Source organism: Oncorhynchus mykiss, chromosome 7 (assembly GCF_057628025.1).
Source record: "Oncorhynchus mykiss isolate SJ-2025 chromosome 7, ASM5762802v1, whole genome shotgun sequence".
Lineage (NCBI taxonomy): Eukaryota > Metazoa > Chordata > Actinopteri > Salmoniformes > Salmonidae > Oncorhynchus > Oncorhynchus mykiss.
Window position 1 is genome coordinate 62,458,320 of NC_143028.1, and position 126,681 is coordinate 62,585,000.

General features: G+C 44.0%; 4 protein-coding genes across 11 annotated transcripts in view; 2 read left to right on the top strand and 2 right to left on the bottom strand.

Moving 5' to 3' along the window:
• The window catches only part of LOC110528337 (potassium voltage-gated channel subfamily B member 1-like), a 73,107-nt gene extending 37,590 nt beyond the window's left edge, over positions 1-35,517 (top strand). The window contains exons 2-3 of the mRNA XM_021610333.3: positions 31,871-32,081; positions 32,233-35,517. Coding sequence (XP_021466008.1) covers positions 31,871-32,081; positions 32,233-34,049 — 2,028 coding nt within the window. The 3' untranslated portion in view covers positions 34,050-35,517. The remainder of the gene's footprint in view (positions 1-31,870; positions 32,082-32,232) is intronic.
• A 24,752-nt stretch (positions 35,518-60,269) lies between these two features.
• LOC110528338 (double-stranded RNA-binding protein Staufen homolog 1) lies at positions 60,270-68,102 on the bottom strand. 4 transcript variants are annotated; one of them, XM_021610335.3, is made up of 16 exons: positions 67,712-68,102; positions 66,480-66,798; positions 66,283-66,404; positions 65,863-66,013; positions 65,531-65,684; positions 65,211-65,385; positions 64,777-64,872; positions 64,429-64,647; positions 64,040-64,183; positions 63,681-63,827; positions 63,436-63,514; positions 62,982-63,139; positions 62,624-62,791; positions 61,909-62,031; positions 61,527-61,615; positions 60,270-61,308 (listed from the first exon to the last, which is right to left on the bottom strand). In XM_021610335.3, exons 2-16 carry the CDS (start codon positions 66,667-66,669, stop codon positions 61,212-61,214), a joined length of 2,112 nt encoding a protein of 703 aa, XP_021466010.2. In that variant the 5' UTR covers positions 66,670-66,798; positions 67,712-68,102; the 3' UTR covers positions 60,270-61,211. The 4 variants fall into 4 exon arrangements, with proteins under 4 accessions (XP_021466010.2, XP_021466009.2, XP_021466011.2 ...); XM_021610334.3 differs by having other exon boundaries at positions 65,531-65,687; positions 67,712-68,058; XM_021610336.3 differs by lacking the exon at positions 66,480-66,798 and having other exon boundaries at positions 65,531-65,687; positions 67,712-67,920.
• Positions 68,103-68,173: 71 nt separating this feature from the next.
• LOC110528340 (protein polybromo-1) lies at positions 68,174-82,858 on the bottom strand. Of its 5 annotated transcripts, none has more exons than XM_036983915.2 (31): positions 82,719-82,858; positions 81,989-82,167; positions 81,663-81,760; positions 81,291-81,438; positions 80,966-81,115; positions 80,494-80,679; positions 80,197-80,295; positions 79,812-79,989; positions 79,457-79,673; positions 79,059-79,200; positions 78,727-78,824; positions 78,156-78,297; positions 77,706-77,843; positions 77,392-77,503; positions 77,002-77,209; positions 76,389-76,689; positions 75,967-76,103; positions 75,528-75,739; positions 75,236-75,418; positions 74,988-75,145; positions 73,958-74,200; positions 73,417-73,562; positions 72,963-73,120; positions 72,604-72,787; positions 71,774-71,981; positions 71,190-71,388; positions 70,790-70,903; positions 70,105-70,266; positions 69,341-69,405; positions 68,974-69,172; positions 68,174-68,731 (listed from the first exon to the last, which is right to left on the bottom strand). In XM_036983915.2, the coding sequence occupies exons 2-31, from the start codon at positions 82,124-82,126 to the stop codon at positions 68,568-68,570; spliced, it is 4,887 nt and encodes a 1,628-aa protein (XP_036839810.1). In that variant the 5' UTR covers positions 82,127-82,167; positions 82,719-82,858; the 3' UTR covers positions 68,174-68,567. The 5 variants fall into 5 exon arrangements, with proteins under 5 accessions (XP_036839810.1, XP_090097793.1, XP_090097795.1 ...); XM_090241667.1 differs by having other exon boundaries at positions 81,989-82,138; positions 82,719-82,835; XM_090241669.1 differs by lacking the exon at positions 70,105-70,266 and having other exon boundaries at positions 70,832-70,903.
• Positions 82,859-83,382: 524 nt separating this feature from the next.
• On the top strand, positions 83,383-121,619 carry LOC110528342 (calcium/calmodulin-dependent protein kinase type 1-like). The gene is made up of 12 exons (XM_036983921.2): positions 83,383-83,503; positions 92,211-92,340; positions 111,281-111,412; positions 113,842-113,916; positions 114,237-114,375; positions 115,123-115,249; positions 115,842-115,917; positions 116,417-116,529; positions 116,774-116,852; positions 117,431-117,518; positions 121,008-121,167; positions 121,391-121,619. The coding sequence occupies exons 2-12, from the start codon at positions 92,249-92,251 to the stop codon at positions 121,495-121,497; spliced, it is 1,188 nt and encodes a 395-aa protein (XP_036839816.1). The 5' UTR covers positions 83,383-83,503; positions 92,211-92,248; the 3' UTR covers positions 121,498-121,619.
• The last annotated feature ends 5,062 nt before the right edge of the window (positions 121,620-126,681 follow it).

Below are 126,681 nucleotides of genomic sequence, written 5' to 3' on the forward strand. Positions count from 1 at the left end.
GGAAGAAACCTAGAGAGGAACCAGGCTAAGTGGGGTGGCCAGTCCTCTTCTGGCTGTGCCGGGTGGAGATTATAACAGAACATGGCCAAGATGTTCAAATGTTCATAAATGACCAGCATGGCCGAATAATAATAAGGCAGAACAGTTGAAACTGGAGCAGCAGCACGGTCAGGTGGACTGGGGACAGCAAGGAGTCATCATGTCAGGTAGTCCTGGGGCATGGTCCTAGGGCTCAGGTCAGTTGAAACTGGAGCAGCAGCATTGCCAGGTGGACTGGGGACAGCAAGGAGTCATCATGTCAGGTAGTCCTGGGGCATGGTCCTAGGGCTCAGGTCCTCCGAGAGAGAGAAATAAAGAGAGAAGGAGAGAATTAGAGAACCCACACTTAGATTCACACAGGACACCGAATAGGACAGGAGAAGTACTCCAGATATAACAAACTGACCCTAGCCCCCCCGACACATAAACTACTGCAGCATAAATACTGGAGGCTGAGACAGGAGGGGTCAGGAGACACTGTGGCCCCATCCGAGGACACCCCCGGACAGGGCCAAACAGGAAGGATATAACCCCACCCACTTTGCCAAAGTACAGTCCCCACACCACTAGAGGGATATCTTCAACCACCAACTTACCATCCTGAGACAAGGCTGAGTATAGCCCACAAAGACCTCCGCCACGGCACAACCCAAGGGGGGGGGGGGGGGGGGGGCGCCAACCCAGACAGGATGACCACATCAGTGAATCAACCCACTCAGGTGACGCACCCCCTCCAGGGACGGCATGAGAGAGCCCCAGTAAGCCAGTGACTCAGCCCCTGTAATAGGGTTAGAGGCAGAGAATCCCAGTTGAAAGAGGGGAACCGGCCAGGCAGAGACAGCAAGGGCGGTTCGTTGCTCCAGAGCCTTTCCGTTCACCTTCCCACTCCTGGGCCAGACTACACTCAATCATATGACCCACTGAAGAGATGAGTCTTCAGTAAAGACTTAAAGGTTGAGACCAAGTTGCGTCTCTCACCTTGGTAGGCAGACCATTCCATAAAAATGGAGCTCTATAGGAGAAAGCCCTGCCTCCAGCTGTTTGCTTAGAAATTATAGGGACAATTAGGAGGCCTGCGTCTTGTGACCGTAGCGTACGTGTAGGTAGGTATGCTATGCAATCTGGTTTCAGAGCTGGTCATGGGTGCACCTCAGCCACGCTCAAGGTCCTAAATGATATCTTAACCGCCATCGATAAGAAACATTACTGTGCAGCCGTATTCATGGATCTGGCCAAGGCTTTCGACTCTGTCAATCACCACATCCTCATCGGCAGACTCGACAGCCTTGGTTTCTCAAATGATTGCCTCGCCTGGTTCACCAACTACTTCTCTGATAGAGTTCAGTGTGTCAAATCGGAGGGTCTGTTGTCCGGACCTCTGGCAGTCTCTATGGGGGTGCCACAGGGTTCAATTCTTGGACCGACTCTCTTCTCTGTATACATCAATGATGTCGCTCTTGCTGCTGGTGAGTCTCTGATCCACCTCTAAGCAGACGACACCATTCTGTATACTTCTGGCCCTTCTTTGGACACTACACTGTTAACAACCCTCCAGGCAAGCTTCAATGCTATACAACTCTCCTTCCGTGGCCTCCAATTGCTCTTAAATACAAGTAAAACTAAATGCATGCTCTTCAACTGATCACTACCTGCACCTACCCGCCTGTCCAACATCACTACTCTGGACGGCTCTGACTTAGAATATGTGGACAACTACAAATACTTAGGTGTCTGGTTAGACTGTAAACTCTCCTTCCAGACCCATATCAAACATCCCCAATCCAAAGTTAAATCTAGAATTGGCTTCCTATTTCGCAACAAAGCATCCTTCACTCATGCTGCCAAACATACCCTTGTAAAACTGACCATCCTACCAATCCTCGACTTTGGCGATGTCATTTACAAAATAGCCTCCAATACCCTACTCAACAAATTGGATGCAGTCTATCACAGTGCAATCCGTTTTGTCACCAAAGCCCCATATACTACCCACCATTGCGACCTGTACGCTCTCGTTGGCTGGCCATCGCTTCATACTCGTCGCCAAACCCACTGGCTCCATGCCATCTACAAGACCCTGCTAGGTAAAGTCCCCCCTTATCTCAGCTCGCTGGTCACCATAGCATCTCCCACCTGTAGCACACGCTCCAGCAGGTAGAGTATATCTCTCTAGTCACCCCCAAAACCAATACTTTCTTTGGCCTCCTCTCCTTCCAGTTCTCTGCTGCCAATGACTGGAACGAACTACAATAATCTCTGAAACTGGAAACACTTATCTCTCTCACTAGCTTTAAGAACCAACTGTCAGAGCAGCTCACAGATTACTGCACCTGTACATAGCCCACCTATAATTTAGCCCAAACAACTACCTCTTTCCCTACTGTATTTAATTAATTAATTTATTTTGCTCCTTTGCACCCCATTATTTTTATTTCTACTTTGCACTTTGCACATTCTTCCATTGCAAATCTACCATTCCAGTGTTTTACTTGCTATATTGTATTTACTTTGCCTCCATGGCCTTTTTTTGTCTTTACCTCCCTTATCTCACCTCATTTGCTCACATCGTATTTAGACTTGTTTATACTGTATTATTGACTGTATGTTTGTTTTACTCCATGTGTAACTCTGTCATTGTATGTGTCGAACTGCTTTGCTTTATCTTGGCCAGGTCGCAATTGTAAATGAGAACGTGTTCTCAACTTGCCTACCTGGTTAAATAAAGGTGAAATAAAATAAAAATAAATAAAAATAAATGTACGGCAGGACCAAATCAGAGAGATAGGTAGGAGCAAGCCCATGCAATGCGTTGTAGGTTAGCAGTAAAACCTTGAAATCAGCCCTTGCTTTGACAGGAAGCCAGTGTAGAGAGTATAGCACTGGAGTAATATGATACATTTTTTTGGTTCTAGTCAGGATTCTAGCAGCCGTATTTAGCACCAACTGAAGTTTATTTAGTGCTTTATCCGGGTAGCCGGAAAGTAGAGCATTGCAGTAGTCTAACCTAGAATTGACAAAAGCATGGATTAATTTTTCTGCATCATTTTTGGACAGAAAGTTTCTGATTTTTGAAATGTTACGTAGATGGAAAAAAGCTGTCCTTGAAATGGTCTTGATATGTTCTTCAAACGAGAGATCAGGGTCCAGAGTAACGCCGAGGTCCTTCACAGTTTAATTTGAGACGACTGTACAACCATTAAGATTAATTGTCAGATTCAACAGAATATCTCTTTGTTTCTTGGGACCTAGAACAAGCATCTCTGTTTTGTCCGAGTTTAAAAGTAGAAAGTTTGCAGCCTTCCACTTCCTTATGTCTGAAACACATGCTTCTAGCAAGGGCAATTTTGGGGCTTCACCATGTTTCATTGAAATGTACAGCTGTGTGTCATCCGCATAGCAGTGAAAGTTAACATTATGTTTTCGAATAACATCCCCAAGAGGTAAAATATATAGTGAAAACAATAGTGGTCCTAAAACGGAACCTTGAGGAACACCGAAATTTACAGTTGATTTGTCAGAGGACAAACCATTCACAGAGACAAACTGATATCCGACAGATAAGATCTAAACCAGGCCAGAACTTGTCCGTGTAGACCAATTTGGGTTTCCAATCTCTCCAAAAGAATGTGGTGATCGATGGTATCAAAAGCAGCACTAAGGTCTAGGAGCACGAGGACAGATGCAGAGCCTCGGTCCGATGCCATTAAAATGTAATTTACCACCTTCACAAGTGCCGTCTCAGTGCTATGATGGGGTCTAAAACCAGACTGAAGCATTTCGTATACATTGTTTGTCTTCAGGAAGGCAGTGAGTTGCTGCGCAACAGCCTTTTCTAACATTTTTGAGAGGAATGGAAGATTCGATATAGGCCGATAGTTTTTTATATTTTCTGGGTCAAGGTTTGGCTTTTTCAAGAGAGGTTTTATTACTGCCACTTTTAGTGAGTTTGGTACACATCCGGTGGATAGAGAGCCATTTATTATGTTCAACATAGGAGGGCCAAGCACAGGAAGCAGCTCTTTCAGTAGTTTAGTTGGAATAGGGTCCAGTATGCAGCTTGAAGGTTTAGAGGCCATGATTATTTTCATTATTGTGTCAAGAGATATAGTACTAAAACACTTGAGCGTCTCTGTTGATCCTAGGTCCTGGCAGAGTTGTGCAGACTCAGGACAACTGAGCATTGAAGGAATACGCAGATTTAAAGAGGAGTCCGTAATTTGCTTTCTAATAATCATAATCTTTTCCTCAAAGAAGTTCATGAATTTGTCACTGCTAAAGTGAAAGTCATCCTCTCTTGGGTAATGCTGCTTTTTAGTTAGCTTTGCGACAGTATCAAAAAGGAATTTCGGATTGTTCTTATTTTCCTCAATTAAGTTAGAAAAATAGGATGATCGAGCAGCAGGAAGGGCTCTTCGGTACTGCACAGTACTGTCTTTCCAAGCCTGTCGGAAGACTTCCAGTTTGGTGTGGCGCCATTTCCGTTCCAATTTTCTGGAAGCTTGCTTCAGAGCTCGGGTATTTTCTGTGTACCAGGGAGCTAGTTTCTTATGAGAAATGTTTTAAATTTTTAGGGGTGGAACTGCATCTAGGGTATTGTGCAAGGTTAAATTGAGTTCCTCAGTTAGGTGGTTAACTGATTTTTGTCCTCTGGCGTCCTTGGGTAGACAGAGGGAATCTGGAAGGACATCAAGGAATCTTTGTGTTGTCTGTGAATTTATAGCACGACTTTTGATGTTCCTTGGTTGGGGTCTGAGCAGATTATTTGTTGCAATTGCAAACGTAATAAAATGGTGGTCCGATAGTCCAGGATTATGAGGAAAAACATTAAGATCCACAACATTTATTCCATGGGACAAAACTAGGTCCAGCGTATGACTGTGACAGTGAGTGGGTCCAGAGACATGTTGGACAAAACCCACTGAGTCGATGATGGCTCCGAAAGTCTTTTGGAGTGGGTCTGTGGACTTTTCCATTTGAATATTAAAGTCACCAAAGATTAGAATATTATCTGCTATGACTACAAGGTCCGATAGGAATTCAGGGAACTCAGTGAGGAACGCTGTATATGGCCCAGGAGGCCTGTAAACAGTAACTATAAAAAGTGATTGAGTAGGCTGCATAGATTTCATGACTAGAAGCTCAAAAGACGAAAACGTCATTTGATTTGTTATCGTAAATGTTAGCAACACCTCCGCCTTTGCGGGATGCACGGGGGATATGGTCACTAGTGTAGCCAGGAGGTGAGGCCTCATTTAACACAGTAAATTCATCAGGATTAAGCCATGTTTCAGTCAGGCCAATCACATCAAGATTATGATCAGTGATTAGTTCATTGACTATAATTGCCTTTGAAGTAAGGGATCTAACATTAAGTAGCCCTATTTTGAGATGTGAGGTATCATGATCTCTTTCAATAATGACAGGAATGGAGGTGGTCTTTATCCTAGTGAGATTGCTAAGGCGAACACCGCCATATTTAGTTTTGCCCAACCTAGGTCGAGGCCCCGACACGGTCTCAATGGTGATAGCTGAGCTGACTACACTGACTGTGCTAGTGGCAGACTCCACTATGCTGGCAGGCTGGCTAACAGCCTGCTGCCTGGCCTGCACCCTATTTCATTGTGGAGCTAGAGGAGTTAGAGCCCTGTCTATGTTGGTAGATAAAATGAGAGCACCCCTCCAGCTAGGATGGGGTCCGTCACTCCTCAGCAGGTCAGGCTTGGTCCTGTTTGTGGGTGAGTCCCAGAAAGAGGGCCAATTATCTACAAATTCTATCTTTTGGGAGGGGCAGAAAACAGTTTTCAACCAGCGATACTCAATCGTATCGTGAGACTCTGCTGTAGAGCTCATCACTCCCCCTAACTGGGAGGGGGCCAGAGACAATTACTCGATGCCGACACATCTTTCTAGCTGATTTACACGCAGAAGCTATGTTGCGCTTGGTGATCTCTGACTGTTTCATCCTAACATCGTTGGTGCCGACGTGGATAACAATATCTCTATACTCTCTACACTCGCCAGTTTTAGCTTTAGCCAGCACCATCTTCAGATTAGCCTTAACGTCGGTAGCCCTGCCCCCCGGTAAACAGTGTATGATCGCTGGATGATTCGTTTTAAGTCTAATACTGCGGTTAATGGAGTCGCCAATGACTAGAGTTTTCAATTTGTCAGAGCTAATGGTGGGAAGCTTCGGGTCTGGCCAGTGTGGGTTTGGCTGTGATGGACAGAGTTAGACAGAGCAGAAGAGCTCAGTAGGTGGCCTGGCAGTTAAAACCATCACTGTTGGTCACCCATTTTTGGTCTAAAAGCAAATGTTGGCACATCTGCCCAGCATCAACACTCATCCATTTCCCAGTGTTTCAGCACTGGACAGCTCCACTGTATATGTCATGCATGGTGAGTGAATTCACAGGCATTTTTGGCCCATGCCAAGAAGGAGATGATATCACTCCTGATATCAGTTGTGCATCACATAAAAACTAGTTTTAGCTCATACTTCAGATCAGCCGGGGAGCAGAAGCATCGCTGCCTGTCACTCTTCCTGTTCCCTCAGGGCTTTCATCCATCCTGTCTCTGGCTGCTGGAGGAGGAGCTGGATGTACACACACACACAAGGTTCTAACTATGTCCTCCTCACGCCAGTCTCCTCCAGATCCTCTGTGGAGGGAGTGACGACCAGAGGACCAGACCCTCAATAGAGGGAGTGACCACCAGAGGACCAGACCCTCAGTGGAGGGAGCAACCACCAAAGGACCAGACCCTCAGCAGAGGGAGCAACCACCAGAGGACCAGACCCTCAGCGAAGGGAGTGACGACCAGAGGACCAGACCGTCAGCGGAGGGAGTGACGACCAGAGGACCAGACCCACAGTGGAGGGAGTGACGACCAGAGGACCAGACCCACAGTCGAGGGAGCAACCACTAGATGACCAGACCCTCAGTGAAGGGAGTGACGACCAGAGGACCAGACCGTCAGCGGAGGGAGTGACGGCCAGAGGACCAGACCCTCAATGGAGGGAGTGACGACCAGAGGACCAGACCCACATTGGAGGGAGTGACGACCAGAGGACCAGACCCTCAGCGGAGGGAGTGACGACCAGAGGACCAGACCCTCAATGGAGGGAGTGACCACCAGAGGACCAGACCTTCAGTTGAGGGAGTGACCACCAGAGGACAGGACCAGACAGGCCGGCAGTTCGTGAATTATATAAATATAGACCTCTGGAATCTCCTCATCTCGCCAGGCATGAATAATTGAATAGAAAGGAGATGAGGTGGGATTGGATTGGTTCAGGAGATGGAGGTGAATGGTTCATGCAGTGTCTTTCTGTCCAATTGAACGCTGATTAGTGACATACTGACTGACTGATACTGTGGTGGGGTTTATCAGAGAGGGAGAAGGAGAGGGTGGGGGAGAGAGATTGAGGGAAGGAGAGAAGAGAGAGATTTTTTTATTTGATTTATTAGGATTCCCATTAGCCGACGCCAGTGGTGACAGCTAGTCTTACTGGGATCTGACACATAATGAAAAAGACATTACAGACAAAACACTTCACAATTGACATACATTTAAAAACATTAACATGTAGTGTGTGTGTGCATCTATCAGTTACACATACATGTCAGTACATACACACAAGTAGGTCACATGGTGGATAGCCGTTGTGCTGTGAGGTGTTGCTTTATTTGTTTTTTGAAACCAGGTTTGCTGTTCACTTGAGCTATATAAGATGGAAGAGAGTTCCATGCACTCATGGCTCTGTATAATACTGTACGTTTCCTTGAATTTGTCCTGGACCTGGGTACTGTGAAAAGACCCCTGGAGAGAGAAGAGAACGAGAGGGAGTGGGAGAGTGAGAAAGAGAGACTGGAGGGTGTATGTGTGTGAGAGAGTCCTACACAGATTATTTGATGATCACAGCTGTGTTCTATCTCTGTATGCTTCGGGGCGATTTGGCCACAGCTGTATCAACAATGTTCCAGTCTTGGCTCGTATTTGGTCTTCGTGGCTGGTTTGTGTGTTTGTGCGTTCGTGCCTGTGTTTCTGAACTTGTGTGTGTTTGTGTGTGCATGCATGTGTGTGTGTGTGCGTGCCTGTGTTTATGCATTTGTGTGTGTTTGTGTGTGCATGTGTGTGCGTGTGTGTATATGCATGTGTGTGTTTAGAGGTGTATTTGTATTTATTATGGATCCCCATTAATTCCTGCCAAGGCAGCAGCTACTCTTACTGGGGTCCAGCAAAATTAAGGAAGTTTATAAAATTTTACAACCATTACAATACATTCACAGACTGTGTGCCCTCAGGCACACTCCACAACTACAACATATATACAGTACAAAATCCATGTGTACGTGTGTGTGTGTGTGTGTGTGTGTGTGTGTGTGTGTGTGTGTGTGTGTGTGTGTCTGTGCCTATGTTTGTGTGTGTGTGTGTGTCTGTGCCTATGTTTGTGTCGCTTTGTGTGTTGTTTCAGCCATCACACTGTGGGAAATGTGGAAGACAAGTTCTCCTCCCATCTCCATGGTAACCCCATCTCTTTCAGAAAGGCAGGGAGGGAGGGAGGGGGAGAGAGAGAGGGAGAGAGGGAGGAGAGAGATATGTCTGAAATGCTACATTCACAATCAGCAGGCTGTATTACATCACATTATCTTCCACTCAACAGTGTTACACAGTATCACTCTGATGTCACCAATCGCATGCCTTCTAGCAAACCTGGATGACAAATCAAAATGTATGCCATTTGCAATGAATCATCATATCCCCATGCATATGCTAGGATTTTACAATGAGACGTTCAAACACAGAGGAGTTTGCAAAAATGTTGAGTCGTGCTGCTGGCAGTTTTCTGTACAGTGAGCTCTCAGAAGGGTTGTTGTCTGGTGAAGAACATAGATGTATAGTTCCTCTAGCTAAAGCCAGTGCTACATATGACTATCACGGTCAATTCAGCTGTTTGGGTTGGACATGCAGCCATAGACCAGCACAGCTTGACTGCCTTCAGAACCTTCTAAGGTTTCTAAACAATACAACTAACAATAAAATATCTCTAGTTTATGTCAGCTGATAAAATAAAAGAAAGGGAAGAGAAGAGAAGAGAGAGCACATAATGAGAGGTGGAAAGAGACAGTTCAAAGAAGCATAGCGAGAGAAAGAGAGAGAGAGAATGCTTGCACGTGCACGTTTGTGTGTGTGTGTGAGAGAGAGAGACTGTCAAACTTGCTTTTCACATATAGCTCCACATAGCTACCTCCTGTCGAGCATCAAGGTGGTTGTCATGGTATCCCAGCGTTTGAGAGTGTGGCATGAGGTACCCGTGGCAGACATGGCTGTCCGTGCCTCAGGGAAGGAGTAAAAGTGGAGGTCAGGGGAAAAATACCTTTAGATGTCAAACTTTGTATCTTGTATTTTATTCTACCCTTTAGTCGGCCTCATTTACTCTTTTTTTATAGGCTACATTTAGAGAGAGAGAGAGAGAGAGAGAGAGAGAGAGAGAGAGAGAGAGAGAAAGAGAGACCCTCTGCCTGATGCTTCTATTTATAGGACTGCCCTGGGCATGGGCCTGCCGTGTGTGTGCGTGTGTGTGTGACAGCATGCAGTCCGTGAATGATATGAATATAGACCTCTGCTGAGTCTGGAATCTCCTCATTATTGAATTATTGAGGAGAAAGGAGATGAGGTGGGATGGGATTGGTTCAGGCAGTGTCTTTCTGTCCAGTTGAGCACACTTATTAGTGACATACTGACTGACTGACTGACTAATACTGTGCTGGGTCTGTCAGAGAGGGAGAAGGAGAGGGTGGCAGAGATAGATGGAGGAAAAGAGAAGGAGGGAGAAAGACTGAGGGAAAGAGAGAAGAGAGAGATGTTTGTGTTTGATTTATTAGGTTCCCCATTAGCCATCCCCAGTGGTGACCGCTAGTCTTACTGGGATCCGACACATAACGAAAAATACATTACAGACAAAATACTTTATAAAAACATTAACATGTAGTGTGTGTGCATTTAACAGTTACACATGCATGTCATATAGTGAGTAAATTAAATAGTGAAAGTGAGGGAGAGAGAGTCAGTAAATGACATAGTGAAAGTGAGGGCGAGGCGGTGAGTAAGTGAGATAGTGAAAGTGAGGGAGAGAGAGTGAGTAAGTGAGATAGTGAAAGTGAGGGAGAGAGAGTCAGTAAATGACATAGTGAAAGTGAGGGAGAGAGAGTGAGTAAGTGAGATAGTGAAAGTGAGGGAGAGAGAGTCAGTAAATGCGATAGTGAAAGTGAGGGAGAGAGAGTCAGTAAATGAGATAGTGAAAGTGAGGGAGAGAGAGTGAGTAAGTGAGATAGTAAAAGTGAGGGAGAGAGAGTCAGTAAATGAGATAGTGAAAGTGAGGGAGAGAGAGTCAGTAAATGAGATAGTGAAAGTGAGGGAGAGAGAGTGAGTAAGTGAGATAGAGAGAGTCAGTAAATGAGATTGTGAAAGTGAGGGAGAGAGAGTGAGTAAATTAGATAGGGAAAGTGAGGGCAAGGCAGTGAGTAAGTGAGATAGTGAAAGTGAGGGCGAGGCGGTGAGTAAGTGAGATAGTGAAAGTGAGGGAGAGAGAGTGAGGGAGAGAGATGGACACAATATGAGCTATATCCCTGTGGAGTGTCATGGCTTCCTGAGGGCCTACCAGGTACTGAGTTCAATGACAATGGTGGAGGAGGAATTCTCAGTAACAGTCTGGTTAAGGCACAGCACACACACACACACACACACACACAGCACTCAGTTGGGCCTGATGATGAGATGGATGCCAGCTTCGAGGTCTCCAAGTTCCTTCTTGTTGCCCTGCCCTCTGGGATGACAAAGCACTTTCCAGGATGTGCACTCCGCTGCGTAAGACCCCTGCCCTGATCAGAGCTGTAGCTTACTAACACACAGTGGAGCGAAGGATTCATAGTTACTGGGACTCAGCTCTAAGTAGGGTATCTCCTTAGAGGATAGTATACAGTCTGTAGGAGATAACCAGAGAGGATGCTAGGTGATAAACAGAGAGGATAGTACACAGTCTGTAGGAGATAAACAGAGAGGAAAGTATACAGTCTGTAGGATATAAACAGAGAGGAGAGTAGACAGTCTGTAGGAGAGAAACAGAGAGGATAGTATACAGTCTCTAGGAGATAAACAGAGAAGATAGTATACAGTCTGTAGGTGATAAACAGAGAGGATAGTATACCGTCTGTAGGAGATAAACAGATAGGATAGTATACAGTCTGTAGGAGATAAACAGAGAGGATAGTATACAGTCTCTAGGAGATAAACAGAGAAGATAGTATACAGTCTGTAGGTGATAAACAGATAGGATAGTATACCGTCTGTAGGAGATAAACAGATAGGATAGTATACAGTCTGTAGGAGATAAACAGAGAGGATAGTATACAGTCTGTAGGTGATAAACAGAGAGGATAGTATACCGTCTGTAGGAGATAAACAGAGAAGATAGTATACCGTCTGTAGGAGATAAACAGAGAGGATAGTATACAGTCTGTAGGAGATAACCAGAGAGGATGCTATACAGTCTGTAGGAGATAAACAGAGAGGATTGTGTACAGTCTGTAGGAGATAAACAGAAAGGATAGTATACCGTCTGTAGGAGATAAACAGATAGGATAGTATACAGTCTGTAGGAGATTAACAGAGAGGATAGTATACAGTCTGTAGGTGATAAACAGATAGGATAGTATACCGTCTGTAGGAGATAAACAGATAGGATAGTATACAGTCTGTAGGAGATAAACAGAGAGGATAGTATACAGTCTGTAGGTGATAAACAGAGAGGATAGTATACCGTCTGTAGGAGATAAACAGAGAAGATAGTATACCGTCTGTAGGAGATAAACAGAGAGGATAGTATACAGTCTGTAGGAGATAACCAGAGAGGATGCTATACAGTCTGTAGGAGATAAACAGAGAGGATTGTGTACAGTCTGTAGGAGATAAACAGAGAGGATAGTATACCGTCTGTAGGAGATAAACAGAGAGGATAGTATACAGTCTGTAGGAGATAACCAGAGAGGATGCTATACAGTCTGTAGGAGATAAACAGAGAGGATTGTGTACAGTCTGTAGGAGATAAACAGAGAGGATAGTATACCGTCTGTAGGAGATAAACAGAGAGGATAGTATACAGTCTGTAGGAGAGAAACAGAGAGGATAGTGTACAGTCTGTAGGAGATAAACAGAGAAGATAGTATACCGTCTGTAGGTGATAAACAGAGAAGATAGTATACAGTCTGTAGGAGATAAACAGAGAGGATAGTATACCGTCTGTAGGAGATAAACAGAGAGGATAGTATACCGTCTGTAGGAGATAAACAGAGAGGATAGTATACAGTCTGTAGGAGATAAACAGAGAGGATAGTATACCGTCTGTAGGAGATAAACAGAGAGGATAGTATACCGTCTGTAGGAGATAAACAGAGAGGATAGTATACCGTCTGTAGGAGATAAACAGAGAGGATAGTATACAGTCTGTAGGAGATAAACAGAGAGGATAGTATACCGTCTGTAGGAGATAAACAGAGAGGATAGTATACAGTCTGTAGGAGATAAACAGAGGAGCTGTTATTGCCACCTCAAGCAGTGAACTAACAGGAATAAATTAGCTCATTTTGAAAAGGTTTGGGTGCTAATTAGGCTATACGTTTCCTTGTAATGCAGAAGCTTATTGAAGTAGTTGTATTAAATTGATGCTCCAAAGGTTTTGTATAATTTGAGCCAGGGATTTTGAAAGTAGTGCTCATGAGCCAAAACGGGTACCTGGAAATTGTGCACAATTGTGTACTACGTCAGCCATTTTGTATGATACAGTATGTTACGAATTGAAAAAGTAATAAACGAATAATAATATATATTTTATGTCCAATTCGTACAATATGTTACACATTTTTAAGTGCTTAAGATTCAAGACTGCAACATTAAGTGGCACACCTCCTGTAATAATACACTGTACAACCATTATACTGTGAATCCTTTCATAGAGGATCCTTTACATAAAAACTCTGCCTTCCTAATGGCACCCTGTTTCCTATGTAGTGCACTACTTTTGACTAGGCCTCATAGAGCTCTGGTCAAAAGCAGTGTACTATGTCGGGAATAGGGTGCCATTATGGACGTGGCCCTGTGAATTGTATCATCATATAAGATCGTCATGATTTCATGAATAATGCCTTTGTCTGGAATTAACATGATCTTCAATGTTATGACATTTCCTTTGATTTAGGTCATCGTTGTTTCAAGGAAACATCACTCCAGTGCACATCTTGTCAATGACACAATAAAACATAGTATATTACATTACTTCAGAACACCAGTACCTTATTACAGTGGCTATCAGTGGCTATGTTGGCAGACTGCCTATTCCTTTAGAGCTGTTTAGTGTTGTGTTGTCTGCTTATCTGGACTGGTACGCCCACCAACAATGTCTGGGGAATCTTCGGAAATAGCTTGGTGGAGGTTGGGACGACCTTGTCTAACACAATGTCTAACACAAAGTCTAGGCGCTGTCTGCAGTACTGTGAGAGAGCTGTGGCGTGCCCGGTGCGGTGGAAACATGCCAGTAGACGAAAGAAGGCTCTGGGTGTGTGTAGTTTCTGAGTGGCAGGTGCTGTTAATCTGGTGTGTCCCAACCAGCCATATCACCCCCTCTGGCACTTTCTCTCTCTTTCTTTCTCTCTCTCTCTCTCTCTTTCTCTTTCTCTCTCTCTCTCTCTCTCTCTCTCTCTCTCTCTCTGTCTCGCCGTCTCTGTCTGTGTCTCCGTCTCTCTCTCTATCTCTGTTTGTCTCTCTCTCTCTCGCTCTCTCTCTGTCTGTGTCTCTCTGTCTGTCTCTGTCTCTCTCGCTCTCTGTCGCTCTCTCTCTCTCTCTCTGTCTGTCTCTCTCTCTCTGTCTGTGCAGACAGAGAAGCTACAAGCTTGGCACACCTGTTTTGGGGAGTTTCTCCCATTCTTCTCCACAGATCCTCTCAAGCGCTGTCAGGTTGGATGGGGAGTGTTGCTGCACAACTATTTTAAGGTATCCCCAGAGATGTTCAATCAGGTTCAAGTCTGGGCTCTGGCTGTGCCACTCAAGGACATTCAGAGACATGTCCCGAAGCCACTTCTGTGTTGTCTTGGCTGTGGCTGTGTGCATATTTAGTGCTCTGGAGCAGGTTTTCATCAAGGATCTCTCTGTACATTGCTCAGTTCATCTTTGCCTCGGTCCTGACTGTCTCCCAGTCCCTGCCGCTGAAAAACATGCCCACAGCATGATGTTGCCTCCACCATGCTTCACCGAAGGGATGGTGCCAGTTTTCCTCCAGACGTGACGTTTGGCATTCAGGCCAAATAGTTAAATCTTGGTTTCATCAGACCAGAGAATCTTGTTTCTCATGGACTCTGGGAGTCTTTAGGTGCCTTTTGGCAAACTCAAAGCGGGCTGTCATGTGCCTTTAACTGAGGAGTGGCTTCTGTCTGGCCACTGTACCATAAAGGCCTGATTGGTGGAGTGCTACAGAGATGGTTGTCCTTCTGGAAGATTCTCCCATCTCCACAGAGGAACACTAAAGCTCTGTCAGAGTGACCATTGGGTTCTTGGTCACCTCCCTGACTAAGAAGGCCCTTCCCCTTTTTTATTTATTTAACCTTTATTTAACTAGGCAAGTCAGTTAAGAACAAATTATTATTTAGCTCTAGAAAGAATCTTGGTGCTTCCAAACTTCTTCCATTTAAGAATGATGGAGGCCACTGTGTTCTTGGGGACCTTCAATACTGTAGACATTTTTTGGTACCCTTCCCCAGATCTGTGCCTCGACACAATCCTGTGTCTGAGCTCTATGGACAATTCCTTCGACCTCGAGACTTGGTTTTTGCTCTGACATGCACTGATATAGACAGGTGTGTGCTTCTCCAAATAATGTCCAATCAATTGATTTTACCACAGGTGGACTGCAATCAAGTTGTAGAAACATCTCCAGGAGGAGAGAGAGAGAGAGAGAGAGAGAGAGAGAGAGAGAGAGAGAGAGAGAGAGAGACATACAGACAGACAGACAGACAGACAGACAGACAGACAGACAGACAGACAGACAGAGAATAGAGAGAAGACGGACGGACGGACGGACGGACAGAGAGAATAGAGAGAGGACAGACAGACAGACAGACAGACAGACAGACGGACGGACGGACAGAGAATAGAGAGAAGACAGACAGACAGACAGACAGACAGAGAATAGAGAGAAGACAGAAGAGGGACAGAGAAAAGGGACAGAGAGACGTGGGGAGAAGACTGAGAAAAGGGACAGAGAGAGATGGAGAGAAGACTGAGAAAAGGGATAGAGGGAGACGATCAGAAGATGAGAGAAGATGCCAGAAGATGAGGGACACTGTCTGACAGAACAACCAACCTGCACATGTCCTCTTGGCCATTGTTATTGTTATTGCTCAATGTATGGTTATTGTTTTTACTGTTGTCCTGTTGACAATATTGATTATTATTATAATCAACCACCGGGCCTTCACAACTGGACTACCGACGTTATCTGCCTGAGGGAGTTATCCAACTGGCCACTCCGTCGCGACGTTACCTGAACGCCAATCTGCGGTCCGCTATTCGTTAGCTGTCTTATCGGATGCTATCTGAATAGGCCTATCGGACAATTTTTTTATATTTTTCTTGGCCTCTATAACTATATCTATTTATTTTTTTTGCAAATTGGATTGAGCCCCTCTACCACACGGAACCCCACTAATCCTACCGACGGAAACGCACGAGGTGGCTAAAAACAGACCTCCATCCTATGCTAGCTGGCTACCGATGGCCCGGCTAGCTGTCTGAATCGCCGTGACCCCAAGCAACCTCACTACTCACCGGACTCACTCGACTAAGCATGACTCTCCTTAATGTCAATATGCCTTGTCCATTGCTGTTCTGGTTAGTTTTTATTGGCTTATTTCACTGTAGAGCCTCTAGTCCTGCTCACTACACCTTATCCAACCTATTAGTTCCACCACCCACACATGCGATGACATCTCCTGGTTTCAATGATGTTTCTAGAGACAATATCTCTCTCATCATCACTCAATACCTAGGTTTACCTCCACTGTATTCACATCCTACCATACCTTTGTCTGTACATTATACCTTGAAGCTGTTTTATCGCCCCCAGAAACCTCCTTTTACTCTCTGTTCCAGACATTCTAGAAGACCAATTCTCATTGCTTTTAGCAGTGAACGCTGAGATCCTTATCCTACTCCTTCTCTTTTCCTCTGGTGATGTAGAGGTGAATCCAGGCCCTGCAGTGCCTAGCTCCACTCCTATTCCCCAGGCGCTCTCTTTTGATGACTTCTGTAACCGTAATAGCCTTGGTTTCATGCATGTTAACATTATAATGGGCATGCTCCTCCCTAAGTTAGTTTTATTCACTGCTTTGGCACACTCTGCCAACCCGGATGTTCTAGCGGTGTCTGAATCCTGGCTTAGGGAGACCACCAAAAATTCGGAAATTTTCATCCCAAACTACAACATTTTCAGACAAGATAGAACTGCTAAAGGGGGCGGTGTTGCAATCTACTGCAAAGATAGCCTGCAGAGTTCTGTCTTACCATCCAGGTCTGTACCCAAACAATTTGAACTTCTACTTTTAAAATCCACCTCTCTAAAAACAAGTCTCTCACCGTTGCCGCCTGCTATAGACCACCCTCTGCCCCCAGCTGTGCTCTGGACACCATATGTGAACTGATTGCCCCCCATCTATCTTCAGAGCTTGTGCTGCTAGGCGACCTAAACTGGAACATGCTTAACACCCCAGCCATCCTACAATCTAAGCTTGATGCCCTCAATCTCACACAAACTATCAATGAACCTACCAGGTACCTCCCCAAAGCCGTAAACACGGGCACCCTCATAGATATCATCCTAACCAACCTGCCCTCTAAATACACCTCTGCTGTCTTCAACCAAGATCTCAGCGTTCACTGCCTCATTGCCTGCATCCGTAATGGGTCAGCGGTCAAACGACCTCCACTCATCACTGTCAAACACTCCCTGAAACACTTCATTGAGCAGGACTTTCTAATCGACCTGGCCGGGGTATCCTGGAAGGATATTGATCTCATCCCGTCAGTAGAGGATGCCTGGTTATTTTTTGAAATGCCTTCCTCACCATCTTAAATAAGCATGCCCATTCAAGAAATGTAGAACCAGGAACAGATATAGCCCTTGGTTCTCCCCATTCCTGACTGCCCTTGACCAACACAAAAACAGCCTATGGTGTTGCGCATTAGCATCGAACAGCCCCCGTGATATGCAGCTGTTCAGGGAAGCTAGAAACCATTACACACAGGCAGTTAGAAAAGCCAAGGCTAGCTTTTTCAAGCAGAAAATTGCTTCCTGCAACACTAACTCAAAAAAGTTCTGGGACACTGTAAAGTCCATGGAGAATAAGAACACCTCCTCCCAGCTGCCCACTGCACTGAAGATAGGAAACACTGTCACCACTGATAAATCCACTATAATTGAGAATTTCAATAAGCATTTTTCTACGGCTGGCCATGCTTTCCACCTGGCTACCCCTACCCCGGTCAACAGCACTGCACCCCCCACAGCAACTCACCCAAGCCGTCCCCATTTCTCCTTCTCCCAAATCCAGATGTTCTGAAAGAGCTGCAAAATCTGGACCCCTACAAATCAGCCGGGCTAGACAATTGGGACCCTTTCTTTCTAAAATTATCTGCCGAAATTTCCCTCCAGGAAGCTTCAATGCCATACAACTCTCCTTCCGTGGCCTCCAATTGCTCTTAAATACAAGTAAAATTAAATGCATGCTCTTCAACCGATCGCTGCCTGCACCTGCCCGCCTGTCCAACATCACTACTCTGGACGGCTCTGACTTAGAATACGTGGACAACTACAAATACCTAGGTGTCTGGTTAGACTGTAAACTCTCCTTCCAGACCCACATCAAACATCTCCAATCTAAACTTAAATCTAGAATTGGCTTCCTATTTCGCAACAAAGCATCCTTCACTCATGCTGCCAAACATACCCTTGTAAAACTGACATCCTACCAATCCTCGACTTCGGTGATGTCATTTACAAAATAGCCTCCAATACCCCACTCAACAAATTGGATGCAGTCTATCACAGTGCCGTCCATTTTGTCACCAAAGCCCCATTGCGACCTGTACGCTCTCGTTGGCTGGCCCTCACTTCATACTCGTCGCCAAACCCACTGGCTCCATGTCATCTACAAGACCCTGCTAGGTAAAGTCCCCCCTTATCTCAGCTCGCTGGTCACCATAGCATCACCCACCTGTAGCACGCGTTCCAGCAGGTATATCTCTCTGGTCACCCCTAAAACCAATTCTTTCTTTGGCCTCCTCTCCTTCCAGTTCTCTGCTGCCAATGACTGGAACGAACTACAAAAATCTCTGAAACTGGAAACACTTGTCTCCCTCACTACTTTTAAGCACCAACTGTCAGAGCAGCTCACAGATTACTGCACCTGTACATAGCCCACCTATAATTTAGCCCAAACAACTACCTCTTTCCCTACTGAATTTATTTTATTTATTTATTTATTTATTTTGCTCCTTTGCACCCCATTTTTTTTATTTCTACTTTGCACACTATTCCACTGCAAATCTACCATTCCAGTGTTTTACTTGCTATATTGTATTTATTTTGCCACCATGGCCTTTTTTTGCCTTTACCTCCCTTATCTCACCTCATTTGCTCACATCATATATAGACTTGTTTCTACTGTATTACTGACTGTATGTTTGTTTTACTCCATGTGTAACTCTGTGTCGTTGTATGTGTCGAACTGCTTTGCTTTATCTTGGCCAGGTCGCAATTGTAAATGAGAACTTGTTCTCAACTTGCCTACCTGGTTAAATAAAGGTGAAATAAAATAAATAAATACAATTTGAATGATGTTAATATTGTAAATCTCCAAAGTAAGTTTGGCCACATGTACACTGTTGCGTCATGCCAATAAAGCAAATAGACAAAAAGAGAGAGTGTCATGTGTAGAGAGAATTCCCATTAGATGGCAACAAGGACAGAAGGTACCAGAAGGAACACAACACACAACAGGCTTTCCTCCTATAGTGGAACATAGTGCAGCAGCAGCAGAGGCAGCAATGTGCCATTATTAAACTCCCTGTCTTAGCAACCTTTTTATAGTAGCCTTCCAATCCTATCAGCTCTATCGTTTCCTGTCCTACACAGGCACCTCTTCCCCACGGACCCCACTCTTCGGGACCCTCACATACACACTTACACACAGAAAACACACACACGCACACACACACACAAGCACGCTCCCGGGGACCCAAACACACAGCAGGGTTTAAAAGCAGGAACCAGGTTACCAAGATGTACCACCCACACCTACACCTGTGTTCTGAGATAAATAACTGCGAGAAACCAGTAAATTATAATGAATCATTTATATTAAATCATATCAAATCAAATTTATTTATATAGCCCTTCGTACATCAGCTGATGTCTCAAAGTGCTGTACAGAAACCCAGCCTAAAACCCCAAACAGCAAGCAATGCAGGTGTAGAAGCACGGTGGCTAGGAAAAACTCCCTAGAAAGGCCAAAACCTAGGAAGAAACCTAGAGAGGAACCAGGCTATGTGGGGTGGCCAGTCCTCTTCTGGCTGTGCCGGGTGGAGATTATAACAGAACATGGCCAAGATGTTCAAATGTTCATAAATGACCAGCATGATCGAATAATAATAAGGCAGTTGAAACTGGAGCAGCAGCACGGTCAGGTGGACTGGGGACAGCAAGGAGTCATCATGTCAGGTAGTCCTGGGGCATAGTCCTAGGTCTCAGGTCAGTTGAAACTGGACCAGCAGCACGGCCAGGTGGACTGGGGACAACAAGGAGTCATCATGTCAGGTAGTCCTGGGGCATGGTCCTAGGGCTCAGGTCCTCCGAAAGAGAGAATTAGAGAGAGCATACTTAAATTCACACAGGACACCGAATAGGACAGGAGAAGTACTCCAGATATAACAAACTGACCCTAGCCCCCCCGACACATAAACTACTGTAGCATAAATACTGGAGGCTGAGACAGGAGGGGTCAGGAGACACTGTGGCCCCATCCGAGGACACCCCCGGACAGGGCCAAACAGGAAGGATATAACCCCACCCACTTTGCCAAAGCACAGCCCCCACACCACTAGAGGGATATCTTCAACCACCAACTTACCATCCTGAGACAAGGCTGAGTATAGCCCACAAAGACCTTCGCCACGGCACAACCCAAGGGGGGGGGGGGGGGGGGGGGGCGCCAACCCAGACAGGATGACCACATCAGTGAATCAACCCACTCAGGTGACGCACCCCCTCCATGGACGGCATGAGAGAGCCCCAGTAAGCCAGTGACCCAGCCCCTGTAATAGGGTTAGAGGCAGAGAATCCCAGTGGAAAGAGGGGAACCGGCCAGGCAGAGACAGCAAGGGCGGTTCGTTGCTCCAGAGCCTGGGCCAGACTACACTCAATCATATGACCCACTGAAGAGATGAGTCTTCAGTAAAGACTTAAAGGTTGAGACCGAGTTTGCGTCTCTGACATGGGTAGGCAGACCGTTCCATAAAAAATTGAGCTCTATAGGAGAAAGCCCTGCCTCCAGCTGTTTGCTTAGAAATTCTAGGGACAATTAGGAGGCCTGTGTCTTGTGACCGTAGCGTACGTGTAGGTTTGTACGGCAGGACCAAATCAGAGAGATAGGTAGGAGCAAGCCCATGTAATGCTTTGTAGGTTAGCAATAAAACCTTGATATCGGCTCTTGCTTTGACAGGAAGCCAGTGTAGAGAGGCTAGCACTGGAGTAATATGATCCAATTTTTTTGGTTCTAGTCAGGATTCTAGCAGCCGTATTTAGCACTAATTGAAGTTTATTTAGTGCTTTATCCGGGTAGCCGGAAAGTAGAGCATTGCAGTAGTCTAACCTAGAAGTGAAAAAAGCATGGATTAATTTTTCTGCATCATTTTTGGACAGAATGTTTCTGATTTTTGCAATGTTACGTAGATGGAAAAAAGCTGTCCTTGAAATGGTCTTGATATGTTCTTCAAAAGAGAGATCAGGGTCCAGAGTAACGCCGAGGTCCTTCACAGTTTTATTTGAGACGACTGTACAACCATTAAGATTAATTGTCAGATTCAACAGAAGATCTCTTTGTTTCTTGGGACCTAGAACAAGCATCTCTGTTTTGTCCGAGTTTAAAAGTAGAAAGTTTGCAGCCATCCACTCACTTCCTTATGTCTGAAACACATGCTTCTAGCAAGGGCAATTTTGGGGCTTCACCATGTTTCATTGAAATGTACAGCTGTGTGTCATCCGCATAGCAGTGAAAGTTAACATTATGTTTTCGAATAACATCCCCAAGAGGTAAAATATATAGTGAAAACAATAGTGGTCCTAAAACGGAACCTTGAGGAACACCGAAATTTACAGTTGATTTGTCAGAGGACAAACCATTCACAGAGACAAACTGATATCTTTCCGACAGATAAGATCTAAACCAGGCCAGAACTTGTCCGTGTAGACCAATTTGGGTTTCCAATCTCTCCAAAAGAATGTGGTGATCGATGGTATCAAAAGCAGCACTAAGGTCTAGGAGCACGAGGACAGATGCAGAGCCTCGGTCCGATGCCATTAAAATGTCATTTACCACCTTCACAAGTGCCGTCTCAGTGCTATGATGGGGTCTAAAACCAGACTGAAGCATTTCGTATACATTTTTTGTCTTCAGGAAGGCAGTGAGTTGCTCGCAACAGCCTTTTCTAACATTTTTGAGAGGAATGGAAGATTCGATATAGGCTGATAGTTTTTTATATTTTCTAGGTCAAGGTTTGGCTTCTTCAAGAGAGTTTTATTACTGCCACTTTTAGTGAGTTTGGTACACATCCGGTGGATAGAGAGCTGTTTATTATGTTCAACATATTAACACCGTGAAGTGAAATAGAACTGCTACAGGATATGCAAGGTCTGATTTTGCCTTCTCTACTGTATTCTGTGCTCCGCTATATGTATGATTACTCATGAACGCTCAGTGTGTCCCAAGGATGGTGCCGATAGAGATGGCAGCTTCGCTTCTAGTCCTCAGCAAACTGTGCAGTATTTTTTTTTTTATGTATTATTTCTTACATTGTTAGCCCAGAAAACCTTAAGTGTTATAACATACAGCCGGGAAGAACTATTGGATATCAGAGAGACTTCAACTTACCAGCACAACCAGCATTACGACCAGGAATATGACTTTCCCAAAGGGGATCCTTTGTCTGTACCTCCCAGGGCATTTGAACTGATTCCAGAGCCCGACCCAAAACAACGCCACCCGAGGAGAGGCTGCTGGAGCGGTCTTCTAGTGAGGCTTTGGAAGCAGAGAGAACAGTCTATGACTGTGGTGGCTGGAGTCTTTGACAATTTTTAGGGCTTTCCTCTGACATCGCCTGGTATAGAGGTCTTGGATGGCAGGAAGCTTGGCCCCAGTGATGTACTGGGCCATTCGTTCTACCCTCGGTAGTGCCTTGCGGTCGGAGGCCAAGCAGTTGCCATACCAAGCAGTGATGCAACGAGTCAGGATGCTCTCGAGGGTGCAGCTGTAGAACCTTTTGAGGATCTGAGGACCCATGCCAAATCTTTTCGGTCTCCTGAGGGGGAATAGCTTTTGTCGTGCCCGCTTCACGACTGTCATGGTATGCTTGGACCATGTTAGTTTGTTGGTGATGTGGACACCAAGGAACTTGAAGCTCTCAACCTGCTCCACTGCAGCCCCATTGGTGAGAATGGGGCTGCTCGGTCCTCTTTTTCCTGTAGTCCACAATCATCTCCTTTGTCTTAATCACGTTGAGGGAGAGGTTGTTGTCCTGGCAACACATGGCCAGGTCTCTGACCTCCTCCCTATAGGCTGTCTCATTGTTGTCGGTGATCAGGCCTACCACTGTTGTGTCAACGGCAAATTTAATGATGGTGTTGGGGTCGTTTCTGGTCGTGCAGTCATGAGTGAACAGGGAGTACAGGAGGGAGTTGAGTCATTCCGCTACCCAAGAATAGTAAGCCCCCTTTACTGGCTCAAATAGCCGACCAATCAGCCTGTTACCAACCCTTAGTAAACTTCTGGAAAAAATTGTGTTTGACCAGATACAATGCTTTTTCACAGTAAACAAATTGACAACAGAATTTCAGCATGCTTATAGGGAAGGACACTCAACAAGCACAGCACTTACACAAATGACTGATGATTGGCTGAGAGAAATTGATGATAAAATGATTGTGGGGGCTGTCTTGTTAGACTTCAGTGCAGCTTTTGACATTATCGATCATACTCTGCTGCTGGAAAAACGTATGTGTTATGGCTTTACACCCCTTGCTATAATATGGATAAAGAGTTATTTGTCTAACAGAACACAGAGGGTGTTCTTTAATGGAAGCCTCTCAAATATAATCCAGTTAGAATCAGGAATTCCCCAGGGTAGCTGTTTAGGCCCCTTGCTTTTTTTCAATTTTGACTAACGACATGCCACTGACTTTGGGTAAAGCCAGAGTGTCTATGTATGCGGATGACTCAACACTATACACGTCAGCTACTACAGCGACTGAAATGACTGCAACACTCAACAAAAAGCTGCAGTTAGTGTCAGAGTGGGTGGCGAGGAATAAGTTAGCCCTAAATATTTCTAAAACTAAACACATTGTATTTGGAACAAAACTCTCACTAAACCCTAAACCTCAGCTAAATATTGTAATAAATAATGTGGAAATTGAGCAAGTTGAGGTGACTAAACTGCTTGGAGTAACCCTAGATTGTAAACTGTCATGGTCAAAACATATTGATGCAGTAGTAGCTAAGATGGGGAGAAGTCTGTCTATAATAAAGCGATGCTTTGCCTTTTTAACAACACTATCAACAAGGCAGGTCCTACAGGCCCTAGTTTTGTCACACCTTGACTTGTGTTCAGTCGTGTGGTCAGGTGCCACAAAAAAGGACTTAGGAAAATTGCAATTGGCTCAGAACAGGTTAGCACGGCTGGCCCTTGGATGTACACAGAGAGCTAATATTAATAATATGCATGTCAATCTCTCCTGGCTCAAAGTGGAGGAGAGATTGACTTCATCGCTACTTGTATTTATGAGAGGTACTGACATGTTGAATGCACCGAGCTGTCTGTTTAAACTACTGTCACACAGCTCGGACACCCATCCATACCCCACAATACATGCCACAAGAGGTCTCTTCACAGTCCCCAAGTCCAGAAGAGACTATGGGAGGCACACAGTACTACATAGAGCCATGACTACATGGAACTCTATTCCACATCAAGTAACTGACACAAACAGTAAAAATAGATTTTAAAAAACAGATAAAAAAAAAACACCTTATGGAACAGCAGGGACTGTGAAGCAACACAAATATTGGCACAGACACATGCATACACACACACACACAAACACACACCCATGCACGCACGCACGCACGCATGCACACACACACACACACACACACACACACACACATGCACGCACGTACGCACACACACACGCACTATACATATACACGGCTTTAGTACTGTAGATTAGATATGTAGTAGTGGTGGAGTAGGGGCCTGAGGGCACACAGTGGGTTGTGAAATCTGTGAATGTATTGTAATGGTTTTAAAATTGTATAAACTGCCTTAATTTTGCTGGACCCCAGGAAGAGTAATAAATACTAATCCAAAATACAATTTCATCTTGAGCTCTTTCCCGAACACTTCTTTATGTACCTTACCACTGTAGCTTGTCATCATTGACCCCTGACTTACTCTCGAAAGATATTGTCACCATAGTCTATTTGTAAAGACGGAGAAATCAGTTCAGAGTCGTACAGTCTGCGACTCACTGCCTGTTTTATTAGGATAATACATTTCTATTCCTTGCGGCCCTTCCATCACCCCTTCTGGTCCTTCCTGCCCAGCATATATATATACACACACACACACACACACACACACACACACACACACACACACACACACACACACACACACACACACACACACACACACACACACACACACACACACACACACAAACAGATGTAGAGCTTGATGTTAAAAAACTTCTCTGCTCCGGGAGCATTTAATCCAAACACCAGATTTCAAGCTGAAAGAAGTAGAGAATGGAGAGAAGGAGGAGAAGATAAATAGATGAAGATAAACAGATAGGGTCATTATTCACATCTGCCGTGACACTATGGCAACAGTGTGCTCTGTCTCTTATTGGTCATAGATAAGGCGGCCTGGCTGGCCATCATTTCTCCTCCTGGGAGACTGAGCCGGGCAAAATGATTATGAGACCGTTGTCAAGGCCTTCGCTGTCAATCACTTCCTAACAACCACTCTTATTGCGATGTTTTGGCTCTTATCTCCTCACTAGTTTTTTAACATCAAGCTCTACATCTGTCTGTGTGTGTGTGTGTGTGTGTGTGTGTGTGTGTGTGTGTGTGAGTGTGTGTGTGTGTGTGTGTGTGTGTGTGTGTGTGTGTGTGTGTGTGTGTGTGTGTGTGTGTGTGTGTGTGAGAGAGAGAGAGAGAGAGAGAGAGAGAGAGAGAGAGAGAGAGAGAGAGAGAGAGAGAGAGAGAGAAAGAGATGGCTGGGTTGCCCATTTGTTAACTAGTCCTTTTGTAAGACTGCATGTGATACAGGTGGGTAATACTACAGATACATTGGCAAATTGTGAGGGTGAGTTAAGTTGTTGTCTAGTAGCCTAATATACTGATGAGTTGTAGGCCATAGAGTAGCAGTGTATCCTAATATACTGATGATTTGTAGGTAGGGCCGGCCCTGGACCCTCTGCCGCCCTAGGCGAGATGAACCTCCCCCCCACACCCCCCCAAAAAAGATAGAATTTTCAGGGAATAATGGACAGGAAAATAGGCATTCTTACCATATTTCTTAGTGTCCTACCAGAGTTTCTTGTTTGCAACGCTGTTTGCAAATAATTACATCTTAGACATCCTTATGAATCTAAGCATGGCACTTTCAAAAGTTACCTTTTCACCCAGACAGAGCAGAAAAATGTAAGCTTCAACTGCTGGCTACTCGTCCATTGCATAACCCAACAACAGAAGTGTTTCCCTAAAGGCTGCCTGGGTTTAACCAAACATCTTCTCTTTTCAGAAATTGAAATCCTCAATTGATAGGGACAGAATAACAAAGTACTTTTTTTTCCTCCTCGAATATTATAGGCTGCAGCTCAGCTTCAGAATGTCATAGAGAGGAATCAATCTATCAAACCAATCTATCCCCATATGCATCGGAGTCATGTCTTTCTCGGGCACTTTAGAGCTTGTTTTTACCATTAGGCATCAACGAGTTAAGCATTGTTATAGAATGCTTGATATAATCTGGATACGTTTCATGTATTTATTTCAAAATATAAAGCAAACAATGGATATCCTTTTTGCCCTTTTCTTTAACAAAGGGTATGTGATGCCATCACTCAATTCAATCCCTGGTTTTAACCAAAAACACCAACCCTTTCCAGATACGGAGGTATTTAATCAGTGCATGCGACAGTATTGTATTTGGCTATACCGAAATCTATGAATAGCATAATTGTGTCTGTCAAACAGGTAAGCTTTCCACTTATTTTTTGGAATAGGAAGAAATAGGCTCCAATTATATATGTAATTCTATGATTAGGCCCATAGAAAATGTCATGTACTGTCATGTTGTGTCTTGTTTCTGTCCTTTCCCTTCACCCTGTCTCCCTCTGCTGGTCGTTGTTAGGTTACCTTTTCTCCCCCTCTTTTCCCCAGCTGTGCCTTGTCTCCTCCTAACTACCTCGTCACCCCTTTTCCCACCTGTTCCCTTTTTCCCTCTGATTAGGTCTCTATATCTCTCTCTGTTCCTGCTCCTGTCCTTGTCGGATTCTTGTTTGTGTTGTTCATGCCTGAACCAGACTATCGTCATGTTTACTGCAACCTTGTCCTGTCCTGTCGGAACCTGCCGGTCCATCTGAGCCTACGTTTTGTTTTGTTATTAAAGAAGCTCTGTTTACGTTAATTCGCTTTTGGGTCCTCATTCACGCACCGTAACAGAAAATGTTGGTGCACACGTGCACATATCTTACTAGGCAGAAGGGAATATTTGACTTTAACCCCTGCATTGGAGAGTTACAATGTTGCTATCACTATGCACCAAACTGCCTATAGTAGGAAATCGAGTGTCTTATTCATAATATGCCTCCTGTTATCACACATGGCACAATCCCATAATTGTTACAATAAAGATAACAATTTTATATAACATTTTTAACACATATTTTTGTATTCCCGTAGAACTGTAAAAAATAGTAAGATCATTTGAGCTTCCGGAAGAAGTGCTTTCATAAATACATGGCAGGCCTCGTTTGGCTGGAGCAGTGTAAAATAAGCTTTATTTCAATGACCCACCCTTAACGAATTTTGTTTATTTACATATTGAATTTGATTGTCCAACATCAGTTTCAGCATTTATTTATTTAGTCTCTGCCTAAAGCCGCTTTCCTCTTCTGTGGTGCTGCATTGCAGTCAGTGATGTTTTCTCTCGGTAGCTGTCCATGGTCCTGAAATCAAATCATCTGATAGAGACAGAGAGAGATAGAGGGGAGAGAGAGATTAGGATGTAGTCTATTTAAATTTTAAAAATACAATGTAAACAGGTGATAGATAATTGAATAATCTCTCATTATTGAGTACTCGTTCATGATTCCATCAAAGATTCCCAAAATTTCCACAAACTTCAGAAAGTTCCCATTATTTGGCTCATTCAGCCTGTCGGTGGTCCCACATAACGCAATGTTCTGGGTGGCCATTACGCGTATCAGGGCTATGAGCCTCTGCAGCACCTGCTGCCAGTTGAGAGTCTCTCCGTCAATAGCCCGTTAGGCTTGGGACAAGAGAGTTTGCTTGGACACGAGCTTGATCTCCAGCTTCTTCCACCTCTGGAAACTAACTTGGTGGTCATGCAAATTCTCATGTGAGCTGAGGAGGTGGCACAGATTCTTCCAGTCCCTGCTTCCATCCCTGACCAGCGCAGATTTGCAATACTGTTAAAAATGTTTGCAGCAAAAACAGAAGACTGCATTGATAGGAAAGACAAGCAATGGTCTCTCCACTCTCTCCCTGTTCGTCATCCTCCTATTGTAACTTTCGATGCCCCTCATCTCTTGGGAAATTCCCGTCTTTATCCTGATGTGGCCCAGCCTGCACTAACATATCCCGTAAAGATCCATTCATATATTGTGGCCACTCACCGGGATCTATTTTTTTGTTGTTGTCTGGAAGTCGGATTTAGCAGCAGCAGCACCACCACTGTCAACGGGAACGAGGAGTGACCAATCTGAGCCCGGGTCCAAGAAAGTAGGGTCTTTGCCGGCATTGTTTGGAGGTGTGGCTAGGCCTAGTGCAACCACTTGTCCTTTTCCAGCCAGAGAGCTGTCATCATCGGTGGAAGTGCATGGCTCGGACTCCTCCGGTTTGCCCTCTTTGCTGCTAGAATCAGCGAACGGGGGGTCATTGTTCTCGCGCAAATTAATGGCCTGTCCTCGGAGGCTTGTCATGCTCCACACCGGCTGATGGACATTGCTGCACGCTGATACATTTCAGCAGTGAATTTCTTTGATTTAGAGATTGTGTCTCTTTTCTCATTCGTTTTTAAAAAATATTCGCTTCCTGATAGTTTTTGTCTTTTAGATATGGTAGCAAATTGTTTCAAATCTCTATTGCTTACTTTTAGCAAAGATTATATCCATTATTAGTAACTAGCTAACGTTAACAGGCTAGGTTAAGCTACTGCCTTAATCACTAATCCTCTTTGTCACTGTCACGCCTGCTCCCGCTCTTCCCCCCTGGTGCTTGAGGGTGCCAGGCTCCCCAGCATTGTGCACTCCTGCCACCATCATTACGCACGCCTGCCTTCCCCCCATCACGCACATCAGCGATTATTGGACTCACCTGGACTCAATCACCTCTTTCATTACCTTCCCTATATATGTCTGGTTCCTCGCTCTGTTCCGTGCTTTAGCGTGAATTGTCACTTGTCTTAGTCTACCCGTGTGCTGACGCTGTTCCTGTTCTGTTACCTGTCTGTTCCTGGTTAAATATTGATCCCGTCCCTGCTTCTCATCTCCGGCATTGGTCCTTACAGTCACACACAAACATAAAAAACCAATGCAATCATTTCATTGGCAGATTCATTTGTATTAATGTTTCACAATTAAATAATCCCATATAAACACACACATCACCATAGGATAGTGGGAGTGAACTTCGGGAGAAGTGGGAATGAAATGGGGGCGGGAACTGCACCAACGCTATGAGCTGGTGGCTGGGGTGCCACTGGTGGTGTAGTAGTCGATCAGGGGCGCCTGAGGGCTGCAGCCAATTGTCAAAATGCCGCCCCAAATTCAAGTGCCGCTATAGGCCTAATGGAAGGGCCAGCCCTGGTTGTAGGCCATAGAGTAGCAGTATATCCTAATATACTGATGAGTTGTAAGCTATAGAGTAGCAGTATTTCATTATATACAGTTAAGCTAACTTGCGCTAATGTGATTAGCATGAGGTTGTAAGTAACAAGAACATTTCCCAGGGCATAGACATATCTGATATGGGGAGAAAGCTTAAATTATTGTTAATCTAACAACACTGTCCAATTTACAGTAGCTATTTCAGTGAAAGCATAACATGCTAGTGTTTGAGGAGAGTGCACAGTTATGAACTTGAAAATGTATCAATAAACCAATTAGGCACATTTTGTCAGACTTGATACAACTTTTTTAACAGAAATCTAAATTATGTCTGGGCTGTAATAATACATTATGGCCTTTCTCTTGCATTTCAAAGATGATGAAAAAATAATAATATATATTTATAAAAATATGTTTTTTTCTTTGTATTATCATTTACCAGATCTAATGTGTTATATTCTCCTACATTCATTTCACATTTCCACAAACATCTAAGTGTTTCCTTTCAAATGGTATCAAGAATATGCATATCCTTGCTTCAGGTCCTGAGCTACAGGCAGTTAGATTTGGGTATGTCATTTTAGGCGATAATTGGAAAAAAAGGGTCAGATCCTTAAGATGACTAAAATGTCAACTTTGTAAGTGTGTGACATGTGGAAGACAATGGGCTCTTTTAGAACTGTCATACTGGACTAGCCTCAATGAGCCTGTGGCTAACTTTCAAGTAACATTCCATACACACGCACGCACACACACCAACGCACAATGTATACACAAACAGATAAACAAACACAGGCACAGACATGTTTCACACATGCTCTGGAGAGATGGATTATCTGCAGTGATACTCCAGTAAACCCCAGGTTAAAGCACTGCTGTTGTTGGATAACATCAAGGTCAGATTAACAGTTACCTTGGGATCTATCATGGGCATTATCATTGGAATTCATTTGAATTTGAATACAGTTGGAATCGTTTTGAACAAAGCTACCGCTACGTAGGCTTGTTTGTTCTAAAATATACACTCTCAGTGTTTTTAAAATAATTTTTAAAAATTATTTATGACAAAAAACACAAGGAAGGGGTAACATTAAAGTATGTGTTTGTATTCAACCTTTTAGATAGAGCGAATAAAACAGTTATGAAATGTATAATTTTAAATTTTAACCTTTATTTAACTTGGCAAGTCAATTAAGAACAAATTCTTATTTACAATGACGGCCTACACAGGCCAAACCCGGACGACTCTGGACCAGTTGGGACTCCCAACCACAGCCGGTTGTGATACAGCCTGGATTCGAACCAGCGTGTCTGTAGTGACGCTTAAAGCATTGAGATGCTGTGCCTTAGACCGCTGCGCCACTCGGGAGCCAAAATAAATTTGGAAATAGGATTTTTCTGCGACTTTTCAGGCTCTCAAAGATATTTCCATCCATTGTTGGACCTTTTTATATTTTGGTTGAAATGTCAGATTGTTGTTGCCATTCTGCTAGCTAAGCATTATCTCACTCTAACGCTCATTCATAGCGAGGAGGCAATTGTAGTCAGATAAGTGGGTCATGAATTAATAACTGTTCCAAGTCAGTCCCTCTTCATTAGGCTGAACTCCTACCCAAACACACAAAAACATGCGTAAGCTTTTTTATTGTGGGGTGGTTGATTGGAACCAGGAACCTTGTCTTCAAGATTACGCATTTTTATAATGCATTCAGAGTTTTTTTTTAATACTACTCTTCTCAATTTGTCCTCAATAAATTTAAATCTAGGTATGTGTCAGATGTGCAGATCTGTTCAGAATAACACACGACAGCAAAAAACAAATGTGCAAATCACATTAGACAATAAAGTTGTATGTTGTTTGTTTTCCCATTCATGGGGCTCACAGAGCCTCTGTTTGTCCTCCTCTTCTCCTCTTCTTGTATTTTAATGTTTAAGGACTCTTGGAAGATTAGTCCCAATGGGGACTAAAAGAAATCCAAATAAAATCAAATCTCCTGACATCTCCACTGATACTTGCTCACATATTGTACTTTAAGTGACACTTTGTATGAAGGCGTCTGCTAAATAGCGTATATCATTGACACTGATAATGTCTTTGATAATGACCCTGAGTCTCAAATGGCACCCTATGAGCCCTTGTAAAAAGTAGTGCACTATATAGGGAATAGGGTTTCATTTGGGACGCATTCATTCTCTTTGTCGCAAATTGTCCACAATGATAACCTCTCTCTCTCTCTCTCTCTCTCTCTCTCTCTCTCTCTCTCTCTCTCTCTCTCTCTCTCCCTCCCTCCCTCCCTCCCTCCCTCCCTCCTCCAGATCCTAGCCATCATCTCTATCCTTTTCATTGTCCTCTCCACCATCGCCCTGTCCCTCAACACCCTGCCTGAGCTGCAGGACACAGATGAGTTTGGCCATGCCTCAGACAACCCCCAGCTGGCCCACGTAGAGGCCATCTGTATAGCCTGGTTCACTATGGAGTACCTCCTCCGCTTCCTCTCATCCCCCACCAAATGGAAGTTCATCAAAGGTGAACACTTCTGTTTTTAATGTACATTTAAGATGTGCTACCTTTAGTGTCTGTCTGTGTGTCCACTGTTGTGTATTTATTGGTGTTTTATATTTTAGCTGGTGCAAACAAATTTCCCTGAGGATGAATAAAGTACTATCTTATCTTTAAGGTCCCCTGAACGTGATCGACCTGCTGGCCATCCTTCCTTATTACATCACAATCTTTCTGACAGAGTCCAACAAAAGTGTTCTACAGTTCCAGAACGTCCGGAGGGTGGTTCAGATCTTCCGGATAATGCGCATCCTGAGAATTCTGAAGCTGGCACGTCACTCCACGGGGCTACAGTCTCTAGGTTTCACCCTGAAGAGGAGTTACAACGAGCTGGGTCTACTCATCCTCTTCCTGGCCATGGGCATCATGATCTTCTCCAGCCTAGTCTTCTTTGCCGAGAAGGACGAGGATGACACCAAGTTCAAAAGCATCCCTGCCTCCTTCTGGTGGGCCACCATTACTATGACCACGGTGGGCTACGGGGACATTTACCCTAAGACTTTGCTTGGGAAGATTGTGGGGGGTCTCTGTTGCATTGCAGGGGTGCTGGTGATAGCCTTGCCCATCCCCATCATCGTCAACAACTTCTCTGAGTTCTACAAGGAGCAGAAACGTCAAGAGAAAGCTGTGAAGCGTCGGGAGGCACTGGAGAGGGCGAAACGCAATGGGAGCATTGTCTCCATGAACATGAAGGAGGCATTTGCCCGCAGCGCTGAGCTGATGAACGTGGTGGTGGAGAAGAGCGAGAGGCTGCTGACGCAAGACAACCACCTCTCACCCAGCCACTGGAAGTGGACTCCAAAGCGGGCTGCCAACGCCTCAGAGACCAGCTCGGCCCACTCCTTCAACCCTGTGGAGTCCCAGATGGGTTCCCCCAGCAAGGCCAGGGCCTCCAGTCCTCAGGGGCTCAATGCTCAGAAGCTGGAGGAGATGTATTACCAGATGGCCAAGACCCAGTCACAGCCCAACCTCAACGCCAAAGACAACAGCTCCAGGGCTGGCAGACAGAGGGATGAGATTGAGCTGGGGGCCATCCCTGGAGGTCCAGGGGACCCTATGCTAGGGGGTCAAGAGGGCGTGGGGGACATGAAGAGCCTGTCTAGTATTGACAGCTACATCAGCTGTGCTGCAGACTTCCAGGAGAATCCACGTGGTGTCTACCCCCTAAGTCCAGCCTCCGGCCTGGCCCTCCTTGCCCAGGAGACCAGCCGCTTCTCCCGTATCAGCCCAGCTACGGCCCTCTCTGGGTGGGTCAGCACCAACCCTGGCCTCCAGACCACCCTGGAGCATGAGTTTTTTTCTGCTGCAAAAAACGCAGTCTCGGACAACACTCACAAGTTCAACAAACCTTTGAAAGGTGGCAGCCACTCCTACAAGGTGAAGTACCAGAGCAGTGGAGGGGAGTCGGGGCCAGGACCAGGTCGGTTGCCCAGCAACGGTGATCCTCTCTCAGGCATCTCCATCCTGTCTGACCGCTCCCTGCTCAGCCAGGAGACGTCCATCTACACCACGGCCAGTAGCAGGACCCCACCCAAGTCTCCGGACAGCTCCACCCTGACCACGGCCCCGACCTCCACCCCGGCTGTCTTCACCTTCCATGACTCCTCCATCAGTAAGTACATTGACGCTGATACAGATGACGACGAGCACCTGAGGGACATGTCGGATGCCACAAGCCCCTCAGAGTGCCTGCTCGCCGGCTCCAGTGCCCCCAAATGCAGCCGGAACATCAACAGTGGCTACAACCATAGAGGCATCAACCACCTGGCATCAAGCACCACCCAGCGAATGCTGGGGCAGAACTGCCTGTTCCCCAGCCTGGATGGGGGGACGCGGGGGAGCGAGGGCCACATGGAGAACAATGTGGTGCCGGAGCTGCCCCGCAGGCCCAAAGGGGACAGAGGAAAGTCTAGTACCATTGACCAGAGCCTCTGAGCTGCAGAGGGACATCCAGGGACATCCAGAGAGACACGGACTAGCCGTGTGAGGAAGGCGGAGAAAGAGAAAGTGATAGAGAGATAGAAAGAGAGAGAAAGAATGGGAAGGAAAGAGAGACACACTGTGCCAAGTCCCTTTACAAACTAACAGAAAGGGCCAGGAAATGAGAGAGATTCAGGGCAGAGTTTGGGCTGTGGTGTGGTGTTGAATACTCTGGGAAAAGACTTGTAGAATATATCGAGAACACCACTCTCCCTCCCTATTAGCCACAGTACACTAGCTACCACAAAACTGGGCAGAGCACTCCCAGGGACCCATCTGAGCAGGGGCCCCACAGGGAGATGTGGGAGTAGGTCAAAGGTCAAAGCAGAGCATACTGGGATGGGAAATGGTCTGTTGGTTGGGGCTGTGGTGGTTCAGGTCAATGCATTGGCTCTGGGGTAGGGGGAAAGAGGTGAGGCAGAATGGATGAAGGGGGGAACTGGGAGGCGGGGAAGAGCAAGGAGAGATTCATGTTGTGAGCATAGGGATAGAAAGACAATCATCCCCTATATTCTCCTACAGTTCTACCTATCTCAGGTGACCACTGTCCCATTCATGCCTGAGCCCCAGCCCAGCTCACACTGTAGTAGGGATTCCAGAAGAGGAGTTACGGTAGACTCCAATAAGCTACTTACTAGTGCCCCCCCAGCCCTAAACCTGGCCTTAGTCATGTGTGTGTGTGTGTGTGTGTGTGTGTGTGCGTGCGTGCGTGCGTGCGTGCGTGCGTGTTTAAAGGATAATTCATGTATCCACATTTTGAGATTGTCTTACCTGATTCATTTATTTTTATATAGATAAAGGAGGTTACCTATATGAGTCTTGGGTTTACTAGTCTGTTGTGTCATGACCATATCTGTTTGAGTATTTCTGTATTGGATATTTCTTCTTGTCAGACAGTTATTGGAGATACAATCCAGACTTGTTTTAGGGGAAACCAGTCTGTGAGTCTTGTTCTTCTTGGTACAGTTTGTTTATCTCATGGTGAGAGTAGAGTACCAGATATGATCTTCCATTTCTGTCTGTGAATATGTCTTGATTGTCTGTTGTTTTGTGTTACACTGAGTTTGAGTCAGAGGGGAATGGTTGAAAGAATCTGTACATTTTGGTATGAAAGTGAGGAATCATAATCATCCCTGAAGATTTGTGCACCAAGCACACATTTAGGAGAGCTCTGCTCCAAGGCATTCATGTGCCGAACAGCCTGCCTCTTCCTCCTAGTCATACCACCAAGAGACAAGGGTTCAAAAGAATCGCTTCAGACGAAATGCTGAGATGTGCAAAAGAAAAATAACCTGTTTATTTTTGTGGTATTTTATAAAGAATGTGGTGAATGGATTTATGAATTTATATTTCCAAATCCAAGCAAACATTTAGGATATATGCTCATATTAAAACAGTGTGAAACATTGATACACAGCTGTCCCAACATGCATCATCATCATTTTCCTTTGAACAACATAAAGAGACTGAGTGTTGAGAGAGAGGGTGGAGGGGACTGAGTGTTGAGAGAGATGGTGGAGGGGACTGAGTGTTGAGAGAGAGGCTGGAGGGGACTGAGTGTTGAGAGAAAGGGTGGAGGGGACTGAGTGTTGAGAGAGATGGTGGAGGGGACTGAGTGTTGAGAGAGAGGGTGGAGGGGACTGAGTGTTGAGAGAGAGGGTGGAGGGGACTGAGTGTTGAGAGAGAGGGTGGAGGGGACTGAGTGCTGAGAGAGAGGGTGGAGGGGTCTGAGTGTTGAGAGAGAGGGTGGAGGGGACTGTGTGTTGAGAGAGAGGGTGGAGGGGACTGAGTGTTGAGAGAGAGGGTGGAGGGGACTGAGTGTTGAGAGAAAGGGTGGAGGGGACTGAGTGTTGAGAGAGAGGGTGGAGGGGACTGAGTGTTGAGCGAGAGGGTGGAGGGGACTGAGCGTTGAGAGAAAGGGTGGAGGGGACTGAGTGTTGAGAGAGAGGGTGGAGGGTACTGAGTGCTGAGAGAGATGGTGGAGGGGACTGAGTGTTGAGAGAGAGGGTGGGGGGACTGAGTGTTGAGAGGGGGGGGGGGGGGGGACTGAGAGTGAGATCCTACATGCGGTACTCCTTAGGTTTGCCGTACAAGCCATAAATTCATCCAGAATGCTATCTGAACAGCATATTAATTCATAAAGGGAAGAGTTTACGTAACCAAACCTGGTTATAGGTTTGGATTGAATAGCAAGTCTAGAGTTATTTGAGTGCGTCTGCATTCATTCACACAGACATTCATACATTGAAGGCCAGCTGATACACAGGTCTTATATGGCAGACATCTTCACGATAGCTCCAGCCCAGTTTCCATAGTAACAGGCTCTCTCCTGGCAAGGCTGATACCAGGGCTGCGTAGCTCTGCTAATTTGGGTGGGTAGTCTGATTGTATCAAAATGCATGCATTCTCATCCGTTTATACAGTTTGAAAACTCTCAAACATACTGTAGTTAGTACACAGGTATGTAGTTAGATAAATATCCCTCATGGAGCCACAGCTCCCCTGCATTGCTCTGTAATTCAGATACAGGCATATTGCAATCCTAGTTTTGAATATATCCATGATAATCCTATCTGAATAATAGACATCACAGTGCATACTGTAGATATCGTATAAAATCATAGACAGATCCACAACACTGTCCACTTACACGTCCATGTGTTTGTCCTTTGCTCTCTTTCGCTCTGAGAAAAGGAGAGAATTCTGCATCCCCAGAGTCACATGTATTACTCCTGTCCCTGTCTGAGCTGGATCCGAGCGAGTGGAGCTGAGGTGTGAAAGGAATAGCAATGACTGCGGAAGGGGCAGAACCTCTGAAAAAGTGTGTGTGTTGATCATTTCTAAAGGGACTGCTGCTCAGCCAAGCAGAGAGCTAGTGATTAGAGCTGTGGTTACTGCTTAGTGGAGGAAGTTGAGCTGCTTCCAGTGTGTGTGTGTGCATATGTTCGTATTGGACAAGATAGTTATGATCTATGTCGGTTTCAGCCCTACAGACTGCACCTGTTATCATCAACAGTGATTAGTGTTACAGTAAGACCATTTGACTATATACTGAGCACTGCTTTTTCACTGGCTATAGTTTTTCTCTCTGCCTGTAGAGCTCTTCAAGGCAATCTCTACCTTCACATAAGGTAGAGATTGCCTCGTTCATAGTCTATTTAATGACAGTAGATCACGGCCTATTTAATGCTTAGGCCTGTCCAGTCACAGTGGTGTGCATGCGTGTATGTATATGTTAGTGAGTGAGTGAGTGAGTGAGTGAGAGAGAAAGAGAGAGAGAGAAAGAAAGAGAGAGAGAGAAAGAAAGAGAAAGAAAGAGGAGATATATTACTAGACTTCTACTTTGTTTGACAATGTTAACATGAATGACTTTAGCTGTAGGGTGGACATACAATGTCACAGGTTTATTTTCATTGTGTTCACAATGCATTTCAAATCCTCCTTCAAATCCTTCCTTTGACTGCCACGGTGGTCGAATTAGCTGTCATCTGTAGAGCGCTGGCTTCTCGTGCTCGGTTCTGGTTTTGAGCATTGAGATAGGTGTTCATGTCCCCTATGTTTGACATTACCATACATCAATTTATGCTTTCACTGTAAGAATATATTGTGAGGGTCAGGGACCGCTTTGTCATGGAAACTCTCTCTTTAAAGAATGATGACAATCAAATCCTCATGAATAGACATGAAATAAATTGTAGCATTGTGAAGAGAAGATCCAAAAGAGAGTCATAGGATGGACAGAATGACTGGATCCCGTCATGGACAGACATTCAGACACATACAGGTCAAGCATCTACTTATAGCCTTTATATATTTCTGTTTTGGTAGGAGGGATGACTCTGGAAAATATTCTGACAAGGTCAAATTTCTTTACTAGTATACTGTGACCGCTGAGTGGTATGTTTTAAAAAACTATTTTCTACATCAGTCCTCTCTTCCATCTCCAAGTCACCCAACATCCAAATGTCCTGTAGTACAGTGTTTCCCAACCCTGGCACTCCTTTAGCTTCTACTGTGTTCCTGTACAAGAGGATTTCTGGTGTCAACGGATTTGTAAATGTTTTGGTAAAATGAAAAAGCATCATCAAGTGGCTTCTTTTATTTCTCTTGTTTTTTTTAGAAGCTATGAAAAATGTACAATTAGGAATTAGCCAAATGCAATTGAAATGTGTTAGATTTCAGGGTTGGGGTCCATTTGAAATGCTTTGGTGAATTAGAAATCAATTAAATAATTGAATTAGAAATTTGTAGAGAATATTATGGAATAAGATGGAATTGATTCCAACCTTGCCGAATCCACCAGTCATTGTAACATACACAAATTCCAGGGAAATTGTGTATGTTAAACCTCTTCTTCTACTGTTTGTAGGTCTCTAGGCTACTGTTTGTAGGTCTCTAGGCTACTGTTTGTAGGTCTCTAGGCTACTGTTTGTAAGTCTCTAGGCTACTGTTAGTTTTGTAATGTTTCTACCTGTTGTCTTTCCTATGCTGTAAGTTGTTTCTGTATAAATGTTCTGTTGTTCTATCAATGCATGTTGTAACTTTGGAGCTGTGACTGGCTGTGAAACACACACACAACTCCGGTTTACCTGTCCTGTAAAAAGTGTCTCAATGTCCCAAGATCTTTCTTTACATTCCGCTTAGATGACTGACAGTTAAATAAAATCAAATTCATTAATGTATTGTATTCCAAGCATGTATTCCAGGCATTATTGAAGGCTTTAAGTGATACAAAGACAAATTGAACTGACAGTTACATACTCTTAGGAAAGAAGCAGATCTACAATAGCATGTTTCAGAAGGAATATTCTGTCCAACCAGAGAACAAAATTACCCAAAACACCCATATAAACAAGACTTATATGTTGGCAGAGGTTTCATACCAATTTTTATGGGAGATACTGGTACAGTCTGGTCCATATGCATGTACACACTGTCTGAGCGGCATTCTGATTATGCCCGATCCCTGTGCTGTCCTGTGTCTGCATGTCCATGAAGAGGAGGTAGACAGTAACCCAGGGTTATATAAAGAGGATTCTGTCCAGGGTTACATAAAAAGGAATCTATCCAGGGTTATATAAAGAGGAAGCTGTCCAGGGTTAAATAAATAGGAAGCTGTCCAGGATTATCTGAAGAGGAGGTTGACCAGGATTCTATGAAGAGGAATCTACCCAGGATTATCTGAAGAGGAGGTTGTCCAGGATTATCTGAGGAGGAAGCTGTCCAGGATTATATGAAGAGGGAGCTGTCCAGGATTATATGAAGAGGGAGCTGTCCAGGATTATCTGAAGAGGGAGCTGTCCAGGATTATCTGAAGAGGGAGCTGTCCAGGATTATCTGAAGAGGGAGCTGTCCAGGATTATCTGAAGAGGGAGCTGTCCAGGATTATCTGAAGAGGGAGCTGTCCAGGGTTATATGAAGAGGGAGCAGTCCAGGATTATCTGAAGAGGGAGCTGTCCAGGATTATCTGAAGAGGGAGCTGTCCAGGATTATCTGAAGAGGAAGCTGTCCAGGGTTATATGAAGAGGAAGCTGTCCTGGGTTATATGAAGAGGAAGCTGTCCAGGGTTATATGAAGAGGAAGCTGTCCAGGGTTATATGAAGAGGAAGCTGTCCAGGGTTAAATAAATAGGAAGCTGTCCAGGGTTATATGAAGAGGAGGTTGCCCGGGTTATATGAAGAATGAAGAGGAAGTCCAGGATTATATGAAGAGGAAGCTGTCCAGGGTTATATGAAGAGGAAGCTGTCCAGGGTTATATGAAGAGGAAGCTGTCCAGGGATATATGAAGAGGAAGCTGTCCAGGGTTATATGAAGAGGAAGCTGTCCAGGGTTATATGAAGAGGAAGCTGTCCAGGGTTATATGAAGAGGAAGCTGTCCAGGGTTATATGAAGAGGAAGCTGTCCAGGGTTATATGAAGAGGAAGCTGTGTACGGTGGGACAGGAGCAGGAGTCTAGTCTCCCAACACGTCTCCACACACCATGACACCTGGGGTTCCCCACTGCCTGCCACTGAGAGAGGGGGGAGGGAGAGAGAGATAAAATCTGAGAGAGAAGGGGGGGGGGGGGAGTTGGAGAGAGAGAGAGAAACTGCTGTTTACTAGACAGTTTTTATCAGGCACTTGACTAGACTAAGCCTGCCACCTAGTGGCTGAAATCTGACTCTCCAAACAAGAAACACAATATTGGGTTAGTATGTAAACATGATTTTAATATTTACTACATATCTATAGACTCTCCTCTCCTTGTGTGCCCAGCCTGTCTTACCTCTCCTCCTCCTCACCGTCTCCAGTGCAGTGTCTCTGCCCGGCAGCGAGGGCAGGAGGCTGGCACTCCACACACACCTGGAGGCCCTCCTTCAGGTACTGCATCCAGCGGGTGTGTGGCCCCACACTACGCTGGCACCAAGGGGTCAGGGAGGTCAGCTGGAACTGCACACAGTGCCTGGATATGCATACACACACACAAACACACAGGCACGCATGCATAAACAAAAGCATATATAGACGTCACATTCACATTTTTTATTTAACCTTTATTTAGCTAGGCAAGTCAGTTAAGAACACATTCTTATTTACAATGACGGCCTAGGAACAGTGGGTTAACTGCCTTGTTCAGGGGCAGAACGACAGGTTTTTAACTTGTCAGCTCAGGGATTTCATCTGGCAACCTTTCTGGCCCAACGCTCTAACCACTAGGCTACCTGCCGCACATAAACACGGGTTGGATATCATATTTCTCTGAAGATAACAGGAATACCATGGAAGAACACAAACACATAAACTGGGCCTCTCACCCTGTGACATCATCATCATTGTTAACAGGAATGCCTCTCTTCTTCCTGGCGTTGCCATAGCCACCGGTAGTGATGAGAGCCGGTACTGCAAAGACAACAACATCCATAATAACAACATCATGACAACAACAACAGATTTAGTTCCCCCCCACACGCAATATGTTTTTTTATTTAGACTATACTTAACCAGGTAGTATCATAGAGGTCAGAAGACTTCTTTCCCAAGGGAGACCTGGGAAGGTAACCTTTATTTGAAGACAGAGGAATATTTGACATAGACAATATGCCATTAACGGCATATGGGTAAGGTCCTAACCAAAGCTAGATGCAACCTAAGGCTATATGTTTGGCTGTGGTACTTACCCAGTGATTTACTGCACTGCCGGTGGTGGTCTCAGTACTCTGCACAGCCGGCATGCTCCTCTACGTGTGGACAGGGTTCCCCCTCCTGCAGGACTTGCCTGCTCCTCATCCGAACTGTGGCCCTGCATGGCTCAGCACAGCCAGGCCATGCACTCCACTCACTCACCACACAGGACACCGCTAGGAAGGAGGACAGGACTGGGTGAGGACATATCAGGGAGGAAATGAAAGCAAATACAAGCATGACTCTATGGTTGTGTCCTCTACCATGTTTGCTACTGAAAAAGCATGTCGTCAAAGTGAGACAGATTAAGTATATTGGTATACAGTACATCTATAAGCAATACATATATGAATTACAAACAAATCATATGTCTGACACAGAAATGAATAAACCCACTTCCAGGAGAAACTCAATTACCTTTGCCCCAAACTGGGTTTTAAAATCACTGTATGTATCCAGTGATGTTAAAAACAGATAACAGGCTAGTGTTGTGTTGTGTTGTTGAAATTGACACAATTTGGGCAACATATAATTTGTCAAACTTCTTACCTGGGCAGGCGAGTTCCTAATTATGACAGCAGTCCAGGGTAGAGGTACAAGCCTGGTCGCAATAGCAGGTGCCATACGAACGGTCAGCTCTCCATCCCTTACTGATGCACAACGGGTCATGGCCGGTGCAGCAGAAACCAGCCTCCTCACACCCTGCATCCAAAAAACGACCAAGAAAACCATCAGCCCGACACAATAATATATCCAGCGGCCGGTAACAGTATACCTGAACGGGGGCATGGCTATGGCACAGAGGAGTAGCCTACTTCTGCGCACGCCTTGCTTCTGTGCCACTTTGCACCGAAGCCAACACCTGTAAAATCTCAGAGAGCTGTTCGTTCACACGCTCAAATTGAGAGTTTCTGATGTAATTTATCTCTGTAATTCGATTTTAGAAAATATATATCATTCAGAAATGTTTTTGACACCAAGTTTGTTCAGCCAAATATCCCCATGAATTCAAATGTCAAATTGGTCTTCTTGCTCAGACAAACCACCCTGGCAGGCTGTTGCTGTACCCTCTACTTCTGTGCGCTGGGTCGAAGTGTCATCGGGCAATCATGCTGAAATCTCTTGCCTCTTCAATGGCCTATGTCAACCCCATGTCTCTCTCACTATCTCTCTTAAAGGGACATAGTTTCTCTAACCACAGCGCTCCCTACAAGGAAGCTCATTACCCACCTGGACAGATGTCAATTCAACATCTATTCCATGTTGGTTCAGCATAATTTCATTGAAATGAAGTGGAAATAACATTGATTCAACCAGTGTGTGTCCAGTAGGTAGTCTATTAAATAAATGAAAACAGTACAGCTGTGAATCACAGGCTTCCTATTCATATTTGTCCTTATTTCCATAAGATCCTGCAGGGCTCCTAATTAAAAATAACATGGCAATTAAGCAGGCTACTCTGTACTATATTGTAATAATTGCATGGTATGTGGGTGTGCATTTAAAATTGTATATGATCGTGGTACATGCCTAAGAGCAGCTTTACTTAGGTCTACTGTATATATCCATGAGGTTTATGTTATGCTCAGTAGCCTAAAGTGACAGTATGTGTAGCAGGGGCCACACTTCCATGGTTAAATTAATGGGAGGCCTGAATAGCGTGTTTGCTTTGCACAGCCCATCCTTTCTACCCATTGGCTTAAGCTGCCAGTTTTCCTGGCTGTTTGTTCCTCAACATGTGAAAGGAGTGGATTAATCAAATTCCTATGGCCAGGGCCATTCATGCAGAAAAAAAATACTGTGAACAATGCGGCAGCCACAGGGCTTCCACTCGGATACAACAAATTACAGAAACGATGGATGGGGGATCATTTATTGCAAATTTTGAAGGCGAAGAAATATTTCCAAAAATTGGTGCGGCCCTCCGGATCTCGTTGAAGTCCAAATGCGGCTCTAGGGGCAAAATGAGTTTGACACCCCTGGTCTACATCATAAATAAAACAATATCACACAAGACATTCTGCACTTTACAAATGGCTACTGCTTCACTATTACAAATTGTAAATATAAAAAATGTACAAAATTTCAACAATACAATATTACAATGTGTGGGTGTGTGTAGAGTTTGTATGTGTGTGTGTGTCTCTCTTCGCAGTCCACGTTGTGCTGTGAGGTGTAATTTCCATGTAATTTTAACCTGATTTTACAGCTGGCTTGAGTTACCTGATGTGGAAGAGAGTTTTATGTAGTCATTGCTCCATGTAGTCATGTAGTCTGTTCTGAACTTAGGGACTGTGAAGAGACCCCTGGTGGTATGTGTTGTGGGGTATGTATGGGTGACTGGGCTGTGTGTTAGCTGTTTGAACAGACAGTTTGGTGCTTTGAACACATCAATACTTCTCACAAATACAAGTAGTGATGCAGTCAAGCTCTCCTCTACATTGAGCCAGGAGAGATTGATGTGTACATTTAAGGGCCAGCCATGCTGCTCTATTCTGGGCCAACAGTATTTTGCCTATGTCGTTCTTTGCAGAGCTTGAGCATATAACTGGGCAGTAGTCCAGGTGTGATAAAACTAAGGCATGTATGACTTGTTTGGGTGATCGTGATGTCAAGAAAGCAGAGCATTTCCCCATGTATTGCATCAGTACATTTTGACCATGTCAGTTTACAATCTAGGTTTAGACCAAGCAATTTAGTCTCCTCAACTTGTCAAAAGTTTAATTGACAATGGTGCTGGCTCCACCAAGTCTTCATGCATTGAGCAACTGAGAAATATTGTTATGCTTTTATTGTTGATCTCTGGTAATGTGCAACCAAACACTGGGCCGGTAGATACCATGCAATCTCTACTGACTCCCTGTGATTTTAAAAACAGAGCAGGCTTGCTAGCTAATTTGTCCTATTTAGCTAGCTTGCTGTTGCTAGCTAATTTGTTCTGGGATATAAACATTGAGTTGTAATTTTACCTGAAATGCACAAGGTCCTCTACTCCGACAATTAATCCACACATGAAACGACTAGAAACGATTCGGTTGGCCATCGCTCCTCCTTCCAGGCTTTTTCATCTTTGAACTTATATGGCGATTGTCATCTACACTTTCATAGTATTACCACGACAACCGGCAAAACATTTTGTCTTTCAATCACCCGCGTGGGTATAACCAATGAGGAGATGGCACATGGTTACCTGCTTCTATAAACCAATGAGGAGATGGGAGAGGCAGGACTTGCAGCGCGATCTGCGTCAGAAATAGAAAGGAGTTCTATTTTAGCCCTTGGCAACGCAGATGCTCTTTGGCGAGCACAAGCAGTGTGTGTGCAATAATTGAATAACATGGATTTGTAAAATGTATTTTGCGACACTCGCGCACGTGACGTGTCCAGTCTGGTCAACATGTAAGAAACAAATGCACAGGATTGATCAGGAAGTCCAAATCAGATGACTATTTAAATGCAGTCACAGAGAACCTAAACAACCCTACCAAGTTCTGGAAGCTAATCAAATCAGTGTCGTGTTGTAATGTATCCTCTGGCCTTCCTGACCATTTAATGATGGATTCTAATGAAGTGAAGGATAAAGCCCATATTGTAGGGGGTTTCAACAAGCACTTCATATCTGCTGGTTCAGTTTTGATAATGGTGGGGCCAAGGCCTCTAATGTAAACTCTGTTACAGTCAACTATGACACAGGCCCTTGTGAACCATTTTAACATTAAGCCTGTTTCTTATACTGAGGTCTATACTGTAGCCAACGTCGTCTATACTGTAGCCAACGTGAGTAAAACATTTAAACGTGTTAACCCTTGCAAGGCTGCAGGCCCAGACGGCATCCCAAGCCGCATAATCAGAGCATGCGCAGACCAGCTGGCTGGTGTGTTTACAGACATATTCAATCAATCCTTATCCCAGTCTGCTGTTCCCACATGCTTCAAGAGGGCCACCATTGTTCCTGTTCCCAAGAAAGCTAAGGTATCTGAGCTAAATGACTGCCGCCCTGTAGCACTCACTTCCGTCATCATGAAGTGCTTTGAGAGACTCGTCAAGGACCATATCACCTCCACCCTCCCTGACACCCTAGACCCACTCCAATTTGCTTACTGCCCCAATAGGTCCACAGACGACGCAATTGCCATCACACTGCACACTGCCCTAACCCATCTGGACAAGAGGAATACCTATGTAAAAATGCTTTTCATCGATTACAGCTCAGCATTTAACACCATAGTACCCTGCAAACTCGTCATCAAGCTCGAGACCCTGGGTCTCGACCCCGCCCTGTGCAACTGGGTCCTGGACTTCCTGACCCAGTTGGTGGTGAGGGTAGGTAACAACATCTCCATCCCGCTGATCCTCAACACTGGGTCCCCAAAAGGGTGCGTTCTCAGCCCTCTCCTGTACTCCCTGTTCACCCACGACTGCGTGGCCATGCACGTCTCCAACTCAATCATCAAGTTTGCAGAAGACACCACAGTGGTAGGCTTGATTACCAACAACGACGAGACGGCCTACAGGGAGGACGTGAGGGCCCTCGGAGTGTCGTGTCAGGAAAATAACCTCACACTCAATGTCAACAAAACAAAGGAGATGATCGTGGACTTCAGGAAACAGCAGAGGGAGCAGCCCCCTATCTACATTGATGGGACAAGTTTGGTTGGATGACAAGTTGTCCTTTAAAGTTCATGTGGATAATCTTGTGACAAAGCTTAAATTGAAATTTTATTTTCGTAATAAGGTTTGCTTCCCGCTTATGGCTAGAAAGAAGCTTGTTCAGGCCACTTTTCTCTCTGATTATTTTTCTCTCTGATTATGGTGACTTGTTGTATATGCATGCAACCTCTTCCGTCTTACAGAAACTGGACTCTGTTTATCATGCATCCTTCCGCTTCATTACAAATGCCAAGTCACTCACCCACCATTGCACATTGTACCAAATGGACCTCACTTTATACGCGCAGAAAGATACATTTGTATGCATTCATCTACAAAGCCCTTTGGGTAAACTCCCTCTTTACCTCTGTAGTCTGGTCTCCTTCACCACCAACAGTTACCATACCTGGTCTGCTAGGTGGTTTCTACTTAAAGTCCCCAAGACATTCACAGTATTAGGCAAGACTGCCTTCTCTTCTTGTGTACCAGACGCATTGAATAATCTACAATCCATGCTTTACTAGATATGTTAGTGGATCACGTTGTTGTATGTTTTAATTATGTAATGTATTTATTGTTGCTGCCTTCTTTACCAGGTCTCCCTTGACTCTGGGTCTCAGTGGGCTTTTCCTGGTTAAATAAAGGTTAAATAAATACAATTTGTTACAAGATTTAAATTAGGTTAAGGGTTTAGAGAGTGATCTGTACAAAATTCAATGCTTTTAGTGTTTATATATTTAGGACTTTCATATTGCTAGACACCCATTCTGAAACTGACTGCAGCTCTTTGTTAAGGGTTGCAGTGATTTCACTTGCTGTGGTAGATGATGTGTATAATGTTGAGTCATCAGCATACATAGACACACAGGCTTTACTCAAAGCTAATGGTAGGTCATCAGTAAAAATAGGAAACAGTAAAGGACCAAGAGTTTGAGACCTTGAGTTATACCACACTCGACCTGAGAGACTTCCATTAAAACCAGTTATGCATTGGGGGCGCTATTAAAATTTTTGGATGAAGATATTGTGTCACGAAAAGATGCTCGACTATGCATATAATTAACAGCTTTGGAAAGAAAACACTCTGAAGTTTCCAAAACTGCAAAGATATTGTCTGTGAGTGCCACAGAACTGATGTTACAGGCAAAACCCAGATAAAAATCCAACCAGGAAGTGCCGCATTTTTTGAAACCGCCTCATGCCATTTGGCTGTGAATGAGCTTACGTTTTCCACGTATTCCCCAAGGTGTCTACGGCATTGTGACGTCTTTTTAAGCATTTCCATTGAAGAATAGCCGCAAGGGACCATATATAGCAAGTTGTCACATGGTGTCTTCCGCAGAAAATCTTGCGTAAAATACTGAGATAGCCATTTTTCCAATCGCTTCTTATGAGAAACCAATTGCCTTGACGGATATATAAATATATATATATATATATATATATATATATATATTATATATATTATTTTTTTTTACCGTTATTCAACTAGGCAAGTCAGTTAAGAACAAATTCTTATTTTCAATGACGGCCTAGGAACAGTGGGTTAACTGCCTGTTCAGGGGCAGAGCAACAGATTTGTACCTTGTCAGCTCGGGGATTTGAACTTGCAACCTTCCGGTTCCTAGTCCACTAGGCTACCCTGCCGCCGAATATATATGTTAAAAACACCTTGAGCATGGATCCTAAACAACGTTTGCCGTGTTTCTGTCGATATTATGGAGCTAATTTTGAAAAAAGTTTGCCATTATAGTGGTAGCATTTTCCGGTCGATTTCTCAGCCAAGCATGATGAACAAAGGGAGCTATTTCGCCTACAAAAATAATATTTTTAGAAAAAAGGAACATTTGCTATCTAACTGGGAGTCTCCTGAGTGAAAGCATCTGAAGTTCTTCAAAGGTAAATGATTTAATTTGGTTGCTTTTCTTATTTTCGTGAAAATGTTGCCTGCTGCCAGCAGAGCCTATGCCATGATAAACTTACACAAATGCTTGTCTAGCGTTGGCTGTAACGCATATTTTGAAAATCTTAGATGACAGTGTTGTTAACAAAAGGCTAAGCTTGTGTTTGAATATATTTATTTCATTTAATTTGCGATGTTCATGAATAGGGGTATTTATGTCCGCTGCGTTATGCTAATTCGTTTGAGGCTATGATTACGATCCCGGATCCGGGATTGCTCGTCGCAAGAGGTTTTAACAAGGTTAATGTTCTGTTGGAGAGGTAGCTCTCAATCCGCGATATACCAGAGGATGTAAAGCCATGACACATATGTTTTTTCAACAGCAGACTACTGAGGCACTAAAGTCTAACAAAACAGCTCCCACAATCTTATCAATTTCTTTCAGCCAATCATCAATCATGTGTGTGTCAGTGCCGTACATGTTGGGTGCCCTTCGTTATAAGCATGCTGTTGTTAATCTGTTTACTGTTAAATAGCATTGTATCTGTTCAAAAAATGTTTTACCTAATGTTTACTAATGGTCAGTAGTAACCAGATTGGCTGGCTGTTTGAACCAGAAAATAGTGCTTTGCTATTCTTGGTGAATGGAATGACTTGTGCTTCCGTCCAGGCCTGAGAGCACACACTTTCCTGTAGGCTTAGATTAAAGAGATGGCAAATAGGAGTGGCAATATAGTCCGTTACCATCCTCAGTCATTTTCCATCCAAGTTGTCAGTATCAGGTGGTTTGTCATTATTGATAGACAGCAATAATCAGAGTAGGACTTCTGATCCAGCATTGCCTTTTATATCATAATATATGGGCCAGATATACTATACGTTTTTCAGCGGTCCTTTAAGGGCACATCTCACCTCATTTAAAGACGGACAAGTACTGTACATGTATATTGACTAGCCTTTTTGGTAATATACTAAACACACACTCTCATATTTACATTTTGCGTTATACAGTATGATCATAGGTTTTAATGTTGTGAGTCAGGATAAGAACTATCAACATCGAACCAAAATCAAGATAACTGCTATAAGGGAAACATAGGACTGCTAGCTAACGGTGTGATTGGATTATCCCCACAGGCAGCAATACTGTAATGATCAAACGCTAACTCAGGCTTTAGGGCCTATCCTGCTATGTGGGCAGGTGGGCAGGACTTGGCTGGCTGGCACACCATCAGGCAGCACTATGTGCCAACAAGGCAGCCTAGGCCTTAGATCCAAAGTATTGCTGGACTTAGGGCAATTAGAAGCTTTGATAAGATATTTGCACAGTTTCCAAGTCTCAACAGATATCAGGCCATGCCAGCCACTCTGTAGTAGTAATATAAAGTTGACCTGGTTCCAGGACTGTAAGCAAAGGTTTGTCTGTTAATTATGATTTCTCTGACTGGTCAGCCAGGTGTTGTTCAAGGTGTTTAATTCAGAAATGATCCTTCACTTTTATCCAACCACACCCCGATGAAGGCTCTTTAGCAGAAACATTGGTGAAATAAATAAACACCAAGTAGAAATGAGTGTCACCTTTTTCTTTTCTAACCACCAAAGCACTTTTATCCAACCACACCCCGATGAAGGCTCTTTAGCAGAAACATTGGTGAAATAAATAAACACCAAGTAGAAATGAGTGTCACCTTTTTCTTTTCTAACCACCAAAGAAGCAACCACAGCCAAATTATAGAACATTGTGCTGTTCCCATAGAAATAGAATTAGTAATTGTAGTAATTTTCTCTCTATGGCTGCTCCCCTCCCATAACACAGCAAAGGAATGACCTTAAATAGCCTTTAGTCTTTACATTGATTGCATAACCCTGATTCACATGCATGTGTGTGTGTCTTGTATTTCCCTTTGTTCAGTAAGTTTGATGCGTGCCTGTGACATTGAATTCATGTTAGATAATTAGGAGTTCAAATCAAATTCTATTTAAATAAAATGTTATTGGTCTTGTACACATTTTAGCAGGTGTTATCAGGGCTGTAGTGCAGCCAGAGCACGGGGCTGGTAAAACTACTTCTGGAATATATATTCTGATAAATTCTAAATGAATTACATTTAAATCACCACAGAAATTCCATGAAAACCTATAGAATGACAAACCAAATACATATGTAGAGCAGCCTAGAAGTAGGTAAATGGTGATATATTCCCAGTCTTCTCTGGTGATGAAGAACTGTAGGCTATGGCGGAGGCCACGGTGGGTAGCGAGCTCTTTCCACACAGTGTGTGGTATTGTCTTCAAAGCGCTCTGCGCTTACAGTGAGTGTACATGTAAAAAGAACAGCCACAGACAGAAACCTCAAGGTGCTGCTTAAACGTCTGTCTTGTGCCAACTTGTGGCTCATGTACAAATCACTTATTAATAAATTTGATCTACTGTACGAGTGCTTACAGAAAAGTAACACCTCTATTGCATATGCATAGACTGTATGTAGTGCGCGGGAAGCATCTAGTGGTGGCTGTTTAACAGTCTGATGGCCTAAGGATAGAAGCTGTTCATCAGTCTCTCAGTCCCAGCTTTGGTGCACCTTTGGTGAACAGGCTGTGACTCGGGTGGCTGACGTCCTTGGTGATCTTCTTGGCCTAGGGCATAGGCCCTCCCACTGGGAAGCCAGCACCAGTCAATCAGAAATAGTTATTCCCCACAAAACAACTTTATTACAGACATAAATACTCCTCAGTTTCAACAGTTATTTTTGTTCAGTATAGTTCAGTTACCTTCACTTTCTTGGGTCCAGGAACAATTTTATACATCTTGAAGCCAGTTGGGCCAACAGACTTGGAATGGGTAGTGAGAGGTTGAATATGTCCGTAAACACTCCATCCTGCTGGTCTGCCCATCCTTATCTCACCAACAGAGATTTTTAATGTAAAATAAAACAATATTTAAAAAAAAAAATGTTACCTCCAACCTCATGACAATAAGTTTTGTGATATCATTTTTAAAAAACTATCCTCGACACAAAACAAAATCTTGTGAAGGCCTAATTACATGACAAACTATGGTTGGCAATTGATTATTTTCAAATGGGGAAAACCCCTGGTCTCAATGAAATTCCAAGAGATACAGTGCATTCGGAATGTATTCAGACCCGTTGACTTTTTCCACATTCTGTTATGCTACAGCCTTATTCTAAAATGGATAGAAAAGTTTTTTCCCACTCATGAATCTACACACAATACCCCATAATGACAAAGCAAAATTTGGCAAATGTATCAAATTAAATTCAAACTCAAATATCACATTTACATAACTATTCAGACCCTTTAATCAGTACTTTGTTGAAACACCTTTGGCAGCGATTACAGCCTCGAGTCTTCTTGGGTATGACGCTAAAAGCTTGACACACCTGCATTTGGGGAGTTTCTCCCATTCTTCTCCGCAGATCCTCTCAAGCTCTGTCAGATTGGATGGGGAGCGTCGTTGCACAGCTATTTTCAGGTCTCTCCAGAGATGTTCAGAGACTTGTCCAAAAGCCACTCCTGTGTTGTCTTGGCTGTGTCCTTAGGGTCGTTTTCCTGTTGGAAGGTGAACCTTCACCCCAGTATGAGGTCCTGAGCGCTCTGGAGCAGGTTTTCATCAAGGATCTCTCTGTACTTTGCTCCTTTCATCTTTCCCTCGATACTGACTAGTCTCCCAGTTCCTGCCGCTGACAAACATCACCACAGCATGATGCTGCCACCACCACGCTTCACCGAAGGGATGGTGCCAGGTTCACTCCAGACGTAACACTTGGAATTCAGGTCAAATAATTACATTTTGTTTTCATCAGACCAGAGAATCTTGTTGCTCCTGGTCAGAGTCCCTAGGTGTCTTTTGGCAAACTCCAAGCAGGCTGCCATGTGACTTTTACTGAGGAGCACTTTCCGTCTGGCCACTACCATAAAGGCCTGATTGGTGGAGTGGTGCAGAGATGGTTGTCTTTCTAGAAGGTTCTCCCATTTCCACAGAGGAACTCTGGAGCTGTCAGAGTGACCATCTGGTTCTTGGTCACCTCCCTGACCAACGCCCTTCTCCCCTGATTCTTCAGTTTGGCCGGGCTATGAAGAGTCTTGGTGGTGCCAAACTTCTTCCATTTAAGACTGATGGAAGGTGTATCATCGGAAGCAGTGTATACTCTGCGCATCAATGTTTTTCTTGCTGAGACGGCCGCAGTGCTTGCGGAGGTGTCCGAAGGGCAAGAGAAGTTCATTTCAACTACCGTATTGCACAACTGCAAGGAGGAGGGAAGTTGCTCATTCACAGAGACAGCTGGCTCGAAATCATAACAAGAATAGTCAATCAGATTGGCTGATGGAATGTGTCGAGATATCGTAATATCTCCTTGGATCGGATTCTGCCCAAAGAGGTTTCTAAACGTCTTTTTCCCAAGGGGTGATTTTTACAGATACCGATCCATCAAGTCTGCTCCAAGTAGCAGGGGTACAGTTGAGGCTGATAACATACAGAGTGGACGAGCGATACGTCCTTGAAGTGTAGTTTCAGCATGACTCTCAAAGTGGGAGGCAAGGTAGTCTGAGTGACCCCTCGAAGTGTAGTGTTGCATCGTTCCACTTTTAACCAACGTTTAGTTGGCTTGAAAGCCCTTTTTAGATCATCAAACAATGTTTGAGATATGAGTGATATTGTCGCACCAGAATCAATTAGCACATGACAAGTTAAGCAGTCCTCCAGGACTGTTTCTAGGTATGGTCGTTTTGATTCATGTTTAATGGACATATTCCCCACAAAGTGGAGTGGTCGTTTGCAACAACGTGATGTGTCAATTCTGTTCAAGGTGGAAGCAGATCGACTTTTCCGATTTTGAGTGGGCTTGGCTTTAATGAAGTATTTTTCTTCGCAACCTTTGTATCAGAGTCTATAGGCAAAGCCTGTGGGCCTGTTTCTTGACCAAGTGGGCCCTGGATAGGGTCTCGAGTGAGAGCGGGAGAGATTTTAATTTTAACGTCCTTGTTATGGGTGTTAATTCCTGCGGACCTGGTGTCCGGTAATTCCCTGTCTAGTCCTTGTGACTTATCTTTTACCCTTTTCTCAAATGTTTCTTCATTTAGTTCTTCACGTAGTGGAACTTCTGGAGAACATTGGTCTACGTTTTGATCATCCTTCAACCCTTTGTTACCCTTGTGCTCTGACACTTTGTGTGGGTTGGGTGCAGGAACGTAGTGAACAGGTCGATTGTAGCGGTAGTCGTTTTGATGGCGACGTACTTTACAGTTATTTAGACAGCGGAGGTTATTGGAATCATGGTTTCGTGGTAGAAACTGTTGCTGTGCGTCATGTCTTAACGCTCCAATACCTGATAATGCACCCTCTAACTGGAGTGAGTGCTCCTGGTCAAACTTCAAACCCGGTGGTCAGGGCTCTTAGCGTTGCGAGCTTTTGATGCCTCAAAAGCTGTGCTTGCATGCTCTCTGAGTTGTAAGATAGACAACTCAAGGTGGGCGGCAGGGCCCAAGTAGGTAATGAAGGTAGGATACATGTTCGACAGGAACATTTGTTCAAATGGTAACAGGTCTTTCATGGCTGTTTCAGTGAGTAGGCCAAAGTAAGCTGAACGAAGCCTATGATAGTAAGCTTGTGGGTGTTCGTTCCGAGCTTGTTTGACCGTGTTAGCCAGTGAGCTATCGTGTTTGCGAGTCGCAGAACCACTGATTTCTAATTTCAAAGCTGTGGCAAGTTTGGCATAGTCATTTAGCACATGTTGCTGTTGTAGACGAATGAACCTTGTCACGTGTCTGTTCGACATTCGCTTCAACAGGTAAACCCTGTCAGAACCCGTAGCGTTCGGGTAGCCATCCAACGCGTCCTCTATGTCAGCTAGGAACGTCTCAGTATCATTTGGCTGACCTGGAACAGGGTTAAAGGTGGTGAAATTCTTGACGAGTTTGTCAAGGTATTCCGCGTCAAGCGGGCGGAGAGGGTTGGCTTCATCCTGTGGGGAAAATGGGGCCGAAAGGCCAAGAGGAGAGGCCAAGCTTTGGCTATGTTGGCCAAGAGGCGCCATATTACTCAGTGCCGAAAGGCCAAGAGGAGAAGCCAAGCTTTGGCTATGTTGGCCAAGAGGCGCCATATTACTCAGTGCCGAATGGCCAAGAGGAGAAGACTGAGGGACACTTAATGGAGGCAATGTCTGAAACCTATCATCTTCACTCCTTTGAGTGCAGGGCTCCGGTTGCTTGGATAGGTAGTCACGCTGTGGAGCGTGACCATTCTGGATTTCCTCCAGATGGTACCTAAGGGTGGTATTCTGCTGCATTGCAGAGTCCACTTGAGCGCTTAGAGTACTGATTTTGGACACGTGAGTGTCGCTCTTGCTCCTTTCGGTCTCAAACTTATCTGTCATGGTGTGCAGATAGAGGTCTTGAGTACGGAGGGAGAGATTCAGTGATGAGATTTCTTCCGCTTGCTTAGAAATCAAGATTTCCATCTTCATCACCCGAGTTCTCTTATCATTCATTTGGTCAGCGACTTCAATGAGTTCTGCTGATTTGTCATCCAACTTTGTCATTGTGTTCACTAATTGATTTTCTTTGGTCTGCAGAATTTTGAGTAGAACCGTGTTACTCTGAGTAACGTTCAACAAAACTGCCTGCATGTTATCAAATTGCGCGCTCCTGTTTGTAGATAACTCAACATATTTATCTATTTTGGAGTGGACTACCTCGTATTTAGTTTTGGATAAATCGAGTTGTTCCTGGAGACAACGATTTTGTTGGAGAGTTTGTGCTCGTTCATCGTCATAAGTATTTGCAATTATTTTAATTGTTCAGATTTCAAACGCAGTTCCTCGACTAGCAGAATGTTTTCATTTCCTGCTTTTGTCAATAGTTGCTCAGTTCTCTCCACCTGTCCCCTCATGTTAGCCATGTCTGGCACGTGCTTCAGCTGTGCACTGTGGTATTGGACTGATGCCACATTTTTATGGCGATACATCAGTGCAAAAGTGGGGAGAACCGTCACAAAGCCTGTGATTGATGGTTGATTTTGGAGAGCGTTCGCAATTTCGGCTGTTTTTTCGCTAATGGCATAATTAGGGTTGATATCGCTGCGGAGGTCAGAGATCAATTATTTTATGGGTGGAGATTCACTAATTAGCGGAGGAGTGGTGACCACCTCCTTTGATAGCTTGCACATTAGAAAAATCTAGAGGAAAAATGTTCCTATTTTTTTTTCTCAAAGTTTGGGTTTGGAATTCATTGGAATCTGCAAAGACAAGTTTAATATATTTATAGATGTTGACGAACCATCAGTACCATACCAGTAATGTGGAAGTTGGACGTGAATGAATTTGCAAAAGCAAATTGAATTAATTAATAATTTCCAATGATTAATCCTACATGGGTAGGCTATCTAGGTACTACACTTTAATTAACCTGAGAAGTTGCTTCATCTAGGTTAGTTTGGAAAAAGTTTACAATGTCTTATTTAGAAAACTGATCAATTTGGATATTATTTAAAATATCTATTTCAGAATGTAAATTGCCAGATTTACACTTATTAGTTCAATTGGATAAGACATTGATATCTGTCTGGATATCACAAGTAACGACTTGAGTGTGACCTGAATAATTCTTAATGAACGAATATAGCAGGGCACACGTCAGCGGTCAATGATTTCACAGGGTGAAATCAAACGGAACTACCCGGGGCGGGACTTCCGTTCCGCAAGGCGGGGGAATTTCAATGTGGCACAAGGAAAGGAAAATAGCTATTTCCCTTGTTAGCTTTAGCATCACATCCAAGCTAAACCCTCCTTTGTGCCTGAAAATGCAGCACATAGGATTCCTTAGGCAAGGGAAAGGTTTTACTTATAACGTATTATGTTCAAACACTTTTCGGCGTTTTTTGACGATGTTTTAACTGGAACACGCGGCAAACAACGAAATGCACCGTGGTCTACTCATGAGTAAGCGCGAGAGAGACAGAGATATATATCGCTGGTCAAGCTTATATCTCCTGAATTTCAATTGGCTGGCTCTTTGTCCTCGCTCGAGAAATGAATAATGACCGAGCCTACCCGCGTCTGAAACGCGCCCGCAGAAATAGCCCTGCGTTTGGCCAAACACTATTTCTCAGATTTCTAAAATTAGCTTTATCAGCCCTCATACAGAAATGTATTTGCTTACGGTACCCACTGACTACGACAGAGAACAACACGGAGGCGGGGAATCCTCAGCACACACACCCAATAATGCTCGTCTCTATCACTCCAAAAATGTGTACAATAAACTTGGTATATTATGTAATCTGCTTTTCAATTTTATACAGGCCGGATTAAGTGATATGACATGCTATTCTATTAAATAATTTCTCCGTAATTAATATTACCTGATTGAGCTAATCATGTAAATGTAATTACCGAGAGTCGAGGCACCACAAAATAATATTTATAGAGCTGTTATCTTCCGAATAAACTCTTAAAGACCTAGTAATATTTTACATCAATAGCAGTCAATATTAATCGTCACCTTAATTCAGTCTCATCGGAAAGTTGTACATTCTTGGTTATCTTCACGAACCCTGGCTAACAAGTTGAATCAGCAATACAAAATTGGGTTTAATTATTTATTTACTAAATACCTAACTAATCACACAGAATTACACATACACATAATTAATCAAGGAAAGGAAAACGTCCCTAGCGAGTGTAACAGATATGACAGCTGGTTACACAAAAGAAAAGGGGCTGGGTTTGAGTGAAAGAGCCGGAAGACTGAGTAACAAAGAAAGAAGCTGTGCTATCGTAAATACAGTATCTTATGCATTCTAAATTACCTCCCATTTGGAAAAGGAAAATGCAATAAAAATTTACTCTGAGCTGCGCATCAGTAGATTGGTGGTAGATGGAAGGCCATGTTGCCAAACCGAGTCCTTTGAAGAATGTCTCTGGTGGTCAATTGAACCCCCCTTTAACCCTCGTTTGCAGCTGTTGTTGCTAACTCAACGGCTAGGAGGTATAACTTCTGCAGTGAATAAGAGTTCAAAGTTCATACCATTCGCAACCAAAGCTCACGCTCATGTTGGCTTCGTTCTGTAGTTATTATCGGAACCATTCTGACATCGGACTGTCGTCCTCACAACCTCGGAACAGGAGGTTATATTGTCGTCAAGGCTTTATATAGGAAGGGAGAGGAGGGCGTGTTTGAAAAGTTTTATAACCCATATCCCTTCACAGGGGCGGGCCACTGATTGAGCAGAGCCCTAACCTTATAAAAACCCAATTCTCACATTTTAGAAGCTAAATCACATTTCATCCCATCACAAATAATTTCATATTCAAACATTTAAATTGAACAACAATTCCATGTGAATCCGATAACTCTGATGTGTAGACTTTCCACTGTAGAGTTTGTCATCTTATAATTGATGAGAATGTCTCAGATGACAACCGAACTGACATCATATTCATTAAGTACCACCACATATGTTCAATTGGTCGGATTACCAGATAATAGTTCATTTCCCCCACCGTCTGATGTTCCCAGAATCTCTATGTTAACCAAGGGGTTTGCAAATGTAACATCAGTAGGATAGAGAGAGGAAAAAGGGGGGGAAGAGGTATTTATGACTGTCATAAACCTACCCTCAGGTCAACGTCATGACACATGTTCGACAGGTGCAAGATCAGATGAGAGAGACTACAGCTGCGGAGTGGGGACACTAAAGAGGGACTAAGGGAAACTTTGTTGTAGGTCAATCACAGACTGATATTGCAGCTGATATTGCAGCTACCCTGCCGCTGTGGGGCGGCAGGGTAGCCTAGTGGTTAGAGCGTTGGACTAGTAACCGGAAGGTTGCGAGTTCAAACCCCCGAGCTGACAAGGTACAAATCTGTCGTTCTGCCCCTGAACAGGCAATTAACCCACTGTTCCCAGGCCGTCATTGAAAATAAGAATTTGTTCTTAACTGACTTGCCTGGTTAAATAAAGGTAAAATAAAAATAAAAATAAAACTTCAAACAATCATACACTGTGGTTTATAATATGGCAGAACATAGGCTTACTACAGTATGTATCAGAATGTCCCTTGTAGTTGTGCAGTTAAAAACAGTGGGATGTTGTGAAACTTTTCAATCTGCTGCCCCCCTCAGGAATGAGGTAGAACTGTCCCTTGCATCACTGGAGCCTGAGTACAGTTTGGAGAAGGCCATGAACGCCATCCCAATAAGACCAGTCCCGGTCTGCATTCCACGCCTCACCTACGTGCCTGTCATCTCGAGCGCGAGTACACACATTGATTGAAAAAAAAATGTAATGATCACCCACTCACTCGCCTTCGCCTTTCATTGGAAAGGTGTGGAGCACCTCGACATCGGTCTCTCCAAGCCGTCCTGTTCTCCCAGGCTGATGTAGTGTTGAGACCCAGGTTGTGTAGGTGGTCCATCAGTTGGTCGGACCATTTGTCAACAGCCGCATATGACCTATTCAGAGGAAATACAGACACAGGCATTCATCAGAACACATAGGCCTGAGGCATGATGGCTGGTGAAACCTCAGAACTAGAATAAATGTATACAGCCTTGCAAAAGTATTCACCACAATTGGCATTTATCCTATTTTGTTGCATTACAAACTGTCATTTAAATTGATCTTTATTTGGATTTAATGTAGTGGACATACACAAAAAAAATCCAAATTGGTGAAGGGAAACTAAATAAAAAAACAGAAAAGTGGTGCGTGCACCTTTGCTATGAAGCCCCTAAATAAGATCTGGTGCAACCAATTAGCTTCAGAAGTCACATAATTAGTTAAATAAAGTCCACCTGTGTGCAATCTAAGTGTCACATGATCTCTGTATAAATACACCTGTTCTAAAAGGCCCCAGAGTCTGCAACACCACCAAGCAAGCTGCCGCTCCTGTTTGGAGGAGAGCTCCAAACAGGTCAGGGACAAAGTTGTGGAGAAGTACAGATCAGGGTTGGGTTATATCATTTGGGCGGTTAGTGGTTAGAGCGCTGGACTAGTAACCGGAAGGTTGCAAGTTCAAATCCTCGACCTGACAAGGTACAAATCTGTCATTCTGCCCCTGAACGGGCCATAATTGAAAGTAAGAATTTGTTCTTAACTGACTTGCCTAGTTAAATAAAGGTAAAAATCTGAAACTTTGAACATCCCATGGAGCACCATTAAAACCGTGAATAGTTATGCACGCTCATGTTAGATTTTCTTGTATGTTTCACAATAGAAAATATTTTGCATCTGCAAAGCATGTTTTGTAAATCAAATGATACAAACACCCCCAAACCACAGCCCTTTGGGGTGAATACTTTCGCAAGCCACTGTGTGTATATGTATGTATATGTATGTGTGTGTGTGTGTGTGTGTGTGTGTGTGTGTGTGTGTTTGTACGATACAGCCAGGTTTAACCTGTGTAACTGCACCCTTCTTCCTCTTCCTGCAGGCTGTTGCCGTGGGAGTCCTCCGTGGTGACATATCAGTTCATGGGGTCAGACAAGTGCACATAGCCTTCCATTGAGAGCAAGTGGAGCTGACCAATGGAGAACCTACCCTGATCGCAGCTAACTAACTCTCCCTGTAGACTTAGTCTCTACAGATAAAATCTACGGGTGGATTTTCCAGACACATAAGCCTAGTCTTGGACTATAAAGATACGTTGACCATGTTTTTTTATTCCAGTTGGTTTAATCTGTCAGGGAAACCAGGTCTGAATGGATAAAAAAAAACTATATGGGGAAATAAAATGACCAATGACTAATCCCAACTGTACTACTCTTACAGCTTAATGTTTTCCAGTCTAAGGTCAGCCTGCCTTTGTTACACTTATTACCAAGCTGATTTGAGAAGGCCATGGCCAACCAAACATGCCCCTCGACTGGTTTAAAGTCACCCTAGGCACCCTAGGTCCTGTTCAGCTCGCTTTAAGAAACCCAAGTTGTGCTGGAACTACGATGGAGAGGACAATGTAAAACAAAAAACCTGAGCTAGCACAGTAAGGTTCAGTTTGGCAAGATAGTGTGAAATGGTTGTGTGTGACACTGAGCACCAGAAGTGGTCCTGATTGCATGTGATGGAATGCCAGTAATAGTCATTGGCCAGAAATTAAGTCTTGCAGGACAGGGTGGTTGCACCATGTGTTTCTGACAGGTCAATAATGTGTCAGCCATTTGTTTGACTTATTATACTAAACTGTGTTGATATGTGGTAAAAACATCCACTGTTGTCAAAGTAAAGCCACCGTGTAACTGGTTGGTTGTTCACTCATTGATATCACATCTGTGTAGGGCTAGACTCGCTTTGGCAGAAACACGCCTGTTGAGAGACTAGTTTAGGCTTGCACTACACGTCCAGTCCAAAACGTACCCCCAAATGTACCTACCTTTATCATCTACCATTTTGTCTTGGAACATGAGGGCACATACAGTAAGAACAAATATACAACTCTGATGGTTTTGTTTTGTGCGTGATAGCATAAGTTTTACTTACATTTCATGGGGAGCAGAGAGGTGGTTTGACAACAAGGGGAGAGAGGGGGGATATCGTGCTAGGACCGTACGCAACACAGACTTATACTGCCCCGACGCCTCTGACAGTGGGGACAGACAAAATCACAGGACATCACACACGCTATACTTAGTCACAAAACCTTTGCAGCTCTACATGGTAATGTAGATAAACACTGTTCACTTGCGGTGGTTGTTGTTATAAAGCACTCTAGGAAAATCAACAGTGGTTCGCTAGCTGCATCCTATCCTTCTATGGGGTCCCATACTTCACAAGTAAACACTATTGTAACAACCAGACCTGGGTTAAAAAGCTATTTTAAATAATTTCAAATACTTTAGCTGGGTTTGATTATTCCATTTCTCCAGGCAAAATGGCAAACTCCGCCCATCTGGCACTCATAAAGCAAACTCTCCGCGTATTTGAAAGATTTCACTTGTTTTTTAACCCAGGTCTGTTAACAACCCTCCAATAATTCCAGGGTCAATGAAGACTTAAACAACATTTAAAAATAAGAGAAAGATCTCATTAACATAAAAAAAGGGAAAAATAGACAAAACGCTTCTTCTCAAAAGTTGATTTTCACAGTTATCATATTAACATTATTCCATCTTATCTCAACATATGGCTATGATGGCTATGATGGAGCAAATTTGTTTCTATAAAGCAACAAAAAAATAATGAATAATGTGCACAATTAAACAAAATCAAGGAGGAGGAAATAAATGTAATTTTTCTTCTATCAATCTTGTTTAACTGAACATTTCATACAATATGAACACTAGTGATGGTTGCCCTCAGCTTCCTGTAGAAATCTAAAACAGCCTATCAGAACAGTGTTCGTTTTCTTTTAGTGCTTCTTTCAAACAACCAATGGTGTGCGTCTGTCTAGACAGTGCCATCCAGAGTCTGTTGTCCCAAGGTGCTTGAGTTAGCCTGTTTGATGAGGAGAGAGTCACTGCCCTCCATGTCCTGTTTACCACACCTACAGAAACCCAACACAAGACAGACAAGTGTTACCTAGTCATACGGACCTAGTTCTCAGGTTGAAGAGAAACTAGGATTTCTGAATAGCGTTTGGAATGTTTTCTGAGTTTTGCAACCCTAGAAAATAAGACAAATATATTAAACTATTATTATTATTCAACCTCAATAGTGTTCTCTTATTGGTCCTCATCTGACCTATTAGATGCATGGTCTTACCCAGAGAGTGGTGCGTTCCCTGCCCTGTCATTGGTCTGCTGCTGGTGCTGGTCCAGCTCTGACAGAATCTTCAGGATATTCAAGGCAGCCTGTAGACAGAGGGAGGATGTGGAATATTTGATGTAGTCTAGATCATCATTTCCCTATTGCTTGTGCCTGTATATGTCTGATTTAGAGCATCAGGGTCATGTTCAGGGGGGACATGTGTAACAGGGAGGAACTTTGTGAACATGTCCAATATACTTGTTTTCTTAGCAATGCAGTGCCTTAGACCGCTACGCCTCTTGGGAGACCAGATTGTTTTTGCTACAGTGTGCCCTAATGAACAAGATCCTGGTCTAAACACTAAAGCTCCTTCAGTGTGGTTGTGTGCGAGTCTAACCATGTCGTGACAGGACTCCACGTCCTTGCCAATGCCGTGGCTGATGAGGGGGGGCTGGGAGGAGCAGTTGATCAGCGATACAAATTCATTCTTGTTGTTTTTGGGGAAGTCTTTGTATTCCACCTGCAAGAAAAGCAACAGAGGATATTAATACTAACATTAACACTCCACAAAACATTAATATAGTTGTTTCAAAATTGGGGTCGCGACCCCAGGAACTGCAGTGGGGTCGCCCAACAACAACAAAAAGGTTGAGATTGTATGGGACAACATGCAAACATTTTTGAGAAAGATAATTTATTACAATGTAATAATATTGAGTAAATATATTTATCAGTTTCTTATCATTTGGATAAGAGATGAAAATGTAATGAATTGAAGGTTATTTGTTGATGTAAAAATGGATGAATTTACTGATTTTATAGCTGGGGTGGGGTGGAGTAGCCAGAAATTTGTCGGAGAAAATATTATGTCCCCAGATATTCTGGCGGGAAAAAAATGAAGTCCCCACTGAAAAAGTTTGAATACCACTGCACTAATAAAAAGTTTAATTGTGTGTGTGTGTGTGTATTTGTTTGTGTGCATACACATGCACACACACCATTGTGTCTATGACTACCTGTAGTCCCTGTACATTAGGCCAGGTAGCTGAGCAGTTCAGAGGGTCTGGTCAGGAACCCATGGGGTAGGTGTTTGTGTGTGTGTATGTGTGTACCTGCAGTCCCTGTACATTGGCCAGGTAGCTGAGCAGTTCAGAGGGTCTGGTCAGGGGTCCATGGGGTACTAGATGACCCACACTGTTCTGGCTCTTCAGAATGGTCTCGGCGGTCAGGGAGGCACCAGCGTACAGCAGCTCATTGGCGATGATGGCCGTCAAGGTGGCCTTAATATAATAATAACAATACTGTTTATTTGCATAGTGCTCATCTTGCTAATCAAAGACACCTTTACAACAAAATATTGAAGTAGTAAAAGAACATCACAGGACTAAAATAGACATACAAACTGTGAGGTTAAAGATAGCAGAGCTAAAATAATACCATGGCTAATTCCACTAAAACAAAGGGACACACCTTGGCAGGGTTGGCCCGGGGACCGTAGTCCTTGTTCTGGTGCCCCTGGCTAGGGCTGGCCCCTACAGCCTGGGCCACCTCGGGCACCATGAGCAGAATGCCTGCTGGGAGCTGCTGGTGGCTGAGGAAGGGCAGGCGGTAGTCCTCCTCCTTGGAACCTGAGAGATGATGGGGGGAGTCGCCAGAGACATAATCATGTAAAACAGGAAGGAAGGAGAACACGGAATGAAGTACCCATGTAACGTAAAAGTATCCCACTTTCCAAAATACTAAATCAGTCATCCCGCATAACACTCTGGGGGAAGTTTGTGGACTACCTCTGCTCCCCAAAAGAGACAAAAGGGTTTAAGTCGAGTAAGTCAAATGTCTCATACCAAATCCAAACAAAGTGTACTGAATAAAACAGTACATGTCAAAATATGTGTAGTTTCAACCCTGCGCCTGAACCACTCACCCAGCGACTGGCTCTCTTCCACAGAGCCTGGCTCAAAGAAGGTCACTTTCCTCCCATCTCCATTTTTCTTCAGTGGAACCTTGGGTCACATGATCAACAGAAAGAATACACGGCTCAATGATCATTCAAGTCAATACAAACTATCTTTGCTATGTACTACCTGATAGATAAGCACATGAGTGGAGTCTAACTAAACCAGTGGTCTGGATGGGATGCCTCTGGTGGCTCTTGGGGACCTACTGTACCTTTTCGTCCGTTTTGAGCGCAGGTTTGTGGGGCTGCGGCTGAGGCACTTTGAAACCTAGAAGCTCCAGCATCTTCTCTGCTGCGTTCTTCTTCGCTACCTTCTTACTGGGGCCCAAGCCCTCCGCACACTGACCACACACCGTCACCTGGTGACCACAACCACGGATCAGAATGAGAGAACCATAGACACTAGTGAGATGAGAGAACTAGCCTAGATAGGCATACACACTATGGCGCAAGCTCCACATTTCCCTCTGATAGGCTAGGTGTTATATTGTATACACCTGTCCAATCCCCTCAGACCTACACAAGTGCCCTAGGCCAAGAGCAGGCTATGTTCCAGGGCCTCCTGTCTCACCTGCATAACAAACTCCCTGCGTCTGGGCAGCCCCCTCTCTGTCAGCATGTTGTACTCTGGTTCCTTCTCTTTCTTAGCCTGCTGGATCTGAGCCAGTCTGCTGATGGGGTTCATGCCCTGGCCATATTCTGGACTGGTCTGCAGCTGGAGGGGGATGGAGAGAACAAGCACAAGATCAAACATTCCTATAAAAAAAATCCAACCATGCAAAAGCTTTCCCCATCACCCCTCCCCTCTCAATTCTGTTGCCCTTTAAGAATTAACAATGGCTTTCTTAGAAGCCCTTGTTCTTTTTTATGATGTACAGTACTTGCATTCACTGCCAGCTAGGAAGCAAATTTCCCATCTGCCCTCTATTCTCCCTGACCTCATCTCCCTGGTCCTCTCACCTTAATGATGGACTTGGTCTTCTTCTTGATGCGTGCTGGCTGCATCTTTTCCACGCAGGGGATCAGCTGGGGCAGTCTCCTCAGTTCCTCCAGCACGGCTGTAGCTGCCAGCTTCTTAGCGATCTTCTTACTCTTGCCCTCGCCCTCTCCACAGAACTCCCCCACCGCCACACGCACCATGAAGCTCTTCATGTGGGGAGGACCTGCCTCCTTCAGAACCTGTGGGAAGAGGTAAGGGAAAGACAATTCGAAAAAGACTTGGAAAGGTATATCCTCAGGGGAGAGAACATAATTAGTTCCACTATATAACTGGACTGTTAGTTGAGCAAATGCAGGACCAAAGCCTACCTCAAAGTTGACAGGCATGTTCCTCTTCAGTGCGATCTCAAACACCTGGCTGATTTCTGATTTGTTGAGGTTCTCTTCAGTATCTTCTCCATTCATCTGAAATGAAATAGAATGTTTTGACACAAACTATCTGACAGCTGTGTATGTTGCAGCAGAGTGGCTATAAGATGCAGCGGAATTGCTCTGTGTGGCAGAATTGAGTCAACGTTGTGAAGCAGACCGGTGTAGTGATCCATGTAGCTGGTGTTGCCCCTTGGGCAAAATACAGAAAATGTTCCCAAACTTTCATCCAACTTTTTCCAGGAATTCTAGTTGGAGTATTCCCAGAAACAGAAAGGAATAAGCAGGGACTGTTCCAACCCTAGTGTTTTCTCCCCAGTTCTGACCCCAGGCAGTTCTGACCCCAGGCAGTTCTGACCCCAGGCAGTTCTGACCTCAGGCAGCTGCTGCAGCAGTATGGGCTCCTTCTGCAGAGTCTTCAGGGCCTTGGAGGCGGCGTCGTGTTTGGCGAGCTGCCGCGTACGCCCCTTCCCGTGGAACTGCTGGCCCCCGATGTTCAGCTCCATGTGGTACAGCACCGGCCCCACTGGGGGAAACGGGTAGTAGTACCTGACCACACACCGAGTAGACAGGAGACGCTCAGTTATAGCTTTTACTGACTGACTTACCTAATTATGCTGGCCTCCAATAAACGCCTGGGGTATTAATTGAAGTTTTACAATGAATACCCCCCCAGAAAAACAAATGGACGTACTGTTGCATGGAGCGTTGGTAAGGCCCCGGTGCCCTGATGTTGTAGTTGAAGCTGGGTGGTCTCATCCCGGGGTAAGGGTCTATAGGCTTGTACATAGGCTTCATCCCTAACTTCATACAGAGGGAATTCAGCTCCACCGTTTGCGTCATGCAGTCTACTGTGGTAGTACACACACAGATGAAACCGAAAACACAAACAGAACACATTAAAGAACAATAGGCACCAAAACTTTAATACACCTAGTGCTCAAACTCAAACCCTATTTAATGTAGACTACTTAATGCCACTGACTATCAATGTTTCCCTATCATGAGACTGAGCAACGTGATGACCTGTGTTGTTGCGGGTATTGTTCCTCATGCTAGGTTTGGGCATTGTGGTCTGGGCCAAGGCTGTGGCAGCTGCAGAGTGCTGGGCCTTCTTTATGCTGGTCCCCTCTGCCTCCCAGTGCTGATCCCCTAGCGATAACCTCACTGAGAAGATCTGGGAGAGTAAGGAAACAGAAGAGAGAAGTAGATAGGGATAAGTCTCTGTTATAAGTATTAAAGAGCAGGAAGGTAGACATAAAAAGCACACTGATGACTGATCTTTCCAGGCTTGTGTTCAGAAATGGTATGGCACTATCTGAACTTGTTCAACAAGAAACATTTGTTTTTATTTTCAGTTGCAAAACCTTTTGCTACAGTGAGTGTATCCTTATAAACACAACCTAAGTTTGCTAGTGAGTACCAGTGGCTGCGTTGTCGAGTTACCTTGGAGTGAGCTGGTCCTTGCTCACAGAGCAGCTTATACTCAGGCTGGATCTTATTGAAACGGGCTAACTCATTCACCAGACACATGGGGGTCTTCTCTTTAGGGTTTGCCATGTTAGATACTAAAAACAAACAAACAAAAACAGATAAGCCCATTGAGAGAGACACACAGACAGCTTTGACACACACTCACACACCTGTGGAGGTGGGGCTGAAGGGAGTGGCTGAGCCCAAGGGCAGGGCTGAGCTCCGGAGAGGGTGACTGGCGCTCTCAGAGGGCAGGGGACTCGAGGCACAGGGGATGCTGTACCCTGGCTGGGGCTGAGACAGCTGCTGCATGGGGCTGGCAGCAGCGCTGGACATAGGGTTACCCGGACACTGGAACATACTGGCTGGTTGGGTTTAGGTGAGTCAGGCGGTTAGCTCAGGTTGAGTTGAGGTGGGTGCTTTTCAGTGCAGCAGCGATAGACGTTTAGGGTTTATTGGATTTTGAGAGGAGTGACTGCAAAGCTCTCCCTGAAAAGAGGGTAACAAAGAGAATGGTATAGTGTTTGTTTTGGGGTAGCTTGTTAACTGCATTTTGAGATGCCACATTCGCATCACTACAACAAAGCCCACTGTCAGTGCCTTGCACAACTGGCTTTCAGGGGCCTTTGTTGATCCAGGCCAGCAGTGATAAGCAATTAATACGTTGCAACACCTGACAACACCCATGCATGAAATGGTTATAAGGGTGCTGTGATTTTGCATTAGACATAAAACATGAATGGATTGCAATACATCCAATACAGAGAACATTCAAACGACAATTATTTCCCTGCAATATGGCTAACATAGTCAGTATAACTTAATACCAAACTTGGTGAGAGAACACACCAAGTTTGGAATTCCAGTTGGAAACTGTCGTTAGAAGGTTCTTTGTAAGGCGTGTTCCGCTAGCTACAACTTAGCTAACTAACGTTAGCTGTCTAGCAAGCTGGCTAACTTCGTTTCATATCACATAACTTACCTACTAACGTTAGTACCCAACTACTATAATGTATTTTTTACAAAACGGTCATTGATTAATTCTGGTTGTCTAGACAAATGCAGGTGGTTGCACGCTTGTTATAAGTACCGGTAGATATCTAGCTTAATATTAGGCTAGGTTCGATAGCTATGTAAAAGTTAGCTAAGTTATCTAATTAATACATTTCACACTCATGGCGTTTGTATTTGAATTTTAAATGTGCTTTGAAAACCTAACTACAGTATAGTTATAATTTGCAATGACACGTTTGCATCCGGCATAGCAACATCTGAAGCACTGAGCTTAAAAATGAACGATCCGACGCCGCAAGCTTAGCCATCTAACGTTAGGTAACTCCTGCAGCAAATCATGTCTGGCTAGCATTTAGCTAGCGTCTAATAGTCGTCTAATAAACCTCACCTCGTTATCTTTCTGTTCAGTTCTTAGTTATTCCATTTGGATACGTTGCTTAAGTGTTGTATTGGTTTGTTTTTGCGCCAGTTGTGTAGGGTTTCCGTGTGATTTTGGATCAAAATGTTTCTAGTGAAGAGGTGGGGGAAAGGCAAGACAAGGCAAACACTAAAGAGAATGGCCCAATCTTGGCTGTCTCTTCCGGGAAATGACATCGTTCAGCTAGGAGGACGTCTGCCTGGAAAGTGGATTATTTTGTAGCTAATGATTGAACATTAGAAATGTCATAGTAGACATGTCTGTTAGCCACAGACAAGCACACCCATAGCTCCAATAAAGGCTCAGAAACCCTTTGTGAAGACTACATATGAGAGTGGCCACACCTAGGCCTGAATTTTATGCGGGATATCTCCCGTTATAAACCTTGTGGTGCATGGGTGACTCAAAACAGACGAAACAAATGAAACCATAAATGTTCTCAGCAAATTTATTTTGTCAGTGACTGACCATAAGCGGCTAAGAACATGAACTTACATTGAGAAATCTTCAAACATGATACAAAATAAAGAAATGACAAACCTAAGCTTATTCTGCTCTAAAAAAATATAAAAATCCATGATTGATTCACTATAAAATATTGCTTCTCTATCACCTAATTCTTCTTCCTGTGTCCATTCTACGATGAGGACAGTGAGCGTGTGACAGTGGTCGTGTACCAGGTCAACTACATTGCAGACATTTGCATTGAATCAACCAATGGTTGTGTGCCATATTATGTGGTTAGCTAATATGTTAAACACCTATCCAAGTATTTTGGAGATCTGCAATGTAGTCAGCCAGGAACACATACAGTTGTTAGAGGTTTCTACAAGTTGTACGCCTGACGTATGTTCAGTGAGTCTCGAAGCATCAGGTCCCGCAGGCGCCACAGTGCGTCTGCCATCGTCGTGTGGGCTCCCTTGCTCTTCAACCAATGGGAAGGGAGTCTGCTCTCCTGCTCTTTGGACAGGTGAACATCTCTCCTACGTGCTATGGAAATGTGACACTTTACTCATCACAAGTCATACCACAAACCCAAAAACTGAACAGTCCAAAAAAATGCAACAATAAATGACACCTAAGACAGCTATTCAAGAGAATGTTAGAAAACATGGTAGTACAGTGAGAAGGAAATTGTTGTAGTTCATTCAGTGTGCTGTAGGACAGGTGCATGGAAAGAAAGAAGGCAAACGCAGTACAGAAGAACAGCAAATTTGTGAGTAGAAATATACCTTTGAGAGATTGGTCCCACTTGCTGACAGTGTTGTTCTCTGCGTTCAGGCCCTCAATGTACTTGAGGTAGGCCTCAGAGTGGAGCACCCTTTGGGTCTTGGGCGGTGGAGCCACAAACATGGGGGTCGTGGGCTGGAGGTGGGAGGGTTGGCCTAGCTGGCCCATGCCTGGGTATGGTGGAGGGGCCTGCATCCCAGGCTAAGGGAGATACAGGAAAACAATAACTTTCCCACTGCATTTGGATACAATATAACATATGGAACTAATGGAAATCCAATCAGGAATCATACACAACATGCAAATAGTTCCAGATGATAGAAAGTATCAGTGCAGTAGCTCATTGGTCATTGTAAGTTAGACTTTTACCTGTTGCATGTAGTGGTGGCCTCCGGGACTTCCTTGCATGCCATTCATACCAGGACCCATCATACCTATCACAACAAGTTCCCACAAAATCGTGACAAGACGGCAAGCACTGTTGTATGAGGGTAATAGTTGTTGCATGATACATTCATAGTGTAGGCTATATAACATGGTGGATGTGCATAGAATGCATGCTGGAAAATAAACGTGTGTGATCTTTACAGAAACTGGTGAGATAAAGGGTTAGCTGTAGTCATTGCTCCACAGGCATTACATGTTTGTTCATGTGTTAATTGAGGCGAGCATGGATTCTGATGTTTGAGAGAAATTAGATATGAGAGTAGATGTGTAGAGAAGTATGTGTGTAGAGAAGTAAATGACGGTGGACCCCTGTAGTGGATGACGGACAGACAGACTGAAAAGGTAGTCAGTTGCACACGATATAGCTACGATGCAGAGCATCTTCATTCCAAACTGTCTGTCTGCCAGGCAGTCAAGCAAGCACCTCTACACACTACCTTCTTTACTTTCAATGTGTTTTGTTCTGCTGCCTGCAGCTCACCAACTCTTGAGTGCATTTTATCTCCCAGCAGACAGAGATGTTTGGCAGCCTGAGTGGTCAGTGGGCCACCACAGCATAGCCTGCCTGTAGACCAGGTAAGCCCCTCCAGCAGGAGAGACAGACACGACTGACTGGGAGCTACTGACTGACCAGGACAGGTGTGGCCTTGGCCTGGAGTGGACGGTGGCTGGTTGGGGGTCCTTACCCGGGTGGGGCATGCCAGGGTGGTACCCAGGCATACCTGGCTGGAAGTGTTGGGGGGGCATCGAGCCCATATGGTGAGGTGGCATTGGGCCCATACCCAGAAAGCCCTCATAGGGGCCGTGCATGGGCATACCGTAGGGGGGGCCATAAGCTCCCATCATGCCTTAGGAGGAGGAGGCAGGGAACGGACAACATATTCATGCATAAGTGACATGCAACTGACATGCACTACACATTCATTTATGATAAGAAAAATAAAATTCAACCAGTTAGTAGGCAAAACAAGCATGGCGTTACTGTATATATCTACATGCTGATGGAATGAAATAAAATGTTAAATAAAACAAATACTCTTGTTCATGCAGTTGAATTGGATCATGCATTTGATGCAAAACAAATAAACTGATGGAATACTATACATTTAAATGAGTAGCAACAAACAAACAACCGCAGCCTATAATGAGGATGCAGTTGCAAGGCACTGGACAATTTTCAGATAGGAGAAAAAGTTGAATAAAGGTTGAATCGTTTTAGCAGTCCAGCTAAGTCCCAAGCAATCGTGCTGTCTCCCTGAATCACAAATCAACCCCTAGCCCCTATTCTATAGAAATGTATGCACATCTGTGTGCTTAGAGGCTAGTGGTGTATTTGTGTTTCACTGCCTGTCTCTGCGAGTTAGGGGTTACCTGGACCAGGCGTCATTCCCATCATGGCCCCTACTGGGGTACCTGCTCTAGGGGAAGCTTGCTGCTGGGCTGCCCTCTCCCTCTCCTGCTGCTCCACCACCCTGGCTGCCCGCTCTGGAACAAACAGTAACATGCATGCTTCGATAGATTCATAACGCTAACATTGAAGGGACATTACAGTCCAAAATCAAAGTTTGTCAGATGTTTGGCATGGGATTTGGACTACTTTCGTGACCTGAAAACAGATTATGGAGTGTAATAATGTCCCTTTAAATAATGACATTGTCACCTGGCTGGTACATACTGATTGCAGATCTCAACCAGTGCATGAATCTACTGGTGTAACTAAAAGACTCTGTATAGACACCTCAGTACTAGCATGCTTCCCTGGCCTTCCTACCTTCATACTCTACTTTCTTGGGAGCCTCCAGGTTCCTCCACTCGGTTCCCACCAGACGGCTGAGCTCCCCAAAGGAGAAATCAGGGTGGCGGGTCTTGATGACTGAACGCATCTCACTGCTGAACAGGATGTAGCCGCTCATGTTCATCTTCCTCTTGGCTCCATCCTTCTTAGACACACCCTTTACCTTGGGCGTGGACTGTGAAGGGAAACAGGGGGTAGACGGGTCAATCAACAGTAACACGTACAGTTTTTAATTAATTCAAGCTCAATTCCATAAAGAGATTGAGAGGCCCTAGGTAGTGATGTACACATTGGTTTTGTAGGAGTGTGTGAAGAGCTTTAAGATCTAGGGGGAATGATGGTAACGGGTGTAAAATCATGGGTAGGGCTGTGTGTGATGCATGAGCGGCTGAATGGAGGGGTTATGTGGGGTTGGGTGTGTTTGATTGGAGGTAAGAGACTTGTTGGGACAAAGGTGGGTGTATGCATGGAGTTGAAAGGGTAAATCTGTTGAGGTGGGTTGTGTGTGGGCAGAAGGGTACAGCATTTGGGCAAAGGGTGTGGGTGCGTGGATGTAAGACCTGAGGAGGGGTGTAAGGCATGATGTCCAAATCGCTTGCCAGAGGGGTCTGCATGATGGGCATGGAGGGAGTCTCTGGAGCCTCGTCCTCATCCTCCAGGTCATCCAGATCCTCATCCCCCTCATCCATGTCTGCCAGCTTCATCTCCAACTCTTCAATCTTCTTATTCAGCAGAGGAGACGGCTCCTTCTGGGGCACTATCAACTTCCTGGATATGAACCAATCAGAGAAGAGGGTTGATACCAGCCAGACAAGAAACTCACATATGCCATCAAGCGAATAAAATCTTTGGCTGCAGTTCGATTCTCTTCCCTCGTTCTCCCTGAAGAGAGCAAAGCAGCTTTCTTAGCCTGGGTGTACACCAGTCCAACCCACGAGGGGGAGTGAATTAGTTCAGTGCACACTTAAGGGGGAAATTGGAATAAACGGAATAGGGCTTTTACCTGTTCTATGTTAAAGGCCCAATCAGCAGTTGAAACTATAACAAAGCGTTCTCCCGACCACTGTTTCTGTAACAATCTGAGATGCGGCTGGAGAAATATAAATCACTCAAATTTATAGACAAAGCTATGGATGCAAGGACGGACCATCCATGTTATTAAAATTATAGTTTAACCATGTTGAGGCTATACATTGTTTGTTTACAAACATTGGAGTAAAAAAAAAAAAGCTTATATTTTGGGTTCTGATGGGGTACGACATTTGAAATAAGCACATAAGTTATAATCTTCAAGAATCAATGGGTACATATGATTCATGCATATTTCCTAAATGCATGTAGCAACTGCTGATTGCCCCTTTAAAATGTTCAGTATGTGAGTGGCTCCCACCTGAAGTAGTAGATCTCGTCGTCCACCACCTTAGCGTGGAGGGAGAAGCGCTTCAGGCCTTTAAACTTCTTCATTTGCTTCTCACTCTCGATGTAGCGGCTCTCGCACAGCAACACGTCCTCCTCAGACACCTCAGTGGGCCGACACGACAGGTAGTCCTTAAAGGACGACACCACACATTTACCTGCAGGAGGGAGGGAGAGCGTGATGGTTAATTACAGGACCACTCCAGGGGGTGCTATATGTCAGAAACGGTTTTCAGAGACTAGTCTGGCAAAGGTTTGATAATGTAAACAGCAATAATGTATAGATTGAGTATTTGCATGTTGAGTGTAGTGCCTTGTAAAGTGGTAAGGTACCGATGACGCAGGTCATGGGACATGTCTCCTCCAGGTTGCTGAGAAACACCTCTCTCTTGTAAAACATCCTGGTGGGCTCGTGTTCAGTCTCCTCTGGGTGGATGAAGATGGGCCCGAAGAAGAACGCTGCTCCGTCACGCACCCACAGCTTCTCTATCCTGTTACAGCCCAATCAATTAAAACTGTTAGCTTCCTAATTGTCACATTCACAGACCTAAACCACATTTCCATATTGAAAACACAAAGCTGACTCAATTATATATTTCTGGGACTTCTCACATCCCATCTCCCTTGCCTTCTTCTCAACTGTATGGGAAAAGTAGGTCCAAGGTGCCTCCCCTCGGACCTTGTTCTTCAATACATTTTGAGGAGGCGGCGAGAGGATGTAAGGATTCGACTAAAGAGCCTCACACACAATACATATGAAGAGAAATACTAGGTTTGATTGACATACCTGCCGATGCGTGGTTTAATGAGCTCATGTGACTGGATGTAGACACAGTCTCCCACCTTCAGCCACATGTTGTTGTAGTGAAGCTGGTCATAGTATGGACAGCCTGGCTCCCCTCCAGTCATCTCCACTGGCACATCCTCACGCTCCTACACATCACACAGTAGGAGAGCACACACACTCAGTAACACTGATACAGTGTTGGCGCCACAACAACAATATTCAGCTTTACCCCTCTAACACCTTTTACACTAAGTGTACTGTGCCGACTGATATTTTCCTTTCCCGTTGTCCTTTACAGCACAGCAACTATGGTGGAAGCTTAACCAGTACAGCTTGTCTCAGTTTAGTTTGGCTCAGCAATATTTAATACATTCTAATGTTTAGTGTTATTTAATATTACATTGGAGGTATTTGCCCAATGAAGTGTTGCCTTACAAGTACAGTAATTGTGGTGGTCTTATTTGTGATGGACATGTCCTATAAGCAGGACAACGGCAATTCACTCTAAAATAAAGAGACCCCCCGTGCTCAGACCTCTCACCTTGTCAACGATGCTGCGGCTGCCGTTATCAGCCACAGCCAGCAGTTTCTCCTGATCACGTTTGGCATACATGGAGGCCACCCGGACAACGGGCAAAGGCACGTCCCGAGGGACAAACCTCACGGCGGCTGGCACGGCCCACAGCTTGATCTTTTTAAAGGCCTTGTTCCTGGCAGAATAGCGGGACTCACAGACGTACACGTCCTCTGGTCTTACTCCCTCAGGCTGCAGCTTGAAGTAATCCTGTAGAGGAAGCACACGGATGATCAGTGTGTTGGAGGGGATCAATTTAAAGCAAAGCAATGGCTAATCTTCATCACATAATAAGAAGTTCTTCGGAATACAAGGTGATTTGTAGATCGGTGATTCTGCGCAGTAGGACTGCAATGTGGGTTGGGGGGTAAATCGATATATAATATCCCAATATGTAACTTTGACGATATAGCGTATCTTTTTGACAATATTGTGCTAGTTGGCTGTACCTGCATTAAAATAGGGAGTTTTAGGCACTTGTTTCAATGACTGATCAAAACTGGTTTTCCATTGGCTCTCTCGTATATGGCGAGCAATATGTTTGGAACCTTGAGTCGCAATAAAAAAATAATCACAGTATCAAATCGCAAACGCATTGTATCGGCACCAAAGTATCATGATAACATTGTATCGTGAGGTCCCTGGCAATTCCCTGCCCTAGTAGTCAATGCATCTTATATTACAAATGACATTACAATTCAGCTCAAATAATGATGTTATCTAATCCAATAGATGAGCATAACATTTCAATTGAATTACATACATCTATGTCGCAGGTGTGTGCATTTTTTATTTTACCTTTATTTAACCAGGCAAGTCAGTTAAGAGCAAATTCTTATTTTCAATGACGGCCTAGGAACAGTGGGTTAACTGCCTGTTCAGGGGCAGAACGACAGATTTGTACCTTGTCAGCTCGGGGGTTTGAACTTGCAACCTTCCGGTTACTAGTCCAACACTAACCACTAGGCTAACCATTCAGATAGATACATGACCTTACCTTGACAAACATGACCATGCATTTGCCCAGTATCTTGCTGACTAGTACTTTGTTGAAGTAGTCACTCTTGAAGACCTCTTGCTGGAGGAACTTGCGTGTTGCCAGATGGAAGGTCTCACCGGGCCTGTAGAACCAACAGCCATACAGCCACTTCTCGCCTACACACATGGAAAAACAGAATAACACATTACTGACAGTAAAGCAGTGTGTGTGTGTGTGCGTCTCAAAGTGTGTGTCGTGTTGGTTACCTGCTTCGTCCTCCCACAGGCGCTCGATGCAGACGATGTGAGGCTTGCGGTTGGCCTCGCCCAGCTGCACGTAGACACAGTCTCCCACGTGGTAGGTGCTGTTCTCAAAGCTGCAGTCCTGACTGTACATCCTCTCTGGCCCTGCACCTCCCCCAGCTGGGTCCTCAGCCTTCTCTCCCTCCTCTGGAAGCCACATAGAATATGATAATACATCAACCTCACATTATATAGGCCTCAGACTCAGTCACAACCACCTGCACTGACACACACCCGGCCCCATGCCATCACACACCTTTATTCTCCTCCTCCCTCTTCAGTTTGTCCTCCTCCATCTCCTTGGGTAGTTTCTCTCTCTTCTCCTGCTCTACGTCACTGTGCATGTGTTTAGAGGTGTAGCTGAGAGCCGGGGAGAGGAGGATCTCACCGTTCTTACACAGCTCATCTCTGATCTTTATAAAGAACTGCTGCAGCTCCACCGCATCCTCAAAGATCTCAGAGTCTGTCCTGTGAAGGGACAGGGCAAGGCATGCAGGGTCAAAGGTTGAGGGTTCACGGAGAGATCAGTTAGATTTAACTTGGTTACTGGTTTAAGTTGTGGCATGTTTCAGCTTTCTATCAATGCTGCAATCTAGAATCAGATGCATAAACTCAAACACAAAACAAAGACTCAGAAAGGTTGGAGAGCAATTCAAAGCGACAAAGGCCTTTCTAATGATGTGCAGACTACGTACCTGTGCAGGCGCCTGGCCTTCTCCAGCACCTCAAACATGTGCTCCTGGAACACGTCCAGCCTGCGGTAGCGTCCTCGCTCCACGTTGGCCCGGATCACGTCAAAGTTGAGCAGAGGCTTCTCTGGGCTGGCCGGGTCCTGTTGAGGTTAGTTCACTTAGTTTAATGGTCGTTCAGAACTTTTTATTAAAAACTCAATGACTGCTATTACAATAAACATAAGCATTTCTAAATGCTACACATCTTTGTTTAAATCTAAAAGAGTCTGACCGGAGGCCATTTGAGTGCGGATTTAGTTTTGCCTGTTAGATCACACTGAATAAGATTACAGACAGGGGGCACCTGATCCTAGATCAGCACTCCTACCCTGATAAACTGTGAATACGGCCCCCATGTAGGGTACGGACGATCTCACATCGCTTACCTGGGCAGGGATCTCAGCCAGTGAGTCGCTGTAACACCTCCCCTCCTCGTCTTGGTGCCCAAGCACAGACATAAACAGGTTCCTGATCAGCTCCCTGACTAGAGGCCCCACAGCAGGGGGCGAGCCACCCTCCTCCACTCCCTCCTGCAGCCTGCGGGTCTCCAGGAGGACGCGGTGGAGAAGCAGAGCGTCGCGGTAGATCAGGCTCTCTGGCTCGTTGTAGGTACAGGCGTTGTTGAACATCAGGGCAAAGTCTTCCACCAGTGCATCCACGTCCTGATAACGGCCGCCCGCCATGTGGCTAGAGAAGAGGAAGAACATAGGACTTTATTTATTTTCTTTCTAAAAAGATTAGTATTTTTTGCTTTATTGGCTCCCAACCCCACACACACGAGGTTGGAGCACAGGGCGCACTTTAGGGGACAAGTGCCGTGCTCAAGGGCACAACACCAGAAGATGGTACATCTAGGATACCGATACCAGAAACCCTTCAGTTGCTGGCTCACTCTGCACCAGATTCAAACAGGGCTAACTTACAGTTCCTGGCCCAGCTCTCTAACCTCTCAGCAACCTCACCTCTAGCTAGCCACACACAGGTTAGCCTGTAGCTTACCTGCGCAGGCGCTCCATGTCGATGGGCCTCTTGATGGTGGAGTAGTAGTCAGGCAGCTCAGCGCGGGACGGAAGGCGCAAGAAGATGGTGGAGATACGTCGCCCCCTGCCGTCTGTGTAGTTCCTCACAGCATCATACAGCTCATTGAGGCGCTGCTGCAGCGGGGTCAGGTATTTATTGGACTTCTTAGGAGACGCGCCACTCTTTCCTACAGAGAGAGATGGTGAAAAACATGCATGTGAAAGGGACAAAGTACAAAAATATGTGAGAATTTTCATGTAAATGTTATCAGGACAACAATATACATTTAGCCTTTACTCTCGTTTTTAAAAATGTTTATACATATTTCAGAAGTGCTGTTAAACACCCATAGAAGAGAGTCAAACATACTTAGTTTGAGTTTAGGAGATCCCATGTTGTCAGTGCCCTCCTCAGGAGAAGCTCCTAGCTCCTTCCGCTTGTCCTTCACGATCTTCTCCAGGATGTCAGCATCATCATAAACCTCCACAGCAAAACAGGTCATTCAATCCTCCCTCCCATGTTGTAAATTTAGCCCAGGGTGGTGTTCATTAGGGCATAGCATAGCAAAGCAAAATTCTGTTTCTTATTGGCCAAGTTCAGGTAATAACTCCCCGTTTTACTTTATCTTATGCCTACGGAACACTTTGTGACATGGCCCTGTGAGTGATTGGCAGTGGTCCTACCTGAGATCCCTCCTCGTTATAGTGGCGTGCGTTGCGGAACATCAGCCTCATGTCGTCCATAAGGGCCTCTTCGGTGGCGTAGCGCTCTGAGCGGATGTTATGCTCCATGGTCTTAAGATCCATGGGCTCCAGGATCACCTGATAGAAGGGAGGAGTTAGGTTCATAGATTAGCCGATCTACAGCATCCGTATCGATACCAACATTAGGGAATCAAAAATGTAAATGTTAAAGTAATATTTTCCATTGCTGGACCAAGATCTATGTTTCAAATAAACAAGATTCTGCTTTGATTTAAAATGTGTGGCTTTTCTCCAATGCAATAGGATGTCCAGTACTCACTATATTCTGTTAGGGGGGAAAGAGAGAAAGAAAAAAAACTTTTCATCTTTGTCTTAGCAGCCCTAGCAAACTAGTGGATTGTGAAAACCTGGTGTTGACTTCATGCCTACCTTGTAGTAGTCTGCGTAATCCTTCTTGGAGGGCTTCACCATGAACAGATCACAGAGCCTCCGGTTGGTCCCTGCTTCTCTGGCTTCAGTCACTGCAGCATACAGTGCCTTCATACGGTTCTTCTTCACATTCTTCTTATGGCTAAATGGCAAGAGGTGGTTATATTCAATAAAATGTTTTTATAAAAAGTATGAATTTCAGCACCCCGCGGATGGGCCACAGTTATACAGGACAAAAATAGGTACAGATAAAAATATACATTCAAAAAACTCTTAAAGTACCAACTGATGGTGACTCAATCGCACGACCAGTTATCAAAACTCAACTCCACCTCGATATAAGAGAACGGAGTTGGGCTGCCTGCAGGCAACTTGAATTGAGTCTAATTACCTTGGCAAAGGGTAAACTTAAAAGCAGGAAGGCAGCAGATGTAGATAAACACAACAAAAAATAGTGAGAATGAAAGCTATAGCTGGTTGACTTGGTGTGAGATGTCAACGATTGCATCTATCTAGATGTGGTAATGAAAGAATGAGAGCGAGGGAGGGAGGAGTAGGGGGGGGGTCCTACCTTTTCTTCTTGGTCGCACTGCCAGTGCCTGTGTCAGAGGACAGAATGCTGTCCTGATCCTCTTCATCTCCTCTCCTCAACAGCTCCCTCTTCTTCATCTGCAAAACATTCATTACATATCACGGTCAACAATAGCGTACCCACCATTCAGTCTTTTATACACAGAAACACTACCAGAATTTACATTTCAATGTCTTGTATTCCTAGTTTCATTCCCAACTCAACAGAAAGAAATCCTACCAGTGTACTCTGAATGACTGTTTATTATATTCAGCCCTTTCCTAAACAATCAACAGTATAAAAAGGCAGATAAGGTCCAATACCCTACTGACCAGCAGGATCTGCTGCAGCCGCAGGGCCCGTTTGAAGATGGCCGAGTTGGGCACGTTGTAGCGCTTAGCGTTCTCAAACATCAGAGTGAGGTCAGAGTCCATCTGCTCCACGCTCTGGTACTCCCCGTTCTTCATCTTCTCCCTGGGACAGAGGACAAGGTCAGTCATCATTCACTGACGGGTTTATGTATATCCAAAGTAGCAACAGGAGCTGGGCAAAAAGAAGGTCCAAAGAGTTTTGCTGATCACAAAAGAATATCACATTTGGGAGAAGCAAAACAGGGAGTGGGGACATGATCTTTTCCTCCAGTTCATCATTCAATGACGTTAGTTAGACGGAGAAAAACTCTCCATGTACAGTACCTATAGGACGATGTACTGTAGTAGCCTATTCCTACCTGATCTGCTGGAGGGCGATGGGCTGTTTGACCTGCTGATAGTAGTCAGGGTATTCTTTCCTGGAGGGCACCTGGAGGAAGGGTTCAGAGAGGAGCTGTCCCTGGCTGTTCCTGCCCCCCCTCACAGCCTCATATAGCTGGAACACTGGGTTACCCATGTCCATACTGAAGCTCAGGCACTCCGCCTCAGACTCACCCTCGTCATAATGCACAGAGCCTGGAACACGATAGAGGAGTGCACACAATTAGTCACATATACTTATCCCTACTGAAACAAAGCTATGAAGAGGGTTTGGTCTCAAAGATTAAACAATTCAACTCTAGTTAGTGTGTGTATGTGTTGAGACAAACTCGCCAGAGAGCAGGGCGTCCTCGTCACTCTCTGAGCCGTACTGCAGAGCCAGAGTGATGGCAGAGAGACGGTCTCCTTGGGCTGACCTCCGGTTCCTGATGCGGACACTGGTCTTAGTGGGCTCAGCATGGTCGATCTCAGTCTTTCTCTGGATAAAGACCTTCTTGATGGTGTTAGCATCCTTAACATCAAATTAGGGAAAGCATTGTGATTAGTGTGCTTTGTATAGCATCTACAGTACATTTGGAAAGTTGTAGACATGCAGTAAAATCTAGAGTATAACATAGCTCTACTGAAACTAGACTTTTAGCTCAATTGTACACCAGAACATATGAGAATACAGAAATGCAGCATAATATATATTATATTCAGCATAAGATAAATATACCTTAAAAACCTGAGATCCTGGTTCATTGTATGTTTTTGCATTTTTCGCCAGAAGGTCAACATCCTTGGCCATGGCGGTGACACTTTTGTAGTACCCAATCTGAAAAAGACAAATAATCAGTAGTAGTCACAAGAAATCATGGTTAGGTTACACAGTTATATCTTATATAATTACACAACGCAAGAAATTATGTCAAGTAGGCCTATATTAACTTGTTCATGTATCAATATGCTTAAATCAATTAGATGTCAATCAATTCTACACAAATCACAATGCTTCAGGAGGTGAATAGGATACTTGTATTCTCTGAGCGATGGCTCTAAGATCAATGGGCTCCTTGATAACGGCATAGTAGTCTGGGTAGTGCATTTTGGAAGGCAGCTTCTGAAAGAGCTCACTGATGACCCGTCCTGATGTGTCCGTGTATGACACCACAGCATCCAACAGCTGCTCCAAAACCTCCTTCAGGCAGCTCGGTGGAGTCTGCAGATCAGAGCATACAGGAACAATAAGCTATGATCCCAAGCACATCCACTGACTATGCAACTTGAGTTGCAAGTGTTACAGAGCTTATAAAGAATGGTTCAACTTAGCTTGACAGTAGCAGTTGTAGACACATTAAAAGTGATAATGAACAGTATTAGGTGGTTGACCTGACACGAGATATGAGCTATCGAGATGTATTTTATATTCTATGATAGATGCACAGCAGCAAGGAAATCGAAGATCATGACAGAGGTAAAAACTGATTTGTCCAGATGATCTTTACCTCATCTTCAGTGGAGAGAGCAGGATTATCCAGCATGTCTTCACCATCGTCATCATCTTCATCACCATCCCCTGGCTGCACAAACTCATTCCTGATGTGAACGTAGAGTTCCCACAGCCTGCAGGCTGCCTTGTACTCTTCACTCTCAGCCTGATAAGTCAGAGATAAAACCATGACTAACCTGCAGTGTTTGAAGGATGTTTTTCCTACTAGTCAAAGAGTAACAATGTTAATAGTCAAAGTGTAATGGCACAACGTACAGCATAATCAAGCCTTCAATAGATTTTCATCTCAGAGTTTCCACTGAACATAGTGTGTGTGTCACCTTATAGTAGTTCTTGGCATTGTTGAACATAAGCTGGAAATCAGCAGTGAGCTGCTCCACATCTTGGTAATCCTCTGACTTGAGCTTCTGCTGGATCTTGGTCATGTCTATGGGCTGGGACACCACCTCATAGTAGTCTGGCAGGTTCCTGGAGGAGGGAGAGGCAGATAGAGAAAAAGCCTCCAGGTTACTTCTACATTAAGTCTATGGTCATTTGGCATCAAATGTTAGAAAGTGGGTTGAAATGGGTGGGGAGGGATTACTTGGACATGTCAAAAAAATAAACAGGTTAAGTTTTCTGTTGCGAATGTTTTGTTACAGTGTGCCCTGATGAAATGACCCACCCATCTCTAATGTAAAATGGTACATTACCTTCTCTTTGGTACCCTGATGAACAGCTCACAAAGCAGCCTCCCCTGGTCATCCTTGTGGTCCCTGACAGTGTTGTACAACTCATGGCACACAGCAATCTGTTTTACACAAAACATGGTCAAACAATGTGTGTCAAAGCAGGTTACAGTACACAAATCCAAGTTTGGGATACTTCACTGAATCACACGAATAAAACATGACAAAGCTGCCCAAATGTCAAACAACAAGGATGTTAAGAATAACAAGCTTTAATTAAGGGGATAGTTAGTTTGGTCTGATCTCAATCATTTCATACATCAGCGCTAGAACTAAGAAAATCAACTCACAGGGTCTACTGTAGGAACATTAAAGGCTCTTCGTCTTTTTCGTCCGCTTCCAGGAGTGGAGGATGCATCGTCAAAGTCCCCTCCGCTCACACTACTGGAGGGAGAGGTGGCCCTTCTTCTTTTCGAACTCATTTGCATAACTGATGGTACCTTAAAAAATATATATTTTTTTTTTCCACCTTTATTAAAAATAAATAAAGAAAACACACCGCGTTAGCTTGGTGGCTAGGTAACGTTAACTCTGCAACTTACTGTATAATATATTATACACACTGACTAGCCCTGTAACCTTAAATAATTGTTTGTTGAGACTGATATCAACGCAAATATGACCATGTTCCCTTTAAAGTTGTTAGCTAACTAACTACTTAGCTTGCTACGTAGCCGCTAGTTATACGTTTATGCTCACGTTAGTTTGTTAGCTAGGTATTTCAAACGCGGGACACGGAGATCTTCGTATACTATTGGTTTATTTCGCTATCTAGCGATACTTCATTTAACTTAACCATAACAAATATAGAGCAACGGCGGTAGCAGACCGTTAGCGCGTAGCTAGCTAATGTAGCTAACTAGCTACTGTAGCTGCTAACATTCCAGCTACAAACAAAGGCGAGCGCCTAAAATGTTCGCTACACGCTCAAACAGAAATTCGATCAATTAACTAGCAAGCTAGTTGTAATGTTAGCTACTTTGTTAAACTAATTTAAGAAAAAGTGCAAAGCAGGCTTACCTCAACTGTTATATATTTCCCTGAGCAAAATAATGTGTTGTACTGTATATCTAGCTAAAGTAAATTCATATGAAACGTTAGCTAGTCAAGCGCCTCCCCATGATTGCCGGAAGTGACAATATACAGCTGCGTTCGATTTAGAAAAAGTGGGAAATAGCAAAGATTAATTTCCTAGAGCTGGGAACAATTCCAAACCTACAACATTATCCTAACCCTAACCACCTGAATGGTTTATATCTGATTTAATGTAATAGATAAATACCCAGTCTGAGGTCCTGAAGAACTAGACTAAGTTAATTTGGTTGCGTTGAGAATGTGCCTTGCAGGTAACATAGATAGATGTCTGGAATGGTAACAACCTCAATACAGATTCGATTGAATTGACATGCAATATTAGTCAACAATTCTCCGAATCAACATTATTTTGTTTTAAAATTCTCAAATTAAATCTCAGACGAAATTTCTATTGTAATCTATTGTATGTCATGAAATTGCACCCCCTCATGAATAGCCAGCCCAAATAGCTTATAATAACATCATCATGAAGTCTAATGCTTTAGGCAATAAAATCCATGTCAGGCGATATAGTTCATTTAAGGTAGGTCCAGATAGTGGGCTACTTTTTATTCAATGATTTAGGACTGTTTCATTTCCTGAGCTCTGAAGGGAGTACCCTTCTTGGCGTTAGGCGAGTAGCCTGAACTGGTCTAGCGATGCGCACAGAGAGCCAAACCTGAAACCGCCCTTTGAGAGGGAGAAGGGATTCTTGAGCTCCGTGCATTCAGGTAAGATTTTAATTGTATTTGGATGCATAAGAAAATGTAACCACCTTTCAGTTTTTTGGCCTCGGGTATATTATCGCCGTAGACTATTCTATAGCCTTCCTAATCCTATCCAACCGGAGCATCTTCGATTTTGCATAAACTGTCTTCTTATACCGTAGCCGACAATTCATATCCAATATGCTCTTATATGCTTGTTAGACTATACCTTTGAACGTTGAGAACATGCTTAGGCCTATGCACAGCGCACCCACACACTCCTTTCATTTTCATTTCAACAATCGCCTATTGATGTGCGCTGTACTTGTACTTGGATATATTAAAATATGTTTGTATGATAATAGTGTAGATTACATTTTTTGTCAGTTCTGATTCATAATTTCACTGGTCAACCCGTCTGCTATAGTACCGTTTTCGTTGACGGCCTAATCGTGCCAAGAAAGACCAGAATGTTTCTCACTAAATTAAAAGTATACATATTGTAATCCAATCCATTCCATATGATAACGATTTATTTTCTGAATCTTTCTATCTTATATTTCAAGTGTTGTCATAGCCTGTTGGAATTTGAATAAAGCTAGAAGAACTATGAGGCTATGGAACAAGTTGTTGCATCTTTCCCAAGCAATTGGTGATATTCTGCTATAGCCTATTCGGACTCTGGCTGTCCTTACTACTTACTATTTATACATAGAGCAATAATGTCCAGGACTTCCACACATTTCCTTGTGACTATGGGTGCACTGTGCTATACACTGGGACTTGGCCAACAGGGTACTAATTGTCATGATCAGTTCTTGACAGGTTGGTTTTAAATACACTTGTTGGAGAGGTTGTCAACAAATGTCAGGGTTCAGCTAAATCTCCCTTTCTCTGTAGTTGTAAACAAGTACACTCAAAATACAAAAGTATGTGGACACATTCAAATGAGTGAATTTGGCTATTTCAGCCACATCAATTGCTGATAGGTGTATAAAATCAAGCACACATCCATACAATCTCCATAGAGAAACATTGGCAGCAGAATGGCCTTACTGAAGAGCTCAGTCGCTGTGGCACGGTCATAGGATGCCATCTTTCCAAAAAGTCAGTTTGTCAAGGTTCTACCCTGCTAGAGCTGCCCCGGTCAACTGTAAGTGCTGTTATTGTGAACTGTAAATATCTAGGAGCAACCACGGCTAAGCCGTGAAGTGGTAGGCCACACAAGCTCACAGAACGGGACCACTCACTGCTGAAGCGCGTAGCGCATGAAAACCGTCTGTCCTCGATTGCAACACTCACTACAGAGTTCCTAACTGCTTCTGGAAGCAACGTCAGCACAATGACTGTTTGTCGGGAGCTTCTTGAAATGGGTTTCCATGGGCCAAGCATCCACACACAAGCCTAAGATTACCATGCGTGATGCCAAGCATCGGCTAGAGTGGTGTAAAGCTCGCCGCCACTGGACTCTGGAGCAGTGAAAACGCGTTCTCTGGAGTGATGAATCACACTTCACCATCTGGTAGTATGATGGACGAATCTGGGTTTGGCTGATGCCACGAGAACGCTACCTGCCGTAATGCATAGTGCCAACCCTAAAGTTGCAACTTCGGGATGCTGGCCTTCTAGGCAGAGTTGCAAAGAAAAGCCATATCTCAGACTGGCCAGTAAAAGTAGAAGACTAAGATGGGGAAAATAACAGACACTGACTGGACAGAGGAACTCTGCCTAGAAGGTCAGCATCCCGGAGTCGCCTCTTCACTGTTGATGTTGAGACTGGTGTTTTGCTTAATTAATGAAGCTGCCAGCTGAGGACTTGTGAGGCGTCTGTTTCTCAAACTAGACACTCTAATGTACATGTCCTCTTGCTCAGTTGTGCACCGGGGCCTCCCACGCCTCTTTCTATTCTGGTTAGGGCCAGTTTGCTCTGTTCTGTGAAGGGAGTAGTACACAGCTTTGAACCACATCTTCAGTTTCTTGGCAATTTCACGCATGGAATAGCCTTCATTTCTCAGAACTAGAATATACTGACGAGTTTCAGAAGAAAGCTCTTTGTTTCTTGCCATTTAGAGCCTGTAATCGAACCCGCAAACGCTGATGCTCCAGATACTCAACTAGTTTAAAGAAGGCCAGTTTTATTGCTTCTTTAATTAGGACAACAGTTTTCAGCTGTGCTAACATAATTGCAAAAGTGTTTTCTAATGATCAATTAGCCTTTTAAAATTTAGAACCTAGATTAGCTAAAACAACGTGCCATTGGAACATGGTTGCTGATAATTGGCCTTTGTACGTCTATGTAGATACAGCTGGAAATGCATGATTTTGTATGGAATAAGAGTCATTTACAACTTCTACACTGTATGTGATCAATATGATGTTATTTTAATAGACAAAAAAAAGTGCTTTTCTTTCAAAAACAAGTGACCCCAAACTTTTGAATGGTACTATATATATATATACACACACACACAGTGGGGAGAACAAGTATTTGATACACTGCCGATTTTGCAGGTTTTCCTACTTACAAAGCATGTAGAGGTCTAAAACAAAAATCCAGAAAATCACATTGTATGATTTTTAAGTCATTCATTTGTATTTTATTGCAAGACATAAGTATTTGATACATCAGAAAAGCAGAACCTAATATTTGGTACAGAAACTGTTGTTTGCAATTACAGAGATCATACGTTTCCTGTAGTTCTTGACCAGGTTTGCACACACTGCAGCAGGGATTTTAGCCCACTCCTCCATACAGACCTTCTACAGATCCTTCAGGTTTTGGGGCTATCACTGGGCAATACGGACTTTCAGCTCCCTCCAAAGATTTTCTATTGGGTTCAGGTCTGGAGACTGGCTAGGCCACTCCAGGACCTTGAGATGCTTCTTACGGAGCCACTCCTTAGTTGCCCTGGCTGTGTGTTTCAGGTCGTTGTCATGCTGGAAGACCCAGCCACGACCCATCTTCAATGCTCTTACTGAGGGAAGGAGGTTGTGGGCCAAGATCTCGCAATACATGGCCCCATCCACCCTCCCCTCAATACGGTGCAGTCGTCCTGTCCCCTTTGCAGAAAAGCATCCCCAAAGAATGATGTTTCCACCTCCATGCTTCACGGTTGGGATGGTGCTCTTGGGGTTGTACTCATCCTTCTTCTTCCTCCAAACACAGCAAGTGGAGTTTAGACCAAAAATGCTCTATTTTTGTCTCTTCAGACCACATGACCTTCTCCCAATCCTCCTCTGGATCATCCAGATGGTCATTGGCAAACTTCAGATGGGCCTGGACATGCACTGGCTTGAGCACGGGGACCTTGCGTGCGCTGCAGGATTTTAATCCATGATGGCGTAGTGTGTTACTAATGGTTTTCTTTGAGACTGTGGTCCCAGCTCTCTTCAGGTCATTGACCAGGTCCTGCCGTGTAGGTCTGGGCTGATCCCTCACCTTCCTCATGATCATTGATTCCCCACGAGGTGAGATCTTGCATGGAGCCCCAGACCGAGGGTGATTGACTGTCATCTTGAACTTCTTCCATTTTCTAATAATTGCACCAACAGTTGTTGCCTTCTCACCAAGCTGCTTGCCTATTGTCCTGTAACCCATCCCAGCCTTGTGCAGGTCTACAATTTTATCCCTGATGTCCTTATACACCTCTCTGGTCTTGGCCATTGTGGAGAGGTTGGAGTCTGTTTGATTGAGTGTGTGGACAGGTGTCTTTTATACATGTAACGAGTTCAAACAGGTGCAGTTAATACAGGTAATGAGTGGAGAGCAGGAGGCTTCTTAAAGAAAAACTAACAGGTCTGTGAGAGCCGGAATTCTTACTGGTTGGTAGGTGATCAAATACTTATGTCATGTGATAAAATGCTAATTAATTACTTAAAAATCATACAATGTGATTTTCTGGATTTTTGTTTTAGATTCCGTCTCTCACAGTTGAAGTGTACCTATGAAAACAATTACAGACCTCTACGTGCTTTGTAGGTGGGAAAACCTGCAAAATCGGCAGTGTATTAAATACTTGTTCTCCCCACTGTGTATATACACTGCTCAAAAAAATAAAGGCAACACTTAAACAACACAATGTAACTCCAAATCAATCACATTTCTGTGAAATCAAACTGTCCACTTAGGAAGCAACACTGATTGACAATACATTTCACATGTTGTTGTGCAAATGGAATAGACAACAGGTGGAAATTATAGGCAATTAGCAAGACACCCCCAATAAAGGAGTGGTTCTGCAGGTGGTGACCACAGACCACTTCTCAGTTCCTATGCTTCCTGGCTGATGTTTTGGTCACTTTTGAATGCTGGCGGTGCTTTCACTCTAGTGGTAGCATGAGACGGAGTCTACAACCCACACAAGTGGCTCAGGTAGTGCAGCTCATCCAGGATGGCACATCAATGCGAGCTGTGGCAAGAATGTTTGCTGTGTCTGTCAGCGTAGTGTCCAGAGCATGGAGGCGCTACCAGGAGACAGGCCAGTACATCAGGAGACGTGTAGGAGGGCAACAACCCAGCAGCAGGACCGCTACCTCCGCCTTTGTGCAAGGATGAGCAGGAGGAGCACTGCCAGAGCCCTGCAAAATGACCTCCAGCAGGCCACAAATGTGCATGTGTCTGCTCAAACGGTCAGAAACAGACTCCATGAGGGTGGTATGAGGGCCCGACGTCCACAGGTGGGGGTTGTGCTTACATGTGCTTGCATTTGCCAGATACCACCAAGATTGGCAAATTCGTCACTGGTGCCCTGTGCTCTTCACAGATGAAAGGAGGTTCACACTGAGCATGTGACAGACGTGACAGAGTCTGGAGATGCCGTGGAGAACGTTCTGCTGCCTGCAACATCCTCCAGCATGACCGGTTTGGCGGTGGGTCAGTCATGGTGTGGGGTGGCATTTCTTTGGGGGGCCGTACAGCCCTCCATGTGCTCGCCAGAGGTAGCCTGACTGCCATTAGGTACCGAGATGAGATCCTCAGACCCCTTGTGAGACCATATGCTGGTGCGGTTGGCCCTGGGTTCCTCCTAATGCAAGACAATGCTAGACCTCATGTGGCTGGAGTGTGTCAGCAGTTCCTGCAAGAGGAAGGCATTGATGCTATGGACTGGCCCGCCCGTTCCCCAGACCTGAATCCAATTGAGCACATCTGGGACATCATGTCTCGCTCCATCCACCAACGCCGCGTTGCACCACAGACTATCCAGGAGTTGGCAGATGCTTTAGTCCAGGTCTGGGAGGAGATCATCCGCCACCTCATCAGGAGCATGCCCAGGAATGCTTTTCCAACAGTCTTGAAGGAGTTCCCACATATGCTGAGAACTTGTTTGCTGCTTTTCCTTCACTCTGTGGTCCAACTCATCCCAAACCATTTCTTCTGTGTTGAGGTCGGGTGGGTGTGGAGGCCAGGTCATCTGATGCAGCACTCCATCACTCTCCTTCTCGGTCAAATAGCCCTTACACAGCCTGGAGGTGTGTCGGGTCAATGTCCTGTTGAAAAAAAAATTATAGTCCCACTAAGTGCAAACCAGATGGGTTGGCGTATTGCTGCATAAACCCGCAAATTCAGACAAACAGAGGTGTAATGAGTTCACACTCAAAAATATGTCACATTTTTTACTGGATCTGGGATATTGTACACGTTTCGGCTTTACGGCGATCTTCAGTGTGTAGGTACAATTATTTTTAAATTCACAACAGCATTTGTAAGCAGCAGGTGCTTTTAATCAGGATTTCCACTCATATGCCAATCAGGGACGCGGACCCTCTCGTCTACCTCTATACAAATTATTCACCCAAAGGTACAGAATTATAGGGTATGGGAGTGGGCACGAAGGGAAACTCACACATGATCGCCCCAGGTGTCCACTCACCTAAATACGTCACATCAATTAATGAGATAGCCCACCACAATGGACATCAGGCAAAGTCGTTCATAAATATGTGGGGCCTGTTCTTGTATATGTGGGGCCTGCACCTGCTCGCCTGTCCAGCATCAATACTCTAGACGGCTCTGACTTAGAATACGTGGACAACTACAAATACCTAGGTGTCTGGTTAGACTGTAAACTCTCCTTCCAGACTCACATTAAGCATCTCCAATCCAAAATTAAATCTAGAATTGGCTTCCTATATACAAAGCATCCTTCACTCATGCTGCCAAACATACCCTCGTAAAACTGACCATCCTACCGATCCTCGACTTCGGTGATGTCATCTATAAAATAGCCTCCAACACTCTACTCAACAAACTGGATGCCGTCTATCACAGTGCCATCTGTTTTGTCACCAAAGCCCCATACACTACCCACCATTGCGACCTGTACGCTCTCGTTGGTTGGCCCTCGCTTCATACACGCCGCCAAACCCACTGGCTACAGGTCATCTACAAGTCTCTGCTAGGTAAAGCCCCACCTTATCTCATCTCACTGGTCACCATAGCAGCACCCACTCGTAGCACGCGCTCCAGCAGGTACAGTATATCTCACTGGTCACCCCCAAAGCCAATTCCTCCTTTGGTTGTCTTTCCTTCCATTTCTCTGCTGCCAATGACTGGAACGAACTGCAAAAATCTCTGAACCCTCACTAGCTTTAAGCACCAGCTGTCAGAGCAGATCACTGCACCTGTACATAGCCCATCTATCTACCTGCCTCATCCCCATACAGTATTTATGTATTTATCTTGCTCCTTTGCACCCCAGTATCTCTACTTGCACATTCATCTTCTGCACATCTCCCATTCCAGTGTTTAATTGCTATATTGTAATTACTTCACCACCATGGCCTATTTATTGCCTTAACTCCCTTATCTTACCTCATTTGCATTCACTACATATAGACTTTTTGTTTCTTTTGTTCTACTGTATTATTGACTGTTTTTGTTTATTCCATGTGTAACTCTGTGTTGTATGTGTCAAATTGCTACGCTTTATCTTGGCCAGGTCGCAGTTGCAAATGAGAACTTGTTCTCAACTAGCCTACCTGGTTAAATAAAGGTAAAATAAAAAAAATAATACGTCTAAATGTAGCTTATAGCAAGGAGGTGAAATCTAATTATTTGTTTAAACCGTATGGAGATACAGAATTAAATGTATATATCCACATAGCTCTTACATTTTTAGAATACCGACACAAAGCAATTAATTAATATGATGATTTTGTTCTATAAAGTGTCTCGGAACTGGCGAGGTGATATCTTGACATCTAATTGAAGATTTATATTCTCTAGATGTACTTTCAAGGCGGGGGATGTTTTTCCAATAAAAATCGTATTACAAGAACATTGTAACATAAGTCCTTTAGTAGCGCAAGTTATACATTACTTTATCTCATAGGTTCTAGAAGTCTGAGGGCATACAAAGTTACATGTCCTTATGGTGCTGCAAGAGGTACAAGATCTACAGGGGAAGCATCCTTTTATGAAGGCCTCTTTTCTCTCTCTGATCTGATTTAACCAAAATGTTTGATCGATTTCTTGATCGTTTATAGGTTAATAAAGGTGGACTCTGGAAAGCAGAATTTAAAGAGGAGTGTGATGATGTGCCAATATTTATTACAATAGACTTGATGTCATAACAGCTATCATTGAAAGTAAGTATATAGTTTACAGAAAACTGTTTATTCTGTTTTTGTTAGGATTTATTAAGTAACTGGCTCCTGTTCAAAATTTTAATTTGTTTTTTAGCTTTATCATGCCAGGTATCGGGGTATCCTCTCAAGTGAAAACGCTCAAGGAGAGAGAGAATTTGATTGTCTATCATATTCTTCTTCTGTATTACAGATGTGACGCAGTCTATGAAGTTGTCCTACTGGTAAACTTCTTTTTAGGGGGAGAGGGGGATAAATATCAGCTATCAATTTAGTATTTTTATCTGTAGGTTTTCTGTAAACTGTAGTACTTAGAAATTGTCTCTTCTTTGTAACAAGTACATCTAAGAAATGTATAGAGTTAATGGTATTTTCCATAGTGAAGGAAATTAATTGTATTCTAGAGTTAATGTAGTTAAGAAATTCATTTAATTTAATTTCGGAACCTGTCCAGCTCTGGCTGTAGAGCCGAAACATCTGTGTACACTACCCCTGATGTAGTAAAACATTTAAAACGTTGAATAATGAAGTAAGCTTTATGCAACTTATTTTTGAGTGCGAACCCATTACACCTCTACTCTGTCTGTCTGTCTGTCTGTCTGTCTGTCTGTCTGTCTGTCTGTCTGTCTGTCTGTCTGTCTGTCTGTCTGTCTGTCTGTCTGTCTGTCTGTCTGTCTCTTAGCCTTGTGGTAAATACAACCTTGAGTGGTGATCACTCTTTTCTCTGGTTATTTATCAATTGAAATGACCTCTGTTGTAATTAATTAAAATACTAAAGAGAGATGGCATTGGAAATTGCTTTAAATCTCCCATGTTGATCCATACATCTGATTTCGCATTAGGCACACCATGGGGCCAATTGGGCTCTGGTCAAAACTAGTCCACTATATAGGGAATAGGGATCCTCCATGTCTCATCCATGTAAATACCACATCTTTCAAAGCCTATCATAATTTGGTATTGAATGACTAGATGATAGATTGTCTGTGTCATCATTAGAATGCTTGGCTGCTCTTCTCTTCTTTTCTCGATTTAAAGTATGAAGTGTGTGTGTGTGTGTGTGTTTTCCAGTGAGCAGGGTCTGCCTGCTAATGAATGTGGATGCTAAACTTTCTGCCTGACTGTCCACCACTTCATCCCTCCACAGTTCTCCCGTGGCCGATTGGATTGACAGAATAGGTCAGGATGCCCCTTGGAGATCTAGAGGACGGGAATGGATGGAAAAAGAAGACGTCAGACATCAAAGAAAACTATGACTTCAAAGAAGTTCTGGGAACGTAAGTGTTCTGACACCACTGTTACAGTAATAGCTACATACAGTAAGTCTCAATGTATTGCTAGGAGAGAGATGTGCAAGAAGAAGTATATCACGTTTAGCGTAACAGAGAGATTAGTGCTCTTGGACATTATTGTATTTATTTCTAGTGTCTCAGTGAGAGCAGAGCATAGAGCAGCCAGGCCAAATGGCACAGTAACAGCAGCGTGTGAGAGGAACAAAGAGGGAAAATAAAAGAAGAAGACAAAGAAAAACAGGATGAGAAGACATTTTATTTAACCAGGAAACACCCTTGAGGATAGAATTTTCTTTTGCGAGGGTGACCGTGACCTGGATATCATTGAGGAAATAACACACATTTGGATATGATAATTGGTCCAAAATGTAACATATTTGGCCTTTTTCTGTTGCAAGACATCAAGCTGTGTCACGCCCTGACCTTAGTGACTGTTTTATTTCTCTATTTGGTTAGGTCAGGGTGTGATTTGGGGTGGGCATTCTATGTTGTTTGTTTCTATGTTTTGGCCGGGTATGGCTCAATCGTTGTCTCTGATTGGGAATCTTAGGCAGCCTTTTTTCCTTTTATCTTTGTTAGTGGCACTATAGCCCTAGTAAGCTTCACGGTCATTTTGTTGTTTCTTGTTTTGTTGGTGACATTTTAATTCAATAAAGAGAAAATGTACGCTCACCACGCTGCACCTTGGTCCGGTCATTTCCAAGACGACGTTCGTGGCAAGCTGCCATGGATACATTATGCTTTTACTTGGATGTTCTGAGGAGCAGAACCATAGAGATCATATCATTCATTACGAATGATATGATCTCTATGAGAACTCCATTATGTCTTTGAGTAGTTAAATTTAGAATGTGTACTTAAAAATGTATCCTTGTTTGCTCTCCCAAAGTGCGTGTGTGTGGGTGTGTAGCTTAGCATGCCTCTGCTTGGGGTAGAATGCAATGCACATAGTGGGTAATTTGAGGCTACGTTGGCAGATCCCCCTTGGAAAGAGTCATTATAAGGATGCCTGACTCGTCTCTCCTGCTAAAGGCAAGAGGTCTGACTGCTGCATTACTTTCACTGGCCTTGTCCAAATACCCATACTAGTGTACTACATACTTAAACTGCATGCTGTGTACTCATCAATACTATTTAGCACGTACAGTTTAGTAAAAAGTGTGCAGTATGACACGGCCGCAACACAGTAGCAGCTCCAGTCTGGCTGAGTAGGTGGTGCGGGGTCGAGTGCGAGTAGATTTTTCCAAATTCAACAGACATGCATTGCATTAACCAGCCTGATAATAGCCCATTTAGAAAATGATTCAGTTCTCTAAACTCGGAATAGAATAGGAATGGAGTTATTGGCTGGTTATAGGCAGTCTATCACAATCAACCTATACCCTTGTAGACCACATAGCCCATCTATCCTATTTATAAACGACTGAAGACAGAAATAGATAATTTGAGTGTGGAAAACTGTCATCAAGGCAACTTTGAAGAAGAATAAATCTGTTTGTTTAACACTTTTTTGTTTACCACATGATTCCATATTTGTTAAATCATAGTTTTAATGTCTTCGCTATTTTTCTACAATGTAGAAAATAGTAAAAAAAAATGGTGTGTGTATCCAAACTTTTGACTGATACTGTATATACAGTGCCTTGCGAAAGTATTCGGCCCCCTTGAACTTTGCGACCTTTTGCCACATTTCAGGCTTCAAATATAAAGATATAAAACTGTATTTTTTTTGTGAAGAATCAACAACAAGTGGGACACAATCATGAAGTGGAACGACATTTATTGGATATTTCAAACTTTTTTAACAAATCAAAAACTGAAAAATTGGGCGTGCAAAATTATTCAGCCCCCTTAAGTTAATACTTTGTAGCGCCACCTTTTGCTGCGATTACAGCTGTAAGTCGCTTGGGGTATGTCTCTATCAGTTTTGCACATCGAGAGACTGACAATTTTTCCCATTCCTCCTTGCAAAACAGCTCGAGCTCAGTGAGGTTGGATGGAGAGCATTTGTGAACAGCAGTTTTCAGTTCTTTCCACAGATTCTCGATTGGATTCAGGTCTGGACTTTGACTTGGCCATTCTAACACCTGGATATGTTTATTTTTGAACCATTCCATTGTAGATTTTGCTTTATGTTTTGGATCATTGTCTTGTTGGAAGACAAATCTCCCAGTCTCAGGTCTTTTGCAGACTCCATCAGGTTTTCTTTCAGAATGGTCCTGTAATTGGCTCCATCCATCTTCCCATCAATTTTAACCATCTTCCCTGTCCCTGCTGAAGAAAAGCAGGCCCAAACCATGATGCTGCCACCACCATGTTTGACAGTGGGGATGGTGTGTTCAGCTGTGTTGCTTTTACGCCAAACATGTTTTGCATTGTTGCCAAAAAGTTCAATTTTGGTTTAATCTTCCAGGTGGCTTGTGGCAAACTTTAAACGACACTTTTTATGGATATCTTTAAGAAATGGCTTTCTTCTTGCCACGCTTCCATAAAGGCCAGATTTGTGCGATATACGACTGATTGTTGTCCTATGGACAGAGTCTCCCACCTCAGCTGTAGATCTCTGCAGTTCATCCAGAGTGATCATGGGCTTCTTGGCTGCATCTCTGATCAGTCTTCTCCTTGTATGACCTGAAAGTTTAGAGGGACGGCCAGGTCTTGGTAGATTTGCAGTGGTCTGATACTCCTTCCATTTCAATATTATCGCTTGCACAGTGCTCCTTGGGATGTTTAAAGCTTGGGAAATCTTTTTGTATCCAAATCCGGCTTTAAACTTCTTCACAACAGTATCTCGGACCTGCCTGGTGTGTTCCTTGTTCTTCATGATGCTCTCTGCGCTTTTAACGGACCTCTGAGACTATCACAGTGCAGGTGCATTTATACGGAGACTTGATTACACACAGGCGGATTGTATTTATCATCATTAGTCATTTAGGTCAACATTGGATCATTCAGAGATCCTCACTGAACTTCTGGAGAGAGTTTGCTGCACTGAAAGTAAAGGGGCTGAATAATTTTGCACGCCCAATTTTTCAGTTTTTGATTTGTTAAAAAAGTTTGAAATATCCAATAAATGTCGTTCCACTTCATGATTGTGTCCCACTTGTTGCTGATTCTTCACAAAAAAATACAGTTTTATATCTTTATGTTTGAAGCCTGAAATGTGGCAAAAGGTCGCAAAGTTCAAGGGGGCCGAATACTTTCGCAAGGCACTGTAAATTAAATCAAATAGCCTAGTACACACACTTTTTGAATGTTCAAATCGAAAGTCTATTGCACAGAAAAATGTGGACAGTCGGGTGCATCACAAATTCAGAACCGCTGGACGCAGCCACATCCCAATGTAACAAGTGTTGAATTTCATGTTGTATAAATACACAAAATCTGAATAGTTTCCATGCCTGATATTAGTGTACATTCCTTTTGTTGTTGTAAGTGCCCTTTTTAACTTTGCACGATTCCTTCTCCTTCTGTATTCCCCCTCATAAACATCCTCTGCCCCTCTCACCTCTTCCCTGTCTACTGTACCTATGTGGAAGAGAGGAGTTGGTGCATAAGGGCAGCACAACATTCCATTTGTGGATGTTGTTTGTTTCTCTATCAGAGAATAAAAGATCAACACCAATCCTGAATCTTTGGTCATATGTAAGCCGATCAAAACACAACGCAGAGACAGTCTACACCGGTGACACTGAGTCCCTTTAAAGCTGTAGCCAACGAAGCAATACTTGTGATCATTTTAAGGAGAACAAAAACTACTTGGCCTACATTTGAACACCACCACAGAAGCTTTGCTATTATGTAGCCTTTTTTATGTAGCCTATAAATAAAAAAAAATCACATACTATAAAACGCTCTATTTTCGTATAATTAGAACGTGACATGATTACCACTATTTGTTGATTTTGGTAGTGCATCACGTGTCTAGTTGATCAGCTGTTGCCAAAGCCCAAATGAGTATGACATCCAGGCATTTAAAGTATACAACTTTTTCAAAATGTTGCATACTGTTAAAACTTCATTTTTTCGCACACTCAAACGGCCTACTATTTAGGACGCAGTATGGGTATTCGGAAACGGCCACTGTCTGATGCAGCCTCATTCAGACCATTTCCCTTTCTGTCCATGTGTTTGTGATCAGACTACAGAGCAACACTCGTATTTCATTTTTCAACTGCATTGTTTTGTTCGTAAGTTAGCACATATTTCTCAGTTGACATTTTAATGGTCCAAACCTTGAAGCACACATGAAGCCTACGATCATCACATTATGTTTTGGTCAGTTCACACAAGCCTATGCACCCCAATGGACCAGAAAATCAATTTCCAAGCAGAAAGCTGAACACAGCCCTTGGCATATGACTGATGGTTTGTATCTGGAGGGGACAGACTAGATTGAGTCTGACGGCGTGACACTAAGCAACAGGAGGACAGCATTGACTCCAGATGGTCAGGGATTGAGTCTCCACCTTTCCGCTCCCCCCCCACTAAAGCACCATGCAATGACCTAACACACATGCACTGGTGTTAACAGAGATATGGTGCTGTGTGTGGATGCTCACCACTGTCAGGAATCGCATATTAATAACAGGTGTTTCCCTGGGACAGGAATGGTTGGAGCAGGAGATAAATGGCCCTACTGCATGCAGCTCAAACAGGGTGACATGATAGTGGCTTTGTCCTCTGGTCAAAAGTAGTACACTGTATAGGGAATAGGGTGCCATTTGGGATGCAACCACTGTTGGTTGGATAATGAGGTGGTCCCTTACAGAATATCAGACCTGGTGTAGCCTGGACTCCAGCAATTCGCTGTGATGTCCTGTACTGTGAGACTAGAACTGGCGTAGCCAAGAGGAGTAAACTGAAGTAGTGAGTCAGAGTAAAGTCTGTGATATACAGTTACAGTATCACACCATATTTACCCCAATGTCACATCAATGTGAGAGAAGTAGAACATCACACTGCATCAATGCTAAACAGTGACAAAATAACATGAGCAATGATCTTCGTCCGCATATTTCAACCTTCCAGAGTTGTTCATTGTTATCTATTTCTTTCAGTAACATTGGATACAGAACTCAATACAGTGGTGTGGCGTCTGACAGAATATTAAGATATTATAAAAGTCTTATATAAGCAGGAGCCAGGAGGATAGCATTGCATTCTTCCTATGAAAACCTCATAGCAATCTTCCCTCCCTGTTGTCATGGTTCACAGTGAGACATGGCAGAGAGCAGAATATAATCCCACTGTATGTGTTGACGGAAAGCTGCTTACGCTCCCAGACAGATTACTGAATACAGCTTTATCTAGGAATGCAGGGTAGGGAGTTAATAGATTTATTTGGAAATGTTGTATTAAGTTCTTCTGGTTAAATCTTGACATTCCTCATGTGTTTACTCAGTGGAGGCTTTAGGATGAACTGTGCTGTCGGTTCTTGTCCTGTCCTGTGTCCGGTCCAGTCCCGTTCTATCCTTGTGGACTTGTGGGGTTGACGGAACAATGACCTCCAAATATCATTTGTTTTATGGATCCAGATGTTATCATTTACAGTGAGCACCAAAAGTATCTGGAACGGTGGGAAAGTGACAATTTTGCTGTTGTTTTAGTTCTGTACTCCAGCACTTTAGATTTAAATAATACAATGACTTGTTGTACATAGTCCCGCCATGTTAATGATGAGAGGCATGTCTTGGGGCTATGATATTTGTGCGTCTGTAACTTTCTCACCATCATTATTCACAATTCATTCAGGGCTATTCGTAATCAAGCAAGCCAACTTTGTTCAGCAATTAGCTTCGGCAAGCAGGTGTGCGACAGTGGCAAAGTTGGTTTCACTTTGGATTGCCTGTCTGAGGGGCTAGTTAGGGACCGTCAATAAATTACACTATGTAAATGGACAATATACATTTCATATTAATTTATACAAGCTTTTTAAGTCATTGAAATTTGGAGCTATTGAAATGTTTAAATATTGTCCCCTGTACATTTGTCTCTCCTCCGTGGCCCGGTAACCGATAAGTGGTCGAGGAGAGTGTCAATTAATTAAGGTGTCGATTACCTACTTTGGCAAGAATATTGTGCTTAGTGTGCAGCTGCGCACTGAATTGATGATTACTTGGGTGCTGCCAGCTGTGGGCATATGGGCAGGATTTTTTTTTAAACAACCCAAGGAAAACTGGCCTACCCTTTATTCCTTGACAAACTATTTTTTCTAGTCATCTTGCTAATCTCAGTTTTGAACTAAACTGATTTTATGACCAACATTATCCTTATATTATTATCATTATATTATTTTTATACTAGGATAAATATTTCTAACTCATATCGATGCCACATAGGCCCATTTTAACCAGAGTTTTTCGGTTCAGTTGCACTTTAAATCTACACTGTCTGCTAAAAAAAGGAGGTTTCATTTACCCCGATGATAATACCCACCAGAATGTCTTCAAAGATGTTGACAGTGACCAGGAACACTTAGTGAGCTTTAGAGAGCAGCAATTCAGTGCCCGACGATGGTTGCAATTTAAATCAGCTGTGCCGGTGATATTATGTTGTATTAATGGTTTAACGAGAGTTTACCTCATTTTAATATGCTGGCCAGTGCTGGTTGCAATTGACCCTGTGTGTTTATAGCCAGGTCTAGTACTAAGCATTAGGAAGAATAGGGTTAGTATGTTCCATGGTAGACTACTGTTTCTCTTCATTCTCCCAACCAAATGTGCTATTTTGTTATTTTTTTTTTGCGTTTTGTGTAACTTATTTTTTAACTTATTGTATAAATAATGTTGCTGCTACCATCTCTTATGACCGAAAATAACTTCTGGACATGAGAACAGCTGGAAGACTGGAAGAACTCACCGCGGACTGGAAGAAACCTTTTTCTTTAATGAGTCCGTCGAGAAGGATATCATGCTTTTAATGGAACAGGCCCAGATCCATGCCTTTTGCATGAAGAAAAGATGCAGGAAAAGGGGCCGCAAATCAGGCAGCCTTCTGAGAATCTGTAGGTAGTGAAGCGAGTAAACTCCCACTGCCATCCGTTCTTCTTGCTAACGCGCAATCATTGGAAAATAACATTGATGATGCACGATTAAGATGATCCTACCAACGGGACATCAAATACTGTAACATCTTATGTTTCACTAAGACGTGGGTGAACAACAATACGGACAATATAGAGCTAGCGGGATTCTCTATGCACCGGCAGAACAGAGACGCTACCTCTAGTAAGGCGAGGGGTGTGTGTGTCTATTTGTCAATAACAGCTGGTGCGCGATGTCTAATATTAAATAAGTCTTGAGGTATGCTCGCCTGAGGTAGAGTACCTTATGATAAGCTGTAGACCACACTATCTACCAAGAGAGTTCTCACCTATATTATTCATAGCGTCTATTTACCACCACAGAACGAAGCTAGCACTAAGACCGCTCTCAATCAACTCTATAAGGCCATAAGCAAATAAGAAAATGCTCACCCAGAAGCGGCGCTCCTAGTGGCCAGGGACTTTAATGGAGGCAAACTTAAATCAGAAAATCCTAGACCACCTTTACTCCACACACAGAGATGCATACAAAGCCCCCCCCCCCCGCCCTCCATTTGGCAAATCTGACCATAATTCTATCCTCCTGATTCCTGCTTACAAGCAAAAACAAAAGCAGGAAGTACCAGTGACTCGCTCAATACGGAAGTGGTCAGATGACACGGATTCTACATTCTACGTCGTCCCCACAGTGACTGTGCGTACATATCCCAACCAGAAGCCATGGATTACAGGCAACATCCGCATTGAGCTAAAGGCTAGAGCTGCTGCTTCTAAGGAGCGGGAGACTAATATGGACGCATATAAGAAATCTCGCTATGCCCTCAGACGAACAATCAAACAAGCAAAGCGTCAATACAGGAATAAGATTGAATCCTACTACACCGGCTCTGACACTCGTCAGATGTGGCAGGGTTTGAAAACTATTACGGATTACAAAGGGAAACCCAGATGCGAGCTGCCCAGCGACGCTAGCCTACCAGATGAGCTAAATGCCTTTTTATGCTCGCTTCGAGGTAAGCAACACTGAAGCATGCACGAGAGCACCAGCTGTTCTGGATGACAGTGTGATAACATTCTCGGTAGCCGATATGAACAGAACCTTTAAGCAGGTCAACATTCACAAAGCCGCTGGGCCAGATGGATTACCAGGACGTGTACTCAAAACATGCTCGGACCAACCTCTCCCTGACTGAGTCTGTAATACCTACATGTTTCAAGCAGACCACCATATTCCCTGTGACCAAGGAAGCGAAAGTAACCTGCCTAAATGATTACCGCCCCGTGGCACTCACATCGGTAGCCATGAAGTGCTTTGAAAGACTGGTCATGGCTCACATCATCAGCATTCTCCTGGACACCCTAAACCCACTCTAATTTGCATACCGCCGTAACAGATCCACAGATGACGCCATCTCAATCGCACTCCACACTGCCCTTTCTCACCTGGACAAAAGGAACACCTATGTGAGAATGCTGTTCATTGACTACAGCTCAGCGTTCAACACCATAGTGCCCACGAAGCTCATCACTAAGCTAAGGAGACTAAACATCTCCCTCTGCAACTGGATCCTGGACTCTCAGGTGGTAAAAGTATGCAATAACACGTCTGCCACGCTGATCCTTAACACTGGGGCCCCTCAGGGGTGCGTGCTTAGTCCCCTCCTGTACTCCCTGTTCACCCATGACTGTGTGGCCAAACATGACTCCAACACCATCATTAAGCTGGCTGATGACACAACAGTGGTAGGTCTGATCACAGACAACGATGAGACAGCCTATATGGAGGAGGTCAGAGAACTGGCAGTGTGGTGCCAGGACAACAACCTCTCTCTCAATGTGAGCAATACAAAGGAGCTGATCGTGGACTACAGGAAAAGGCAGGTCGAAAAGGCCGCTGTTAACATCGACCGGGCTGTAGTGGAGCGGGTCAATAGTTTCAAGTTCCTTGGTGTCCACATCACCAACAAACTATCATGGTCCAAACATACCAAGACAGTAGCGAAGAGGGCACGTCAAAACCTTTTCCCCCTCAGGTGACTGAAAAGATTTGGCATGGGTCCCCAGATCCTTAAAAGGTTCTACAGCTGTACCTTCGAGAGCTGGTTGCATCACCGCCTGGTATGGCAACTGCTTGGCATCTGACCGTAAGATGATACAGAGGGTAGTGCAAATGGCCCAGTACATCACTGGGGCCAAGCTTCCTGCCATCCAGGCCATACAATAGGCGGTGTCTGAGGAAAGCCCATAAAATGGTCAGAGACTCAAGTCACCCAAGTTAAAGACTGTTTTCTCTGCTACCGTGTGGCAAGCGGTACCAGATCACCAAGTCTAGGACCAAAGGGCTCCTCAGCAGCTTCCCCCAAGCCATAAGACTGTTGAACAATTAATAAAATCGCCACATTTGATCCCTTGCTGATTTTGTACGTTTGCCCACTGACAAAGAAATTATCAGTCTATAATTTTAATGGTAGGTTTATTTGAAATGTGAGAGAGAGAATAACAACAAATATCCAGAAAAACTCATGTCAAAAATGTTATAAACTGATTTGCATTTTAATGAGGGAAATAAGTATTTGACCCCGTCTCAATCAAACAGATTTCTGGCTCCCAGGTGTCTTTTATACAGGTAACGAGCTGAGATTAGGAGCACACTCTTAAAGGGAGTGCTCCTAATCTCAGTCTGTTACCTGTATAAAATACCCCTGTCCACAGAAGCAATCAATCAATCAGATTCCAAACTCTCCACCATGGCCAAGCCCAAAGAGCTCTCCAAGGGAGAGACCTACACTTGTAGACCATGTCAGGGACAAGATTGTAGACCTACACAAGGCTGGAATGGGCTACAAGACCATCGCCAAGCAGCTTGGTGAGAAGGTGACAACAGTTGGTGCGATTATTCGCGAATGGAAGAAACACAAAAGAACTGTCAATCTCCCTCGGCTTGGGACTCCATGCAAGATCTCACCTCGTGGAGCTGCAATGATCATGAGAACGGTGAGGAATCAGCCCAGAGCTACACGGGAGGATCTTGTCAATGATCTCATGGCAGCTGGGACCATAGTCACCAAGAAAACAATTGGTAACACACTACGCCGTGAAGGACTGAAATCCTGCAGCGCCCCCCTGCTCAAGAAAGCACATATGCATGCCCGTCTGAAGTTTGTCAATGAACATCTGAATGATTCAGAGGCCAACTGGGTGAATACTTTCATAAACCACTGTACATCACAGAGGGTTAGGGACTTTCCAAGGATCCCAGATAGCACTAATGACAGTGTTTTTTATTTTTCAGACTCACTAGGCTACTTTAAAACTCTAGCCAGCTTATGGTGATTTTTGGACAAATTTTTCTCTGTTTGTTTTACTTTTAGCCAATCAGTTGTCAATGCCTAATGGAAACAAAGATCCATGCATGTCTTAACTGTTTGCACTGCTCTGAGATCATAACCATCTGGTTGTCTTGACAACAGCAAGAGAGAGTTTCCATATGGATTTTCTCCAGTCAGCCAGTCACTATGGATGCAGAAGTACATTTTTTTGGCAGGCAGATACATGTGTAGTAAGGCACGTGAGATCCCCTCTCCTGTTGACTCAAGCTCTCCTAATTGGGACTGTCTAAAGGATGGGACTGGTTGTCAGCCGGAGTGTTTATCTTCTTTCTGAAGGCTGTAAATGAAGGGAGGAGAGGAGAGGAAGGGGGAGGGGGGAGGCGAGTGGGAGGAGGTAAGATAGGTGGAAGGAGGGGGGTGAGAGAGATGCAAGCTGTCAGACTACTCCTCTGTTTAGCTCCATCCCCCCATGAAAATTACTCCTGCATTAAAGTAATAAAGAAATGACAGTAGAAGATAATGTCATTCCACAGCAGCACGGTAAGTCATAAGGGATACTGACGTATGTTTGGGAGTTGGGACAAAATCGCTCTAATATGCATGATGAACTAATCATCACTCTCTGAAAACACCCATTGCTATGCTAGCTGGTGAGTTAACATGAGAAACGTCAGGTCCACAGGAGCAGTGATACAGCATGTCTGTTCTTGGAACAGTAGCTGTAGGAAACACAATAGCATCGTTAGACACTGAATGGTCTGGTGCTAGTGGGTGGTGATGTTTGTGTTGTTGCATTATAATGTTCAAAACAGTCCAGGTGGGAGAAATGGATTTGAGGAGTTAGGTTGAAATGGTTTGGAGGGCAGGGATCATGTGCCCACACGTGAACACTAATACAAATGTATGAACACACACACACACACACACATAGACAAAAAAGAAAGTATATCATGTTTTGGCGTAGGAAAATGTTCTCTATGGAAGACGAAAAGAGAGAGAGATGACTGGGAGAGGATCAGGGAGATATGTAGAGGAGATGTTGGATTGAGGATGGGTGAGGCAGGGTTGCGAGGTGGTCTGGGCTGGAGGGAAGCACCTGAATCATGTGGAATCGATAAACTGATGGATGGCTGTGGCCAAGGGAGGGATCCCCCCTTCCTCTAAATCATTTCCCTCCCAGGCTCTAACCCTCCCTACCCTCTACTCCTGATAGACAGCTCAGAACCTCAGCATATTTGCCAACCTCAGCAAACATCCATTTTTATATTATTTATTTATTTAACCTCTATTTAGCTAGGCAAGTCAGTTAAGAACAAATTCTTATTTACAATTACGACCTACCAGAAGGCAAAAGGCCTCCTGCGGGGACGGGGGCTGGGATTAAAAATATAGGACAAAACACACATTATGACAAGAGAGACACCATAACACTACATAAAAAGAGACCTAAGACAACAACATTGCATGGCAGCAACACATGAAAACACAGCATGGTAGCGACACAACATGACAACAACATGGTAGCAGCACAACACGGCAGCAGCACAGAACATGGTACAAACATTATTGGGCACAGACAACAGCACAAAGGGCAAGAAGGTAGAGACAACAATACATCAGGCGAAGCAGCCACAACTGTCAGTAAGAGTGTCCATGATTGAGTCTTTGAAGAGATGGAGATAAACGGTCCAGTTTGAGTGTTTGTTGCAGCTCGTTCCAGTCGCTATCTGCAGCGAACTGAAAAGAGGAGCGACCCAGGGATGTTTGTGCTTTGGGGACCTTTAACAGAATGTGACTGGCAGAACAGGTGGAGGATGAGGGCTGCAGTAGGTATTTCAGATAGGGGCGAGTGAGGCCTAAGAGGGTTTTTATAAATAAGCATCAACCAGTGGGTCTTGCAACAGGTATACAGAGTTGTACAGTTTACAGAGGAGTATAGAGTGCATTGATGAGTCCTATAAGTAGCATTGGTGGCAAATCTGATGGCCGAATGGTAAAGAACATCTAGCCGCTCAAGAGCACCCTTACCTGCCGATCTATAAATTACATTTTTGTAATCTAGCATGGGTAGGATGGTCATCTGAATCAGGATTAGTTTGGCAGCTGTGGTGAAAGAGAAGCGATTACAATAGAGGAAACCAAGTCTAGATGTAACCTTAGTCTGCAGCTTTGATATGTGCTGAGAGAAGGACAGTGTACCATCTAGCCATACTCCCAAGTACTTATATGAGGTGACTACCTCAAGCTCTAATCCCTCGGAGGTAGTAATCACAACGGTGCGGAGATGGGCATTCTTCTCACCAAACCACATGACCTTTGTTTTGGAGGTGTTCAGAACAAGGTTAAGGGCAGAGAAAGCTTGTTGGAGAGCCTTTAACACAAAATCTGGGGCGGGGGGATATAAATACATATAAATTGATGAGAGAGCTTCCTACTGCTTGAGCTATGTTGTTTATGTAAATTGACAAGAGAGTGGGGCCTAGGATCAAGCCTTGGGGTACTCCCTTGGTGACAGGCAGTGGCTGAGACATCAATAGGAGAGAGATGGATTGGAGCCGGCTTTTTGCTGGGGAGGCTGCAGCTAGCTACATTATTACCTTACTGGCTGTATCACAAATGGAACACTCTTTAAATCAAATCAAATCAAATGTATTTATATTGCCCTTCGTACATCAACTGATATCTCAAAGTGCTGTACAGAAACCCAGCCTAAAACCCCAAACAGCAAGCAATGCAGGTGTAGAAGCACGGTGGCTAGGAAAAACTCCATAGAAAGGCCAAAACCTAGGAAGAAACCTAGAGAGGAACCAGGCTATGTGTGGTGGCCAGTCCTCTTCTGGCTGTGCCGGGTGAAGATTATAACAGAACATGGCCAAGATGTTCAAATGTTCATAAATGACCAGCATGGTCCAATAATAATAAGGAAGAACAGTTGAAACTGGAGCAGCAGCACGGCCAGGTGGACTGGGGACAGCAAGGAGTCATCATGTCAGGTAGTCCTTAGGCATGGTCCTAGGGCTCAGGTCCTCCGAGAGAGAGAAAGAAAGAGAGAAAGAGAGAATTAGAAAGAGCATACTTAAATTCACACAGGACACCGGATAGGACAGGAGAAGTACTCCAGATATAACAAACTCGCCAAACTCGCCCCACTCGCCCCTATCTGAGATACCTACTGCAGCCCTCATCCTCCACCTGTTCTGCCATCTGTCGTTCTGCCCCTGAACAGGCAGTTAACCCACTGTTCCTAGGCCGTCAATGAAAATAAGAATTTGTTCTGAACTGACTTGCCTAGTAAAATAAAGGTAAAATAAACAGTGCCCCATTGTGGCGTTGAGGTTATAGTATGGGCAGGCATTATCTACGGACCACGAACACAATTGCATTTATCGATTTTAATTTGAATGCACATAGATACCGTGATGAGATCCTGAGGCCCATTGTTGTGCCATTCATCCGCCACCATCACCTCATGTTTCAGCATGATAACGCACGGCCCAATGTTGCAAGGATCTGTGCACAATTCCTGCAAGCTGAAAATGTCCCAGTTCTTCCATGGCCTGCATCCTCACCAGACATGTCACCCATTGACCATGTTCAGGATGCTCTGGATTTTGTGTACGGTAGCGTGTAGCGTGTTCCAGTTCTCGACAATATTTAGCAACTTCGCTAAATAATTGAATAGTGGAACAACATTCCGCAGGCCATAATCAACAGCCTGATCAACTCTATGCGAAGGAGATGTGTCACCCTGCATGAGGCAAGTGGTGGTCACACCAGATACTGACTGGTTTTCTGATCCACGCCCTACCTTTTTTTTAAGGTATCTGTGACCAACAGATGCGTGTCTGAATTCCCAGTCATGTGAAATCTATAGATTATGGCCTAATAAATTCATTTAATTTGACTGATTTTCTCATATGAACTGAACTCAGTACAATCTTTGAAATTGTTGCATGTTGCATTTTATTTTTCTGTTCACTATGTAGTTTTGACTGGTATATAAATTTGCATTTAGCTCGCAGCACTTGTTGGATTTGTTAGTTAATGAAGCTTTTATAGAGTAGGGAAGACATCACCACACCTACATTAGTTTTTCATGTGGACCCTAAATACAAATTGGTATAGTTACACATATTGGCACTGGCCACTACAATATTTTGGTAATAGGAGAGTCCAATAGGAGAGTACTCAGCTTCCGGCGCCGAGAGAGATGGCCACCTCGCTTCGCGTTCCTAGGAAACTATGCAGTTTTTTGTTTTTTTTACGTGTTATTTCTTGCATTGATACCCCAGGTCATCTTAGGTTTCATTACATACAGTCGGGAAGAACTACTGAAAATAAGAGCAACGTCAACTCACCATCAGTATGACCAGGAATATGACTTTCCCGGAACGGATCCTGTGTTCTGCCTTTCAACCAGGACAACGGATTGGATCCCAGCCTGCGACCCAAAACAAAGACGTCGTAAAAGAGGGGCACATCGCGCACCACTCCCTAGCATACTTTTCGCCAATGTCCAGTCACTTGACAACAAGGTTGATGAAATCCGAGCAAGGGTAGCATTCCAGAGGGACATCAGAGACTGTAACGTTCTTTGCTTCACGGAAACATGGCTCACTCGAGAGACGCTAACGGAATCGGTGCAGCCAGCTGGTTTCTCCACGCATCGCGCCGACAGAAACAAACATCTTTCTGGTAAGAAGAAGGGCGGGGGCGTATGCCTTATGGTTAACGAGACGTGGTGTGGTCACAACAACATACAGGAACTCAAGTCCTTCTGTTCACCTGATTTAGAATTCCTCACAATCAAATGTCGACCGCATTATCTACCAAGGGAATTCTCTTAGATTATAATCACAGCCGTATATATTCCTTCCCAAGCAGACACATCGATGGCTCTGAACGAACTTTATTTGACTCTTTGCAAACTGGAAACCACATATCCTGAGGCTGCACATCGATTGCGCAACCAGGGCTGGTAAAACCTTGGATCATTGCTATTCTAACTTCCGCGATGCATATAAGGCCCTCCCCTGCCCTCCTTTCGGAAAAGCTGACCACGACTCCATTTTGTTGCTCCCTGCCTACAGACAGAAGCTAAAACAAGAAGCTCCCGCGCTGGTCGACAGTATAAAATCCCTTGGATAGGTCTATAAATATGGCAGCACAGTGATTCCTATAATCTAAGCAATTTAACAAATTATTTAAGACAAGTGTAGTTGCTGAAGCGGTGCTATGTCCAGGTCTAAAACCAGATTGGTGCACATTATTAAGAATATAATTTGAAGTTAAAAAATCTCTTAGCTGAGAGTTTGCCAGTTATTCCAATTTTTTTGCAAGGCAATATAGTATAGAAATTGGGCAGAAGTTACACAAAGGTTCTACAATGAGGTGGCAGAAAGCTGCAGTGGAAAAGGATCAAACAAATCAGCTCCTGTGGATTTTTTTACATACATTTTTTGCAAGGCAGTTGCATCATTGTCTTAAAATTGTTAAAATTAAGAAAAATAAGTGAGTGCTTGGAAGTGCATCATTCTCTGCTATCTGTTTAGAGGTGAAAAAAAGACTCCCTCTAGTGGAACTTTCAGAGTAATTTCAAAAACCATTCTTTCAAATAGGTGACTTGCTGAGGCAAAATGCTTATCAACTGTCATTTTTGTCTGATATGGGACCAGAGGTGGTCCTAACCCGCTGTGGCAATGAGGGGTGGAGTTTTGTTTAAAAGATTTTTACCACTTTTCAGAAGTGAGCTAGATTTCCACCACATTCAGACACACAATTCCAGAAGTATGTTAACTTTGCTTTTCTAACCAGAGTAAGATATCTATTTCTCAAGTGTTTGAAGAATTAGAATTAGAATCAGTCAATCTAGCCTTAGGCCAAGCTACATTTCTTTCATGAAATCTTTGACAATACATGCGTGAACAATGGGTTAGATCTGTCCCTTCCCCTTCATCTTTTATATGGGGCATGCTTACCTGCAACAGAGTTAAACAGAGAGGTATAACCTTTAAGGGCCTGATCCGAATCAGAGATAGAGGACACACCCTCCCAATCATACAACCCCAGGTCATACAGGAAATGTTGCTAATTGAAAGTAAAAAAATGTATCCTTATAATAATGTGCGGAAGTGATTTAATATTGAATTCTTAATATGTAATAATAATATACATTTAATAGTTTATCTCTAATGCAGGTAATTGGACAATGGTCACTGAGCTCATTAGCAAAGATTCCATTGGCTATACACTTTTGAGGAGCATTTTTCAGAATGATATCCAAAATAATAGATTTGAAAAAGTTAGTTTTCTCAGTTCAAATACACTACATGACCAAAAGTATGTAGACACCTGCTCGTCGAACATCTCATTCCAAAATCATGGGAATTATTATGTAGTTGGTACCCCTTTGCTGCTATAACAGCCCCTTCTCTTCTATGAAGGCTTTCCACTAGATGTTGGAACATTTCTGCGGGGACTTGCTTTTGTTCAGACACGAGCATTAGTGAGGTTGGGTACTGATGTTGGGCGGTTAGACCTGGCTCGCAGTTGGCGTTCCAATTCATCCCAAAGTAGTTTGATGGAGTTGAGGTCAGGGCTCTGTGCAGGCCAGTAAAGTTCTTCCACACCGATCTCGACAAACCATTTCTGTATGGACCTCACTTTGTGCATGTGGGCATTGTCATGCTGAAACAGGAAAGGCCCTTCCCCAAACTGTTTTTATTTGTATTTATTATGGATCCCCATTAGCTGCTGCCAAACCTTCCTTCTAACCTTCCTGGGGTCCAGCAAAATTAAGGCAGTTTATACAATTTTAATAACGAGAGATGGTGAGAGAGAGAGTGGTGAGAGAGAGAGTGGTGAGCGAGAGAGTGGTGAGCGAGAGAGTGGTGAGCGAGAGAGTGGCGAGCGAGAGAGAGTGGTGAGGGAGAGAGAGTGGTGAGGGAGAGAGAGTGGTGAGCGAGAGAGAGTGGTGAGCGAGAGAGAGTGGTGAGCGAGAGAGAGTGGTGAGGGAGAGAGAGTGGTGAGGGAGAGAGAGTGGTGAGCGAGAGAGAGTGGTGAGCGAGAGAGAGTGGTGAGCGAGAGAGAGTGGTGAGCGAGAGAGAGTGGTGAGCGAGAGAGAGTGGTGAGCGAGAGAGAGTGGCGAGAGAGAGAGTGGCGAGAGAGAGAGAGTGGTGAGAGAGAGAGAGTGGTGAGCGAGAGAGAGTGGTGAGCGAGAGAGAGTGGTGAGCGAGAGAGAGTGGTGAGCGAGAGAGCGTGGTGAGCGAGAGAGCGTGGTGAGAGAGAGAGCGTGGTGAGAGAGAGAGCGTGGTGAGAGAGAGAGAGTGGTGAGAGAGTGGTGAGAGAGAGAGTGGCTCGTAGAAATAAAAAAGGAAATGCTTTATCATCTCAATAATAGATAGATGGAGTGCAGTTTTTGTGGGAGTCAGACAGGGTTTAGATGGCTGATGTGGATGGATTGTAATGGTGAGTGAGAAAACCCAGTCATGTTTTTGTTTGTACAGCCTCTTCTCGGGCCCCACGGGACCTGGCTGCCATGACACACACGGCTGTGAGAGGCTGCTGGCCTGGGACGTACCGTGCAGTGCTTCTGGGGTTGGATGAGGGGACGGACAGCATGTGATGTTATTGTTATAATAACTCGCCCTCTGTAGGGAAACCCTCCATGGGTGGAGAGACAACCTGTGGTGCTGCTGGGAAGGATGGGGTAGGGTGGGGTGGGAGGGATTGGGTGGGTGGGATGGGAGACGCAGGATGTGCCTGGTTAGAGACTGGCCGTGGGGACACATTTCCTGGATAGAGGTGCTGCCTGCTGGGCTACTGGGATCGCTTAGAGACAGACACAATGTGCCTGGTTATAGCTGGCATGGGGATCCATGGGGATCCACTCTCTCGGTGGAGAGAGCCTACGGTGCTGGGAGGTATCATGGGAAGGATAGGATGAGAGACCGGCAGGATGTGCTTGGTTAGACCATGGGGATCCCCTCCCTAGGTGGAGAGACACTGTGGTCCTGGGAGGGAAGGGAATTGTGGACACTGGACAGAATGTGCCTGCTAATAGTGACTGGCCATGGGGAATGGGTTAGGGTTGGACAGGTTGTGCCTGGTTAGGCCAGGGGTATCCAGGGGGATACCCTACCTTGGTGTGTGTTCTCAAGGGGGAAGGCTCTGTCTGTACCCGCACTCACCCCACCATGAGTCATGCAGCTCACGTGCAAACACTGTCTGAGCAAAGTGAGCCACACAAACACACACACCACACACACAGGGTTGACACTCGCCTTATTTCCCAGGAACTCCACCTATTCATTTGATCCCGAACCTTTCCTTTTATTTAAATGTCACTGTCGTTTTAGTGACCCACCTCAGAGACAGGCCTCACTTTTTCATTGGTGGCATACGTTCAGCAACCACCCTTTAATACAGTTTACTGCATATGATTTGTTAATGTACAGCATTTTAATTGGTCTTTGCAGTTAGTAAGTGTAACTGTACGTGTGTGTGTGTGTGTGTGTCATGTTTTTGAAAATGTGTGTTTCCTGTGCTGCAGGGGGGCGTTCTCGGAGGTGGTGCTAGCGGAGGAAAAGGGGACACAGAGGCTGGTAGCCATCAAGTGTATCCCAAAGAAGGCTCTGGAGGGCAAGGAGAACAACATTGAGAATGAGATCGCTGTGCTGCACAGGTCAGTAACATAGAGAATGAGCTCATCGTGCTGCACTGTTCAGTATCATACAGAATGAGATCGCTGTGCTGCACAGGTCAGTAACATAGAGAATGAGATCGCTGTGCTGCACAGGTCAGTAACATAGAGAATGAGATCACTGTGCTTGCACAGGTCACTAACATACATAGAGAATGAGCTTGCGTGCTGCCCAGATCAGTAATATAGAGAATGAGCTTGCCGTGCTGCCCAGATCAGTAATATAGAGAATGAGCTTGCCGTGCTGCCCAGGTCAGTAATATAGATAATGAGATCGCTGTGCTGCCCAGGTCAGTAACAAAGAGAATGAGATCGCTGTGCTGTACAGGTCAGTAACATAGAGAATGAGATCACAGTACTGCACAGGTCAGTAACATAGAGAATGAGATCACTGTGCTGTACAGGTCAGTAACAAAGAGAATGAGATCGCTGTGCTGTACAGGTCAGTAACATAGAGAATGAGATCGCTGTGCTGCCCAGGTCAGTAATATAGAGAATGAGATTGATGTGCTGTACAGGTCAGTAACAAAGAGAATGAGATCACTGTGCTGTACAGGTCAGTAACATAGAGAATGAGATCGCTGTGCTGTACAGGTCAGTAACAAAGAGAATGAGATCGCTGTGCTGTACAGGTCAGTAACATAGAGAATGAGATCGCTGTGCTCCACAGATCAAGGCAACACACAATATCCTTAATAATACCAGGTTGTTCCCCCATCATCAGTCATTGAAATGACTTAATAGTCCTTATGGTCAGGAACGAGGCTGAGGGATCATAACACACAGGGTCTATCAATGTAAAGGACTGACTGCATGGTATTGATTGGCTCATCATGGTAATGTACAGCAGGGCCAGCTTGTTGTAAAGCAGTAGTATGTGGTTATAGTATATGTGATTTTAGCATATGGAGGTCAATGGAGAAAGGGGACTGGCTGGATTCATGTTATGGTATATTATGGTATGGTATAGCATGGTATGGTGTAGTATGGTAAAGCATGGTATGGTGTATTATGGTATAGCATGGTTTGGTGTAGTATGGTATAGCATGGTATGGTGTAGTATGGTATAGCATAGTATGATATAGCATGGTATGGTGTAGTATGGTATAGCATGGTATGGTGTAGTATGGTATAGCATGGTTTGGTGTAGTATGGTATAGCATAGTATGGTGTAGTATGGTATAGCATAGTATGGTATAGCATGGTATGGTGTAGTATGGTATAGCATGGTATGGTGTAGTATGGTATAGCATGGTATGGTGTAGTATGGTATAGCATAGTATGGTATAGCATGGTATGGTGTAGTATGGTATAGCATGGTATGGTGTAGTATGGTATAGCATGGTATGGTAGGGTATCTATGTGTCAGTAGAAACAATGGGTTGTTCACCAGAAATGTCAGGAGTAAAGAAGATAGCCCTATTTTTAGTGTCCTTGTTGCCAGGGTAACATCACACAGAGGCAGAGGGAGATTGTGTGTGTGGAGTTCCTTTCTGCAGTGTAATGAAGAAAGAGAAGGAGAGAGAGCAAGAGAGAAGGCAAAAGAGAGAGACAGCGGGAGAGAGATGGGTTTGTGATGAGGGAGAAGTAAACAGAGCGTGATACAAATAAATACTCATAGACAGACACTGACTTGGATCCCAACACACTTATACTTTCTCCTTCCTCCTCTCTCCTTTACAGCAAGAACACACAGTGTCACATATCACCTACATAACTGCTTATAACAACAGAGCAGAACAACAGTGTATTACCAGTGCTGTTTTTGCCAGTGTATTTCCCTCAGTCACTGTGGAACTCCCCCTAACTGGCTAGTTTTTCTCTCATCAGTGGCGCTGAATGAAGACATGGTCACTGGTGTTCAACCAATGTCCGTGGCTGGCCCCATATTCTGGCTAGAAATTATGAAACACTCATCTATGTCAGACCTCTGTTTGATGTGGTGAGAAAACAACTGGCCCTACGATATGACTAGTTCTGTATTGATTGGATCTCGTATAGGGCTCTTTCATTGAGCATTAGCCTAATGTTTTTGTTTGTGTCGCTCCTACACACTCTTACACACAGCAATGGTGCCACCTGGCGATCATATGACAGTATTGCGAGTGAGACACCGTGGGGCATAGCACTGCTGGAAAACATTGGGGATAGCACTGCTGGAAAACATTGGGGATAGCACTGCTGGAAAACATTGGGGATAGCACTGCTGGAAAACATTGGGGATAGCACTGCTGGAAAACATTGGGGATAGCACTGCTGGAAAACATTGGGCATAGCATTGCTGGAAAACATTGGGGATAGCACTCCTGCATTAGCAGTAGGTTGCTGTTCATGTTGTCAGGGCTGGCATTGTACTCATAACAATATCCCTGTATTTCTGTCTTACTCACTCTGTCTTTTTGTCTTTTCAGAATCAAGCACACCAACATTGTTTCACTGAAGGACATCTTTGAGAGCACATCCCACCTGTATCTGGTCATGCAGCTGTGAGTCTCCTCTTTCTTTCTTTCTTTCTTTCTTTCTTTCTTTCTTTCTTTCTTTCTTTCTTTCTTTCTTTCTTTCTTTCTTTCTTTCTTTCTTTCTTTCTTTCTTTCTTTCTTTCTTTCTTTCTTTCTTTCTTTCTTTCTTTCTCTCTCTCTCTCTCTGGTAATGTTGCATTAAACATGTTTCTTATTCAGTGTTCTGTTAGGAATACTGTAGGTCATAAATCGGGGACAGATTGGGGGATTGGTTTGGAGTATGAGTTCAATACATGTGGGTGTGTGTAAAGCCTCTCCCTTTAATGTTTCTCCTCTGTCTCGATCAGGGTGTCTGGAGGGGAGCTGTTTGACCGCATCGTAGAGAAGGGTTTCTACACAGAGAGAGACGCCAGCCAACTCATCCACCAGATCCTGGACGCTGTCAAATACCTCCATGACATGGGCATCGTACACAGGGACCTGAAGGTACTCCAACTCTTCACATACAAACAAACACGCACGCACGCACACACACACACACACATATTCAAACACATACACATTTACACATGCACGCATGTGCACAAATACATACACACATCTCCATGACATGAGCATCTACACAAGGGACCTGAGGGCTCAGAAGAGGAGAGGGCTGATCTGTTTGCTTACTCCTTGGAGAGTCAGTATGTTAGAACTTGTACACTACTCTAGATACAGAGATTCATTAGATGCTGTCCATTAGATTAGTACTCAAACAAAATAACCACTCCCGTTACGCATTGTCTTGCATTGCCACACATCCATGTCTCGTGTTCACCAACGTGAGAAATCTGGAAATCGAGGTTAATTTACATCCCAGGCTGTATGGAGGTACCAATGTGCTGCCTCAACAGCTTGTCTTGCCAATTCTTTCTTACCAGAATCGTTAAGGTTAAGGTACTTGAATCGAAAAGCTTCAAGTAAACCAAGTTGTATTCATTTTTACCCTCCTCTCTTTCTCCCATCCTTTCTCTTTCTCCCCTACTCTTTTTCTGCCTCCCACCTTCTTTTTTGCTCTCACTTTTCTCCTTCTCTCTCTTTCCCTCTCTTTCACTTTTTTTCTCTCTTTTCATCTCTCTCTCTCTCTCTCTCTCTCTCTCTCTCTCTCTCTCTCTCTCTCTCTCTCTCTCTCTCTCTCTCTCTCTCTCTCTCTCTCTCTCTCTCTCTCTCTCTCTCCCTGCCTCTCGGTAGCCAGAGAATCTGTTGTATTACAGTATGGACGAGGACTCTAAGATAATGATCAGTGACTTTGGCCTGTCTAAGATCGAGGACACTGGCAGTGTCATGTCTACAGCCTGTGGGACCCCAGGATATGTGGGTAAGGTGTGTGTGTGTCTGTGGGTGTGTGTGCGGGATCTCTCTCACTACCCCCTCACTCTCTCCCTGATCCACTTACAACCTTCTCTGAAGCATGCTATTATATTGGAGTGCTATTGTGTCATCTGTTAGTGCTTGAAAAGCACACACTCTCTCAATTCAATTCAAAGGGGAAACATATGTTAACATTCCCAAGCAAGTGAAATCTATTTTTCTCTCTTTCTCCCTCTCTCTCTATCTCCCTTTCTTTCTCGCTCTCTATCTCCCTTTCTCTCTCCCTTTCTCTTTCCCTCTGTTTGATGTTGCCCACTAGATCTCTTATTGAGAGGGTAAAACAAGAACTTCAATGGGCTCTGTCTCAGTCACTCTCTCTCCCTCTGTCTCAGTCACTCTCTCTCCCTCTGTTTCAGTCACTCTCTCCCTCTCTGTCGCCATCTCTGTCTTTCGCCCGCTCCCACTTTGTCTCTGTCAGTGTCCCTCCCTCCCCCTTTGTCTTTCTCAGTGATCCTGTCCCTCTTTCCAACTCTGTCTTTCTCATTCGCCCTCTTTCACTCTCTCCTTCTTCTGACTTCGCTGTTTCATGTTATTGGCAGCTCCTGAGGTGTTGGCTCAGAAACCGTACAGCAAAGCAGTAGACTGCTGGTCCATCGGAGTCATCTCCTTTATTCTGTAAGTCATCTGTTTAGTACTCTCACACAAATACAGTCCCTCATACTCTGTATACTGGTGCCTGTGCATTTAAAAATCTGTTATATTCATGGGTTACACCTCAGTCACTCGGTCGCGTCATTGCCATTGTTATGAACGTTCTATATAGCGCCGTAACCATAATGATGACCGACTGATGATTGATGCCCAGTCATTCTGAGCGGTACAATGGCTTAGAAATACGATGGCAGTGCTAAAGAAGGCAAATCATTTGTAGGAAACAACTTTGCCATCAATATGGCTCATTCCAAATGTTCGAAAATTATAAAATGGTTCTGTGCATGACCTTCACACCTCCACATTTATGTCTGAGAAAGTACGGTCCACCTGTGGCTGGGACTCTTGGCACTTAATAGCACTATAGGGATATTATATCCTAACCAAATTTATATTGGACATTTTATTATCTGGGTTCAATGTATAGAGCAATAACTGTTACCTGTCATATGAACTCTTTCAGGTTATGCGGATACCCTCCGTTTTACGACGAGAACGATGCTAAGCTTTTTGAGCAGATACTGAAGGCAGAGTATGAGTTTGACTCTCCGTACTGGGATGACATCTCCGATTCAGGTAGCTTATACCCCCTTTTTCCTTCGTTTAAACAAAATATATAATGATAAGGACAAACAGAAACAAGACAAAGAGGATCACATACACAAAACAAACTGAATCAAATTCAAATAGCATGAATCGTTTTCAATTATCTGTAATTGTTTCAAAGACGGATTACATTTGACTGTGAATTTGACTGTCATTAGTTATACTGTATTATGTCTGTTCTGTAATGATTTGAAACTGTTTTTATTCATTCCAGCTAAGGACTTTATCTGTCACCTGATGGAAAAAGACTTTATGAAGAGATATACCACTGATAAAGCACTCCAACACCCCTGGTAATACAAGATTTCCTTACCCCTAACTCTAACTACATGTCCACGTCCCGGTTCAACCCTAACCATAGCCTCAACCCTAACCCTAACCCTAAACCTAGCCTTAACCACAAACCTAAGCCTAGCTTCATCTACACATCCCGATACAACCTTAGCACATTTTTTCTAAGAGTGTAGGGTTATCTAGAACCTAAAAGGATTCTTTGGTTGTCCCGATGGGAGAGACCTTTAAAGAACCCTTTTTGGTTCCAGGTAGAACCCTTTCCACAGAGGGTTTTTCATGGAACCCCAAAGGTTTCTACTTGGAACCCAAAAGGGGTCTACCTAGAACCTAAAATGATTATCCTATGGGGACAGCCAAATAACTCTTTTGGAACCCTCAACCACAACTCTTACCCTAACCATTGCTTCATGTCCACATCCTGGTTCCCCACGCCCTTCAATGCATTCTTGCATAACATTCAGGCTGATTAAATCAGGCTAGAATGTCTACGTCCCATAACTCAAACTTTAAACTTCTGACAGCTTGCCCCCTCCTTGCTCTCTTTCTCTCTCTAAACTCTCTCTTTTCCTGTTTGCAGGATCTGTGGAGACACAGCTCTTGATAAGAACATCCATGAATCTGTCAGTGCTCAGATCAAGAAGAACTTTGCTAAAAGTAAATGGAAGGTCAGTGGCTCAATATTACTGCTTTGATAACTCAAATGTTATTTCTACTTTTGTTCTTCTATCTGTCTCATGTGCACTACATGACCAAAAGTATGTGGACACCTGCTTGTCAAACTTCTCATTCATAAATCATGGGCATTAATATCAGTCCCTTTTCTGCTATAACAGCCTCCACTCGTTTGGGATGGCTTTCTACTAGATGTTGGAACATTTCTGTGGGGACTTGCTTCTATTCAGCCACAACAGCATTAGTGAGGTGGAGCACTGATGTTGAGTGATTAGGCCTGGCTTGCAGTTGGCGTTCCAATTCATCCCAAAGGTGTTCAATGGGGTTGAGGTAAGGCCTCTGTGCAGGCCATTCCAGTTCTTCCACACCAATCTCGACAAACCATTTCTGTATGGACCTCGCTTTGTGCACGGGGGCATTGTCATACTGAAACAGGAAAGGGCCTTCCCAAAACTTGACACAAAGTTGGAAGAATGTATGCTGTGCCGTTTAAATTTCCCTTCACTAGAACTAAAGGGCCTAGCCCGAAACATGAAAAGCAGCCCCAGACCATTATTCCTCCTCCACCAAACCTTACAGATAGCACTATGCATTTTTATCACCTTTATTTAACCAGGTAGGCCAGTTGAGAACAAGTTCTCATTTACAGCTGTGACCTGGCCAAGATAAAGCAAAGCAGTGCGACAAAAAACACCAACACAGAGTTACACGTGGGATACATAAACGTACAGTCAATAACACAATAGAACATCTGTATACTGTGTGTGCAAATCAAGTAAGGAGGTAAGGCAATAAATAGGCCATAGTGGCGAAGTAATTACAATTTAGCATAGATCTGCAGATGAGGATGTGCAAGTAGAAATACTGGTGTGCAAAAGAGCAGAAGAAAAACAAATATGGGGATGAGGTAGGTAGTTGGTTGGATGAGCTATTTACAGATGGGCTGTGTACAGCTGCAGCGATCGGTAAGCTGCTCTGACAGCCGATGCTTGAAGTTAGTGAGGGAGATATAAGTCTCCAATTTCAGTAATTTTTGCAATTCATTCCAGTCATTGGCAGCAGAGAACTGGAAGGAAAGGCGGCCAGAAGAGGAGTTGGCTTTGGAGATGACCAGTGAAATATTCCTGGTGGATCACGTGCTACGGGTGGGTGTTAAGGCGGAGCTTTACCTAGCAAAGACTTATAGATGACCTGGGGCCAGTGGGTTTGGCAACAAATATGTAGCGAGGACCAGGCAACGAGAGCAAACAGGTCGCAATGGTGGGTAGTATATGGGGCGTTGGTGAAAAAACGGATGGCACTGTGATAGACTGCATCCATCCAGGGTTTGTTTGGCAGCATGAGTGAAGGATGCTTTGTTGAGAAATAGGAAGCCGATTCAAGATTTAATTTTGGATTGGAGATGCTTAATATGAGTTTGGAAGGAGAGTTTACAGTCTAGCCAGACAACTAGGTATTGATAGTTGTCTACATATTCTAAGTCAGAACCGTCCAGAGTAGTGATGCTAGACCGGTGCGGGCAGCGATCGGTTGAAGAGCATGCATTTTGTCTTACTAGCGTTTAAGAGCAGTTGGAGGCCACGGAACGAGTGTTGTATGGCATTGAAGCTCGAGAGATGGATCAAATAATCACCCGCAGCAAGAGCGACATCATTGATATATACAGAGAAAAGAGTCGGCCTGATAATTGAACCCTGTGACACCCCCATAGAGACTGCCAGAGGTCCGGACAACAGACCCTCCGATTTGACACACTGAACTCTATCTGAGAAGTAGTTTGTGAACCAGGCGAGGCAGTCATTAGAGAAACCAAACCTGTTGAGTCTGCCGATAAGAATACGGTGATTGACGTAGTCGAAAGCCTTGGCCAGGTTGATGAAGACGGCTGCACAGTACTGTTTTTTTAAATTGTTGGTGGTTATGATATCGTTTAGGACCTTGAGTGTGGCTGAGATGCACCCGCTACCAGCTCGGAAACCGGATTGCATAGCAGAGAATGTACGGTGGGATTCGAGATGGTCGGTGATCTGTTTGTTCACTTGGCTTTCGAAGACTTTAGAAAGGCAGGGCAGGATGGATATAGGTCTGTAACAGTTTGGGTCTAGAGTGTCTCCCCGTTTGAAGAGGGGGAGGACCATGGCCACTTTTCAATCTATAGGAATCTCAGATGATACGAAAGAGAGTTTGAACAGACCAGCAATAGGGGTTGCGACGATGGCGGCAGGTCATTTTAGGAAGAGGGGTTCCAGATTGTCTAGCCCAGCTGATCTGTAGGGATCCAGATTCTGTAGCTCTTTCAGGACATCAGCTGTCTGGATTTGGGTGAAGGAGAAACAGGGGGGGGGGGGGGGGGGGGGCTTGGGCTTGTTGCTGCGGGGAGTGCAGAGCTGTTGGCCAGGGTTGGGGTAGCCAGGTGGAAAGCGTGGCCAGCCGTATAGAAATGCTTATTGAAATTCTCAATTATCATGGATTTATCTGTGCTGCCAGTGTTTCCTAGCCTCAGTGCAGTGGGCAGCTGAGAGGATGTGCTCTTATTCTCCATGGATTTAACAATTAGTGCTTTGAAAAAGCTAGCCTTTGCTTTCCTAACTGACTGTGCATATTGGTTCCTGACTTCCCTGAAAAGTTGCATATCGCAGGGACTATTCGAAGCTAGTGCAGATAGTGTTCTCCTGGCATTCGCCAAACCCAGATTCGTCTGTCGGACTGCCAGATGGTGAAGCGGGATCCCTCACTCCAGAGAATGCATTTCTACTGCTCATAGTGCACGGAGTCTCATGGCAGTGAGCTTTACATCACTCCAGCTGACGCTTGGCATTGCACATGGTGATCTTAGGCTTGTGTGCAGCTGCTCGGCAAAGGAAACCCATTTCATGAAGCTCCCGGCGAACAGTTATTGTTCTGAACTCTGCAGTGAGTGTTGCAACCGAGGACAGACAATTTTTACGCACTTCAGTACTCGGCGGTCCCGTTCTGTGAGCTTCTGTGGCTTACCACTTCGCGGCTGAGCCGTTGTTGCTCCTAGACGTTTCCACTTCACAATAACATCACTTACAGTTGACTGGGGCAGCTCTAGCAGGGCAGACATTTTACGAACTGACTTGTTGGAAAGGTTGCATCCTAGGACTGTGCCACGTTGAAAGTCACTGAGCTCTTCAGTAAGGCCATTCTACTGCCAATGTTTGTCTATGGAGATTGCTTAGCTGTGTGCATCAACTTGATACACCTGTCAGCAACGGGTTTGGCTAAAATAGCCAAATCCACTAATTTGAAGTGGTGTCCACATACTTTTTTATATATAGTGTATATGGTAAATCACTGTGCTTTTATCACCTTCCCCTCTCTCTCTCTTTCTTTCTCTCACCCCCTTTCTCCTCCCTATCTCTCAACCCCCTCCCCCTGTCTCTCGCTCCCCCGTCATTCTCTCCCTCTCCCCATCCCCCCTCTATCTCTCTGCCCCTCCTATCACTATCCCTACACAGCAAGCATTCAATGCCACAGCAGTGGTGAGACACATGCGGAGGCTGCAGCTAGAGAGCCCCAGCCAGATCACCCCCACAAGCCCCTATCATGCCCACTCACTCCTGCTGCGGGAGGAGGACAAGGAAGAGGAGGGACCGTTGATAGAGGAGGAGGAGAGCTGTAAGTGAGACAAATACTGAGCTTGTCCCCCACTCAGCCAGCCATATCTCTCTCTCTCTCTCTCTCTCTCTCTCTCTCTCTCTCTCCCGCGCTTTCTGAGCACGTAGCCTACAATACTGTTGAGCCTCTGAGCACCTACAGTGGTGTGTACAGTACTCTAGTGATACTCTAGTACAGCACTGTGGAGTACCGTCCCTGTCATCTCCTCTCCCCTCCTCTCCAGTGCCATACTGTGAGGATGAGCCGCAGCGCGGTAGTGCAGAGGGCAGGTCCTACCGGGACAGTCTGACGAGTTGCACCTACTGCTGCAGGCCAGCCAGTCACGTCTGAGTGGCCACAGACCCCTCCCCTTTGTCGACATGGGGATACATATGTTTCCATGGAGCCCCCTAGAACCCGCCCTGTCCGCCTAGTCTTGCCATGAATGCAGAGTGATGTTATGACAGGCTGTGTCCAGTAGAGTAGGGTGGTGATGAGTCAGCCAGCAGCCATGTCCAGAGCCACCTTCTAGCTCCAGATGCTTGCCCAGAATAAACCATCTACAGAGTTTTGGATGCAGGTATTACTTTGTTAAATTCATTGTCCACAAACACTGATGTTTGTGTAGAGTATGCGGTAACACTTTACTTGACACCCAGCATCATAACACATTATGACACAGTCATAACCATGTCATAATATGTCATACCAGCTGACATAACTTGTCATAACCTGTCATAATATGGTCATAACACTGTCATAACACATATATTTAAACCTGTTGTGACATACATGGCATTATTTTATGGCTCTACATAAGAGTGTCAAAACCCACATTTATTCAAATGTGTTTTTCACTGCCAAGAAGTTTCCTTTCATTTTAAAGTCCTTTGTTGTTGTTATGAATTCTTTACAGACATTTTTTTTCATCATATTTTAAATAACTTGCAGACACTGTTATGAAGCTTTATGACCTTCCCGTGTCACTTTACTTGGACTAAGAAAATTCACTTTATGACACTGTCAAGAAGCATTATGACCATCATAATCATATAAGCCAGATAGGCCTATCACGTACATTCCCTTATGTCAGTAATCAGTCACAAAGATGGTGCCTTGTCCTGCTCCTGAAATCTGCTCCTGCACTTATCCCAGTCATCAGCAACCTAGCATTGACGTAGGTACATGTCTGACATCAATTTGTGCTCAATTACTGTACAATGACAATTTAATATGGTCAGTTTCATAAAATGGTATATAACAAACATATTATTGAGAAGTGCGTTACGGTGTAACGGAATGTTTTGCCTTGTGTGGTAGGTTTTGTGGGTTTTGACATTTTTATGTAGGTGTCATAACCCGTAAAAAAGATTATGCAATATTTGTCACAACAGGTCTAAATATGTGTCATGACAATGTTATGACCATATTATGACAGGTTATGACAAGTTATGTCAGCTGTTATGACATACTACCCACCAGCATCACTACTCTGGATGGTTCTGACCTAGAATATGTGGACAACTACAAATACCTAGGTGTCTGGCTAGACTGTAAACAATCCTTTCAGACTCACATTAATCATCTCCAATTCAAAATTAAATCTAGAATCAACTTCCTATTTCGCAACAAAGCCTCCTTCACTCATTCTGCCAAACATACCCTCGTAAAACTGACTATCCTACCGATCCTCGACCTGTATGCGCTCATTGTCTGGCCCTCGCTTCATATCTGTCGCCAAACCCACTGGCTCCAAGCCAAGTCGTTGCTAGGTAAAGCCCTGCCTTATTTCAGCTCACTGGTCACCATAGCAGCACCCATCCGCAGCATGTGCTCCAGCAGGTATATTTCACTGGTCAACCCCAAAGCCAATTCCTCCTTCGGCCGCCTTTCCTTCCAGTTCTCTGCTGCCAATGACTGGAACGAACTGCAAAAATCACTGAAGCTGGAGACTCATATCTCCCTCACTAGCTTTAAGCACCAGCTGTCAGAGCAGCTCACAGATCACTGCACCTGTACATAGCCAATCTGTAAATAGCCCATCCAACTACCTCATCACCATATTGTTATTTATTTGATTTATTTTGCTCCTTTGCACCCTAGTATCTCTACTACACTCATCTTCTGCACATCTATCACCCCAGTGTTTAATTTGCCATACTGTAATAATTTCACTGCTATGTTCTACTTATTGCCTCACCCCCCCTTATCCTACCTCATTTGCACACACTGTATATAGACTTTCTCTATTGTATTATTGACTGTATGTTTGTTTATTCCATGTGTAACTCTGTGTTGTTGTTTGTGTCGCACTGCTTTGCTTTATCTTGGCCAGGTCGCAGTTGTAAATGAGAACTTGTTCTCAACTGGCCTACCTGGTTAAATAAAGGTGACATAAAAATGTTTAAAAAAAAATTAATGACATGGTTATGACAAAAATCAACAGATCAGTGCTGACTTGACCAAAATGACTATTAGGTAAACTAATTCTGATCCTATACTAGTTTACTAATTAGGTTACACGTCCTTAATTAAAATAACAGAGATGTATGGGGTTAAAATGCCCCTATGCAAATGGGAAGTAGAAGTCATAAGAGGTGGGTCTGGACACACATGAAGGTGACGTATTATTGGAGATGTTGTGACATACAGACAAGGGTTTCCTTTCCCAACATTGTTCTCATTTTATGGCATATCATTTTGCACCTCCCTATATTCATGGTGTCATATCCCACCGTTAGTCCATACTTCATATTATCAGAGCTGTTTCAGACCAGACCAAACAGTGCATATGGTCTTAGGAGATGCAAACATTTGGTGCAGCCCCTATCATGACCCCAATTTGACCCCATCACCTACCATTGTAATGTGTTTTTTTTTTAATCCCCATTTGGCTCATTAGTCATCCTTCTCTTACCTGTGTTTGTTTTGGTTTTGAAGTTTACAACTCCATCAGAAACATTCAGGGTTTACAAGTGAGTTGACTTTCTGGGCTCTGGATTGACTCTGTATTCTGGCTCAGACTAGGCTCATAAAAGTGTTTCTGGTTCGAGGCACATTAATGTCTCGATTGAATGATAAAAGGTGAAATGCATGGCTATAAAAGGCATACCTTTTATTTTATGGCTGTTCTGTTACCAGAGGTTCACACTGAGATCCCTATGACAACACACAGTCCATATAGCCTATCAGATTAATCCTATACAATCTCTCAGCCAATGAGCATTTCCATAGTAGCCACACCACTTAACATGAGAGTTGAGGTACCACAGGGTTTGATGTTGAGACCATTTCAGTTAGAAATAGTTTACAATTATCTTCCACGTGCTAGGGAATCAAATCAGTTGTATGCATGACATTTCTATCTGCGAAGGTCCCTCAATGTTATGCCCATTTAAACAATATTTCACTCTTGTCCCCCGGGGTGGTGGGAGGAATCTCAGTGTGTGTTCTCTGGCTTCTCTGTACTTTGCACCTGTCTCTCTTGGAAGAAGTATCGGTCTACCTATCTGCGTGACCTGGTTATATGTTTACACAGTTGATGATCAACATAGAAATATACAAAAACATGCATATGATTATTATTACTACTCTGTTGTCCTGATGAACATTTATTTCTGTAATTCTGAAAACTATATCATGTGACGTGAGAGAAGAACATACATACGTGTAGCACGGTCTGAACTGTAATGTTACCTTAACCTCTGCATTGACTATATGATGGTCATATCTCTACCCAGTGACACACTGACACCATTTCCCTGGTAACCATGTTGATTTAGTTTAGATTACAACTCTAGCATGTACCATAAGTTGTTGTGGGAGTCTGTTTACTTGTCGTTTTGTAGTCTTTCTCAACCTACCAAGTATAAATAGTCCCTGACCCCTCCCTTGTCCCAGTTCTGTTTGTAACATACAACATGTTGAGTGACCAAGACAAACCTGAGTTCAAATACTATTTCAAATATTTTACTTGTCTTAGGAGTGGAAAGATAAAGCCAGTTCTCTAACTGTGATGAAAAGACAGAATGCAGTCTGATAGAAAATCTCAAGGTACAGTGTTACCTGCTATGATTACAGTTTAAACACATAAATAAGGCTGACAATGGGTAGGCCTATATTTATTTTATAAGATTTAGGGCTCTATTCAATCTGTATCACTGAAGTTCAGCATTACAGCTTGCTTGAAATTTAAAGGCAATGTTCCCTTGTTAGCTGAGACTGCATTCATGGTAAACACTGCATATGTCACCTCAATCGTAAATTACCTTTATATTTATATTTCGTAATCTGTACCTCTTCAGCGATATGGATGGAATAGAGCCCTTACTCTGTTTGGTTCACGCTGCGCTGCATTTTCTCTGCTGTTCGGATTAGATTATCCTTATTGTTAAGTTGAACCAGAGGTACTAGCTAAAGCCTTCTAGTTGAACTCTACCTTGTTTAGGCCAATGACCTGTGTTTGGTCCTTAGCAGCTTATAATTGCTCAAGAGCAATCATTCTAGCTTCACAAGACAGTGACTGACTGACTGCAGAATGGAAAATATGCAAACTCTGTGTGAATGGCTTCATGTTATATGTTAGGTATAATTGCTGTTCATGACTTTGTTGATAACCTGATAACCTGTGTTCATTTGTTTGGTAAATACATTCTTCTGTTGAACCTTTCCTTGGTTTAAAAACAAACGGATTTATTTGACTCATGACCAACACTCATGACCAACACTCATGAAAATAATACAAAAAAGTGTCTTTATTTTAAGTATATATATTTATATATATTGTATATTCTTTTTTGTAAAAGTTGTTTTGAGCCAATAATGTATGGATGCAATGCATCATGGCTTATTGATCAACATGTAAGGAAGGAGACAATGATTTGTACCTTCGATATGATCGCAGGAAATTAAATACAACTTCCTTGTCTATGCATTGTGTGTTCTGTCATTTTACTGTCATTTCTTTTATTTAGTCAGGGCCATGTTCATTAGGCACAAAACAGAAGAAAACAAACTCAAACAGGGAGGGACTTTAAGAAAAATTATTTAAAATGTTCTGTTTCGAAACATCTCAAAATGTTGCGCTACAGTGTGCCCTACTGAACACGACTCAGTAGATGTCATTACAGTGAGTGTCATGGTATGTTATAATAATACCATTGCTTATACATGTAGCTTGTGATCTATTCTGCCATTTTGTGCTGTCTGCATATGATGCTGTCTGTTACGCTAAAAATATCTAAAATATAGATGCACAATAATAATATTTTCAATGTCCGTTTTATTTATGACAAAGTAAAAATGTGTGCAAGGACACTAATGTGTCACCAAACAATGATTCACTAGTCTCACAATATTTGTTTGGTAAAGACATTCTTCTGTTGAACCTCTCCTTGGTTTTGTTCCCTCTCGTGGGAATTGGTCTATATGGATAGGGCTAGGTATGAGCATAGGCATAACCATGGTAGTAATTCAAGATATTAGTTCAAAGTTGAAGACACAACTGTTCACCTGACACAAGACTGAATCCATACA

Coding starts and splice junctions, on each gene's coding strand:
- LOC110528338 (XM_021610334.3), bottom strand. CDS start 66,669: ATGTTCCAGTGTCCGGGTAACCCTATGTCCAGCGCTGCTGCCAGCCCC. Junction 64,184..64,428: donor AGACCAAGTCCATCATTAAG/GTGAGAGGACCA, acceptor ATCCCCCTCCAG/CTGCAGACCAGTCCAGAATA. Junction 63,515..63,680: donor CGCTCAAAACGGACGAAAAG/GTACAGTAGGTC, acceptor ATGTGACCCAAG/GTTCCACTGAAGAAAAATGG.
- LOC110528342 (XM_036983921.2), top strand. CDS start 92,249: ATGCCCCTTGGAGATCTAGAGGACGGGAATGGATGGAAAAAGAAGACG. Junction 114,376..115,122: donor TCGTACACAGGGACCTGAAG/GTACTCCAACTC, acceptor GCCTCTCGGTAG/CCAGAGAATCTGTTGTATTA. Junction 116,853..117,430: donor AAAGCACTCCAACACCCCTG/GTAATACAAGAT, acceptor TCCTGTTTGCAG/GATCTGTGGAGACACAGCTC.
- LOC110528340 (XM_036983915.2), bottom strand. CDS start 82,126: ATGCAAATGAGTTCGAAAAGAAGAAGGGCCACCTCTCCCTCCAGTAGT. Junction 78,825..79,058: donor GGCTGCAGCAGATCCTGCTG/GTCAGTAGGGTA, acceptor AATGTTTTGCAG/ATGAAGAAGAGGGAGCTGTT. Junction 73,563..73,957: donor GCCGCAGCATCGTTGACAAG/GTGAGAGGTCTG, acceptor TGTGATGTGTAG/GAGCGTGAGGATGTGCCAGT.